Consider the following 143322-nt stretch of genomic DNA (forward strand, 5'->3'; position numbering starts at 1 on the left):
CTAGAAATGAAGGCAGTACAGTGAAGAAAGACGAGACTCCGGTAAAGGTATATAGTGTGTTCGACTCAAATGATTTGGACTTTGAAGAGAACATTAACTTGTCATTTCCTAACCCCTCCGAGTTTGAATACACATTGGACAGTACTGTTGCCGACAATGAAGGAGACGATGAAGATGTCAGTTTTTGGATCGATGAAGAACAGCGTCAGCATGAAAGACGCGCAGTCTTAAATGAAGCAGTAGGAAATATATCAGATGGAAGGGTTAGTCCGATAGCATCGACACTCAATTCGAATTGGGAAAGTATATCAAGTACACAAAAAGCCTACTATTTGCGGAAAGTCCGTCAAGTTCTCAGTGCTGTTTTGACAACCATTGCACCAGATCAAGAAGAGAAAGTATTTGATGCACTGAAGTATTCTTCATACCGGGACGAAAACGGCAAATATGACGACAGAAAAGAAGTAAGCAAAGTCGAACTGTCAATTTTGCTGGGGGTGTATAATGAAGCGGAAAGTCGTCAAACTCGATTGCAAATTCTGTCGATGTTTGCTAAGCATTTTTCAAAGAAGGAGCTCAGAGAGATGATTCCTGGTCTAAGTAATTGGCAAATAGATCAAGCCCGCAGCCATGCTACTGAAAAAGGACCAGGTCAACCAGTGGTACCAGTACCTATTAAAAGGACACGCCTTGATCCAGCCAAAACAAGCCACTTCGTCAACTTTATTGCAAGACCAAACTTTTTACAGGACGTAGCGTACGGAACTAAGGTGCTGAAGCTTGACTCTGGTGAGAAAATCACCATTCCAAATGTGATAAGAACAATGGTGCCCTCAAGAATAATCAAGCAATACATTGCTTATTGTCAAGAAACAGTGTTTGAGCCAGCCAGCGAAAGAACACTATATAGGATCATCGAAGTGTGTGCTGCGTCAACGCAGAAGTCGCTACAGGGATTAGATTATTTCTTAACGGAAGGGGCACAAGCATTCGAAATTCTCCATAGTGTAGTTACCACACTTGAAGAAGGTGGTGCCTCCCCGATATGGGGAAAAGAGGCGAAGGGTATCTTTAAAGAAGCCAAGCGCTACCTCAAAACGGACTTTAAGAGCCACGTCGGACCCGATGAAAGATGTGCAGACCACTGCACTAGGTACAGTCTTAGCGATCCTCAAAACGACGTCTTCGCCCATCAATGTGATCACACTCATGATACATCTTGTATCTCATGCTGTCAACTAGATGAAGTTTTATCTGACATCACAAACAAGATCAATTCTCCAAACCTGACTCTTTCCGACCTACAGCAAAGTCAAGTCAAGTTTGATATGGCTCATGCCGTGCATGCAATCGGTAGTTGGAAAGCCCATATGCTTCGCACTGTTAACCAAGAGCAAGCCAAGGAAGACGCTCTTGGTGCACTTAACGATAAAAGCGTTCTCGTAACGATGGACTGGGCAATGAAATATCTGCCCCAGCGATATAGAGAGCAAATGAGTGACTTTTACGGAAAACGAGGCAAGAGCTGGCATGTTGCTTGTGTTATACTCAAATCTGATGAGAACGAATACAACGTGGAAACAGTTGTGCACATATTTGACAGCTGCACACAGGATTGGTTTTCCGTGGCATCCATTCTAGAGCACCTTCTTGTTTCAGTCAAACAAGAGCACCCTGATGTAGAGACGGCTTATCTAAAATCTGACAATGCTGGATGTTACCATAACGCCTCGCTGCTTCTTTCGCTGAAGTCCATTGGAGAGAGGACAGGCATCAGCATTCGAAGGTATGACTTCTCAGATCCACAGTCAGGGAAGGACGTATGTGATAGAAAGATCGCGCCAATGAAAGGTCACATACAAAGATGGGTAAACGAAAAGCACGATGTTGTCACAGCAGCTGACATGAAAGAGGCTTTGGAATCGTACGGTGGTGTACGTGGGTGTAGGAACACAGTTGCTGAAGTGGATTTAGCAAAGGCGGCTAAAACGATGGAATGGAAAGGAATTAGCGCTCTGTTCAGTTTTGAGTTTCTTGTCTCCGGGATAAGGGCTTGGAAAGCTTATGCTGTGGGGGAAGGTCAGATGTTTCTATACGATGAATTGGGTCTATCCCTCCAAGGTCCGACAGATCTCTGTATTGTCATGCCACTTACGTCTCTAACGCCATTGTCAAAGCCAGGACTTATGGTAAAAAAGCAGCCTTCTAACAGTTTCCAAGACATTTTTGTGTGCGAAGAGGAAGGTTGCGTGGCCACATTTCAGACACAGGCGGATCTTTATGCACACATGGATACTGGGCGGCATATAAGGGTAACTGAGAGGGAGACTGTTTACGACTTGGCACGGAAAGAGTGGGCAGAAAAGGTCACAGGAATACAGTCGTCCCACGTCGCCAGAGAGGCAGTGCACCTACGAGCAAGTACCCACGTAACAACAAGAAAAGAACCACTCCAGGGTTGGGCTTTGAAAGCCCAACGAAAGGGTCAGAGAGCAACCGAAGGCGTTAAGACGTTTCTAGTGGAAAAGTTCAATAGAGGGGTCGAAACAGGTAATAAGTTCACACCTAGGTATGTCTAGTTAGCAATTAACAGTAATGAGTGATCTTTGCAGCGATCTTGAGTAGCTGAAGCGATTACTTCATTCCGGGCTTAAAAGGAAGAAAGTTCCATGACTTATAGAGTAGTTCAAATCGCCTCGCACATTTCTTGTCAAGGGGCAGTTTAATTTTTTATTAACCATGAAATAACCGAGGCTGTTATCCATATTATTTTGATTTTCATTACCCGCAAAATTATGTTGTAATACCTTATCTAATTATTAAATGCCTAAAATAATTTGGTGAATTATCCCTTATTCCTAAACCCCCTAATTATCCTGCTTTTCCTATCTTTTCAACACTATTTAAAAGTTTATTTTCAAGTGAAAGAAAGATCAATTGCTTTTTGACGTTTTGTCAGCTGCTCACGCTCACTGAAGGCCGACGACTTTACAATACTACCATGACCTTCTTTTTTATCACACTGTAAATGACTGTGTTTGTACTATGTCATGACGATATGTTTTATTTGATATAGGGAACAAAGAAGATCCAACAAAGGTGGCAAAAGAAATGAGAATCGCAAGGGACGGTGATGGCAAACTTCGCTTTGCTCCAGAAGAATGGCGAACTGCCAAACAAATAAGCAGTTATTTCTCAAGACTGGCAGCAGCGCAGCGTCAGAGTAAAGCACCCACCGCGCTAATTGAAGAAGCTGAAAATATCGATGAGAATGATCTTGAAGCCTGGGAGGCAGAGAAACAACTGCAAGAATTGCAGACAGCAGTGTACGAAGAGGTCGACCTGCGACATCCAATCGAATATAAAGGTCAGGATATCTGTGGTCTAGTTAAACGTGGCATGTTAAAGTCAAAGTTTAAGATTGCACAGTTAAAAGAACTTTGTGACCTCTATGGAATAGAGATTGATGGGTCCATTGCCCGAAAGGACTCCTATGTGAGACCAATCGAACATCTCGTAAAAACCTGCAGTTGTTCCAAGGAGTGACTTTCTCTAACGTTACAGATCAGTAAATAAAATGGACGGTCGAAGACCACCTTCTTCGAGCGCATGCGTTTAATATCAACAACATGAAAAATTGAAAATGGAGCAGAACGGAAGTGCTTTTTATCGTGTACATAAAATATCAAGCAGTCAAAGCAAATTAAAGTGATGATTTTTTTTTTTTTTTTTTTTGGGGGGGGGGGGTACTTTTCTTGCAATACTTTACTCATAAACAGATGAGCTGAGGTGGAAAACCAATTTAAACAAACTAAACTAATTTTAATTAATACTGAACGGACTGTCCCAACCTTTTGGGATATATATACGATATAAATTGCTTGATTAGGTCTGATAAAGAGCACGTTTTGACTGTAGAATTATTTAAGCTTCAGTCAGTCAAAGTTAAATTCTAATTATTAAATTTGCGCCGGTAAAAACGTAGCATAATTGTCGATTGTCCTTACTTCATGCATGGTCATTTACTCAGACTGCAGTCTACGAAACGATCGCTCAAAGTTGGCGTTTATTTATGTAGGAGCAGTTAACTACATGAAAGCAATCTTAAAGGGCGGAATTACGGTAATAAGCTTTGTTTGTTCTTCAGTTTTGTATGGCGGGGTTATTGGGTATGCAACTGTTGTTATTACAAGCATTATCGTAAGGAAGTTAACGTAAAATAATAATAAAAAATACATTTTTGTATTGTATTGCATTGTGAAACGCTTGTTGAAGGTATTTACAATAAAAATGTCACCCACCCTACCCTCCTGGAGAAAAGCTGGATTCCAGGCCCCTGGGAGTTGTCAAATTCAAAATGGCGTCGCTCTGTTATTTTCGTGTTTTTCACGTTTTCTTCACTGTTTAACGAATAATCGACGGGTTGAGATATATTTCGGAAGGAATTCAGTCAATTGCATTTATTTAACCTCGGAAAAACTCAAAGTGGACTCGAGGAGTGGTTTAAAAACACATTGGTTGCTTCGTGTGTTGTTGAAGACGATATCGCCTACATGAACTACATTGAGGTGCTCTAAAATCTTGCTGTTTCAATGGCCCAAAAAGATTATTGCTGTTTATGATAGAGGAAAGGTAAGAGCACTTATCTGTGGTATCCAATGATTTCTGCAGTTATAGTTGTGTGTTCTACGGGAACTCGAAAATGGGCAAAATCTTGCTCATTCGAAAATGTAAAAAGTAGGTGTTCAAAACGTGAACGGTGTAGACTTACCTGTGCTTATTTCGTACATTTCTGGATTTTTACAAGTAGTTCTATGTCTGTTTATGCCACACAGAGAATAAAAATTCCGTTCATTTAATTTTGTAGTTTATAGTGGTTTTCAAATTTGGGTCAAATTTACTGGTAAATCTAGGCCCTGATGGGGGTGATAAATAGTGGACCTCATATCTCCTATACAAAAACGATTGAGGAGCCAAGTTCAGTATATTTATTCATAAGACCACCTAACCTATTTATGGTGTTAGTATGAAGCAAATTGGCCGACCCCCATCTTTCGGTTTTTTGTAAAATTGCCTGGTTTTCTCAGTCAATGACTGTTAAGTCTCTTGACCCTCACTTGACCGCGCCACCGTAGTCACATTTACACTCCATGCACCTATTTTTTCAAAATGGCGACCAATTTTATTTCAGACTGAGTGAGCTCGAGGCTAGCAAAGTTTCGGAGAATAAAAAAAAGCCACTGTAGAGGGGTGGGGACCCAAGGCGCGTGGCCAGAAGAGAAAAAATAAAGTTTCGACAAAAGCGGCTCCTGGCCATGGGAACCATAGCTAAAAATAGCTCAACATGGCCATACGTTGGATCGTATACACATATACTTTCCTGGTCATGGGCTCGTTTTACAATTGCGATACGGTATGCCACTAGTTTTTACCTGTTAACAGCCTACGAAGATTATTAGGAAACAAATCGATCTACAATTGTTACAGGCTTGGAACAGGTTTGTTAGGCCTACTGATATAGTAATGTTTCTTTTTGTATACAGTCAACTCCCTCTAAAACGGACATCGTCGGGACCGTCTTAGAGAGGTGTCCGTCCTATAGGGAGTTTAGGTACAGTAAAATGACTGAAAAATAGCAGAGACGGGACGTATCGACGCCAGGTGTCCGTCTTATAGAGGGGTTCGTTAAGAGGGAGTTGACTCTAGTGGTGTTTATTTTGTTTTGCGTTGGCTGACCATTAGGATGGCTCCAAACTTAATCAAAGTCTCTTCGAGATATCGACGTTTTTGCATGAAGTATGAGTCGAAGGTTTATCCTGTGCATTGTTCTTCGAACTTATCATTACAGTTTCTTTGTAGTTTAGTTTAACAATTTCCTATCTTCGCGGAAATGCAGCCATATAATTTTGTCAAAAATGGCTCGTCCGCGCCGGGTATTTATACACATATTCCTTAACATTACACAAATAAACAGTGCAAATTTCACCGAGATCTGACAATTCTATACTTTAAAATTGCAAGGACCATTCGAGGCAGTCGATTACGGCAGCGACATTAGCAAATGAAACAGCAAAATATGCGTTCGACGCTTTGTTTTTGCGACGCCATATTTAAATTGTTATAGGTAGACCGCTGTTCAATGTGTTCAAGGCCGTATCGTTACGATTGCGTTACGTACGTTACGATTGCTCCACGAAAAAGCACGAAAAAAAATACGGATATTTCCGACTACTGTCGGAGAAAACATTGCGCATATAATTGCGGCGTAAACAAATCGTTACACTCAAGCTGCGTTTTGTCTAGGCTCTGCGAGGGTCGGATATCAAGACCCAGGATTAACCAAAAGCCATATATACAGTGAATGCTTTCGAATTATATTTGAAGATGAAATACGAAAGAATTTTGCTGTCTTTGACTGAAATTCCACTCGAACTGCGTAGATACGATCGCATGTTGTAAAGCCGATTCATGCAACATTGCTGTCAAGGGCTCAACGCGAGGTCTCGTCCCTAACGACCTAGGCGATGCATGAAGCGACCAAATTTGGCCTAATTTTTAACCGCTCCTAAGCTAAAAGAAGCCCCCATCTCTTGCATTTGTTTTAACTTCAATAATATCTTTGAAAAGAGCGAGTTTTTTGGTATGGTTTATTTTTGACGTTTGTAATTTTTAAACGATGTAAGTGCTAGTAGTTAGTTACGCAATCCATTGTTTGTGCGACGCTTTTTATAGATCGCCTTTCAGAAACACGTGCGTTGAGATAAGAAAGCTGACATGTCACTTTTAAAATTGTCATATAACGTTTGTAAATGTGACAAGTCACGTTTTTTTCCACGAGATCGCAAGTGATCACCCACAGCGGAAAGTAATCCCTTGAGAAATTAAAACAGTCCCTTGAGAAATTAAAAAAGTCCCTTGAGAGTTTACAAATATGTGGTTCCAAATCTTGTCCACATAACCCCTATTCTACCATTTTAGCTTGTAAACAAGCAAAGACGTCGAAAAAAGGAAGCATAACGCGGAACCAAGAGAAATGCAAGTACTTCCCATTTTTAAGTGTGCTTGAACAAATGTTTCAAAGCAAAAACTAATGATATTGAAATGCTTAAGAATACAGTGGAACCCCGCTTTACGGACACCCGCTTAATACGGACACCCCGCTATTACGGACAGTTTCGTTGGTCCCGACGAAAACTTCCTACATTTTCTCTTTAATTAACCCGCTTAATACGGACACCCGTTAATACGGACAACGGACACTTTTCCGTGTCCCGAGTGACAAACTGTCATACCTTGTCAACCCCGCTTTACGCACATTGTTTAACTGTGCACTGACAATTTTTATTGTCGTGATTATTTGCTAACTTCACCCTCGTCAAATAATGACAGAATTCGACGAACTGAAACGATTTTATTACAAAGAGTAGCGTGGCTTGCAAAGGTTTTGTCGAATCTTCAGTCCGTATGGTTGTGTCGCAAGCTAAACGCTTCCGTGCAAAGTGAAGTTACCGACTTTTACAAATGAGTTTGCAGAGTTTAACGGTCACGGTCAGAGGTTCAGTTACAAAGTAAATTTTATAGAAAACGTTATGTTGCCGTTGAGATGCGTTTTATTTCTGGTATATAGTAAATTTGCGACATTTTCAAATAATTCCACTGTTGAGTTTATTAATGTTTAGTTCGAGTGTCTAACTAGTTCGTAAGGTTTTCGTAAAAACTATTAATTTTAGTCAGAGAGTTCACAGTTTGTATTTCTTACAGTTACAGTAAAGACGTTTGCCTTTGTCTTTGTGTCGATAAAACATGTGTTCGTAACTTTTTCTGAGACCTCGCTTAATACGGACACCCCGTTAATACGGACAATTTGGCCTGTCCCCTTGGTGTCCGTATTAACGGGGTTCCACTGTAATAACTTTTCCTTGTCACTGAGAAGCAACTGATTTACTTATACAAAACACGTGTTTCCCTAGTGGTGAAACCGCTACACATTTCCTCGTTTAGCTAAACCATAATGGTGTAACCGTATCTTGTTACAGTTTCCTAAATATTTTATCATTACCAACTTGTGGAAAACCATCTTCCAGATCGACAATAGAGAATAAATGAGATTTGCTTGTAGAGATAAAAACATTTCGTGGTAAAATAACTTCTCTGCGTTACGTATCTGTTTGCAAGTCTGTCCACTTTCAGTAGATCTAATTGTGAACTTTGTTAAACAATAGCTGAAACGCGTTGTTTTCACGGAGCACTGTTTAAATTCAAGGTGTTAATCGCACACAATTTAATTCAATTTTGTCGTTGACCTCTTGAATAAAAATTAACTCTGGTTTATCATAAGTTGCTACAGATACCAATATCTATAAAAGGAACTCTTAATAGGTGGTGGATTTTTTCCCTTCTCGTAACACTTGCGTAAGAAAGCATCGACTGCGTAAATATTAAGCTCCAGAGATCGGTGATCGATCGTAGGACATTTTTTACCTTTGACTAACCGCAGCTAACCGCTGCCTGACTTTCAAAAGTCATTTACTTATAAACGCTATGTTTAAATGACCCTTTAGTTCCCTTCAGTGTTTTTTGCTGTGAAAATGAATTAATACTGTGTGATTGATTTTAGCCGTCTTTTATGAAACGCTAAAAAATAGAGCCCCCTAACTGGCGACGCGACTCAAGCCATGAAATAACTCTAATATTTGACGGGTGATAAGTGACTTATTACACGCACCTGATTCACGATTGTTTAGCTTTTCAGACTTCAGGACCGTGACCGCAACGCAGAGCAGAATCGCTGAAGCAAGCCACAACTTGGCCATCTTGATAGGTCTAGATCATCTGGAGCGAAGAGAAAATTTAGACCTTACAAGTGATAAATCAACAGGTACCAAATATAACCCTATACTTCATTGTGAGGTCAAGCATAGACAAGACAAACATGTCAAAAGCGCGCCAATTTTCACCTGAAGAAAAGAGAATAATATAAAAGAAGCTTACCAGTTGTATGTTATTTTCTTTTCCTGACGGAACTTGAAAGGTTAAAAAAAATTGTCACGGCTCAGTGAATGCGGCCCGTGTGCATTACGTCATCAACACAATGGTTGCTGTAGTTTCGATGGCATTTGCACACCGGGTAAATAATCTCAGGCGAAACGCTTTTAAACAGGAAATAACGGGTTGTTTGTTGTTTGACATGAATGTTTTATGCGTTAAGACGCGAAATTGCGGGTAGTTTTTGGTGCAATGTCGGAGAAAAGAATAAAGCATTTTACTGAGTAATTTAACAAAGGAAAGGGTCCTTAACAAAGTAGCAAAATTGCTTCTGTTTCGATTGTGAAAGTGGTTGAAAGAATAAAAAAATCAAATAATCTGAGTGTGTAAACTGAAAATTATTTAATTTTCTTGTTTCCAAAATCTTTCAATTAAAATCGTCAACAGTTTTTACAAATAAACCAACCGTAAAGTTAAAGATACTTTTATCGAAATCCAGCTATTGTTGAAAACCTTTGAAGCTCAGTGTGCACATGAACAATCCGAAAAGATTTTCAGCCATGCTTTTTTCGCGCCCCAATTAAGTCACGCCGCCATCTTGAATTTGAAGACCGTGATTTCCTGGTGACCAGGTTGCGTCTCGGGTCTTAACAGCGGTCGATTTGCTCTAGTCCCCAGCTAAGCTCGGCTTTCTTTGCAAAAGGAACCGCATAAAGACTGTTTTTGAAAATATACCACGAGTGATATTTGAAAGTCTCGTTAAAATTAAGAGTGTTTGAGCTAATAATGTAATCTTATGCCTACAGTCGAAGCTCTCGTAAGCGGACACCCTCGGGACGCGAAAAAAGTGTCCGTAACTGGAGCTGGCCGCTTACGAGAATGGTTCTCATAAGCGGCCACTAGAGGAGTAGGGGAAAGATGGCCGCTTACGGGAGCTTGCCCAGCTAACAATAATCGGACGGACGTAGATGACGACAAAACAAGCACTGGAATGAGGTCCTGTAATTACTGTAAAATCATTGTCACAAACGGCGATGTGAATTTGATTGATAATAACAAGATACAGAGGTTGTTAGAAGGATTTTCTTTGGGGTGTCCGCTTACGGGAGCTTAAAAACAAAGAAAAAGTCTAAGTCGTAATCTCTGAAAGTGTCCGCGGCCGGTTACGGGAATGTCCGCTTACGAGAATGTAAAAATACAGAGTTTGTATGGGAGTTAAAACGGGGTTTCAAACAAGGTGGCCGTAAGTAGAGCTGTCCGCTTACGAGAGTGTCCGTTAAGAGAGCTTCGACTGTAGTTCTTTTCCACTGCGGTTAAAAACACGTAGTAAAATCTGTTTTGATCGCAAATTTCATTGGTTAATGAAAATGGCTCGATCCCAGTTTTGCTAATTCATCCCTTCCAATTTCAGCATTAGGGCTTCCAAAATTGGTGGCGTTTATTGTTCGAGCAGAAGCTTGGCTACTCCACAAATACCCCGGGGAGGGAGACTCGCATATGAAAGTGACGGGGATGCTCGTCGTCTCGCTTAGGGGTGTAAATTTTGGATTTTTGGTCTCGCTTAGGGTTTTCTGGGCAAAACGCCAATATTTTTAGCCATAAAGGTCTCGTTTAGGGTTACACACGAAGAAATATACAAATATAAATTCTATTCTTAGTTTTTTGGTATCTTTTAGGGGTCAAGAAAAGCTTGTGCCACACCCAGATTGGTCTCGTTTACGTTTAGGGGTTCTTTTCAAAATTTCCGACGAGCATCCCTGTCCGTTTCATATAAGAGTCCCCCCCCCCCCGGGACAAATACCTTTTATTACATAAATTGAGGAGTCGGGTAGCAGCTCTCGCAAGGTCCTAAGGTGATTCCACAGAATTGCATTGCGCACCCTTGCTGCGCATAAGCTTTCGCGTCATTTAGCGCGCGCACGAGCGCGCGCACACACAGAACACTACGAGATTCCCTTCAGGCTAAGCTCGGTAGGGAAATAAATGGTCATTTTCTCTTAAACGAGCACGGTGACCCCCATTTTTTAATGTATTAATTTTAATGTTATACGGTTGTCTACAATATATCGCGATTTAAAGAAAAGTTTAAAATTCTACATTAAGATATTTTAATTTTAATGCCGTAAAAAAACACGCTTTTAGGTAGTGCCATTAACGTGCGCACAAAGCAAAATCTTTAATTTCTTTCATTATCTTAATTCCTGTACAATAAGAATAGTTTTTAATATAAGATCAAAGTCTATTTTGTTGAACTAGACTAATACTTTAATGCAAGGGCAAGCTACTCTTCGAGAGAACTGTGAAACAAACAACAGAGACAATGCCCCCACCGCGGTCAAACGACAGAAATATGCAAAAAATAAGAAAAGTACTGCAAAGATAAGGTTTTAATTTCCACAGTTCAAAGTTCGATACATAACCGGTATCCTAAGGGTTTACTAAGTTTTTTGGAGCTTTACTAAAAAAGTTCTACGTGTTTAAAAATAGCGATATGCGGACTTGTCGGCGCCATTTGTCAAAGCACCTTTGGTTCGGATGCGAAACATTTAAAAAGTAAAAACACTGGTTTACCTGAGGGAATGGGATTATGCTTTCACTCGGCAACTATTTTTATCTATCCTTGCTCTTAATAGGGACAACGGGACATCGCCATGGTAATAAAGCAAAGAAGATGGAGGTGGCTAGGCGTACGGAAGGCGAGAAGCATAACACGAACTGCATAAGATGGACACCGGATAGTGGAAGAAGGAAGAAAGGACGTCCACGGGAGACTGGAGGAGGACGATCGAGGAGAAATGAAAACAGAGGGAAGACGTGGAAAGAACGAGAAGGTAGCAGGAAAGGGAGCAATGGAAATCTCTGGTCTCAGCCTATGTGCCTCCTAGGCGCGAAGAGGATTATGTATGTATGCTCTTAATAACACTTCAATTTGAACAAAAAACGGCGAAATGGAAAGAAAACCTGCCTGAGACGTTTGACCGCGGTGAAGACAATGCCCCTAGCCCCCAAAACAATAGCAACTGCTACACTAGAGGACCATGCAGTAGAATTACAAACTTACGACAGCCGTTACTTTAATGAAATGCAGAATGTCCCAATATTTTAGTTGTCAGCAAATGCAATAGCAGTCACACAGCTAGTTAAAATCGCAATAGACAAAACATGAATTACATTTCATCACGTTTGTTTAAGCCAAGTTTAGCTCAGTTCATTAATTGTGCTTCTCAGGCTTTAGGTATTCAATCACGTGAAAAGTCGATTCAAGTGAAATTCGACATGAACGGCACGACAGTGTCAGTTCCCGCTAACTTTTGTCAATTCTAAAGTGGCTAATAAATGATGATGATGATGATGACGAACCTGTATAATGCGACATTTCCATGTAATTCGAAAATTCTACCGTAACTAAAAGTATAACATCCTACGCTAGAAGAAGGCTGGTTTCCCAGGGGGGGTGCTCCGGCTTTTAAATGACGGGGATGATCGAAGGATTTTTTGGGGGTTTGAAATTTTCATTTCCGGGATTTTTTTGGGTTGGAAGATTTGGCAAGTATTTTTTTGGGTGACTTGATTCAAATAGGGGATTTCTTGGGGTATTAAAAACGAACTAAAGTGCCTTGGCGTATTTATGGTATGATGAAAAATCAAACTCGAGCGTTATTGCCCCTCCTGGCAATTTAGGGGTAATTTGACAAGGGATTTTTTGGGGGGTTAGTTTTTTAGTCCAGGGATTTTTTTGGGTAATGTCGGAAGCTTAGGGATTTTTTTGGGTCCTGAGTTTTGCCCTCATTCGATCATCCCCGTCATTTACAAGTCGGAGTACCCCCCTGGGGCTGATTTGGCCAGCCGTAATTTCATAATAAAAACAATATGCGTGGTTTGAGCATCGTTGGAGTAGAAATTGGACTTCTTTGTCAGTTATGTTAGTATCATTTTACAGGTTTCCAACTAATAATTCTGAAGGAACATCGTCTGCAGTTTAAGCTTTTTTAAAGTTTGTACTTGGTAAGCAACACTGATTTGCTTACAATACCAGAAAAAATGGGGATCTTTTACAATTTTGGCTTTCTGCAAATTTCATAATCCACTCTTTTCAGCAGCATAATAGTTTTTATTGCTGAAAAATCAATATTATGAAAATCTTCGTTGATGAGTGTTTTATTAAATTATATATTTTCATAATTCAAATGATAAGTTATGAAGATAAGACAAACTGCCACACCATCCAATAAACTATAATACTTTATTGATTCGCTAACAATACTTTATTGACAATCGTCAAAATATGCTCTCAGATACAAAGCAAAAGACCTTAATACGGTACGGTATGTACAGAATTGTCATCTTGTAGACCATAAAACGAGATATAGCAATAATCGAGCTGTGTTCCTCGATTGCTTATACCAGCACGTCCGTAAAGTTCTAGTTTTGTCGACGAAATCCTAACAAGCCTAGTCACCACGCTTGCAGCAGATCGGAGGACATTGCGGCGTACAGGCGCTTGGCTGGCATGTTGGAGGGCAGATCATTGGTGGTGGGGGTGGGGTGGGGGTGGAGGAGGGGGTGGGGGAGGGGGTGGTGGACAACAGGTAGGGGCACACGATGGCTGACATGCTGGCATTGGCATTGGGGGAGGTGGCATGACTACTGGTGCTTGGCAACAGCTTGGTTCACAGGTTGGAGCGCACACTTGCATGCATGTTGGAGGGCAGGGTGGTGGGGGTGGGGGTGGCTCAAGTGGTGGAGGAGGTATGGCGGGGCCGGGTTCGTAGCGGGGACGTGGTACCCAGTGTTCTGGGCCTGGAGGACGAACGCAAGGTGGAGGACACATTGGTTGAGCTGTACATGAAAGAAGAAACAAAATGTATCATTAGTTTAAAATGATAAAACAGTGGAGCTACCAATGTTAAATAAGGCGTAGCAACTAAGAAGCAAATGGAAAAACATGCAGATAAAGAACGAACAAGCAAACTGACCTAACTAAACGCTTAACGATAATTAAGTATAATAACAAATAGTCACAGAGTGACAACCAAACAAACAGAAAGCGACCCAAACTGACTGACCGATTGACAGACTGACTATCAACACTGGTAAATAAATAAATAAATTAATAAATAAATAAATCGATAAATAACCAATAAAAAGCAACGGAAATAAACAAGAAATGCTTCAACCACAAGCGAAATTAAACGAAGAAGCATGTCTTACTCTCTGGTGCTGGTTCTTCACTGCCACTTCCGCTTTCCTCTGCACTTCCGGATTCACCAGCTTCATCTGTCAATCAAATAATTCCGTCTGAGATTACATTGGCTTTCTAATCCAGCACCTTAATTATCTCCATAAGTGTAGAGTTAATTTCCACACCCGTAAATTTAAATTTTGTCTGAACCACGAAACCTTTTTTAAGACTCCCCGTGCCCCCCACCCTCCCATCCCTTGCAGTCCTGGAAACGCGCAAAATACACCTATTTGTCAGCGCAATTTTAATCCAAACTTCTAGGCACTACACTGCGCCTGCGTATGTCACCTTGTGCTTATGCATTCACGTTCCCAGAGCCCACTATCTTTCTGGTCCAGTCCCGATTGGTGAGCCTGTGCAGAGTACTCTTTCAAGATTTTCAGCCAATCAGATTTGTCAGATTTGGCAATCAGTCCGTGAATTCGCGGACTTCCGATTTTGGAGGCGGCCAGAGGTCTCGATCCCTGGCGCAGACCAGAAGGATCGTGGAATCTGGGACGAGAATGGTGCTTATGCTTATCGAAATTGTGGACACTTTTATGTTTATGCTGATGGCTGAAACTGATACTAGCGTCGTTCGTGTTAGCCAGGGGTGCTTATCATTTTCAGAAGAGACCGGTTGGAATAACTGTTGAATAATAACGTTTGTCCAAAAACAGCAAAACGACCGAAAGAGATGGCGCTTGCCATTTATAATTCTGTTTGTAATTGTTTTCCCTTGATGGGGGACTGGAAACGGGAGAAATGAACAAATGGTTCAGAACTTTCCAACGGATCGTACCAATTAAAATAAAAGGACATACTTCAAAACGCAGTCCACAATTTTCGAACGGTATTTTCGGAAATCTCTGTTTCATTTGCTTTCCAACCGAAATTTCTGGGATTTTTGGTTAAATGGTAAGCACCTCCAGGCTTACGTTATCGGTGTCCCCCTCCCGTATAAATAAAGGCAATAATTTTTCATGCCAATGAGAAATTGTGGTTTTGGAAAAATGCTAAGCGTAACTACAGCTGAGGCTAGCGCCATGGCAAATGAATGCATGTGTCTTGTTGTTGTGTACCTGTTGGTGAAATTGTCGGACGTGTTGGAGGCTTTTTGGTGGGTTTAACTCTTCTTGGTTTTATGGCAAAACACACTACATATGGCTTCGGAGAAAAGGTTTGAAAACCTGGAATAAGAAAGGTTAGACAGGAATGGAGAGACCAAGGTGGTCAGAGTTAAAACGTTCATTTGAAAATCTTGACTGAAAAAACGAGTAACTTCTCTGAAATGTGCAGTTTCAAAATATCTTCAGAAGGTAATGATAAATTCGAGAAATTTCATTACTTTAGGTAACAGATTTACTTGGCTAGATTCGTACAAAGTTGTTAGTCTTTATTTGCTTATTGTTAATCGGTTAGGCTGGTTAGCAAGCGCTATGATTGTTAACAGGTTAATAGCTGGTTAACAGAAGCGTTTTAAGCATTGTGCATCTTTTAAAGTGGCTTATTTAAACGTTTAGAAGATGTGAAGGTTGAGTACTTAAGATTGGCAAATCCTTGCTAGTAAAGTTAACATTTACTCATTAGCCTTTTTCTCATCTATAAAAAATAAGACACCAGTACTGTGGGAATGTTGCATCATATATGTTTCTACGAGTTTTGCCATATTTTGGAAATACAGGAATGTTTCTGTTTGGCTACTTCCCAGCACCTTCCTCTGAATATAACAAAAATAATTAACAAGCAATTTACAAAGCTCTTCATTAATTCTGAAAAATAGCCAAGCTCACAGAAAAAAAACAAACACTTATTTGATTTTGTCACACCCTGAAGTTCATAATTTTGAACTCCTGGTCACTCCGTAATAATGTTCTTTTTAATCAAGACACAGGCTCATGTTAAAGCAAAGATGACTAAACCCCCAAAAATTCCGCATTCTCCGAGGAATAATTCGAATGAAGAAAAATTTGCTTCGTTCTATTTGTGTTCGAACTAGAAGAGGATATAAGATATTAGTGAAGAAGAGAAAGAATGAAGATGATACAAACTCACGAAGCCATATGTTAGTGTGTGCCCAGCCCTTGATCACGTGACGTAAGATGAAAAGTCGTGTGATAATGTGTAGTGACCGCAACTGTATGCTTCGTGCTTTTTTTTTTAAAGGCCCAACCATGGAACTATTGTTAATTTAATGTGTTACAAATGTCATAAAGTTGAAATTCCGTGTATGTTCAGTAAGCAGACAATGAACAGAGGTTCTTATTAATACTCCCTTCTCCACTTAAAAGCTACCCGCATAAAGGCAAGCATACCAAACGAGCAGCCCCACAGATTTCCCCAGTATAATGTCATTTAAGAGTTGGTCGACCCAGTTAAGATGTTTAAAAAAAAATTTTTGACATCTCGTTGGAGCTTATTTTTCCAGGTGGCAGCTGTTAGTATCCTCAGTCGCACCTCAATCCCTTCACCTTTAAATATATTAACTAATCCGTTTAAACATAGTTAATGTATCCAAAAATAGTTAGACGAGACGGATGTTGCTGCACCCAAGAACAGCGATCATTTTGGAAATTGCATATGACAGACTAGGACAAACAAACACACACACACACACACACACACACAAACAAATAGTTGTTTTTAACCAGTAACAGAACTTTGGCAAACGAAAAAAACAAAGCAAAATGTGTCGAACTTGAAGTCATTAAAAGTCCGCCCTTTTACCACTTGCCACAATCACGTGTCTGTTATTGACCGATCGGCGATTCACTTGACTGTCGAAACTGTTTGCTTTGCTTTTCCGTTTAAAAGAGCTCGGCTAATGGTTTCGCCCGATTCCATTGTGCTAACTGCATTTGATGTGATTCACAAGATATCATTACTCCGGTTTTGCTTTTACTATTCCAATGTGTATAGGAAGGAGCTATTATATTGTGCTTGACTTACTCTCCTTGGCAAATCAACCCTTGGAGCTCGAGAGTACTTACACTATCATCCAAATGCTCTATCCTGTCTTCATATATTCGTTTCATAATTGGTATGATTGAACACATACCAAGACCTCCATTACCTTTTCTTTGTATTCTGACTGAGGATGTTTTTTGTATTCTGAGTTAAGGATATTCATACCTGCGAAATCGTATTCGTCAGCTAGGTAACCTCTCTTTGTAGCCTTTTCATCATTATCTGAAGGTAAAAACAAGGATACGAATTTTAAATTTTAAGTAGTGGATGTGTTTCTTTGTGACCTATGCCAAATGTGTAATATTCTATAACATCTCAGTTGTTCCTATCCTTTTGTATACTCCAACTCGAAAAATCCCAACCCTTTTATATACCAACAGCCTGAAAAAGGTACCCTTTCGGGTGGAGCCTCTTCGTATAGTCCACTGTGGGGAGTCCCCGTGGGATGTTATGTGGTGTTTACCTGTATCATCACTATCTGCATTTTCTTCATCTACAGCTGTGTCTGTCGCCTCATCACCGTCATCTTGTGCCTCGGTATCGATCTCATCACTGTTATCGTAATCTAAGGGCAAGAAAACGTAGTGGACTTTAAGTTCGTGTCAAAATCGAAACCTTTTTTCGATTTTTTCAAAACTATAATAGTGTTGGTGTTGTCTGTAGTTCCATTGCGCACGTTGTGCGGACTTGTGTGTGATGATCGTGTTTGTACACGAAGCATGTGTGTTGTCTTTGATTTCTCGGCGACATGTTGTTTTCTTGGAAGAACTTTGGACACCTAACGAAACGGTCGGTAAGGGTCATGTTGTACGATTTCGCTTCTTCTATTCCCTTATTGACTTGTTTCATTTTAATTATTGTAGAAATGCCGTATTAAAGTAAAAGTTCTGAGTATTCGACGTTCACATGTATTTGATTCAATGCGTAGCACCTGAGCTTCGTAACATTGTCATATTTTGGGGCTTTTTGACACTGACAAAATCTCAGAACGCATATGGAACCGCAAATGCTCAGAGCTTGGTGTCCCAGGCCTTTGTACGATTTTTAGTTCATAACGGGTTAGCCTTGATAATCAATACCCAGATGTCCGTTTTGGCGAGGAAGAATTACTCTATTCCAATCAAGTTTGCGATCACGTGGTTTTGTTTAAGAGACACGCAAACCAGGCATTCTGATATAGAATTGTTAAAATCGCTCAATATGTCTTGTTAAGGGCATCTTCTGACACTTGAACACATAGCTGACTTAAGAAACCCTACTTAAAGAACTCCTTACCTTTAGTAATACTTGCTAAATCTATGAGGAACAAAAACATAGTCATTTTGTAAGTTATTTGCTGGTGTTGTTATTAAGCAAATGTTAGCAGAGCGGAATTTTTGCCTTTTTACTTAAAATGTATTTACTTCGTGGGGCAGAATAATTTTCAAAACTTCTGAACTTAGTTATTTAACTAAGGCAAATAAAACGGAGACCCTAATAAGTCTTGTTATGGACTTTATTTGCGGGTGGTAAAATTTAATTGTAAGTTTAAATGGATGCCTATTAATTTCCTTCCCTATTTCTCTGGTTTGACGCAGATTTCATTACGGGTGAGTCATTCTTCCAGTCTTTACATCGGATTTATTGCACTACTGCCCGGTCAATATCACTAATAAACTTACCTTTTAAACTTCTCGCCCGCACAAGGTGGCTCGTGAATGAAAGGCAAAGTAGCACGGCTAAGAGCACGCCGCTCGTAAATTTAAAGTGCATATTCGTGACCCTGTTTGATACGAGAAATAAAAGACTAATTCAAAACCAATCACACGGTTCAATCAGAGAACTGCTAAAGTTTAACCATTATATACCCAAGAGTGATCAAGAAATATTTTCTCCCAACGACGCCAATACATTATCAACCAGACTGGTGACGGGAATAACAAAAATCATCAACTCTAGGAATATTATAAATGATATTTCGATAGATCACTATAGTTTCAAAACGAAAGAGAAAAAGAACTCGTATATTTGGTCAGGAGAATAAATTTTGGACTTGAAAGGGGAAGGTTTAAGGAATTATAAGGACTAGAGCGCATAACATTAAGTCAGACTTCACAACAGGTTATTTCTTCTTTAAAATGTCGACACATGGCTAAAGTTAACAGCACATATCCCTTAAACGCATTGACGGTATCTTCCGTTTTACGAATCATTTCCTTGACAATAATATTATAGGACTTCTGTACAAACGTTCAACTACAAAGCTTTAGGTAAAAGGCCGTGTGTTGAAATTTGTTATTTGTGTCAAGAGTAGTATTTATATGACGGATCATTAAACCGTGTGGCTTTTTGTCTAAATGGCTCTGTTACTTTTCCACAAGAAGTCTTACCTAAAGAAAATCAATTTAACATGTAAAGAGCGATAAAAGAAACATAAAAATACGATACCTTCCCCTTTTTGGTCCAGCAGTAAAGAGGAGAGGGCTGATAGAAAAATCACGTTTCGGAAAAATCCTCTATTCGCTGAATTATTTATCCCACCCAGCCGGTACTTGCCCTGGTCTCCGTAAACAACGCATGCGCATTGACCTTGTGAGTCATTTGATGATAAGATCATTTAGCGAATGAAGATGTGATCTTGTATCTGACCCGTTCCAAGATTTGTTTCCGGACGAAAAAATATAAAACAAACACAAAACAGTTAGCAATAAGCGTTTCAACTTTTCGAGTGTTTTGTTTGTAAACTAAGTCGACTTCGTGTAATTTTGACATAAAGGGAGACATTTATAAGCTTAAGCAGTTTACTTTTATTTTTTTTCCGTTTGAAGGTTTTATTTACTTCTTGTCTGGTTCGCGGCAGAAAAATAAGAAATAGTTGCCTGTGCAAATTCAACAAAATAAGTTACACTCAGATATTACGCGTGTTGTGATTGGCCCAAGAAATTCGAGAGTACTCCGCGTGCTCGGTTTGAAATGGTTTCTTTTTCCAGAGCGAAGTATATGACTGCTAAACATCCAATTAACCTCGTTTTCGTAGTTTGCACTGTAAGATGTGCATCCTCGTTTCTTTCTAGTTCATTTTGTAGCTTGCGGGCTTCGCTTGGGCCATAAATCGACAGGAGAGTTCAGTCCGTACTGTACGGATCGACAGCGCGAGCGCTTACAATACGCACAGTTGGAATAGCTTCAAGTTGATCCTTGCGGGCACCGTCTATAGTTTAAATAAAACTCTGTAGTTTTCGCGCGAAATTTTTTATAGTTCTCTATGCATGATCTACGTCATCACCGAGCGCAATTAAAAAGGGCCGGCAATTTTGTGCGGGGATTTGTGAAACTGCCATTGCTTGTTAGTACGAAAATTACGGAAAATCATCTTCGTCTCGCCTGGAACATAAGATCCCACTTCCTCGTGTGCCCGTGCCTTAGAGATGATGGTCGAGGTTAGCGTGCCTCACTGACCCAGAATGCTATATCGATGAATATTTTGACTCCTGGCAGGTCAAATCATGCATGTCGGAATATTTCATATGAGGGGCCTAACGAAATTCAGCACTTGGTCCCAATCCAGGTTCGGGGTTACCCCCTCCCTCCCGTCCCCCCTCCATAAAAAAAAGAAAGACACGAAGAACTGGAAAAACGTTACTTGCATACGCTTATCCTTGTTTACCCTCTGCAGAACAAAAAAATGGTGATTTTTCTTAACACCAGACTCGCGGAATTTGATGTTGCCCCTTGAAAACATCTCAAGCGACACAAAAAGGCGCCACTCTTTTAATATTTCAAAAGATAAGAAAGGAAACTACTTCCACAGAGTTTATATGGATAAAATACTCTTTATTGAAACATCAACTAAGTGACAAGTCTTGTATTTTCACCAAAGAAGAAACTGTTTATTGATGAGTTATTTATACGTTAAGGGTTTTCTTTAGCACATCACAAAGCCTTTTCTTTTGTTTATTAATAAACAAATAAATAAATAAGTAAATAAATAAATAAATAAATAAATAAATAAAGTACAGAGGACAAACAAAACATTTACATAAAACGAGTCTCGTTAATTTATATTAATTATTGCTACGATCGCGATGGCCATAACCTACGTTTTCGTATTACATATTTTGGTGTAGACTTCGCGACAGATAGCAGTCTCCGACAGAAACAGCACTTACCAGTTGTTAACAAATAAAAGTAAGTGAAAACGAGGCATCTGGTCTAAAGCTTGCAAAGCCTTAGTCAAAAAATGGCCAGAACCAGTTTAGAAATTTGTTTTTAACATGAAATAAAGAGATTTTTCTTTTTCTTCTTGGGCCCAAACCACCAACATCTGTATGACAGAGTTCCTAACCGAATTAGTTTTAGTAGATTCTGGTTTTGATTCTTTGCCCAAACGAAGCGCTCTTTTCTGCTTAGCCCTTCCCTTTTCATGCCACTGTTCCCTGAATATTAAACATCACATTAAGTATCCAAATTTGATACGGTGTTTGACGGCCTAAGGTCGTTAACGGCCATTAAGAATGTCTTGACGCCCCATTTGCATGCTTAACTGTTATAAGGCTGAAAACAAAATGAATAAACGTTTATACAGCGGGCTTGACAGGGCGTCATAATTCAACATATAAGCAAACATAAAACTCAAAGAAAGAACATATACAAAATTCATTTTTGGTCCCAAATTTAAAAAGAAAAGGAAGGAACCTTGAACACTCATTAAACATTGCATTAAAAAATTACAACATTTGAAGACAATGACTGGGCGGGAACTCATGTTAGCCAGAAGAAAATAAAAGACGTATCTCACTCAATATTTTACTTATTTTATGCCACTAGGGAATCATGTCAAGAAAGATCGCCCCATAGTGTGCTACAATGTAGAAGAGTTTATAAATAAAATAGTTTCGATTAGTTCATCAACCTTACAGCAACCTTAACTAAATTCATTTTGTTAAAGCAATGAGAACACACGCTTTCGTTTCTTTATAAATACTGCCCTAAAAACCGTAGTTTTGTTCCTTCAGAAAATAAGTTTAGTTCTTGTTACGTTGTTTGAATTTGTACTCCTATGTGCGATTGTTAACTCCTAAATGACGTTTATCTTCGTCCGTTTGGACAGCAGCGCTGTGGGCATTGAGCCTGCGGTGCACATCCGCCAGGAACAGCGGGCTGGCAGGCTTGTGGGCATGCTTGCTGTTGCGGCATTTGCGGCATCTGAGGCATCATTGGCTGCTGCTGGGGATATGGCATTCCCATGGGCATACCCATTGGGGCAGAACAACAGCTTGGTAGGCAGGAAGGTGCACACGCTTGAGAGCATGGCGAAGCACAGCTGGAGGATTGGGTGTTGTTTGGTTTCGGAGAGGGCTTGGGTGCCGGAGGAAGCACCAGATAGTTTGGTGCAGACTGAATAGGCTGGGGGTACTGTGGCTGTTGTGCACTGCAGCAGGTAGACGGGCAAGAGCTGGGACAAGGGACTACTGAACACTGCTGAGGACATTGCTGAGCTGCAGGCTGCGGAGGGTATTGGGGTGCCTGTGGAGCTGGGACTGCCTGGGCGACCTGTGGTGCCTGAGCATACTGGCTGTACTGTTGTTGTTGTTGTTGTTGTTGTGCCGCATATTGATAAGGATCTGGCTGGTATGGGGCCTGGTACGGGACTTGACCCGCAGCTTGAGCCATGGGGTTCACTGGAGGATTGCAACATGTTGAGACACATCCGGGTGCACAGACATCCGGGCATGCCCCAGGACAGGTCTGGGCCACTAAAATAGTACACATAAGAAATATAGTCTTAAAATTGGCTCCTGATGCTCATGCTTTATCTTTTACGTTGGTTTCATATCAATAAGTGATACAATACAAATTTGTATACCTTTTACCAGAAATTAAATATTTACTGGCGATACTCAAATAAGTCGCTGTAGCAACGTGTTCAGCAATAAAACCTTTTAAAGCTAATAATATCTAATCATAATCCTAGTAATTTTTCTTGGACATTTCTGTCCAGGGGGAAAGGGGATTTGTGTTTTCCCTTTTTTGCACCACCCCACAAAAAAAAACACCCCACCCCCCCGCCGGCTCATCTCTTCTTTTTTTTTTTTTTTTTTTTTTTTCCTCCCTCCATAAAAAATAAAAAAAAAAAGGAGGGGGGGCGCTTTTTTTTTTTTTTTTTTATTATAAAATATATCTTTTTTTTTTTTTTTTTTTCTTTCTCTTTTTTTTTTATAACCCCCCCCCCCCCCCCCCCCCCAACTACACGTTATATGCTTTTGCTTATATTTTCTAAACTTGCCAACATGTCTTAATGTACATGTGGTCTGTTACTGACATTGTGAAATTTTTTCTTGCCTCCTCTGTTGACCCATTCTTATGTTGATTGTTGATTGTCGATGCTGAGGAACAACAACAATAACAATAACAAAAACTGTGCCCTCACCTTTATTTTTACCAGTGGCGTCCAAAATGGCTTGAATTGCTTTTCCAGCCTTAGCGAGATTTTCTGAAAAAGAAACGAAAAGGGCATTTAGTGAAGCGGGTTATTAGCAACAAAATCAATAGCACTTGTAAGAGATCGGTAGAAATTGCTTACCTATGCTTGAGTCCAAAAGTTCTCTGAGAGATCCTTTATCAGCTTCCACTGCAAATTAAAGATGTGATAATGATATGTTACTAAACATTACTATCAAATCGCCATCTGATAAGGGATGTGCTTTCAAGTAAACTATCAAATCTATTTTTGATACAGTAAAGCGGTTTGGAGTAATGCTGCTTCCCCAACATTCTGAAGAGCGCACCAACAATTCGCCAGTACCCAGTAACATGCCTGGGTAAATGAAGGGTACTGTGAGAGAAAAGTGCCTTTCCCATAAACTCAGTAACTTTTTAAACCAGCATTTTTAATATCAAAAAAATAATTGTTCTCATTGCATCACTATGACTATATCAGATTTTTCGTTCTCACAACCTACCTATGAAAGCATGTTGCGGAAATGTCAAGATAAAATTTAAATCATTCGGTCATGGATAAAGAAACATGTAAGACTCCGTATAGTGGACTACTGGACTACTGGGTATACAAAATGGTAGGGGAAACTGTCATTTTGGTTTTTTTGGACCCTTCAAAACTCCTTGAAGAGACCCACCGAAGGGTCGATTTATTGAAGAATTTTAGGGATTGTCCAAATGAAAAATTAAGAAATTAAGAAAAGAGATGGAGTATCTTTTCTGTAGGTACGTGAAAGAGATACTTTTTATGGAAGGTATACGAAAGGGTAACCTTTTCTGTCAAAAACCATATATGAAAGAGTAATGGTTTAAACGTCGGGGTGGAGGCTCCCGTATAAACTTTTTTCGAGTACCTTCCCCCCGGGCCTTTCCTATAGCCTTACTTTCTGCTTCATTAGTTGTTAAAGAAGGAACATTTGAAGTGTTACCGTCATCGTGAAATTTCTTCTTCTTGGAACGTTTTTCTGATTCCCTTTCCTTGTCTTTGTGTTCTTCTTCATCTTTTAAGTTCTCCTCTCTGGTTTCTTCATCTTCTTCTTAAAAGGAAAATTCCAAAATGGTTAAAATGATTTGTTTCATTCAATTTGAATGAAGGCAGATGTTTTATGGAATAATTAATTTTATTCGTATATTCTTTACTCCGTTACAATGTAATGCAAGCTTACAAATGAAAATACGTTAACTGTTACTCATTCAATCCAAAATTTAGATTTTACCTTCTTAAATTTATAATTCTATTGATAATGTTTACTTTTCGGTGAATGGCCAGCTATCTGTCACCCACCCTTTAGTAGAAGAGCAGTATAAAATGCTAAGACAGTGTTGTAACAGAACTGCAAATGAATCCAAGGAAAAAAGAAAAATACGCAGCTGATATGAAGCAAGAAATTAATCACACCCCACAATACAGAGCTTAAAGAAAACACGTAAACAAAAAACGATAAAGGAGTTGAGTTGAAGGAGTTTAGTCATCTGATAATATTCGCTGTAAATGTTCAAAAAATGCTAACAATTTTTCCAAAACATAGTGTTACTTTTGTTCACTTCCTGTCAATTGTCTTGAAATTCAAACTAATAATAAGCGATAATAATTGTTGCGTTTTTTGCCTACGATCAGTGTATAATTGCTGATCGTAATAAAATCATGCTTAACATTGACAATGCTCCTCAAATTTGCTCGAGCTTGAGTTAAGTCATTATCTCTTGTATTTCACACTGACCTTCGGCGTCCAAATCACTCTCTTTATCGGCTCCACTTCCGCTGCCATCGTCTTCTGTGTGCGTACATTAAAAACACAGCAGTCAGTTACAAATTATTTAAATTGCTTTTACGTTTAGAGCAGAATTCATCCTGTGATTAGCATCTAATTTCACCCAAAAATATCAATACAAAGTCAATAAGAAGATCATGAGAACTGAGCAATTGATGACTGGTCGTTTGAATGTTTACGACGTTTATTAAGATCTACTAACGACTGTAGGTCAACAGGAACAAAGGCACAGGTTACAACATTGGACCAACATTGTTACAACATTGACTGATAAAGAGGTGTATGAGCAGTGCCAATATTGGTGGCAAATCCACCCTTGTCTCAAGGCGCTCTCTTTTAAGAAGCGTAAAACGCAAGAAAGGTCTTAGAAACGAGTTGAGATGTCACAAAATCGTGACGTCATGAGTTGGATGGTAGAGAAAGCCGGGTCACTTGGTTGTGACAATCTGCTTGTATGTTTAAGCTGTCAAGAATAAAAAATAAATATTTCTTTATTTAATATTTTAGCTCTGTCGAACAAACCTGGTTTCTCTTCTGGTTTATCTTCTTTGTCTTTCACTTTCTTCTCAGTTTCGTGTTTTGCTATTTTGTGTCGAAGATAGGTTTTCAAGTGGCGATGGTCTGTTATAAAACACAAAACGAAAAGCGTAAGCTACATGAAGCAAAACAGAATACCGTAGAATTCCGGTTATAAGCCCTGGGCTTATACAACTTCGTCAGGGTTTTTGGGTGGGCTTATAAGCGGAGGGGCTTATATCCGGGAGGGCTTATAAGCGGAATGAAAAAAACGTTTCGAAACGAGCCTGCCATCCGGAAGAGGGGGCATATATCCGGGGGGGCTTATAATCGGATGTATTTTTTTGTTTCGAGGTAGATGGGCCTATAACCGGGGGGGGGCTTATAAGCGGGGGGGGGGGGGCTTATAACCGGAATTTTACCGTATAATATAAAAAGAAAATACTCATAAAAAGACAGTCTTCCTTGCCAACTAACTTAATATATGGAAGTTACATTGGAAATATTTCAAGAAGCTGAACTAGATGAATCGATTTCAGTCCAGTCTTTGAACTCTCTTTACCTCACGGCACATAGGGCCTGGATTCCAATGTAGGGCGGGATACGGGTAGTTCAGGGACGGGACTAGAAACAGCAGCAACTGCTGTAGACAGTATAAGGACTGCTTATGGGGTGAAAGACGAAATGTAAATTGTGTATTGTAATCAGTACGGAGAAATATCATGTTGGGCCTTGTACCGAAAAAAAAAACGATTTATATCAACCACTGGCTACTGTCATCTAACTTCTGTGTAAAGACAGGGTTTTCATTAAGAATTGTAATAGCAGGAGAATAGTGTAAAGCAACCGGAGAATGATTTTTAAAGGTATCGCATCTTAATAAGAAAATAGGTAGAGGCTTTTGAAATTAAGCCGGAGAATTCTATGTAGTAGAAGGAGAATTCTCCGATCTCCGATGCCTAATGAACACCCTGAAAGAACGCTTGGTTTTTGCACTAGGGTGATTGCACTGACGCCGATGAGTATCTTTATTTCTCTGGATTAGCTAAATAACTTAATTCTAAATTTAAAAAGGCGTTAAGCCGTTGGAAGTCTTATGTGCTTGTGACATTTCTTTGCTATTTGATTTATTCTCGCATAAAAAAAGTTTTTTTTTTTAATGTATATTCTCGATTAGCTTTGAATTAGAATGATCGACCGGTTTGCATTCTACCAGAAAAGTTTATTTTTAAACCGAAAACCTGTAAAATAAATTGACACTGATTCTTTGCTTTCACTTATAGAAATATTGGAGCTTTTTAGAAATCCATTACAGGACCTCGAAACAATGCTTGTTCTAACACTTCAAACGGCGCCCCAAGGGTTGAAAACACCTTCAATAAAGCACCTTTTATGAACAATGGAACCCGGAAAAATAATAAATCATTTAGTCCCGGAGGCTTGCCGAGAGGAAAATTACTTGATTTAAGATACCACTAAGTTGATTAACATTGAGATTCTGCTTATCTGACATAAAATTCTTAAAGACCTGAGGAATATTCCTATACTTTTACTCGGACGGATTTTGTTTGGCGATGGTCAGAACGCTTGAATAGGTCCGAGCAGATTCTAAAACGACGTTTGATTGGCCACTTGATAGAGTCGACGCAGCCAGCGAGAATGGTTTTCTATTATTAGGAACTAACTATTAAGATATACGTTTCCCTGGTTCAATGGTGAGCTCAAAGACAAACAATTATATATTTAATCAAGGAAAGCTCAAAATCTTTCTTGCTTAAACGGTTCGATTGCTTGGTTACCAGGTGTACAGGCACTCAATTGAGTTCTGCTCTTAATTGGTTGAGAAAGCAAGCCATTTGAAATCAAATTAAGCATCAAGAAAAAATCCAAAAGAGTTAGGTTGAAATAAAGTAGGAAAAGCGTTTATTCGTTTTGAGCCGTGTGGAGCTTTAGTGTCCTACTTGTACCAGTTCTTATGCAAATAAAGTTAAACTTACGGTGGTGTTTGCTTTTAGCTTCGCACGTCCAAGTGGAGAGAATTAAGACTACTGCAACGAGCAGCCAAATACTTAATATTTTCTTGTTCATCTGTAAAAGAAAAAGCAATTAAAAGAAATACAGCAATCGTTCATTTTACTGGCACATTTTTCGCAAAAAATGTTCATCGGACTAATTGTTATTGTTCCATATATTTCAATTAATTGAAAACTAAAGGTCCAGTGAATTGAGAATTGCCCATGAAAAGTGGTTAAATGGAAATTGATTGAAAATCAAATCGCGCATAGAACGAAAATATAGAAGATAAAATGTCCGAACCAAAACCAACATTAGTTACATTGAATAAACCATAGTTTACGTTTAGTTCAATACGCGAGATAGATTGTTGAGGAACGCTTTAAAAGGAGATCACAACCCAGTAGAATAGCCTACAAAATGCTCCATATCTGGGACGGAAAATTTCAGCAACAATTCATTGAACAATAAATACGAAGAGTTTTCCAAACTTACCGCGTCGTTTTTTATCTTTAATTCCCGTCCTGAAACGTCGCTAAAACGCCAGCGCCAAAGTTATGGTATTCCTTTGTGATCCTTTGTTCGAGATAGCTCATAACTTATTCACGAGGCTTTGTTCTTGGTGATAAAGAAATGCTTTTTGTTCCAACTGGTGTTTAAGTGATAAGCTAGCTGGAGGAACATGGATTTTTGAAACAAGTGTAAACAAAAACGATGGAGATACCTTAGGTGGCGTTTCGCTACAAGACATCCCACAGTGCTGTACAACTCTATTAACGTAACGAACATGGTCGGTGCGAAAAAATTGTTGGTGAAATTAGCAGATTAGTACGAATGGTTTATAATATCATAATTGCCGTTTAATTTTCCTTGAAAAACATTTCCCTTTCATGTCATGTTTTTCCCTTGTTTTCGTGACCGACTAGAAAGAAGAAACCACGAAAATGTCAAGACGGTATGGTTCAAACAGAAAACAATATCAATCTGTGTATAAACGCTTGGCTGATCTTTAATATTACAGTTGGTAGCGTTAAACTGTTGTGTGGTGCGCTCTTACTACTTGTGGTGAGTGGGAATTATATTTCAATATTTTTCCCCGAAATAGTGTACTAAAGGAATGGGTAGCTCTTTCTAAGTTTCGGATCAAGAGGGATTTGGAGCATTCATGAGCATTGGAAATCCTTGAAGTTACAATCTCATTCTCAGTGAAGCCTTCATAGGGGGAATTCCACTAAGGGAATATACACGATGCACAAATAGACATAGTCATACTTAAAAAAGACAGTTGAAGAGGCGTTGCCATGACTGTGGGTTGACTCCAGTTTAAAAACCGTGAAACGACTTGGAGTGTTATCTTCTTGGATGGGGCACTCAGTTCTTTGCAGGGTTTCACTGCCCCAACGGTATGCAGGTGTCCAACTCTTTACCTGAGTGTGAGAGTAAGGTGTGCTAACTGAGAGCACTACACAAGGGCAGTAGCTGAGCGCGAACTCGTGACACTCAAGAACTTAAAGTTAAAAGCACTAACAATATGAAATAGAGGACCGGGTTATTGTTTGTCCGTTCAACATTTTAAAAGTCCTCTGGAAGTATTTGGATTCAGACGATTCTCGGAAGGTCTTTGGACGATTCTTTTTTTTTTGGCCAGTGAAAATTATTTTTATATCAAAAAACAATCGGAGTTCCTTCATCACATATCATTCAAGCAATACTTTGCTTTTCTCTCCGAGCATCGCAGCATAGTTGGCGAAAAAGTGGTGTTTTTGCAACTCCTCATTGAAGTGCCCGAGGCTTTATCGATTTATTGCCCATTTGCAAAACTGCAGCAATAATTCATCATGTAAGATTCTTAAGGATATGCAGGAGAAATCACACATCTTTGATTTTTCATTTATTTAAATGCATATGTATATGTTAGGGTTCATTTAGTGTGGGTGTGAAAATAAAAAAGTAGACCAATAAGTCATAATCTTTTACAACCAAAGCCAAAAAGAAACGGCACCGGCCATGAAATTAACTCGCCTTGTTTTACTTTTGAGGCTATTTTGACCAGTCCGCGAACAGTGCCCACCCCATTTGAAATGGTAACGTTTCTGCAAGACTCGAGAACACGTTCAAGTTCTTCTTCATGTGCCAAACTACAACATGTAGCAATTAAGGTTTTCTATTCTTCCACCCTCAGTATGCCTTTCCCGACCTTCTGTTACGTATTCTTTAATTACCCTCACACCCAACGACCACCCACCCAAACGAGGAGCTCCCCACACCTTCTTCTTCTTCCTCATCACACCCATCTCCGCCTTTACATCCTCACACATATACCCATCCCAACAATAATGCCGGAGACTGTTATCGTAGTATAAAGAGTTTATTGTTAAAGAAATATGGTACTGATGGCTGCCATCATTCATAATAATGTACAAGAAACGAATAAACAGATAACGTTAAATGCATTTACGTTTAACTACAAATGAAACCTTCTTGTTTCGACCGTCTTTAGCTTCAAGTCTGTAGAAAGACTTATAAAAGCTTGTCTAAACTTAACTATGAACTGTTTTTGCATTTGACTCTGCACAAGGGCTTAAGCATACTCTTCAAAAGAAAGCAAAAATGGGGTAGACTGAAAGTTAGTTTGAACGCAATGTATGTGCAGTGCGTGTCCAATCGGCGCCTTCAGCGCACACCGAAAATGTATTACTGTGTGGTACATTTTTCTTCTTCGTATCAGTAATATAATTTTTGTGGCCAAAATTTACAATTCCGAACATTTCCAGTGGAAAAATTTACACTCTGGGTATTTTTTAGCAGGAATTGAGCTTTACAATGTTTTGCATCACATTCGCATTCGATATAAAGTCCGTTGTTGTCAGTCAAAGATATTAAATCCGGGAACTGAATCTCTTTCTTCTCTTCGACGAATCACAGCAACCAGAGCGTGCGCATGCGGGCGTGCAGTGTGAAGCGCATGACAGCGCACATCCATTGAAACCCGTGATTGGTCGAACCAAGTGAGTGACGTGCAGCACTCTTTTAGTCGAAGAACGGGCTTCCGGGTTCATCGCAGCCTCATTTCCTTGTTGGAGGCCCAGGGCTGAGGTACAGCAAGCTACAGTGCATGAAGGGTAACAACCACCGGGACAGGGACTCGGGCAGGTAGGGAAAGCTGGATTGAGGTCTTGGTAAGCCATAGCTTGTGGCGCTCCTACCGTCGTCGGAGATGCTAGCGCGGCGGCTTCGTCAGCTTGTTCCTGGGCTAGCTCTTCTGGCTGACAACAGTCGCGGGGACAGTCGTAAGTGCACGAGAACTTGCACGATTCTTTGCAAGCGAAAGCCTCGATGGGTATGACTTTGGAGTGAGGGTATGGTACGTTAGGGACGAAGCCAGGATGGGGTTGTTCAACAGCAGGCATTCCTGGTGCTGGCGGCGCTGCGTATTTACCAAAAGCACAACAATCGTCCGCACAAGATGGTGCGCAAACCTAGAAGGAAAATAAAAAAAGAAGGAAAATAAAAGAGAGAATTTTTAAAAGCGGTACATAAACAGGCAAGAAACAAAAGTTGGATCAGTTTCTTTTACCGAGCTGTGACATAAACACCTCAACTTCACTTGTGGATGCTATTATTCTCAGACTCGGCCTTAAACACACTGGCAAGTTTGGCTTGATAAAGAGTTCTTTGTTTCACGACACATGACACAGTCCTGTTTTTTCGCTAAAAAGACTCTTTATTAAAAAGGTAACAGTCACTTTTTCTAAAAGACATCGATTTTGACATGAAATACCTTGTTAACAAAAAAGCTTGTCAAGGTGAAACTTTTCACATTATTTTGTCAAATGAAATAGCGGATTTTGCATGCCTAAGCGTATCACGCAGTATAGCATAGCTCTTTATTGCAAAGTTATTTGTCATCGGCCTCGTTAGCTCAGTGGTTAGAGCACTGGTCTCGTAAACCAGGGGTCGAGAGTTCAAATCTCTCACGGGGCTTGTGATTTTCTTTTGAAAATTTCAAACGTATTTTGCCTGTTTTAAATCATGCACCATTGGAATTCGAAGATACTTCTGAAAAGAAATATTTTTAACATTCAGTTTTACTCACTTTACTGAAGTATATCTTCCCTTTCAAATAATGCCTGATTAGGAAAAAGGCTCATTGCAGTATTAATATAGACAATCATTACCTGGGGACATGGAGCCGGGCAGAGCCTGGGCTGAGGTTTGTACATTTCCTTAAGCGCTTTTTCCTTTTCCAGTCTTTGTTTTTCTCTTTCATCCTTTTCCTTCTTCTCTTGCTCATCTCTCAGCTTCTCTCCCTCGTCCGTGCAGCACCCTTTGCCACAAGATGAAATACACGTCTGTTTACACTGAGGATGGCATTTGGGATTCAACTTATCTTGTTGTTTCTTGTTGGTCTTTTTGGGCTTGTCGTGCTGTTTAGCCATTGCCATCATGTTTTTGTTTTCTGCCTCGTCCTTGGCCTTGTGGTAGTCTTTAATCCTCTGGTAATGTAAGAAGTGGTGTCCTCTCTTATGTTCGTCTTCAGCCGAGCAACAGCCGCTGCCGCAAGCTGGCACACAGTCCGTGAGACAGGATGGGTGACAGTGCTTGGCGAGTTTTGTCACAACTGACACCTTGTCGTGTTCATGGCAACATCCAGGCATGCAGGAGGAAACACAGCTCGTGAGGCACTGGGGATGACAATGAGTCTTGAAATATTCCTCTGCAAAGGTAAAACGAGTTGTTAGGCCTAAAATCATTTCAGCGGACCAGATTGCCGATTGTCTGCACTTCGCTTTTACAAATTATTCCCCCACGGGGGGGTACTCACTATTATGGCCTATACGGGGAGGCTCCGCCCGAAAGGGGTAGCTTTTTCAGGCTTCAGGTATATAAAAGGGTAGGGATTTCACAAGTTTAGGTGTACAAAAGGGTATGGAAATCTGTCATAAAAGTTTTTGAAAGGGCCTTTAATTAAAACATTTCGAACAGATGCAATTAAATTTTATGGCTGTATTATTTCAATTTATTAAGCGCTACTTGAAAATGATAAGAAAAGGGCATGTTTTAAGTCTATACCACGACTTTCAGGTATATAAAAGGGGTACCTTTTTTCATTAAAAGGTATACGAAAGGGAGACAATTTCTGGCAAAATGGCATATAAAAGGGTAAGGGGTAAGAGCTCGGGGCGGAGCCTCCCCGTACAAAACTTTTTTGGGTACCCCCCCCCCCCCGGGATTATTCCGTTGAACAAACAAAAATAAAAAGCTTAAGCAAACTGCGACGGCAACGGCAACAAGAACCTCACCAAAAAAAAGGTTTAATGAGCAGAATAATAACTATGCACGTGCGTTTTGAATCTTGGTACATTTCGTAGCCGTTCTCTGCAAAACAACAACGTAAAATGACCAAATTCTGCGCATTTTGGACAACTTCAGCCACGACGGCTAATTTTTGTTTTTCTATTTGGTGTTAAAACGCTCTCTTTTAATATTCAGCGGGAGCTAGTTCTTAAAGCGATAAATAAGCAGAATAAGTCCGGAAACTTACGAGATTTCAAGTAAATATAAATTCATTTTTCACAATACGTTGTCGTCGACGTTGCCTTCGTCGTTTCTTAAGCAGTCTATAAATAGATGTAACCCCCCTACTTCTTGTCATAATAAATTCCAGTAACAGGGAGATCGAATGCGTCCTCAGAAAGCAACAGACCGAAAATCCTCCGAGCTAAAGGTGGGAACGTTTAATCTGATATGACCGATTTTTCAGGCCTTTTATTCTTAAAATTAAAATATGCCCGAATTCCGTCCTCAGACTAACACTGATAGGTGCATAAAAATAAGGGACTTCTCAAGTGTTCTAATGAAGATTTTGCGAAAATGGCGGTTGCTTCCCCGAGTAATACCAGGATGACAAGAGGACAGTTAATATTCCACGTTTTCGCACAGTACATTATGGAAAACATTTTTGATATTTCGGGCCTTATCTTGGAACAAATAGCCCATTTAAAAAAAAATTTTTTTAAAAAATTTTGGAGAAAAAATCTTTTAATTTATTTTTTTTTTTTTTTTTTTTTTTTTTTTTTTTTTTTTTTTTTTTTTTTTTTTTTTTTTTTTTTTTTTTTTTTTTTTTTTTTTTTTTTTTTTTTTTTTTTTTTTTTTTTTTTTATATATTTTTATATTTATATTAAATTTTTTTTAAAACAGTTATTTGTAGGACTTACCGTTACGCCAAGACTTTTCTCGGTGGACCGCTGACACAAACGTTTCTGCAGCGGCTTTCTCTTTTCCCTTATGAGTTAGAATTTTATCCACCCCGTGTTTTTTCAGATGCTCTGTGAGATCTTTGTGGATGCTCTTGTCTTTTACACCAACAATATGAACTGCCTTGTACCCAAGACTTTCCAGCATTTTCGAAATTCTCTCCCAGTCCACGACTGGCGTAATCTTGTATTTGTGATTCTTGAAAGTGACTGTTTTCGTTAAACTGGTCAGCGGTGTTCCCTTGACTTTGAGCTTTTTCTTTTTAGCAACACTTGACTTTGCTGCTTTATTACTGGGTTTAGGCTTGGGTTTAACCTTGTCTTTGTGTTTATTGATTTCTTTTTCTTTTTCGTCTTCTTTGACCTCGTGTTTGTCCGCCTTTTTAGGTTTTGTAGAAGTTGTGGACTTTTTCTTGTCTTTTCCGAAGGAAATCTTCCCTAGGATCTTCTTGGGCGGGTTAAGAACCTTCACATATTCCAACAGCTTTTGAGCGTCGCGAATTTTTTCGTTTTCTGGACTCAAGTCATTCTCGTGGAATTTCATCACTCCTTTCGTCTGCTGCGAAAGAAGCGGCTCGATCGAGTGAAGGATTTTAATCGTGTCTGCTGGGATGAACGCTTCCCCTAAACTTGCTAAGTCATTCTTTCGAGTAGAGTGTTCATCTTTAGGTTTCTGCGGTACCACCTTGACCGTTACTGCTTGGTGAAAATTTGGTAACTTGACTGGCGGGACTGGTCGTTTCTTTACAAATTTCTTTGTTGCTTGTTTGAGAGCGAGAGTATGTGGAGTGACATCAATGAAATTGTCTTCTGCAAACAGACACAAATTTATCCTTGAATTTCGAACAGAGATTAATATAAATAATAATGACGATGATAATGCATTTATATAGCACATTTCCATATGTATCTGTTCAAATGCACTGTACACATACTGTAATTTACTTCACACAAAGGCCAGACCACAACACCGGGAGCTTCGTGCCCTCCTCTTCGCGAATAGTGTGTGGGTCCTTTAACGTCCCCTGCTATAAAACATACAGGAGACGGAAGCCACCGTTTATCGTCCTTTTCCAAAAAGACTAGAATGTCTTACTATTTGCAGACGTAATTGTAATCATGTCGATTAATCAGTTTGGTATAATGACGTAAACGCCCAAAATTAAATAAGGCCCTCGACATTCTAGTAGAAAAAAAACGATAAAATGTAATTCATATAGTGTATTATATTAAAATGAAAACAATATAAAACAAATAAGCACGTACACAACCAACCATGCAACCAACCAAGACAGCCAGCCAGCCAGGCAGCCAGCTAGCCAACCAACCAATCAAACAACCAACCAACCACCCTTTAAGCAAGCAAGCAAAAAAGCCAGCTAGCCAGCAAACAAATAAGTAAACAAATAACGATAAATGGATAGGTACGTTTAAGAACTCATGTCGATAGAAAAGGGCCCTTCGTCTTAGATATAAACACGTCTCCAATGATAAGCAATTCTAAACCATGGCTATCATTTTTTTTTATTTTTTTAGTTTTGTGTGAACGGGTTAATACTTAAAAGTTGTTCCCTTATCACTTGCCATAAAATGAAGGATATAAGTATGGCGAAGTTCGATGTAATGTAAAAGTGATGTTCTTGCACTTACCGCATAAGTTACAAGTTTTCGCGCAGTGTTGACGCATGGCTTTTGGGGACGTCTTGCACACTCCAGACTTGGCGAGCGCCATGCAGTGCTCAATCTTGTCTGAGCAGTCTTTATAGAGAATGCAATCGAAAACAATAACGTTAATAAGATTCAAATTTATTTTTACTTATAACCATTTATTGCGACTTTAGTTATGAGTATTTGTGCGAAAAATTTAGAATCTGTCAATTGAGGTCAAATTCGTTTTTTCTAATAACCATGTATGGCGACGTTAGTTATTAGTGAGTATTTGATGGTTCCCAAGGTACTGTTTCTTTTAAATTTTGCAAAATTCAATTTTTAAGCTGAGTTTTATTGAATTGTTGTTTAAGTTTTGGGATGTGCTCAGTATAGGGAAGGTTTAGGCTTATGAAAGTTAAAAATGAAGTTTTGTATGTATCTGCTTTTAGAGAGGCGTCCGTTGGCGACTGTATTTAGATTGTAGATTGTAAAAATTTTACAATTATAAATATCAAGAATTCTATCTGCGCCCCTTTTTCAAGCTTTTGGACGGAAATGTTGCATTCATATTCTACTGCAACTTTTTTTCTTGACAAGGACATTTTTTTAAAATTACCAGACCCTGTCAAATGGTGAACAAGGTTTATTACCTTTTGGTAACTTTCGGAGAATTGTTTTACTGGTCTTCTTGATGTGATCAGCTGAAATACAATCAATGAATTTCGATCAATACACTGGTTAATCAGTCACTCTATTATCATATTATTATATACTTGAAACAAAATCAGTTGCAATCATACACAAAATAGCTACATAATTTGTGCATCATAAGTTGAAAAAAATGATAAACGTTTTCGAGAAAGGAGTCGCTTACCAATATTTGTCTCTAACAAATGCTCAACATCGCGTTCAGCTTCCGAAACTCTGCTAGCTTTAAGAAAACAAACACATTATAAAACAGATTAACTAAAGCAGAAAAATAAAAGCCAAGAATTGAATCATGCAGCTACAAAAACGACTTTAATCGACTTTCAGTCTAGGGGCTAAGGGGAGGAAACTCCAGCAGGGGTGCTCGTCAACAAGGAACTCTAAAGGCCATCAGTTCTAGATTCTAGGTTACTAGATTACCAAGACCGTTGCATCAAACACTTACACAGATTTAATTTAGATACAATAATTAAAAAATAAAACTATAAAACGCAGCAACTTAATCGTGCTGAACGTCTTTTTTCCACCGTTTTTTGAATAATAAACGTAGGAATAAATCTACTCACCAATACTCTCGTCGACCAACTTGTTGATAATTTTTTGGGCTGCCACCCATTCCTTTCCTAAAAATATTCACAAAAAATCAACATAGTGCGATGTAAGAATGCGCCTGCCAACTTGGCCTTCCACTTAGGAAGAGAAGCCATCTTCTTGCAATAAGTGTTCGATCTTTGGTACACTAGCTTGTAAACAGTTAAGATTTCCGGATGGTTTACATAGACGTCGAATGTCAGTAGAGGTTTGCTGCACTTAAGAGGAAGCAGTGCCTCATACAAATCAAGTAAATACCTTGCAACGCCCCACTTCTGGTAACATGGACGTAGGGAAAACAAGTCGCAATTCAACTTTTCATGATTCCTTTAGCAGCTATTAACATCTGACGAGTGTTCCATAATCAAGTGACATAAATAGGCGCTTTCTTTATGTGAGGATTTTCCACTACGTTTTTAATACCAGCTTGTCGATTAAGCTACAGTCTGTTTAAAGTGATAATATTAATTGATAATGACAATAATATATAACTGAAATTTAGTGCACATAAATTGTTCAAATGGGATTGTGCCTTGATGAAATATCACTGAGAAGACGATATAATAAGTTGTTGTTTAAAGAATTCAAGTAATAACAAGAATTTAAAGTGCGTAGCAACCTACAGGCTTAATAATTCGCCAAGTTAGACCTGGTTTATGGCTCGATTAAGTTTTATACGGACTCTAAAGTCAAGAAATGAATTGAGAGCTAAACTTTATAATTACAATGTGAACGATCCACAGTTCGTGTAGACCGTGTAAACGTACATGGTTTTAAAAAAGATGTAACCATTGGTTAAAAGCCAGTTAAGACCACGGTTTTTTAAACGCCGACTAAACTTTGTTTCAATAATCGACCCAAAGTCTTAGTTTATTGTATGCAAAATTGAAGGGAGATGGCGGCAGACAGGTAAAACAAAGAGAAGTATAACTGATTATCTGTGCATGTGTATATATGGACAGTAAAAACTTCAAACATCTTTCATTCATAACTTTGAGTGCGATTCATAGCTTTACAGGTAAATCGTGTACAAGCTGTGTAAAGCGACAGTGCTTACAAACAAAAGAGCGATTTATTTGACTTATACACTATAAAGCCATAATTTCACAGAGAGCGTAAAATCACAAGATACAAAGCGGTACCAGCATCACCCAGCGGCTACGGGCCAAGAAAAACATGGCGGCGAAAATGGAGATTGTTATGCGCTAGTGTTGTTAAATATATCAAATAAGAATATTATTGTAAAAGTAAAAAATATACTAAGTCGATAAGTTGATAGCCAGCATATAGATATTGAAGTGCACGATTTTGAAAGTGAAGAGGGTAAAATATGGTAGTTATTGACGAGGTACCAGTATTTACCGGTTCTTTTAAAAAAATGTTTTGTCCCATAGCATAAACTCTGTCGTTGGTCTTTAAAGTAAACTATTAACATTGTAGGTTTTATAAGGCCAGTTGAAGTCTATAGTATGAAAATTAGTCACACTTGTATAGCAATTGCAGACTTCCGTGCAATAGTAAAATGGATTGTATTTTTACATCAATATTGATAACATATTTTCAACGATGACTTTAGTCGAAGAGCCGTTTGAGTTTCGCTACAGCGTTCTGTGATAATTTTTAAGGTAGTAGTTACTAGATAGCCGCTAACACTCACCTCTTATGTCAAATCGCTTCTCGGCCTTCTGCGCTGTTTCCTTGCTAACGCAAATCCATATGAAATGACAGAGAAACAGAGGAATAACAAAACAACTTCTTGATTTCATTATATCAAATTGGATAACCTCCCACAGAAAAAAACGAATTTCTTTTGATTATACAAAACTTTCGATCAAAATTATAGAATCATGACAAAATTTGGCCCCGTTTGATTTTGACGCGTTTTGAAAAAACCCCGATAGCTACTAGACTTTCGCGCGAACAGAAACTTGTGTTTTTTGAGTAGTATTAATTAATCAAAAGAAAACTTAACCAAGCGAAGTAAACAGAGTCAAAGTTGCACGGCTAACGGCTTTGCATCACAAGCGAAATGTTGCTTGTGGTGGGGACTAAGGTCAAAGCGTTTAACACAAGAACCAACTTAACAAACACAGCGAGTAGATTATCTATGGCCTTGTTTTATCAAGGGATTTCAGTATAAAAAGATAAACTCTTGAAATGGCCGAGATTTTGTTTTAAGTGCAAGAGAAAACAAACAAAAAATAGACCACCAGCCAAATGTCAACCGGACGTCTTTTAGCTTGCTAAAAGAGCTTAGAAATTATAAACCATATTGAAAGCAGTCATAAAGAGTATTCTTTATATATATAGTTGCGAAAACACGTGCTAGGCTGTTCTACCCGTTTCAAATAAAAGTGGTTCGAGAATAAAGCGTTTAAAGGGACTCTCTGAAGCGTGCAATTTACAGGTCAACAATTTCCATAACAAAACCTATGCAGCATCGCAATTTTCTGATGTCAGACTGCTAAATAACCGTCTAAATGGCTTGCCAGTACATAGTTCTTGTCTTGAAAACCCTGTTTTCTAATGATGCCTGTTTCTCTAGTTGCCATTGACAAACAAGTTATTGTGCTACGCTTTTTGATGAACTAGAATTTTTAAAAAAACCTTGACTGGTTAATGGTCAGGTGCACGGATTTTTATTTGAGAACGAAAGTTCGTTTTCTACGGTGTGGCCTTCTGCTACTCATAAACGATGTTATTTTCATCAAAACTTTAGTTTTTCAAAAATTCTTTCCAGAATATGGATTTTCGAAACGAAGATTTACTTTCATCATGTTGATGTTTTAATTGGAGTTTTCAAAACACCGACGTGTGGTCAATGAAACATTGGACCCAGTCCACCAAAGAAAATTTAGCCAACATGGCGGATTGAAATAAGCAAAGGCAATTTATCGTCGAATTTTATTATGTTACCTCACGTTCTCGGAGAACCAGAGATAGTGGGGGCGAATTAAGGAAAGTCGTAACGGCGAAGAAAAGTAGAGGACAAAGTGAATAGCTTTTCTAGATCTGCGACTTTTCCCAGGGGAGTCCGAGCACTGTTTCATTAGGAAAACTGCTCATTAAACAGTATTTACTAACTTCTTTAAAAGCCTCACGTAAACTATCAGTCTTAAGACGTCGACGAAATAGCTTAATTAAATGGGAAATCTTGGAAAAATCAGCTAAATTTATAACGGGAGCTGAATACGTTGACGAGCTTACGGATCGGTTTCATGGAACTCGCCGTTACTTTTTAGTACTGAAACTAGACCAGGCTTTATGGGTGCTCAGTTCTCGCCTGTTTAAGTACGATGGAACACATCATTTAAGTTTCGATAAGTTTTCTGCCATCCGTACAAAGAATCCATCTACTACAGTTTGCGATCAAGTTAAAAAAACTATGTCACCGGGGGTCCACGGGGATTATTGCAGATTTTTGGTCTAAACTGTTCTGAAATAAGTGGAAGGCAACTTTAACCATGTGGAACATTATCTTTGAGCATTTAACTGAAGAAAAAAACCTTTATTTGGAGATAGAAATCAAACTTTGGCTATAAATATCGATTTTTTTGAAGGTGCAGGGTAACAACTTGAAAGCGTCGGCTAACGTTTTCAAATTGCAATCCATTTCCATCGGAGCCATCCGCGAACAAACGCGCATTTCACAGTTTTAGTGCTCTAAAAAGGAAATTGTTAATAAAAATAGACCATTACTTTTAAGTTTTCGACGAATAATCTGGAAACTGGCCTAAAAGGCTTATAAATCAGTTCAGTTATATAAAAAACCCCAGATACTAAAGCTCACAACCACATGAGTAAGTGAAAAGAAAAATGAAGTAAATTTTGAAGTTTATTATAGTCAGAACAATATATATTTTACAAATTAGAGTTGTTATCTACGTTAGTTTTTTTCTCTTATCGTTCAATTTTACATTATACTATATTTTCATAGAATACCAAATTGTCATTCACACGTTCCTCTCTCTAATTATTTACTTTGTAGTAACATAGTTTTCAAAATGAAATCATTGATGGATTTACCTCAAGTTGTTAGGTGTTACAATAAAATAAAATAACTGCAGGAATTACACAGTTATAGGTTTTAAAATACCTTATAAGGACACTATTCCTGACTTTACAAATCCTTATCCAAGCGCTCGGTTTCTAAGCCACATCTTGGTAATCTGATCTTTTGGCATGCGATATTTCGTTTTGAAACAAACATTTTTCAGTTAAGTATGTTTAATGCTTTATAAAAGCTAGAACAATATAGAACAACATCTTTTCTTTTTTCTTAGATATGAAATAACAGTTAAGTCCGGAAAAAGCTAATATTTTCCCAGCTGCAGTGTACTAGGATAATATAATGAGATTCTTATTGTCCAAAAAATAAATTTGAATATCAAAGTTTGTGAACTTTATGCAACAAACTTTAAACACGATAGGAATATACCGAACTGTTGATGCCGACCTCTAACATTACTCATTCGCGTACATAGAGGAACTGTCCGTATCACGTGACGTTTCTTATGTAAATAAAGTATCTAAAAAATGTGCGACTTTAGTTGTTGGTCTTCGTTGCATGATAACACGTGTCCACGTCCCTTTAGTCGTCGTTTTCAACGTCATTGGTTTGACTCTCTGTGCTTCCTTCTTGGTTAGCATCAGTTTGTTCCTCGGTCTTTTGACTTTCCTCTGTCTTATCACTGCTCTTCTCAGATTCTTTGGAATCACCGTTTTCTACTTGACTTTGTTCTGTTTCTTCGTCAGTTGCATTCTCGTTACCACTCCCGTCGTCGTTTTGCTCACTCTCTACTTTGTCAGCGGTCTCTTCCTCGTTTCCAGATCCCACGTTCTTAGTAACCTTGTCCCGTTTTCCCGCCAGTCCGCAGCATTCCCGCGGGCAGTAAGTGAAGCACCTTTTGTCGCAGCCCATTGGACATTGTGACGGTTGAACAGCTGGCATAGGAGGGGGCTGGTAAGCAGGTTGAGGCATCGGTGCCATCTGAAAACAAAATGAGGTACACATTTTCAAAAAATGCCATCCGTCGTAGACAGCAGACTGGCTGCCGAAAGCTAATAATTTTGAAACAAAATTTTTACCAGTAAACGCCATTTTTCAATTTATCATGAACCCTGGTATCGGATCTTCGATATTTAAATATCGAAGATCCACACATTTTCCTTGTAAGAAATCATTTTAGCTCAGTTGTTTGGTTTGGATATTATAATACAAAATGGCGAACATTTTCATTTTTTAATAATATACAATTTCTGAGATAGAACAGTTTTCAACTGTCTGTCGTAAAGCGAATACCAAAGGAATCACTCTGGCTTATCAAAAAGGGAGAACTCAAACAATCCAGTGAGGAAAGCGAGCACAAGCGAGTCAGGATTGGTTTTAATTTACTTCTGATTGGATGAGAAAGTGGCGCGACGTTTTTGAACCAGTCACTAAGCATAGTAGCGAATTTTTTGTGACACTCAAGTGAAAATCGTTCTATCATCCAAATGTAAGCTAAGTTTAGGTCAGAGCGTTGTATATAATTTCATTAACTTTTTAAATTTTAAATTCATTACATATCTTTCAGCGAAAATTAAGATGAGGCAAAATTATTTCACTTACAGGCGGATACGCCGGAGCTGGAGCCATTTGGGTCTGGGCCATCATGTTAGGGTCACAACAACAGCAGTCCTGGCTCATGGAGCACTGCTGTGTACAAGGTTCCATGCAGTTACCCTGGCATGGTACCATATCTGAACTGGTGTCATTGCTGTAGTTATAGGTCCAGTTGTATCCATTGAAGGTCAAATCAATGGCGTTATAGTTTGGAGGTTGACCTTGGGCTTGTGGGGCTGCAAGTATACAAAAATAAGTGATTATTTTTGTGCAATCCTATTGTTTGAACTAAGTCACATATAACCTCCGTAACCGCCACGAAAGAGAAAAATGTTGAGAAATCTTTGGCAAGTGGTGATGATGGAGATGTCTATAATTATGATGATGGTGAAAAATGAAGACGGTTTCCGCTGAATACTCGAGCAATAAAGGCCAAAAAGTTACCAAAAAAAACACTTATAGCATGGACACAGTTTTAGTACAGTTAAGAAGAACCTATCGAAATTTGAGCTCTCAAGCTGACCCCGCGAGAGAAAAATGAATTTGAACGAGGTTAGACATTTAATTTCTCAAGAATTCTTTAGAATTTAATAGCGGGGTCAATAAGAGAAATGAATTACAGTGAGATGTTTCAAACAGTATACAGAATGTTTCTGTGCTGGAACTTTGAGCAGAATCTGTCTTGAACATTTCGGGACATTTTTTGAAAAAAGGTGATGACGACACGATGTCGATCATGGTGGTGGTGGTGGTGACGTTGGTGATGATTTACTTAATCTAGCCACGAGACATTCCTCTGGTAGCAACAAAACAGTTGCTGAGAACGATTTGCACTATTTTGACGTGAACTCACTCTATGACTCACCTTGTGCATGTGGATTGTATGGGGCTTGTGGTGAACCCACTGGATGCCTGCTAGCATCTAACACATGATGGTGCTGATGATGATGATGTCGGTGATGCAGAACACGATGGTGGTATTTCTTCAAGTGTGGCTTCTTGCCGTGTTTGTGATGGTATTTCTTAGCTTTTGGCTTCTTCTTCTCAACTGGTGTGACTATGTAAGGGATCTTAAAATTGACAAGGAAGGAACCATCTTTGTTCTTTTTGGGTTTGTTGTCTTCATCGTGGTTTGTAAGAACTTTCTTGGCACCAAGGTGAAGGAGTGACATTTCTGTGAAGCGAAAAAATAAGATAAGTAATATGGTTAGCCGTTGTTCTCTGAATCTAGAAATCTGGAGGATTAAAGGCGGGGCTATCATGTTCTATTGTTGGATAAGACACTTTACTTTGTCAGTGTTTCTCTCCAAGTGCTCCCAGCCTTATGAATGGGTACCGACAAACTGTCAATACAAGTTTACAAAATGTTGGGGGTTTTCTGCAATGGACTAGTAACATATTAAGGGGGTGTGGTGATACTCTTAGTCACTTCATATTACAGATACGATTTGAGCATTAAAATTCCCCACCTAGTTTCGTTTACATGCAATTATTTTACATTGTTTTTGTGTCGGGAATATTGTCTCTACTGCATGCGATATAAAATTCGTTCATGAGAAACCTGTCAGGTTTGTATCTCAAAAGTGTGACGTTAATACGAATAAGGCCAGGATATTTGGGCATTATTCAGTATTTCTATTCCAAACAAGACTTTTGCATAATGATAATACTAACGCTGTCAGTATTTTAAAATATTCCCTTTACCTTTTTGTTTGTCAGATTGGATATTTGCCGTTCTTTGGCTTGCATGATGACCTGTGAAAGTTAATGATTAGAAATATTAGTGGCTCTGACATCGCAAAACATGATTGGACCTAAAAATCATTCTATTGACTTGCTTCGTGGTTGACAAATGCTCCTATTGTGTCCGCTCGACCTTAGAATTATACCACACTTTATCTAATACACATGCTGAGAACAGTTCAAGGGCATCTATCTTATGAATATATTATTCTTTCCCCAAAAATCATTTCATACCAGTTGTTCTTTATATTTTTTATTGGTCTGACATTTAAAAGGGTGCAGTCCGGCATTAACCTGAAAGTGCGAAATTGGTATATAGCATAGAACGTTTAATAGTTCTAGTATTTCCATTTCTATTTCTATTTCTAATAGTTCTAGAATTGTAATTCGTGTAAGTTATTGTATTGCACGTTTTTGTACGTGCGCTGCAATAAAAAATAGAACGTTTAATCAAAATTTCAAAGAAGGAGAATATATTTAAACGGATAACTCATCATTTTCATGCATCCATCTTGTAAGATATGTACAGTGAAGACTCAATTCTTACCAACTGCGTCGTTGAGAAAATCTGTGACCTCCTTAGCAGCGTCATTAACCTTCTTGCCTACAAAAGGGACAAAAGATGGCGATATAAATAATTCGTCTTCATGTAATATAACTGATTTGGTTGGGTAAATGAACACACTTGGAAGTGGGAAGGGTTTTATTTTAAACATTTATTTCAAACACATAAAATACTTAAAAGCGAAAAACTTACAATACTTTACAATCTCATATTTTACTATAATCGTCCCTAATACATGTAATTATTACAATCTAAGCCCGAGATGAGGAGCTATCATTGTACATATTGGATAATCTTAATTTTCAATTTTATACTTGTTGATAAAGTCCGGAAAAAGAGGTGGTGAGTCATCCTGGAGCTTTCTTTTGTAAATATAATAACGGGAGAAAAGGAGGGTATAATTAAATTTCTTTGTTAGAACACTCAACACTGAAAAAAGTCCAAAAAGAAAATCTTCAGTGTTTGAATTAAAATTAGAGTTATTATCGCAATGACAGTTACAAAGATGACAGAATGATTCCTCTAATCCCGAAGTACCCTAAGCGGCCCTGCAACGCTTTCACTCACACTGTTTATTTTGACTTTGTCTGCGAAAAATGTAAAACAGGTACATGGGTAAACAGATGGTTGAGTCGTTGAACTACATACTTACCAATTTTGGCGTCTAATAACTTGAGGACAGCTCTTCCTGCTTCCTGTTCTACTGAGTGGAAATCTACTTTGTTTCGTTTAGTACCTGGCACCACTGGACGAAAAAAAATAATGATATGATGAACGTGTTAGTTATTCAGTGGGGTGGAATTAAGATTGCGACCTCAATAAAATGAAAAGTAAAATTATGAAATAAAGCTATTCAGGACATTTTCTAGGGACATTTGCTAAACCAAACTAATATCTGGCCAAGAACAACAAAATTTAATGAAGCAATGAAAAGTTAAGTGCGGAAAAGACACGCTTAAGCTAAGTCATTAGTAGTTAACGTTTCTATTTTCCTGCATAGTTAAATTAAAAAAAAACCCAGCTTATTTGCAGTTATTTGGTGATTTCTGCGTAAGTCCTTTTGAATCAATTTAAGAGCTTAGCAAAGGCAGAACCATTTACTGCCAAGGGTATCGAGAACCTTTTAATATGAAGATTTTAATCTAGAAAATTTAGAATAACATCTGGCTTTAAAATCGTAAGGGAAGTCTTCTCGGGTAACCGATCGTGTGGTCCAATAGTCCAGGCTGCTGACGACTTTAATGGCTTGCCTATTATCACAGGACAGCTTAATCTTTCTACGCTTTAGCAGCAAACATTTGAAGTAGTCCGGTCATTTATGGGTGCTTGACCTTAAAGCACAGTCAGCTGACAACTTAACTCACTGACCATGCTTTAGCTGGTTGACATTTATATCTTCCCGCCAAAATATGTTTGAATGTTCCCCTGTTATAAATTTTGAAATTTTCATAGATGACATAGTAAATAAAAATAGAGTGAGTCACAGACATTTAGCCTGCATCTAGAAGTTTTCCTTAAGTCATATTGAGTGAAGTTTCTGTCAAAAGCGCGATGGGATGATTTTGTTCACTTTAGGCTTACACTATAGATTACTTTATGACTTCTTGTTCAATCGTGTACACGCTTTTAACGCAAAACAGCGTGTAAACAAAAGAACAAGATATACGGCCAGGGTACAATGAGTAAAGACGTCTCAACTGCTCTTCGCGTCTAGAACAGTTGGATTAACTCATTGACCCACAGGTGCGCTGCGTCCGTGCAAGTTTGTATTCTCCGACGCTGACATAACTTATGTTTTCTTCTTTGAGTCAAGCGACAAGGCAGAAATGCCAAGAAAAGACATCAGAATTCCTCTTACCTTTTAAGTGTCTCAAAGCTTTTCCTTTTTCATCTATAAAATCAGAGTCATCTCCAAGAACATTCAATGCAAAACTTAAACAACAGAGCACAACCAGCAAGCAGTGAAGAGATCCTTTCATCCTCGCCTTTGTTGCTTTGTTAACGAAACTAGGAAGAGACAATATATCTTTTCACTGGCTAAATAAGACGATACATCTTTGTGTGGTTTAGAAAATCATGTCACAAATATGTTTTAGATTTTTTTACGCGATTAAACAAAGGCAGCTTAATGGCTCCGCCACAAAGGTCTTTTGCATGAATAATTAATTGCTAAATTTGCCCCGAGATACCCGCTATGTTGCTAGTCGGTGTTAACCAATCGGAACTCACTAATGACTCAAAAAGGCAAACTTGCTAGTCAATAAGTAAATTATTGACCGCTGTCAATTCTTGATCTCGTATTTCAACGCCAACGAATAACTCAAACTTACCCCTTTTGCTCCAAAAGGTTAGCTTAGCAAAAGACTGCAAGTTTCAATCGGCCGTTCTTTTTAAATCGTTCATGAGTCGGAGCGATCTTAAAACAAAGAAAAATGGATCTTTTAATTAAGCCCTTTCAATTTGTGATACACACTCGTTTAATTTAAATTTGAACTATTTGTTTTAAGGTACATATTAACGTGTTCATTTAAGAGACACTGGAATCATACTAGGCAAATATAAAGCTGCGAAGACAACGTTTTTTAGCGATTTCCTCAGTTGTATCGTAGATGTGAATTATACAGGTACCGGCCAGCTTAGATTTGCTTTTGAGATGTCTTCATTTCACCTGCGTGCAGGCCAAAAAATATTTTTACACCAGATAGCTGCAATTTCTCATGAACAAACTGAAGAGCCGTCCAATTCTAATCTGGACTTGTTGATCACAAAATTGAGGCTTAAATAAGGCTCCGTAAATAGCCACTTGGTGAAGGCTAGCTGAGTTGTTTATTTACAGCTTGTATCTGAACCACAGTTCACGTAGGCGGCTTAAGACGTTGTATAATGATGGCTTTTCGATGAAACTTAGCCAAGACCGCGAAGTTTTTTTAAAGTGTTCTCGATTAAATGATCAGCCTTAAGCGTCGTGCCACAGTCAACGAGTTAAAAGTGTGACTTTTGTTTCGCACGAGATGGTTAATCGTCCGCATGCGCCACCCGTTCTAGTTTGTTCTAGTCTACCTAGTTACCCCTAGTTATTAAGAAAAGACTCACAATCTAGTTCAATCCTAATTTGCCTGGTTTTAATTTGATTGCGATTTTTAAACGTCTCATGCTGTTATTTTGTAGTTCTATTAGAAAACACAATACAGAGCCATAAATTTGAAGGAATTCGTGCTAAAAAAAGCTAAGAAAGTTTCCAAATTATATGATGCTAGAGTGAGAATTACCTAAAACTAAACAAAAGAACAAAATAATAACTTTTGCCAGTTTCGCGCCGATAGTTGGCGACAGTAGGATCCTCATGATCAGCTTCCTTATGTTTAGTGCTTAAAGACCACATTTAAATACCAAACTATTTTATTTGTCGGAAAATATCATTTTCTCTATGAAACGCAAAGGGACCCAATGGTACTTGAAAGTTTATGATGATGACCACTTACTAAAAAAGAAATTTCAATATTTATTGAACTAAATATGGAGAAAACAATTGTAATAAGACGCTTCTTAAAGCCACTAAATGTTTGGAAAAACTTCACAAAAAGTGGCTTCATACAATGGTTACGTGAAAACTGAGACTGTTCACTAAAATGTATTTTCTCGGTAACTTAGCCACTACAATTGTCACGATGGAAACGAACGTATCAATCGCAATCGTTTCACGACTATAGGCACATCGTTTGCTTTTGCTCCTTTCTGTCTTGTCCTTGGTCCATCTTAGCTGCGACTTTAACTTCTGTGTTATTTATTTGGAAAATACTAGTGGCACATTGCAAATCCTGGTGTTAACGCTCTCGTCTTACGGCTGCGGTGGTGATGGATCACAGACTTCTTTCTGCGGCAACACTGTGCTGGGCAGGGTGGGGCACAGTTCGTTGCATAGCAACTCTGATCACATGATGCAGGTGGCGCCTGAGGGATGACTGCAGGTTGAGCGTACCCGGCTGGGGGTTGGTACCCTGGTTGGGGTCCCATGGGGGGATATAGCGGCTGGGGTCCCATTGGGGGAAATGGCTGGGGTGCCATAGGAGGCTGTGCACCCATGCAGCAACTAGGGAGATAGGATGGCGCACATGTGTCTGGGCACGGACCTGCCCCTGATCCTACTGGCGGGGTAGGGGGTGGAATGAGTACGTCCGCACAGCAGGTGTCACTGCAAGACGGGGCGCATCCAATTGGATCCTTGCATCTGACTGGATCACAGTATCGAGGCTGGGGGCAAGGGTTGTATGCAGCTGGTGGTCCCGGATGTGGGTGACCTCCCAGAGGACCTACAACCTTATATGGCATTTTGGGCGGCTCGTTTGGCACCTCTATAGAGAAAAGAAAAAGAGAAAAAGATTAGCTTGCAGTTTTGACAACAACGTGATTCTAGGTTATCTGTTTAGCTTTGATTATTTTTTTTAACATGCCAAATAATTCTCCTAAAAAGAAGTCTAAGTTTGTAATTTACGGAAGCTAAGAAACATCAAGGCTTCCGAGCTTTAACCCGGCGGCAAAACAAAAACTAGCGCTAAGACTGTTGTATTTCAATTCAAACTGTGCTTTCTCTTCCTTTGCCTATCAGTTGTTGTCAAATATGCAAGCTTAGAAAATTGAGCCAGAAGTTAAAGATAGGAAGCCTTTTGAGTAGCAAGGGACTCGTGGAGCAGTTGAGAATTTCCAAGAAACGTTTATCAATAGTAATAGTCACAGAAAATTTATTCCTTCAAATCACTTTATAAAATCAATCGGTTATGACCGCAAATCACGCTAAATTTGGTTTACAGTTTCGTTGAAAAATTATTCGTTATCAAAATTCAAATATCAATGTGATTTAATGAATGGTTTGTTTTGACTGTGGCATCCTTGGGACGAGGTAGATACATGTACGTTTCCTTGGTAACCCTTGTAATGCCACCCTAATTCTATTTACAGCTGAAGTCGAGATGGAGGAACATCAATGGTGGAAGTGTCGTTTGCTTGCAGCGTTCTTCAGGTTTCCTCTCTTATGGTGCTTGCAGCATTGTGGTGGGCAGGTCGGTCCGCAGCCATCGACACAGGTCTGTCCGCAGAGTACAACCGGTGGGCCTGCTGGTGGGGGAGGAGGTGGAGGGGGAGGGGGTGGTGGTGGAGCTTGACAACAAGAGGGAAGGTTCATAGGAGCACAAACTGAGGGACAGGGAGCAGGCATTGGCATTGGCATTGGAGCCGGGCAAGGGCTAGGGGGAGTACATGGTGGAGGTATGGGCGTCATACAGCAGTTCTCCATACAGGCGGGTGCGCACACTTGAGGGCAAGGTGCGGGGCAGATTCTGGGCTCAGGAGCGGGGGTTGGGACTACAAGAGGAGGAGGTGCTTCACCTGGCTCTGTTGGTGGAGCTGTAAATAAAAAAAGGACAAAAATTAATTTGTGCCATAGCCATTTTCTTGCCACAAAAGCTTAACTAAGCCCTCAGCTCTCTTTTCAAAATCCTCCAAGAGAAATCATCCCCTCTCTTTAATAAGGACTCCCCCCCCCCTCCAAAAAAATGAAATGCCGAGATGGTCACTAAAGGCAATTTTTTTTATCAAGACAACTAAGTTACTATTGGAAGGCTAGCAATGTAATTGGTTACACAGGCATCAGCTATCGATCAAAAAATACCGTGGAAGCGGACGCGGTTTTCAAATGCGCAAACTTATTAATTAGACGGCGAGTAGCGTTGTGTTCAGCATTCGTGATACACTAAACGTAGATTTCTTCTTAATTTCGAGAAGTTCGTGATACGTACTACCTTGTGGATTAAGCTTAAAGTACATGAATAACAAATTAGACTTACGTTCTTCACCGGAGCCAGATTCCTCTCCGCTTCCAGCTGCTGATCCACCTGAAAAAGGAGAGCATTTTAGCTGATCAAAATGATAATTATTATAAAAATCAATATTTTAGTGACGAATTATCCAAATCTTTATTTTATGAAGTCCTTTAAGGGTAATTTAAAAGCTTAATCTTTTGCCATGCCTTTTTTTAAACATATGTTTACTAATATTTCAAATACTTGAATGTGAATAATGTGTAGATTTTCTTGATATTTAATGTCTGTTTTTATCAAAGGGCTGATTGATTGTAACTTTTAATTCTTTTGTGTTAATCTTCTTTAAAGCTGATTTTCAATGTTGTTATTGATAAGATAAGTTATAAATTAACCACTGTGGGAAGCAGGCGAATAGAGCATAAGCCTTTCATCGGAACTAATGAAGTTAAAACAGATTATCCTTAAACAACTTTATCTAAATAAGAGAAATTAAAGAAGAGGTAAGGGGTATATTGATGTTTAAGGAGGCGCCGTGGCCTAGTGGGAGGGCGCTGGACTTGTAAACCGGAGGCCCCGGGTTCAAAACCACCTCCCTGCCACCAGATGGATTTGTGTTCGGTAGCCCCGAATTCAACTCCTCCACGCTTTGTAAATAGCCAACTGGTTAGCCTCCTGCCAGTTGAGGTTTTAAACAACTTTATGTTTGATTTGCAATATTTGTTTATTTGTTTACAACAGTGCTAAATACATTGACACTTAAATAAAGTGATTTATTTTTATTTTATTTATTTTATGATGAAATAACGGAGAAAACTGAAAAACAAGAAGTATAGTACATGATAGCCGGCTTCCTCACTCCTGCTCCGATCAAAAGTCCAAAGTACCTACCGCGTACAGTCTACAGTGTATTTAACTTTTGCCTTGTCTCCTCGAGAGGAACTTTTTAAGATTTGCGTGCAATAGCTGTTTAAGACGCAGTTCACTCTGAAAGGTTACATAGGGCACCAACATTTTCCTTATCTAGAGGATGGTTACTTCAGAAAGAGGCCTTATGTACAAGAACTGATGATGATAATGATGATGATGATAATGATGATGATGATGATGATGATGATGATGATAATGATGATGATGATGATGATGATGAGAGGAGTGGTTACTTACCAGCAGCACTGCCTGAGGCGGCTTCTTCGGCGGGTGCAGCGTCATCATCCTGTTTCTCGCTTTCGTCTGCGATAACAAAGAAAACATTGACGATTATGTTCTGACTGTCAGGGAAGATATATTTTTTGGCTGATGTTCACTAACGCGCTAAACTGAAACCAATCGTTTTTTGGGGTACGCAGTTACATAAGCTTGTCACCAGTTCTGGTACTATTGTAAAGTTATTATTTTTGTAAGTACTTGGCTTATCTTTTGTTCTAGTGTTAACCAAAAATTTACGTTGTAAGACGTAACATTTTTTATCAGAAGAGCGTATTAAAGTCAAGGCGAGTATAGCTATGTCAATTGAAGCCAAATCAAGGCAATGTAGGTCAAGTGAAGACAATAATAATAATGTCCTTTATTTACCCTCGGCAGTATTTATAGCACACAGGCTAGTGGGGCCGAGCAAATGAAAGAAACAAATAAATCAAATAAACATAACAATGTTAAGAATCCCAGATGGCCGGAGGCAAACCATCTGGCTATTTACAAGCGTGGTCGAGAATTTGAACTCGGGACTTCCGAGAACAAATCCAGCTAGCGGTTAGGGCGGGACTTGAACTCGGAGACTCCTGATTGCAAGTCCAGCGCTCTAACCGCTCGGCCACGCTGCCTCCTGACAAGAGAAATAAAGTGAAGTCAAGTGATGAGAAGGTAACGGAAGCCAAGTGAACTGAAGTAGGGTCAGGTCATTTTGTAAGTTAAGCACAAGTCAAGTCAAATCAGAGCGGATTTCATTTTATTTCATTTTAAAATGGTCTTAGGCGCGTCGGAAAACTAAATTTCAGATATGTACCCACACTCTTAAAGTTGGATAAAGCAATTTACTTTGGTTGAAAACGTAACTCCGTATATAACTTTTACAAACCCACTAGACGTTAAGGGTGCCCTATCCACATGCAGGGGTCAGTTGAAACGTGGACAAGAGAGCGAGATATTCATTACCTTTTACGAGCCCTGAAGAAATGAGAGCCTTTATAAGCTTACCGTGCTTGGATTTCTTGTGTCCTTTGGCAGCGGAGAAAGAGAAAAAGAAAAATTTACAAAATGAAACTGACAATGTTTAATTAGAATAAAGTACTACTTATGTTTCCTTAGTTATGTTTGCAGCGAAATCTACTTTTTTATACAGCGCTTAACTAAATTGACGGATTATATTAGTCTGGTGCTTTGTATTAAGGTGTTTTTACGAGGTGGAGATCTTGTTTGTTTGGGATCAAACAGTTTCTAAAACACCTTGGATGTACCGGTTTTTAGCATAAGGTGGCCCTAGCTTATGAAATTAATAAATGCTAAGCAAAGAAAAAAGTCCGTGGGAATTTTCTTACAAAAGTAATATTTTTTCAGTACGGTAGATTGGAAAATACAGTGTAGTGTTACCATCTGAATAAGGCTGCGATTTCATATCTGACTTTAAAGATTATGACAAGAGAAGTAAGCAATAACTTGATCACATTTTCAAGTCAATTCAACAAATGGTCAAAGATCACCTCAATTTAATAATTTTTATTTCTACTTGACAGTCAGATTATAGAAAGAAATGGTCAAATCTCTTGATCTTTCTGAAAAGCGGTGCATAAAAATTAGGTGTTTACTAGTTGAACTCTATATTTGGAATAAACGGCTCGTATTTTTTTTGAATTCCACTAACGTTTTACTGTGTAATTTTTCTATGTTAACTGCATAACCTTACTATTATAAAAAATACCCGAACAAGGAGCATGCAACTGTCTAAATAAGAGAGATTATCTAAGTTTCCGATCGATGGAAGAGAGCAAAATTGCACGCAATAAAATATTAACTTCTCCAGTTTATCGAACCGTAGAACAAAGAGATTTAGTTTAAGTTGAGTTTATACGCTTCGCAGACAGATGAATTTAAAAGAAACGTTTCTGCTTTCAAACACAGGCGAGAAAATTACTGGCATTTACCTCTACTGTAAAGAATTGTTTCTTTATGCGCGCAATGCCTGGCACCAAATTCTAATATATTCGAAAAAGATTCGCTTACCTTTCAATGACTTGGCATCGACGCTCAACGTGGAGAGCGTTAGTCCTAAAAGGACTAGAAATACGAAAAATCTAAGCCCCATTTTCCTGTGGAAAAGAAAACAGAATAACTCGTTATTCAATGAGGTAGAATTAATCTCAGACTTAGTTGTCTCTAAATTGTTTTGGCTCAGAACTGTTCTGGTTCACCAGCTTTAAGAGCCCGGTTTTATTTTAGAACCAGAAAATTTAAAGAGCGTTTCTTAGTCGACACAGTCTAATACACCTAACGTTAACTCCCATTTAGTCAATTAAGTCAACCAGAAAGCTTAAATGTCAAGTAATACCTTCTTCCTATAGCCTTTTTCCGCCTTCGAGAAACGCCGTTTGTTGTTATTTTACTGCAGGCCAAAAGACAAGAGAACAACCCTCGTTATCTACCCATGATGTAAGAATAGGCAAAAGGTTATTGACCGGTCGTTCATGGTACCGGTTTTGCTCATTGTTCCCTAGCTAGTCAAACGTTGAATTTTTCATAGAAGGCAGAAAAAGCCTGAAAGCGTAATGCAATTGTGACACCGGAAAATTAGCTTGTTAAGGCCAAAGGGCGTTTCGGGGCATGTAAAATCACCCTTGCATATTCTGGAAGGGATGAAACTAAAAGATGACAGACATAAGATGTTCATCTCCGAGGACAAGATAGGACAGGCAATAAACATCCGTCAAGTGTTGACAACATTTTATACCTACGCATGTGCACACAAAATTGTGAACGAAGGAGTTTCAAGTGAATGCTGGTGCCAAGATGCTAGAAAACGTGCCTGGTGGCTCGATTTTCAAACCAGCCTTTTTCCGATTTCTAAAGAGTAAAGAATTTTGACTGACTAACATTTGAGAAAAGCGTGTTTAAGCTTCTTCGGGCAAAAAGGACATATAAATTGGTTAAGCGTAAACTTAAGCGAGGAACTGAATGTAGCTTTTTCTAGTGACTGGCGATTTGCGTCTTTTAATATAAATAATTTATAATAATTGGATCTTTCAGTTTTACCCTTTAATCTGATCTAGAACACACTATTTCGTTCTTCTGAAGAACTTGTAAAAGTTCCTGATGCCAAATTGCTTAAAAAAAAATTCAGTCCTTCTAGCGCTGACTTCTTTTTTTAAATTCGCGACGAATTGTTTGACCATCCACTGAGTAACATCGTAAATATACCAGCACGTCGGATGTTTGGTATACAAGAGCTAGTCAAAAAAAACAATTCACTCACAAGCACTTGTGACTTGTGGCTTTACTGCCATGGCTCACCAGTAAAATAACTGTTAAATTGAAATTCGCGGTTCAAACGAGAACATGAATTATCGAGATCTAGAGTTGAAGAATGGGAGCTCGCACTGGCACATGGTCAGAAGATAAATTTCTAGAGGCTGAAAAATAATCCGACATTTGTTATCTGCATTAATCTTCCGGCTTATCTTATCTTATTCTTTTCCCTTTCCGGCTCACTGTCGTCTTATTTGTGTTTGGTTGTCTTGCATGCTTGGCAAACCATTATTTTTAGGCTTCCATGATTTGTGGAAATGTTAACATGACAAAAACTCTTGCCTACCAAGTAAAGGTTCTAAACATTACGCACGTCACTGAATATAAGGTTATCTTGTATGCAAATATTTGCTTAAATATTGTACAGTGCTCACTACGTACATTGATCCTATAATCTGCTACAAATAGAAATTAATTTCTATGTTCAAGTTTCTTTACAAAATTAGACTTTGAGCCCCTGGTTTCTATGAGCGATAGTCAACGAGGTGCAGTTTATTAGAAAACGAGGGCGAGTACTCCTATTTTCTTTGTAGACACTTTAAAGGATTGCAGTCTACAGCCATCAATTTTGTTGTATTCTAAGCCAAAAGTTAATAAGAATAATTTTTCCATTTGAGGTACCTTTCTGCAATCAGCGATTATAAAGATTATAAAGAGCGCCCTTCCCAAGGGTTTACGCATCGCTAGTTGCTCCCCAGGGGGGCAACGAACAATAACGTCAATGCAACTCTTAGAATTCTGCGAACCTTGCAAAATCCATCATTCTCTGAAGAAGACCGCAGAAGGCGACGAAAATTTAGAGTATCCTTTTATATTATTAGATCTGTTTAAACCATTTTTATATTTTAAGTTTTATTTACAGCGATTATAGTTCACCATTAATTTTTCCGTTCTCGTTATTGGTCAAAACTGATCACGTGGTGCAGTTTAACGCGGGAAACAATCTGGCGATATAATGTGCTAGGGTGTACTTTCAAACAGTAGTGTCCTTTGGGAATTTTATTTTCTTAAAGATTACCTATAATATTTCTTTGTTTGGCGGACAACTATTAAACCATTCGCCCTCGAAAGAAACAGTGTATTATTATAATAGACAACAATGGGATAACCAATCATATTCGCGCATTTCTAGTAGAACACGCTAAGTGTCCAATTACTTATTATAAAAGACATTAAACATAGGGTGAGCCGGTCATTCGCTTTAAAGGTAAGGTGACCGTGGTTGCCGCGCCATGTAAACACTTACTTATTTACTCGCCTATTTTTTACTATGTCCAATCTGGTCATACAGAGTGTGCGTGAAACTGCGGGGCAAATTTTTAATTTTTGCCCGGTTAGCAAAGACAAATTGGGTGAAAGATGGCCTGGGGAGAAGTAAACCCTTTATATAAACAAGCCCTAAGTCTTCCATAAGATCCACCAAGCTTCGGTTGATACTTAATCGAAAGTTGACGCATGTCGGGTAACAGTACATGCTGCAAAGGAACAGAAAGGTCAATACCTATTGACGCTATATGGACAATCGTCAGAGCGACAAAATCAGTGTTGTTCACCTCTTGTCCAACGGAAATTTTGTATGGGCATAAAACAGAAATCCACGGGTAATTCTGTAGCGTTTCAGTTGTACAGATGCTCCCCGTTCAGTCCTCACTCCTTCGTCTGGTCGACCGCGCATTTGTTGTCGACAGAGTACGTGGTTTGGGGCATGCCTTTTGGCTGATTTTGACTGGGAAATTTGGGAAATACTCATAACAGTTATTAAAAACAACTACAACCAGCGAGGTTTTGGTGAAAGGCATCTTAGAGTATGTCACAAGGAAGAAGCAAAATAGACATATTTATGGATTTGTTTTATTTTTATTTTCTTGTCTTCTTTATTTCTTCGTAACTTAAACTTCTCAGTCCATTGACAATACGTGCAATCTTATTACCAGACGTTTCCAGTATGAAATTATAAAAATAGGTACACAGCAATGGAAAATTATGTTTTATATTTCGTATTTTCCCTCAGTTTATTTCTTGCCGTAGACTGGGCAACATCCGTTTGGGGGACCAGGTGGGGCGGGCACACCAGGAGCTCCTTGTGGTCCGGGAGGTCCGGGTGCCCCGGCATCACCGGCGGGTCCCCGTGCTCCTATCTGTCCGGGTGGTCCTTGTGGTCCGGTGTTACCTTCAGGTCCGGCATATGCAGCATACTGCCGTTTGGCTGAAATGAAACAATGAATTTTAGCTTGTTTAGTGAAATTATTACTTCTTAATTAATTGGAACTGACAACCGATGCAGGTTTGAAAGCTACCTGTATAGCTGACCTCTTAACCGTGAATTCGAAATTCTGATAAGCCGAAGGGAAAGTCTCAAAAATTTTGAATCATTCCGTGGCGGTTTGGCGATCCTTTGCACAAAGTATTCTGAGTTCTCTATAGAAAGTATATTTCCTTTTATCTTAGCTATATAGGGTATATATAGGAGGAGGGGGGGGGGGGGGGGGGGGGTATATATCCCATTTCCCAGACCGAATTTCGTCCGAAATCCCTGTCCTAGGCTAAATCCCATTTTCCCACTGGATTTTGTTTGTGATTCCCAGTTCCCCTTGGCCTTCTGCTTTTTTTTTTTTTTTTTTTTTGTTGGGAGGCGGCGAAAAAGGCCCCCCCCCCCCATGAAGATTGTTGTCAGCATACGTAAATTCCGATTTGAAACTCCATGAAATGCATTTTTCTGACCCATTACCCTTAAACAAAGACGGGGAGCAACACGTGCTTTCTTTCCCTCTAGTGTCTTGTTGTTCCACCTGGTGGTCAGATTTACATGAGGTCACGATTGGTGTGTTTATAGACATGACCTGCCTTTCCGAATCCCTTTTAACTCTTTTCTCAACAAAAAGACCCACGCTATCAATTTGCAATCAAAACACTGCAATTAAGCAAAGAAGAAGAAAAAGGAATCATTAATCTTAATTCTGCTGTTATTTAAACACTGCCTTTGGTTTGCAAATCAGTATCATGTTCGATCCTCCGTTGTAATGCTTTACAGCAAACTGAAGGTAGTTCACAGCACGTCATAAACTATGTTCGTAAAACACTCTAAGCTGCGAGGAGGGAAGTCATAGACTAAGCAGCGAAAGTATGTAAACTGAATGAATTACTTACTGTTAAATGCACCGGCGGAGTAAAACAATCCAAGTGTAAACAAAAGTAGAAAGCGGAGATCCATGTTGTGTCTCAAATAAATAAAACAAAAGTAAAAACATTGATTAGAGGTTTCAGAAAACTTTCAATGAAGTACATGCGTATGTTCAATTTGCTGTACTGTCGTTATAATCTATCTAACTCTTGCTTCAGTTAAAATTGTAGAAAAACAAATCTCTTCGCTTTTGCAGGTTTGATGTGGTTGTACTTATTGGTATCTACACGGCAGGAAATATACATTGTTGTGATTTACAGATTGATTCTTAAATAACCAAAATTAAAAACAAAAACAAATGTTTACAGCTTTAAAACAATAAACAGCCCTACCTTTCAGTCGTTTTACCAAGAAAAACTGTTTTGCATTTAACAGTTCAGTGAGTTTATCTTGTGATCTCAAACTCTACAGAGCACGTAATACCAAACATATTTCACAGCTTACGTCCCCAGGCCAGACGACCCGACAGCACGCTCATGCGCAGTCGAGAGTCAACAAGTCACTTGTCATTGAGTTAATAATCGCTTTGTTTTCTTTATTATCATGTACATGCACTCAAAGACAAAGTATTAGACGTTGTAATGAATGGATGCATGATAATTTTACTGTGGTCGCCTTGTATTGTAAATAACAATAAATTTTTGTTCACGAGGTACGACATAAAGACAAAGTTGTTTGCCTGTTACAGGTACTGACCCGTCAAACTCCTCTCCCTTCGAGTCGTTCATTCGCTTGACTAGAGAGAACTTACGTTTGCGGGCTGTCATATTGCAGTGTTGTGCTCTGTAAGTCAGTGACACTGACAAGACCTGACAAGGGTAGTTTTACCTGAATGCACTTTTGGTAACCGTTTGATAACTAGTTAAATACAATTTTAAGTTTGGCGCGCAAATTCTGGGGATGGGATGAAATCACTCAACTTGGTCTTCTCCTGCGAAATTCAAAACACTGTCAAAATGGTCATGGGGATAGTTTGAAAGTGGTGGTCCAATTCAAAGAGACTGCCAGATTCAAAATCGTGGCAAGATTAAAAATGGCGGCCACATTAAAAAAGGCGGCCAGACTCATGATGGTATAGGGCAGTGAAAGTCAAAAAGCAGTCAGCTGTCAATAGATAGATGAGATGTGTCCTTCAGATAATACTGTCACGTGTCATCACTGCATTGTGTTTATGCTATCGTTGATTTCGAGTTGAAAAATCGCCTACGTTAAACAGTTGAATGAACCCCACTGTTTAATATATACTTATTGACATTGATTAGTAAAGCTGACAAAACATGCAAATTTCACCAGTCGGAATTTATGAAACATATCGCATAAAATTCCAGTCAATCTCATACGTATCTTTACACAAAGTAAGTGTAAGAGATGCGATGGTCTAATGGTAAGCGCGCTGGACTCCACGACGCTAGATTCCGGATCAAGCGGTCCAGTCTAGAGCCGGGGCAGAGTCATTCCTTTGAGTTCTTTGGCATGCCTATCTCTCCACTCATCAAGGTTATCAAGAAAGAAGTATTGTTAATACAAATGCTTTTATTGACTCTCTTTACATCAATTTGTGCAAGTCAATTCAGCTAAGCAATGCTACAAGTAAGGATTAGATATTCGTTTTAATTTTTGTTTCCTTTTTTCATTTCTGCAGCTGATCATCAGATCAAATTCCGCTTAAGCTATTAACACTTCTCTCTTAGAACGAAAGAACAAAATAATAAAAAAGAAAACTCCTATGCTAGAAGCACAATGAAATATAATGTCGAGAGCAAAGCAAAACGTCAACTCTCGAAAGTCGTGTTATTTTACTAACTTGCGAACTATCAAGTAGAAAATAATTTCCATGCGTAAATATATCACCGTAAAATCTTGTGTTGAATTTGTGAACGAGAACTTCACGGTAGGAATTGTCAGCCTCATTTACTTTCCGCCTGGAGGAGGGACAGCGCAGCATGGGCTTGGGGGACCAGGAGGTGCAGGAGGTCCGGGTGGTCCGGGGGGTCCTGGTGGTCCTGCCATTCCGGGGGATCCTGGGGGACCTTGGCCTCCCATCGCTCCCATCGGTCCTTGTGATCCCGGATGTCCTTGAATTCCGTAGACTGGAGGCGGCGACGGGTTTCATTTGGTCAGAGACTGCTGGGAATGGTGGATCGGGTGGGGCTGGGGGTGGACTACCACAACAGGTTGCTATACAGTTTGGGGCACAGGCTGGACTACAGCCGGCTCCACAGGGGAAGGCAGAGCGCTTTGCTGCGAAAGGAACGTAGAGTTTATTAGGATTTCATTTTAGTATAATGTTTGCTGATACCTGGCTTTTCTTCACCACTGCCATTTAGTAACTTTGAATAACTATGTTTTTTGATAAAAAACATAGGCAACCCACCAACGCCATATGTCGTATAGTGCACGAAGGGGCTACGTTTTATTCAAAAATGAAAGGACAACTTCAGAAAGGGTATAACCTTATTTATGCTTATAATGTAGGGTTTAAATCAGTCCGTCCGTCCGTCCGTCCGTCCGTCCGTCCGTCCGTCAGTCAGTCAGTCAGTCAGTCAGGCAGGCAGGCTCAGGCAGGCAGGCTCAGGCAGACAGGTGGTCGACAGTCGGTCGAGTCGAGTTATCAGTAAACAAAGTTAAATACAACGTTAAATAATGACGGTTTATTGCATACAGCAGGGTAAAAGGGAAGCCCATGTAATGTAGCTTTTTACAAGCATCAATATCGTATTCTAGATATCGATAAAAATGGCGTATAAATGGTGTATTGAATGTGCCATAAATATGACCATGTACGTATGTGATAGCTAGATTTCCGTTAAAAACAAAATTGAAGGCGTATATATTTGACACTTACTGTGCATAGCCGAGGCAGTGTAGGCCAGGCCTAACGTGAATAACACAGCCAATCTAAAATCCATGATGTTTTCTGTTGAAATAGAAGACAAAAAGGCTTTAGATACAACTATTCTTGAAATCGCACTACATAGCTTGATGTTCATGTCTAACGGTTAGGAATGACAATTTCACGTTCGTAAATCTTGAGTGCGATTTGGTTTGATAAAAGTCATCGAAAACTACAAGAACTGCTATTCGCGATATCAACAGAACCAGGATTTTGCGCTAACTTGCGTCTTTCCTTTTCTTTCTGTTAGCGTTTTACAAACGCTCAATTCTTTTGAAATCAGAACAATCGCGAAAGTTCTTTCCTTAATCAATACATAGTTTCTCTTCCTTCCCACAGAAGTTTTACAAAGTTTTAGAACTACAAGTTAATTCTTACCCGGTATGCTAATCCAAAGACGAAAAGCAACAAGTGACCCTCAAAGAAAAACCCTTAATTTTTATTTTATAAGTTTGATCGGCGGCAAGCTATTGAATTTTTTGATTGTTACGTGTTTTGCTTACGTTCTTGTGCAGCAGGTTTATAAAATTGAAGTGATAAACAAAATTTTGACAAAGGGCAGGTATTATTTTTGATAAAATATTCCGTTGAGCGGACAAAAGTAGATTCCGTTTCACTTCACTAGGAGATGGAAAAGAATAAGTCAACGAAATTTAAGGCAAACAGTGCTTTTGTTTGCCAAGTGAGCAGTATCTACATGAAAAAATCAACGTAAACATAGATGGAATAGACTTGTTGGAATTTCAAGCATGTGCGAAAGATTTACGAAAGTGGTAACATGGTGCTAGCAGCTACAAAACGCCTCTTTGTCTCTGTTTATGACACCTATGATGCATGTAGACATTTTCTGTGGCACATGCACAGTTCCCTAAGTTGATACAGAGAACTGAATACTTGTGGCCCTTTTGGGACTTAATCATGATAGTGGGGGTGACGGTGGCGAGTTTTGTTGGGGCTGGCAGTATTGATATAGTTAAGTATAATCATTTGCCATTTATAATCTTGAGTAATTTGCTTTTTGTAAGAGACGCTTTAAAGTTTGGAAAAGTTTGATTGGAAGCTTAATGGTTTACCACAATTTACCACTTAATCTTGTAGGTAAATATAAAAACGATATCCCCCTGTTCTTGTCGCTTGTCTTTGGCTAGTCTAGCTGCTTGGCAATGAAATGAAAATTATTGTACTTTTGATAAATCTGATGATGGTCGCTTTTGGGAATGTTAAGCCTGGTTTTAACTAGCGACGCAAGCACAAGCGCGATCACGCAAAAAGGACAAATTCTTGATCCTTGGCTTAAGCTTACAAGCACAAGGATCAAAATGCAATGCGCTTGTGCCTTTACTTGAGTCGAAGCCGTTTTCACGGAGAAATAAGAGCTGTTATCCTTGCGCTTGTGCTTGCGTCGTTAGTGAAAACCAGATATTAAGGTTACAATAAAAAGTAGAGGTTGTCACGATATTCTCTACGTAGTCTCGAGAACGGTTATGGTTACAAGTAGGGATACATATTCCTCGGTAAACACTATAATTTACTGACTCCCTCCTTCGAAATAAAGCTTTTGTTTAAAGCTTAGGCTATACCACATGCTCAAGGTAAACAAAATAATAGAGAAATCACATATCACCACTTTCTTATGGCTCCCATTTTATTTTGTTGTGCCCACTGGACTCGGAGACTTGTGACGAGGCAGGGGCTTGTTGGTGTGTTGGCTCCCATCACTTATTTGTGTTGTTTGCATAGACAAACAGGCTTCTGTGAACTGCTTCGAATCAACAGCAACAACGTCCGTCACACATGCGTGGCAACAACAAGAATTACATCATCTTCATCATCATAACATCATCATCATCATCATCATCACGACGACAAAAACAACAGCAGTAACAAAAACACGACAACAGCAAAAGCAAAAACAAAAACAACAACAACGGAACAACATAAACAGCGGCCTTGGAGCATCGTAACCACAACAGCAACACTACCAACAAAAATAACAATAACACAAATATAGATAAAACAAATAAATTTTATTTGCGTTTTTAAATCAGAGAAGTTTTATATTCCTTTTGAAATAAAATGTACATGTCAGTGATTAATTTGTGTTTACATTAAGGCCTTCTAACATAAATAAAGATCGAAAAAGAAACTTATGAGAAAAAAAATGGCGCTTGGTGGCCGGCGAGGCAAACCGTTGCGAGTTGAAAGCCAAAGACTATGCATTTTCAAACGCAGAACTATATTAACTATGTAATTGCCTGGAAACACTCAAATTATGTTGTTCGTAAACCATGGGAAAAGAGCAATTCACTTTGTTTGTAAATTATAACCCAGGAAAAAAGCTTAGAAAGAACGCGTAAATAAAAAGTACATCGATGTTCCTTCAGCACGAAATTGGCAATGTGCAATTTACCACTTTCTTTTTGCAAGTTCAATATCAAAAGAAAGATCAATTTATTTTCCTGGGAGTCCCGGCGGTCCGGGGGGTCCGGGTGGTCCTAGACATCCGGGACATCCTTTAGGTCCTTGGGGTCCTGGCAGTCCGCATATTCCTTCAAATCCCGGAGGTCCTGGGAGTGACTGTGGTGTGGGGGCTGGATATGGGGGTGGGGGAGGAGGTGGCTGAGGATATGGTCCAAGAGGACGGGCTGCACAACAGGAAAATATACAGCCCCTGTTGCAAACGTTGGAGCAGCATTTCTTACAGCAGGACCGAGAGCAGGGCAGAGGGTTACTTCTTAAGACTTTGTTGACTGAAAATGAAAGATTGGAAAGAAAATATTATTGTGCTAAAACGTCTAAGGCTGATTATTAAAACAAGCTTGGACAGTTTTTTTATCGGATTAAAACAACTAGTTGCACTTGTTACGCCAAGTGTAGCTAAAAAAATGCTAAACAAACTTAAACAACAAACTTTAATTGACTCTACTGAAACAAAAATAATAACGACAACGTTTTATTAGTTTCCGTGCTTGTGGGGCCAATCCCCTACAAGCTGGAATTATTTATAGCTGGTGCCTAACAATGGATAGAATCGTGGCCCTTAAAAAACTAAACCACGCTAATTTATTTAAATAGCACTTTCATTTACATCTTCCTTTTTAAGTCGAGGAGGTGGAGCCTTCATTCATTCAACAAAAAATATTAAACTTACGATTGTCTTTACCAAATTTCCAAAGGCTGGCAGAGTTAATTTTATCAGATATGACTGGTAATATCGAGTGAAATCTAATAACTGTTTTATAGTGAAGATAGTTAAAAATAGTTTAAAATAACATTAGACTACTACACAGTATTAAAAGTTACTTGTAATATCGTATTTATTTCATGTTAAAAAGGAGACTTACCGAATTCTTCCATGGGTTTTGCATTGGCCACACAGATTACTGATATAAACACCGCTAAGACTGCTATTTTAATATCCATTTTGATATATCTATAAAAAAAGCAATATAAAACAATTTTTAATATCATTTGCAAAAAATAACAATGGAATTATTTCGCTAAAAATGATAATGATACCTTTTTGGAAGTTCGTAAACTTCCACTGAATTCTCTGTTTCCCCAAAAGAAGTGAAATTACCGTCTTCAACTGCTTTGAATTGTTTTACCTGTCAGCGTAAATTGAAAAGTCTGACGCTATCTGTTGAACACCTCTGTGCATAAACATAACTGGTGCTGTATGGAATTCATAGCTTTATTTTATAAAACATCTCTCTCTTCTTCTTACAGCTATCATCGTTTTGCTGTATTTATATTCACACTTAAGACTTCAAAGACTTGCAGGAGTTTGTATTTGTGATCATATTTACATCAGAGGAGGAGGCAGCGTGGTCAAGTGGTTTAAGGCGTTGGTGCTGTAAGTTCAAGCCCTCCATCCTGCCTCTGATTGAACTTGTTCTCAGTGGTCTCGAGTTCAAATCCTCGGTCACGCTTTGTAAATAGTCAACCAGTCTGCCTCTTGCCTGTTGGTAATTTAGCCATGTTAGAGCGATTTTCACTTGAGTGTCGAAAGTAATTCGCAGTAATTGCTTTGGTTTTGCATTTCTACGCTCAGTGATTGGTTTAAAACTCTCGCGTCACTTTCAGTGAGCCAATCAGAAGTCAAAGCAAATACCAATCGTAGCTGGCTCGCGCACGTTTTACCGCGCTTCGTGCCGAGCTACATTGGTATTTGCTTCGAGTTTTGATTGGTTCACTGAATTGTCGTGTGTTCTTTAAGGATCACTAAGCTAGAGTTATTACATTGAAACGCATTTTGGTTTTACGATACTCAAGTGAAAACTGCTCTATGTTCGTTTGAAATATTTGTTTCCTCTCTTTCCGTGGTATGCCTGGAAACGTAACCATCTCGAAGCTTAGTGAATGGCCACTGTATTGCGTTTCTTTTTACTTAGATGAAATTAGCATTTCAGGCGTCAAAGTCATTTAGGGCGAAAAGGGCTACATGGGCTCAACAGCACAACAATTTTCCTAAACAAAGAGACTTTAAAGTAGTGTCTGAATAGACTAGATACAAACCAACCGCCACTTTTACTAAAGACGTTCAAAATACGTGTAGTCTGCACGGAGTTAAATAAACTCCATTTTTGCACTAGGCGTCTTTCGTGTAGAATAACCCACCACGATCTAGATCGTGGAATCGCCACCTTGAAAAATTTTGCGAGCGTAATCTGGGGAGAGAACAAATCTTCTCTGAGTACGGGGGCGAGGGAAATTAAAGAGAAAAAAAGAAGTTTGGCCTTCTCGCCAAGATGGTCGCCAAATAATTCAAGATTCGTCGCCTTGAATGATTTGGCGAGCGAAATCTGGGTGATAGGACAAATCTACTCTGGGTACGCGGGTGAGGGATGTGGAAGTGGTAGTTTTGCCCTCTTCTGAGAGTTCGCTCACCAACTTATTCAAAGGGAAGATAATAACGCGGCCATGCTTGATTGTTGAGTGACCATGTTGAATAATTGGCCAGCGAAATTTGGGAATTGGACAAATCTACTTTAGATACGGGAGTGAGGGAAGTGGAAGTGGTAGTTTTGCCCTCTTCTTAGAGTTCGCTCACCAACTTATTTAAGATAATAACCCGCCACGTTTGGTTGTAGAGTCGACATGTTGAGTAATTGTCGGGCGAAATCAGGGAAAAGGACAAACTTACTCTGGGTGCGCGGGTGAGGTTAGTGAAAGTGGTAGTTTTGTCCTCTCCCCAGATTTCGGTGCTCACTAAATTATTCAAGTTAGTTACTCCAGGATCGAAAGTCACGACAGTCTGACTTTGTTTTTGTCTGCTTTATGCTGGACGTTTTGAAAATTATGACATCTTATGCGTTTCTATAATAAACGCAAACATGTTCAATACAGCAGTATGGTATGGTAAAGTCTACGTCGAGCCAACAAGCCCCTACTACTGGAGATGATCCTGGTTTCGGTAGCATTAAGCGACTAGAAGTATTCCTACTCCCTCCTGGATGCAATGTTTGTCATTGCGGGGTAATCCCCAACATTAGTTTGATACACCTGGGTGAAGAGAAGCACTATGAGAGTACAGTGTCTTGCCTATTAAATAAATTTAGCAAAGCCTAAAAGCGGACTTCACTGACCACAGACAGGGAAAAAAATTAGCTTGCGATCCAATAGAAAAACCATTATCTGGTCAGCGATCAACTTTAAAAAACACGTGACGTCGATAATTTCTACACCTGAGCCCGCGTTATGCTCACATGATACTGATCAGCGGACACCTTGTATTGACAGCTGTCAATTGACCATAACGTAAATGCCCAGTAATAAAGAGGTTAGCTGATGTTAACCTTGACGTTCGCGACTCATGCCGCTAGCCTGGATGACCATCAAAACTCAAATGCATGGTTGTCCTATTTCTGTGCATTTTCTATGGTTATGGTGCTCCGCTCTACGGTACTTCGGGGCCACTGTGGGGCTCCGCTAAGAACACAACACAATGACCCCGGCCAGCGCTCGAACCCGGACCGCTCGATCTGGAGTCCAGCATACTAACCATTAGGCCACCTCGTCTTAAGCAATAGGAATCTATTTTTAAATTCGTGATCAAGTGGCTTATTCTCATCACGTTCATCGGATGACGCGGTAAACCAATCACAGTGGGTCCAACGGCTGAAAGAATTAAACGCAGGTTCAGCTCCACACACAATCTACGGATCGACGCGACGAAAACGGTTGAAAGTTCTGTTAAGCTATAAAAGTCATAAGAATGGAACACAGGGAGCAGAGGAGCCAAATTCGACCTTTGTAATCGATTGGCATTTCAGGGTGTTGTTAGGCCACAATAGACTTTCAGACACTAGTTATGGAAACATGCAGGATTTACTTACTACAAGTGTCAGTACAATATTCTAAATATCTGCGAACATAACGAGGGGGTGGGAGTATTGAGAACTCTTGAAAAGTCCAGTTTAAATATAAATTTAGTACGGCAGGTTAAAATCAACACTTCGATGATCTTCAGCAATCAAATGAAGACATTAAGCTGCCTTTTTGACATCACATACAGTTGAATCTCGATAACTCGAACCCTCAATAACTCGAACTCCCTTTTTTTTTTTTTTCTTTTTCCCCTTCTTTTTTTTTTTTTTTTTTTTTTTCTTTTTCTCCCTTTTTTTTTTTTTTTTTTCCTTTAGTGTTACTTCTGAAACACGGAAGAACACTGAAATTGCCAAAGTATTGTTACTTAATATTAAGAAAGGCGCGGAGTATTCACATATCTATCGCCGATCGAACCACAGAAAACTCTAGTTCTAGGCGTTCTTCAATTAACTGCGACAATTTAACATGTAGGAGCAGGTACTAGGCTGCAGGTAGGAGTTAATTTTCGCTAGTGCTTCATTATTGGAAACAACAGGTGTTTCTACTGAAAGAGGAAAGAACACTTCGCCTGGTTGTTATGATGATTTCCATGAAATCTAGTGCGTTACCGGACTTGGAGCTCACCGCCACAATGGCAGCGTTCGATGAAGGCCTGTATTAGCTCAAGCATGATTGCGACGTTTCATTTCAAAACGAAGCATGTGTGCAAACCGACATGAAGTCTGATCTTAAGGCGTGTTTACACCGGTAGCCTGCGAATGTAGTAGCGGGAGCGATTAGAGGCAGTTGTCTTCGCAGGCTATTACACCGGCAAGGCGATTTTTTTGGGCGATTTTAGCCAAGATTTGGGTAGCGACATTTTAGCACATTTTCCAAAATCGCCTTTTACAATACCCGCGATTTTGCGGCAATGTATACTTACCCCGGTATACTTCTATTTTTCTACAATCTGAAACCTGTATTTTGTAAATCACAGAAATAACCAAATTTTTTTTATTGACGCCATAGCTTGAGGCATCAAACCCCACACGGGACTTATAGAAAATTTTGTTTGGGGCAAACTCGAGTGATTATTTGGCCGTTGTTTTTTTTTTCATCATCTTATTTTAATTCATTTCACTGTTCAAATATCACGTTTTACATGTACGGTTTTATCTTTTTATATTTTTCAACGTTTTCCACATCTCTTGCTCTCGACCGTCTCAAAATTTGTTCAACTGGGTTTTCAGTAGAACACTGAAAAACAAAGAAATCAAAATCATTAGTGCAAGTGCAAAAGCTCTAAAAATGACGACGAGATCTTTGAAAGAAATAAAAATAAACTTCAGTTTTTGTTCAGCTAACAAAGGTTTCAGGAACATCTAACCTTTGCAACCATTTACGCTGTTTTAGTTATGGCTTTTCTTGGTTTTCTTGTTCGAATGATGGCTCTCGGCTTTCAATGGTAGTGGTGCCTTTCCATGCCTTCTAAAAAACAGAACTTACGTTACTTACATGTCATTTGAATGCAAAGAAGCCAGTTTTGCTATTAGGCTTTTGAAGTGTGTTTTAACCGGATCCATCGTAATCTGTAAGAACTCACGACAGGAACGTTTTTCACGATGATTGCTGCTACGCGCTCTTCAGGTTTAAAAACGGTGATAAGAAGCATCTACTGTTTTTTTAAGCCGGTAAGAACGCAAAACGCTAAAAGTGTATCAAATCAATTTTGCTCTATCGCATGTTTTCTTTCGGAGAGACCCCGGCTTCATGGCAAAGCTTGCCACGAAACTAAAATAACTACAGCCACTTTCGTTGTCTGATTTCAAAAGAAAAGTTTATTAAAAGCACATATTTGATATTTGATTATTCCTTTCATTTTATAAAGGCAGCCATTTACTTGCAGCATGCGGGAGCAGGACAGCATGGTGGAGGTGGTGGGGGAGGACACGGGGCAGGGGCAGGAGCTCCGGGAGCTCCCTGGGGTCCAGCTGGTCCGGGAGGTCCGGGTGGTCCAGAGCATCCGGGGCATCCTTTGAGTCCAGGGCATCCTGGCAAACCGGGGGCGCCGTCACATCCTTTAGGTCCCATTGGTCCGGGTGCACCGACGTGTCCGGGGGCGCCTGCTGGTCCTGGGAGACCGATGGGTCCGGGGCATCCCTTCCATCCGGGGCATCCAGGGGATCCTGGGGGACCGGAACATCCTGGTGGTCCCATTGGTCCCATTGGTCCGGCAACCTGTTGCGCTGGTGGTGGAGGTGGTGGGGGTGGTGGACAACATGGGCAACAACGCTTTGTGCCTGACAAAACGTAAACAGTAAAGAGTTATTCCGACAATTCGAACAAATATAGTCAGTGCTACATACCGTAGAACATGTTAAGACCTATATTTGATCTAAGATCTTGTCTTAAAAACAACTGTTTAACCGCTCAGTCACCCAAGGGAATTCCTTTACTATGACGTTGTGGAATGACGTCGGAATAAAGATATTTGATCGGTCAGTAAGTCGGAATGTAAAAGTTTGTGTCTGCCGACTATGTCGAAAAAAGTTTAGTTAGAAATTAGACATCTAAGAAAATAGATTGGTGATTTAAGGATTCTGGCAAGAACCAGTTGAAGAGGAACTTTTATCTTTAAAAGATATAAAACTATAGACTTTTCTAATCTGTAAAAGATAATGGCCACCTGTTAAGTTTCATTGTTCTTAGACAGACGTTTATGATTTTACTACCACGCTTTGAGTGATTTGGAAGAAAAATCATTAAAAACGGCTAAAATGTCTTATAGCTTTGCTGGCTTAATTCTAAAGAGCGTTTTTTTTAAAGAAATGCACTTTCTTTGAAAGTGAGGTAATGAAAAATGAAACAAAAATAATAAAATTGATCCTAATAATAAGACAAGTAAAAGGCGAAATAATTGCTTAACGTAACCTTTTTTTAGCAGTGGACAGTGGCGTTTGTTAAATGATCAACAGAGACTTAATAACGAACAGGAAATGCTATGTTTTGAAAACACAACTGACCATTTTATTTTCTTAAACAGGTTTGATAAATTGATATTTTGCCACCGGTTATTAGTTTATTGGATTTATTTTCTTAAGACAACACAGCATTGACAAAGACGCTTAGAAATGTTAATCATTTCGCTTAGAAATATAGGAAGTTTGTAGTGAAATATCTAATTTATCACATCTACAATTTTGATTTTTAAATACAGCGCATGGATGTCTTTTTCACCAAATATGACAAAATATGAAAATTGTTAATTGAAGCTAATCGATATATGTTTTTGATTATAAGATAAACATCTCAATTGAATTTATCCAAAACGGTTTAACATTCGACCTATTTTTTAAATAAACTACTCAACGAAATAAACGTCTTACCTTTTGTCGATCTTGCATGTGCATAGCACACAAATGCGAGGACTAGTACAAATATTAGTTTAGAATTCATCTTGCCTGCAAAAGGAAAAAATAATGAAATTAGCTACATGTAAAAAGCACATCTTTATATAATTCTTGGCGAAGTTGGAACAAATTAACTGCACAAAGATACGAAGAGACGATTATTCAACACCACGCAGTTTTGAAACTAGAGTAATCGCTCAATCAAAGCTTAAAGCCGGTTAAAGATCAGACATTGTTGAAAAACAAAATAATAATATTGTGATTACCAATTAAGCAATATTTTGTCTAAGTCAGAAGACAATATCTCATAACTTTCAAAGAAATCGATGGGAAATTACAGATCAGAAAAGGAAAATGAAAATTGTTCGCCTCACCTCTTTTCGCAGTCCTGGCAGAATACAGTAAGATGTGACCTATTTCTGCGAGATACTAGTATTTACCGAGATGAAAGTAATTAATTTTAAATAGCTTACTTTGAAGTGTTGGTCTGTGATTGGTCAAGACCTCTTCAAATTAGCAGGTGACGTCAGGTTGCGGAACGCCTCGTTCTGAGTCACTGAACTGAGAAATAGTTTAATGGCTCGTCCAAGACAAACCCACTTACACGCTTGACTGAAACCATTGTTCGCTGTTTTAAGCTTCTTTTATTTTTCATAAATCGCGATTTCATGTTTGGTTTGGAGAAATTTGAGAAAGCCAGGAAGTTATATGCTTAGAATGTCATTTGTAGTGTTCTATTTACGAAAATGTGAGCAGTCCGGATCAAAACCCGAAAGGTGAATAAAACCTTTACCCCTTAAGAACGCCAAAGCAGACTGGATTATCTCGTGGTTATACATGTATGTTTAATGTATTTGACCTCGTTAAACAGCAAGGAGTAGGAAATAACACTGAAACTTTGAAGGAGAGCAGACAATTTAAATTAACGAATTCATTAAGCTAAATGAGAAAACAGTCAGGGACAAAATATAAGAGCACACGACTTAAACTATCAATCAGTAAATTGCCAATAAAGACAATTGCAAGTTAGGCGACCCTGATGTAGAAGATAGGTAGAGCGTTAAGCGTAAAGCGCCGGTGATTAAGTATTCAAAAGCCTTGGTTCTTGTGAATCTGAATCTACTTATTAGTTTCTCATGCCGACACAAGTCGCTTCCGTTTTTCTTAAACCGCATTGAAATGGAATAATCTTGCAAGCTGTTAAAAAAGAGAAAATGGCTTGTTTTCGGTTTACGGTATAAACAAAATGCGTTACATAATAAAATAAGCGACAAATTTCTCCGGGAATGTCTACGCCTCAGGCAGATTTGCATGCCTCGTGTGATGGTTTAGCTTAATTTTACTATAGCTTTTTTATCATTGTATGTAATTTGATTTAGTGAAAAAAAAATTAAATATGACTTATGTTATTGTTTGAGTCTTTTTTAGTTTTCAGGTACCGATTTGACTTAAATTTGCTTGTTTGCGAAATACTTTTGTGGCTCATTGAACCACACGCATTATTTACTTTCGCTGGCATAATTACCCCCCCCCCCCCCAAAAAAAAAAAATAAGCTAAAATAAGTATCATTCGAAGAAGCTTTCCTTTTTTCGGTAATAAACTGTTTATTCTTAACCAAAATTTAAAAGATGTATGGTCCTAAAAGTTGTAATAGGTAAAGTATACGTATTGAATATATGTTCCGGTGTTTCTATCGGATATTCAACTGTCAAGTTGTGAGTTGTTTTAAAATATATTTTCTTATCATGAAGTTGTTTATTTTTTGTTGCAAAATTTCTATTGTAAATTGGACGTGAAATTTGTAGCGTTTAATTTTCTGTTTCTCTTAAATACATGCTAAATGCCAAAATAATTAAATTAAAAAATCCGACTGGATTTGTCCGTGGTCGTGGTGTGATTTTAAAAATTCATAACCATTATATATATTTTTGAAGTAAAATCACTTTTGAAATTAACTTACATTTGAATCCTGGAGGATGATAAACAAAAATCCCAATGAACATAGTTTTTAAGGCTTTTTAGCCAGAGGCTAAATAAAATAATCACTGCACTGCGTCGAATTCGCCTTTAATGATTTCATGTTCCATGCATAGGTTATTACGAGGCACGCTAGCTGTCTTTGCAATTGAGCGCAACTTTCCTTTCATATAGCGTATTTAGCCCTTCAGTAAAAGATGCGTTTTGAAAAATAGGACACGCTTTAATTACTATCAACAAGACGAAATTCTTTGCCATTTAAACAGAACTTTGGATCGAGGAATGGCAATTTCGAATAAGATTTCGAAGCTTTTTGTTGTTATGCAGGTATATATGCGAAATGGGGGCCTGGATAGGATCGGGGAGGGGACTGGGACGTTTGGTGGAGGGGCGGATATTGGATAACTTAAAGGCTGGTTCTCATATAATCGCTTCGATCGTTTTTATCGCCTCTATCACTTCAAAACTGTTTCTTGCGATCGAGGCAATTATATGAGAACTTTACACAGACGGTCACTAACGTCTGCGACGATTGGAGCTCACGATCGCTTGGATCGTCCGTGTTCTTTCCTTCAAGCTTCTCTTTACCTTCTTCGCAGTAAACTGTAATAACTGAGAAGTAAGGAGGCCACTAGTTTTGCTCTTTCATTGAAGGCTGTCAATGTGTTGGATCTAGGGCCAAAATATTTGTTTTTCGTAGGTCTTCGCTCATACCAGGCGATCGGAACGATCATTTAAGAACCACTCTGATCGCTTCCACTCTCTTCGATCGCCTACGGTTAAGACAGAGCAGCAGGATATCAATTCAAATTACAACAGAAGTAAAATATCTCGAGTGTAACCAGGACGACGAAATAGGACGACGTTAACTGTGATGGTGAATTTCTCAGTCTACTTTAGTTGCGTAACAAATTCCTAGTGTTGTCGATTAAGATTTTATTTAATTTTCACATATATATTCAAGCAATGACTTAAAACTGTTTAATGAGAAAAGTTTACATGTTAAAAATCTTTTAAAAAACAAACACAACTACTAACGTCTCGCTGCAGTTCCCTGGACATTAGTCTTAGGGACCCAAACTAAAACAATTTCGAATAAAAGATTTATTTTTGATTTGTTCGTCTTTTAGTTTACATTTAGTTGGTGTAAGTGAGGGAGGAAGGTTAAAGCTTGAGGTTACCCTGGACGTATCTTTTTTCCTGGTAACTGAAACGGAAGAAACTGTCTACTTCCTGTTACTAGGGTTACCTCGAGTAGCACACACGGAAAACCTTTCTGCGGCACAGCCCCACGTTTATATCAGGTAGTTAAAGAAACTACACCCACCATCTCGTGGGTTACGTATCACCACTGAAAAATAGACAGTGAAAACCGTACTTGAGATATATTTGTTTGATATATTTTTTGGACCGGCAGATAAATAAGACAAACGCACACTCGACGTACACTTAGCAGACACAATACAGACAGGTTTCAACAGGTAGTAATTTGTCTTTGACAGTTTGAGTGTCTTCCATTAACCTTAAAGGTAGTAATTTGTCTTTGACAGTTTGAGTGTCTTCCATTAACCTTAAAGGTGATGCTACACGAGGCGACTTTGGCGGCGATTGCCAATTCATTTTAAACGAGACAACTTTAAACGCAACATTGTTGCGACTTTGTTATTTCACACGAGTTGTAGGTTTATAAACTGCTTTAAAAAACTTGCAACTTGTTGCCGCCATGCAGTGTTGCATTAAAAACTGTCAAGCGCGCCATCCGAGTACACGACATTGATTTTTAAGCAACAATGTTGCGATCTATCGTCATTAAAAATCGCTTCGTGTAAGATCGCCTAAATAATGATGAAAGCTTCTCAGTTGCACTGAACAGCATATTATGAACTAAGCCGGAACAAAGCAAATTTAGAAACAGGTTTGACTGTGATTTAAATACATATCTAGCGCAAGTCGTTGACATCGCAGCGTGTTTTTAACGATAAAATATCAAAATATTGCCTCCGTTCTTTTAGTAATAACTGAAACACTCTTGAAAGTTTGAGTGAACTCTGCCTCCGGCTCGCGTTTTCAGAGCATGTCTCGCTCTCCCAAACTTCTACTCGTATAACTCGATAGAATGAAGGAAAATGTTTCTATTTCTTGAATAGAATGTGGGTGCCGCAGAAATGTGAAAAAAGAAAGTGTCTCCATTTTTTTTTTTAAATTGGTTACACTCTTTCATTTCGCACACATCGTGCACTCTTCCCTTGGATATTATTTTCTTTTGCGCTCCTAGATTAATCGCAGCTTGGTTTCAGTTGAATTTGAACTTAATGTATGAGGTACCGGTGATGATGGAACTAGAGGCCCCTGTGGTCCATTTTACTAAGAGACACAGACGCCCTGGGGCTCCAGGGGCACAGATTGGTCCTATACTTCCGGTTAAACCAGGTGGGCCAGGGAGAGCAGGTTTACCAGGTGGTTTCATTGGTCCAATTGTTCTATTGAATCCTCCAATACACCCGGATCGCTCAATTAGGATGGTTTAACTAGGGGCTGCAGAAGGTCATCGGGCTTTTCTTTTATCAGACTCAATTTTTGAGTCGCTGTTATTTTTAAGTTGCTACGAACTTCTTAAGTTACCTTAAGCCGGCGACACACTAGGCGATTTTATTCGCTGATCGCGGCGAAATTGATCGCCAGCGATCGGCGAATAAAATCGCCAATATCTGACATGCCCGATATCGGCGATTTCATAAGCCGGTTGCGGCGATCGCCAAATATCGCGATCGCTGCACCGGGCACACTTGGCGATTTTCGCCGATCGCCGCGATCGGCGAATAAAGTCGCCAGGTGTGTCGCCGGTATTATGACATACCCAGTAGAGCAGTGCAATCAAAATCCAAAGTTCACACTGATAGCGTGAGCAAATCGCTTCGCTAGGAATTTGTTTTTCCGCGTGAGTGGCCTGAGAAGGAGCGGGGTAAACTAATATATTTCGCCACCAGCAATATTATAAAACAGTTCGTTTATGCGTTTAGCTATGAACTATCAAGTTATGGTGCACTTGAAAAGTTTGAAGAGCAGTCAAGAAGCGTTGATCTTAACCTGTGAACAGGCTCTCCCTTAGCGCCTTCTCGGCTCGCTTCGCTCACAGATCAGATCGGGAGCCCGCCTGCTCGCAGGCTACGTTGATCTCAGCTTAAGAGTTGCGTAAGAGTTTCTCTCACGCTTCTTTTGTGCTCTCCAGTCTTCCAATCTTCGTTATGTGCACCATAACTCATACCGTGCAGGGTAAAGCATGAACCAATTGGTAATTAGAAATCGATTCTTTGAATAACACGGCAGCGTGTTCATCACGTTCAAGCGATACCGAGAATAAACGGAAGGTGAGCGGAGGAGAAGGATATTTGAAAAAGAGGAAATTTAGCAATGTATAGAGTAGAGAGGCACCAGGGGCCGCTAATTTAAGTGTGTTATTCAAGTCCAAATCATCCTCGGAGACCCAGGGGCAGTTAGTAGGGGTGAGGGAAACGCGATACTGCGGGAAAAAAATTCGGCATAGAAAAGTTGGGTCGATTGAAAAGTGTCACCTGGGGAAAGAGTCTTACCAGGCCAGTTCCAAACAGCTCTCTGAATACTGCCTTCTGGTTGGGCAGAAAAGTTCTTTGTATTCCCTTTGCCTTTGTATTTTTCTGCCTAATCGGCGGCCTGCAGGTCTGCAGTCCATTTCTTATGCTCTAATACGAATTATATATAAAAGATTTTAATCGGAAAGAAGAAATTTCAGCTAGTGTTTTCATAACACTTGCGTGCTGTTTGCGATGTTCAAGTCGAGGAAATTGATGATTACAGTTTTGTTTAGATATTTCATGGAAAAATCATTCGCTGCCTGAAGCGAAACTTCTATCAGTCTCGTTCCCAGAGTCTGCGTTCCCTTTGACCAGCGGTCGGGAAACTCAACGGCTCTGGACGAATCCAAAACCGGAACCAGGAAATCCTGGTTTCGGTTTGATTGTGCACGTGCGCCGGAGATTGTGGTGAAACGAACAGGTTTTCAACAGCCAATCAGATTTAGACGCCTTTGTTGCGGCTTTCAGAATAGCCCAGAGGTCCCCAGAGGTCCCCAGAGGTCCCGATCCCTGGCGCAGACCAGGAGCCGGATCGCGGCCTCTGGGGACAAGATTGAAATTCTGCAAACACGAGAAATTTTCCACGCACGATCAGGCAGATGCGTCGAGCGACCCACTAGCTACTCGTGCAGGGCGTGAAGCAGCGGTTCTTGCATTTGATTCTCCGTGTTTTGAAAGCGAAAACACAAAAGTGTATTTATTTTTCCTTAAGTCTTAAATTATTTTAGCTTTCTATGACGCACTTAATTAATCGCCAAAAAATCGTAAGCCTTTTTTTAAGTCTAAAACTCTTTTAGAAAGTAAGCAAAACAAAGAGATGATTTGAACAAAGCGTTGCAGTCCCAAAGGCCTTGAGCAAAGGACTGTTTACAGTATGCATAGTAAATGTATGTGGCTGTCATCCGACATTTCACCGGGGAAATGGCCGTCAACCTTCCTACTTTCTCGACCATGGTTGGCACAAACCTAAATTTTTTCTTCTCGAGCGATATCTTGGCGAACAGGCAAGATAGCGAGAGAACTGGCTTTGTGTATGAACTTTGTTTGTATTGGAGTACACATAAAGGATTATAGACCTGCAGGCCGCCGATTGGGCAGAATAATACAAAGGGAGGACAAAGATCGAAATTTTCTGCCCAATCAGGAGGCAGTATTCAGAGAGCTGTTTGGAACTGGCCTGGTAAGACTCTTTCCCAATGGGCACCTTTCATTCGCTCCAACTTTCCTTTGCCGAACTTTTCTTCTCAAAGTTTTGCGTTTCCCTCACCCCCACGAACTCCTCTGGGTCTCCGAGGATAAGTCCAATAAGACTGCAAGACAGTCGTAGCGGTCTAGAACGAAAGAGCTAGAAGGGGTGTCAAGACGAAGTTAAGAGTGAAACCGAAGAGAAACGGACTTGGTGTTCAGTTTATTTTCCAATCTTAACATACAAAATGCTTACGTCATCCTTCAGTTTTCTTGCTATTTTGCATTCACGATTTTTATTTTGAGGTGTTTAACGTACAGCATTGAAAAAGTAAAATTCTGCCAACTTCAAGCATTCAACCTGTATTAGAACGGAGATGAAGCAGGGAACGGTCTTCCGTTTATGAGTTCTTTCTCGTTATAGAAAATATTTCAACATAGGCTTAAATTAGTCATATTGTTCTTAATCAAGATATCTGTTCTAGCTGCAACAGCTTCATCCGCACATATTGCATGTTGCTGGTGATTCAGCTGGTGGTCCTGGTGGACCGGGTGGCCCGGGTGGTCCCGGGGGTCCAGCGGGCCCGACTAGCCCTGGGGTTCCGGCATTTCCTGGACACCCTTTGAGACCCATACATCCGGGTGGTCCGGGAGGTCCCATGCTTCCAGGTTGTCCAGGTGGGCCAGGGAGAGCGGGTTTTCCGGGGAGCCCAGGTGGTCCTGGCGGTCCCATTGCTCCAGATTCCCCCTTTAAACCGGGACATCCAGGAGTTCCAGGGCATCCCATTTTTCCTGGTAGTCCAGGCGCGCTGGGAGGAGCCGCTAATCCAGGGGAGCCGACCGGTCCGACTGGTCCAGCGGGTCCAGGTTGTCCCTTGAGTCCCATACATCCAGGGGAACCGGGTGGTCCCATACATCCGGCGGGTCCAGGTGGTCCAGGGAGAGCGGGTTTTCCGGGAGGTCCGGCAGGTCCGGCTGGTCCAAGTGGTCCTCCTAATCCAGGTGGTCCCTTAAGACCTGGACATCCAGCCATTCCAGCGGGACCTTGGCAACCATTCATTCCCGCGGGCCCCGGAGGTCCGGGAGGTCCAGCTACTGGGGGTGGGAGAGGTGCAGCAGGAGGTGGGCAGCGAGGGGAGGAGGGTGGACAAGGTGCAGATACAGATGTGCAACATCTTCTAGAGCCTGGAAATAATAATAATGATTATGATAATGATAAATGTTGTTAATGAAACGTATTTCTCGTAAAGAAAATAAATGTTACTTCGTTTTTTCTAAATTAATTGGCATTCTTTACGTGAGTTGGCCATCAAAAAACTAAACATCAAAACGTACTTTGTTTATTTTTTTTTAAAGATGTCCATTGAGATAGAAGTTCGACGTCAGTTTTAGCTCAAATGCAAAATGTGTGATCTTCTTCTGGTTCTGGTTCTGGTTTGCTTAGAAGCACTCTGCTTTGCTTATGGCTAGTTCTACTGTGGCTTGCTTGCGGCTAGTTGCACTCTGGTTTGCTTGCAGTTAGTTTATCTCGTGTTTGCTTTCAGTTAGTTCCAATCTGGTTTGCTTGCTGTTAGCTTTTATTTGTTAGTAAGGGCAGCACTATTTTCAAATTAATAACTCTATTTGACTTATTGAGTCATTTGACTCATAAAAACTTTTCTCTCTCCTTGGTGACATTTACTATCGAAACAGGTAGAGCGCAAATTCAAAAAAACATTCGTAACGGTTGTTTTTGGCGCCAAACGGCAACGATCTGCGTCACGTGGCTTTACTTTACAAATGGAAAAGGTAAACGCACGTTTACGCGCCAAAAACGACCGTTACGAATGTTTTTGAATTCGCTCTCTACCTGTTTCGGTAGTAGGGTAGTCTTTAAGAAGTATAGTATTTATGGCAAAAGCTGCACAAGCGAGTAGTAAAAATTGTTGAATCCCGATTGAGCCAAAGTTTGGTGATTAATACCTGTTGAAAATTTCCGAGATATTTTAAGAACTTGAGATCATAACTGATATCACCAATCATTTTTTCATTATTTTTCCCATTATTTTAAGATTCTGCTAAATGAAGCGAAATTGCCATTTATATCTTCGCCAATATTAACTTCAAATTTATAGTTTAATATCAATAGGTATCACTCAAGAGAGCCACAACGAATAACTACAGGATTATATTATTAATAGTGCTAACTTTTTACATAACAGTATGAAAGGAAATTACAAAAAAAAAACAAACAAAACCAAAAAAAAACACACAGATTTCCATCTCTATACTGGATTGCCATTTTGGAATCAATCAAACCTGGTTAAAATAAATTTTATATTTTTTATGATAACATGCACTTACCCGCAGACAGAGACCTGGCAGTCGCCGAAACAATAAAGACGGCTACGACGCACAGAATAAGTTGGAAATTCATTTTTTCGGCCTGTTGAGATACAAATGAAATCGTACGTAAGAGAGAAATGACATATTTACATCAAGCACTACTTAAAAGATCAGTTGGTCGATCGTTGGTTTGGAATAAGATAATTCATTTTCTTATGTAAGGTTGGTCGTTATGTTCTTAAGTTAAAGGGGAATGTTGACATTTTGAAATACTCTTGCTACTTAGGTAAAATGATGACTAAAATAAACAGAAATAAAATATAATGTGGATTCAATATCTGCTAATTGGTATGTCTGTGGGGATATAAGAACAAAATTTCTTACCAGGTAGCCAAGTTAAAGAGCAGACAAAAGTGTAGTGTGAAAGAAATTGTGTACCAGTTTTCAAGGATATAATTTATAATGAGTATTTCTTAAAAAAAGAGAAAATGGATTGAAAGGAACAATGTTTTGCGAACTTACCTTAACAGTCCGTGAAGACCTGTAAACTGTCTCGATTTTCTGGCGGCCGAAACTTTTTATGTGACTATACTTTCTTAATTATTAATAACTACCATAGTCATCTCATTTTAACTGTAGTTTTAGTTTTTGATTCCGTTATAAAAGTTTTCTTTAAGAGGCTTTATGTATGGAAAAGACGAAAACCGTTGTTTATATGTCAAAATTTGTTGATTACGTTGTGAAATATAGATGAAACAATCGGCAATATCGTTGTCGTTTCAGGTGTCAAAGAACACGCAACTCTAGGTGTAAATTTTATCGAATGCCAGTTGATCAGTGTTCTAATCCTGACATAGATTTGTTAAAAAGGATTTGCGGAGACAGTAAACAATATGTTATGTATTTTCAATTTTTCCTATTCAGTATTGAACGTAAAATTTTTGCCTAGCATTACGATTTTGGCGGAAGGTTGTTCCAACTTCTCACGTCAATGAAATTCATGACATCTTCATTTTTCAGTCTGACTCTCTAACGAGTCATCTGTTCTCTTGAATGATGTTATGAAAAGGGCTATCACTAAAATATTGAAATATAATAAAAACAATAAAAAAGATTGTTTTCTTACCAACATACATAGTGTTTAGATTCAATCTTTCTCGAAACTTTGAGTTTAGCCGAATAAAGTCATTTTTAAACTTTTCTACAAGTCAATAACACATACAGGTGTCAATTCTCCTTTTTTCTTGTAATGGTGCTAATACACAACAGTAAAATAGAACTTTCTCTAGGTTCGTAGTCAAGGTAAAAGTACTAACTTTGCATTAAAAACTAAAATTTTTAATGACATATCTCTAGCTTCCAATGCAACCCAAACACTAATTGTTTCCTTGGAGGGTTAAGAGACAGTAATTTAGTCCACAAGTGACGATGGAATCTTAGAATCACACTTTCTTGTATTGGCGTCTGAAAGACTGGTGGTCCACAAGGCGCCAAGAATTCTTAGATTCAAGAGAACTCGTGAAGAGAATGTTCATGTACGATTTCTTAGCTTTACTTTTCTGACGTTTGCCTTGAACAAAAGACGAAAGGATGGTATGTATGACTTTTCAACGTGTAGATGCTAGGATACAATCCAGGAAGGTCTGCGAGGCTTACAAGTCTTAATTAATGGTAATGTTCTTTCATCATTGTAAAGGATTCGTTGATTTCTTCCAAGGTGCTCGTTTTGTTTGAAGAATAACTATCTGTTCGATATAAATGGTATACTCATTCTTTTGATTTCAAGAGTTTCAAAGCCTCAATAAAACCTTTCACTCTCAAGAACGACAAAATTACAAATTGTAAAACGAAAAAAAAATTAAAAATTTATTTAAAAGGTAGAAGAAAGTTATTAATTAAGAGAAAGGGTCTATGGACCCTGCAATCAGCCGGAGCAAAAGCATTCTGGCATGATGTGTTTGGACCAGTCGTAAAATTTTGGCAAATTTAGACGTTATGTCAACTCAGTTCACAATATCAGCTGAACTCTTAGAACAGTCATAGTCGACGTGTGTATTTCTGCACGATTGTGTGCACTTGAATTTAACCAAGAGTTTTCTTAACCACGTTTTCAAAAAATCATGATCATGGGTAAAACAAAAACATTTAAAAAAAACTGAACTTTTGAAGTTAAGTCCATAATGGTGGCAGTGTAAAAAAAGGTTAATGGGATGAACTGTTGGAAAGTGATTGGAGAGAAGTTTGAATGAAGTCTGTGACTCACTTCCACCATTTTGGACTTAATTAACCTCATGTTATACCGTAAAATTCCGGTTATAAGCGCCTCCGCTCATAACCCCCCCCCCGGTTTTAGACCCATCTACATGGAAACAAAAAAAATATCCGGCTTTAAATCCCCCCGGTTATAAGCCCTCCTCTGCTGGATGACACTACTAAATAGGGCTAAATATTGCTATTTTATGGCTTTTCTAATATAAAAACGTATTTCGATCAACAGTGCCGTGGCTCGTTTCGAAACGTTTTTTATTCCGCTTATAAGCCCCCCCCCCCCCAGATATAAGCCCCTCCGTTTATAAGCCCACCCAAAACCCCTTACGACGTTGTAAGCTGAAGTCCAGGGCTTATAACCGGAATTTTACGGTATAACATGAAGTAACACGTATCTGTGGATTTCTTCCATAAATATGGCCACATCGAATACGTTTCGCCTTGTTATTTTGGATTGAGGTCGTTGAAGTGCATTGCGGTAGGAGAGTGGCTTGCATATGATCGCGACTATCGTATTATTTACTGAGATATAGAATGAAATTCTATCTTAGAAGTTTAATTATGATTGCTATAATCGCAGCTGAAAGGGTAGGTTAATTATCAACTGGAATTAAAAAAGGTAACTAAACCGCCGTAGCGAATTTTGAAAAGCTGTCGTGGGAACAAAGTGGAAGATTGATGGTTGAGTGTGTGTTCATTAACTAGATTATGGAGTAAGTATGGTAACGGATGATGCTAAGAATGAATGAATGAAGTGTTAGGTGATTCCATGGGGAGCCAAGTTGTCGATTTGAAAGATAAATGTTTGTTCTGACGTTTTTCGACTTTCATTGCTGCCTTCGTGAAGAGAAAGCCCACAAACAACATTTTAAAAAAATGACCATGGAGGTTATATGTTTAGACGCGAGTATCGAGGCACCTTTTTGTTTTTGTTTACGTCTCTAATTTAAGATACTCGCGAAAAGCAATCCCTTGGTTTCCTTCCTGTCCTTTTAATGCATAGCTGTATAGCAGTTGGGAGGGGTTTCCATATGATCGCTACGATCGCTAAGAACTTATTCAGTGATCCTTAGGTGAGCGATATTTAGATGAAAAAGAACAAGCTTTTTGTAATGTAAACATATTTTATTAGCGTTCTGCCTAAAAACAGTTTCCTCTAAAACAGAAAGAAACAGAAAAAAATAACGCGAAGAATGTTTTTCAGTTGTCCTAATCTTAAATCTGATCTACTGTTTCAGCAGGTTTTTATGGTCGCTCTGTTTCCAGATTTGTGTTTCTAACCGCAGCAAGGGGGAGCTGGAGGTCCTGGGGGTCCGGGAGGTCCAGGTGGTCCCATAAGCCCTGGGGCTCCGTTAAGTCCGGGGCATCCCTTAAGACCTTGACATCCAGTAGCACCGGCTGGTCCCATAGGTCCGGGTGGTCCGGGTGGTCCAGGCAGAGCGGGTTTACCAGGCATCCCTGCAGGTCCAGGTGCTCCAGCTACCCCTGGGGCTCCCTTCCATCCGGGGCATCCGGTAGCTCCTGGGGGACCAGCACAGCCAAGAGCTCCGGGAACACCAGCTGGTCCGGGAGGTCCTGGTACTGGTGGAGCTGGTGGAGGAGGTGGTGGTGGTGGTGGACAACACCGTTTTGAAGCTAAGAAAAAAATGCATTCTTTTTAATGACGCAAGATATCATTAAAAAACTAGTTTGGTTACCAATAGGTTACAGTGTTGTCGATAAACGATATTTTCAGAGCTTATACCCTTCCGTAAACAATATAAGTATTGCAATTTCTGATGCATACTTAGAGACATAAGGACATTAGCAAATGATCTTGGTCATTTTTATGCCATTATGTCCCTAGTGTGCACGTGGACTAAAACATAGTCCATATTAACGTTGATCAATCAAACAAAGTTTATTCACTGGGATAGAGTTCCTACGTAATCCGATCTCGGCGCGTGACTCTTATTGTGAAGAGCATTGAGCTTTGGGAAATGCGCTATAAAAGTACCGTTACTACTTCCATTACCATTACCATTTTCAATCAGATGTCGAGACTTGTTTTATCTTGCTCGTTTTTGATATACAGTTCTGCCAAGCAAAAATTGTACCCAAAAAGATATAATGTAATCCGGCGCTCGTAAACTTATGCAAAGGCTTTTGGGGCTTTGAGAAGGTTATGTAGACGAGAGTGTTTTTGTTTACAATTTGAAATTATCATCACGTAACCGGCAAGATTGGCCTACTAACACTAATAAGACCCAGTCGATACCGCAGTTTTTCCAGTGATTTAGCCTTTGACGGCAACTTATTGAATAAACATCTAAAAGTTCGTAGTTTTCAAAAGTTTTTCTCACTTAAGGTTTTACAGCAAGGAGCCCAAAAGGTCGACAACTTTTAATACATTCTTTCAGGCAGTCATTATCAGGCAGTCAGAGATTTGATTGGATTGCACAAGAGAAAGTAAATTAAATGTGGTTACACTTTTGTGCTCCTTGTGGTAAATATTATTAACTGATGGTGATTGCTTTTGGGATGTTAGAGTGTGTTTGTTGAAGGTAGCAGTGTAAAGTGAAAGGATGGCAGCTTTGTGGGGAGAATTCATACTGAAGCCGAACATCAAATCAACGTTAAGCGCAACATTATTAAAAATAGGTCACCAAGGGTGACATGAGTCTAATGCCGTATGGCATAGTGATACAGATTGCGCGGTTTTCGTAAGCCGGTTAAAATTGGTTAGAGGTTTGTGTTCGGGAGTTTAATTTAAAATGCTTATAGCAAGCTAGGGGCATCGTGGATGATTATGGATGAAAACGAAACAGTCATAAATGTTATATGCTTCACAAAATTTAAAGTATGAACAGGAGTTGATGTTACTTCTTCCGTATTGTCCGTAAAAGCAGAAACGATTAAACATTTGGACAAGATTGCGTGACGATTTACAAAAAGCATGTTCATTACAACAAGGGTTGAAGAACTTCACATCGTTTTCTTTCAGATTTTTCACCATTTTGATGATGACTCTTGAAACAGATTTTGCAATAAAAGCACTTGAAATAGTGACTGTTACTCCATTGTACTGTAAGCACTTAGTGACAGATTTTCCTAAAAACGGGTGTAAATGCTCACGTCAATATAATGATGACCTTTTGAACGCTGGAAACTAGGCAATTATTATCGAGCTACCATACACAGGAGCGAAGACTGTTTATCATGATGTACAAATTTCGCGAATCATCACTTCCATATCAATGTAACCATTTTATGATTTTTCTAGCTGTAAGAAGAGTCGTAAAAGCACTGCAAAGCGGCCAAACAAACGCATTTTGATTTAGTCGCGTAACTTGATTTACATTTATCCATGTACATCTTTTATTTTTGAAGGTTTTTGTTTGCACTGTAAAGAAAAAATTGGTCAAAATTCGAATGACTTAAATACAAAAACCGAGGTAAAGTTTTCTATTTTTTAAAACAAAATAAATATTTGGTCGCATTGTGTAAATAAACGCGAGTCGCCGTCGAAATATTTTTTCTCAAAGACGTCAAACACAAGTGCTTAACTGAACTGAAAACGAAGATTTATTTTCACAAAAAGCTTACAAATGTCTTAACTGGAAAATTATTTCGTCCTGTTCAAGTGTTGAATAATCGTGACTTGAGAAATAACTTTTAATTATGCGTGGGAACACGTGTCGCTGATTGGCTGTTTTTAATTGAAACTAATCGTGCGTGTCCGTACGGAGTCCGTTCTTGCAGCTGATCATTGTTTTCTACATTACAGCGAACGATTATCGATCCCGAACCATTCCCTTGGGATTGCTAACAGCTTTTTTCATATAACAAAGAGTCTAATGCGCATGCGCAAAGCGCACGCAAGCATTAGACTCAAAAACTACTCTCTGATGTCAACTTTTATTTATGTTTTAGCCCGCGAGCAAGCTCCCTTAGGGGTTACAGGTGGAGGTTGTCGTTTGCACGGTCGGGATTTCAAATAATAAACATGAAGTAATAAGACATCATAAGACAGTAATGTAACTTATGCTGTTCTTCGTGTGAGTTTTATTTTGTTTTGGTCAAAAACAGGAAAAAACAGCGAGACCACGAATTTACCTATCACTAAAAGTATCAGGTATTAAACACTGGTTCATTTCATCACGGGCGCTTTATTAACACACTTAAAATGTGAATTTTTTTATTGCTATTATTATTGTTTTTCATCTGAACGATTAACTTCCGGCAGTGAGACCCGTTGTACGACTAAGCGCAAACGCGAGCAATTAAACTTCGCCAAAAGTCAGATTGTCAAATGGTAATAAAGTCCCACAAGTTTTAAAGTCCTAAGTTCTGCCTTAAATAAAATGACAAAAAAAAAATAAGAAAAAAAGGGAGAAATAAAAGTATATAATAATATTCAATGCTATTGTATAGTTTTTACGATGTGTCAACGTACCTTCTAGGGACCTTGCGGCCGCAGAAGCGACTAAGAGAACGGCAACACACAGAATGAGCTGGAATTTCATGATCCTGTTGGGAGAAAGGACGATGTAATATTGTATTAGCATGCTTAGGGATGAAAATACAGTGGAATTCTCAAACCTCGAAGGAAAACGAAGATAGATTGGTTTGAGAAATTAGGAATTCGAAAAATCGGGGGTTAAATTACAGTGTCTGACTTGGTGAAGGAAATTCAACGGAAAAGACTTTTGGTTCGAGTTATTGGGAGGTTCAAAAAATTGATGGTTCGAGAAGTCAGGATTCTATTGTATCTCAAAAAAGCACATCATAAAACGTCAGGGACATGAGGAAGATTAATTATGCTAATCAATGTTTGAATAATATTACCACAAAAAGAAGAAATAAAAAAGATTGTTGGTAAAATTGGCCTACTTACTTCCAAGCTTTGCTATCACCGATATACAGCTGTAGTTTTATAAAAGAATGTAGATAAATACGAATACCTTACCTTAATGGCCCCTATAGAGCTGTTAACTGTTTTAATCTAACGACGTACGTCAGGTTTATCTGACCTTGCTTCTGAATTATTTAATGGTTCCCAGAGAAAATTGTTTTGGAATTACGTTTGGGCCACTTGCTAAATTCTGGTCTTTTACTGGCTTGTTGAGGTTGTTTTTAATTCCGCTAGTTTACCGCATTAGTTGTTTCTTATACAAAAAAAATAGCTCTTTTAAAGATAATTCAGATTTTTCAGAAATCCAGACATGCAAAAGGGAAAGCCTGGCTAAAGAAAAAGACATCTTAAAAGATCTAAAAAATTGGAATAATTGCCAAGAAAACGCCAAGGAATCGAGTGTTTTTATTTTTGCTTTTTACCTCGAGTGGTTGACTTAGTTGTTTTCATATTTTAAAAGTGTCTAAAAACAAACAAAAAAAGATTGGTTAATGGAAGAAAATTAATCTGACAGAAAGGTGAATGCGTTACGCGAAATAGTGTCCACGGAAAGGAGTCTCTTTTAACATCCCTTGGTGACGTCTGTGGTCGATGACCGAGTCTTTTGCTTACATCGTGAAATTAAAAGGATAACAACTGGACCTGGGACCTGTTTCCACATGTTGTCAATAGTAAACAATCTTGGCCTTATCGAACCTTGTTATCTAAAACGATGACTGCCTTGGGCGGAGAAGCTGCTTCGTCAGTGTAAAGAAGGGTACTGTAACAAAGGCACTTAACGGGCCAAACTGGTTTATGGGAAAGGGACAATGTGTCGATTTTAGGTCGCACTATTCGAGGCGTTCTGCGTTTGACTTACTTAAATTATAGCGCTCGGGCTGCTTCTCTTGTTCGTTATGGGGCGTAGGGTTAATTCGTAAATGAATATTTCATTGTCATCTCCGTCTTACGCAATGAGAGACAAGAGTCACCCAAATAGTGCGATCTCTGTGGCCTTTTAAAACTCTTGTTCGCTTCAAAGCATTTGGTAATCTATTACAGTCTCCTGTATGGGTGAGGCTGCGAATGAAACTGTGGTGCGATCGTATATTAAGTGCGACTTTCTAGAATTATCAACCAGACAGCGGAACAAATGGAATAAACGATTTCGCTCATATTTTTCCCATAGATAGGTCCTGGTGAGGAACCAAACGGACCGTAGTTAGTTTTTCCTAATACAGCTTTCTTTCGTAGAAATATGTCAAAAAAGATTTCGCCCCAATTGGGCTCAAAATCCACTTCCGGTTTGACTGATTTTATTGAAAGTTTGATCGCCTCGCGCGTTATACAGCAGCTGTTTATTGATCATTTAATAATATTTATTATGTAATTAGGTCTTTATTGTATGACTGAGCGAAAAATAAAACAAATCAAGATTAATTTTAGCCTGAAACGGGGATAAATCCAAAGGCAAAATTTGCAAATGAGTAGCGAGCGAAATTATGCAGTAAAACTGTGCCATATTTTTCTATGTGCGATAACTTAAAATATCGTAAAAACAATTTTTTTGGGTTAACTAGACACTTATCTAATAGGATATCCAAAAAAATCTCTGGGGAAAAGGATTTTAGTGGCCCGCTTTGGCCTGTATTTATCACTAATTTTGCCGATAATCTGCCGTTTTTGCGTGACAGCAATTGCGTGACACAGCTGGTAGTAAAGAGCGAATGAAATTATCGTTTTCAATGCATGTTTGACGCTCTTGTGAGAATTCCGTCAAACAACCTATGCAAAGAAACAAGTCATGTGGTGAACTATTTAAAAAGGTAAAGGCAATATTTGATTTTTTCCCTTCGCCATTTCTGGAACCTTTGCGTGATCTCTACACGCTCTTGATCACAACATGCTAGATGGTTTAGTTCTGTGTTAATAGTTGTTTTAAGCTGTTGATCATTCGATCATCCACAAAACCGGTCGTATAAAGGAAAGCATTCTCAGTTCAATTACTTTGCAGTAATAACGAGTCAATATTGTTTGGTTTACTTCTTTCCGTGATCTGAAGGAAACAGCGCAACAATGAAATTATAAGTATTTGTCGAGTGCGATGATGTTGTCGTTGTTGTTTGTTGATGTGTTGTTGTTTCCTTTTTGTCTCAAATTGCCGATATTTTTTCCAATTCATGTCCTTATAAGGAGAAAACTATAAAGCATAAAAAATGGGGAGAATTGTATACGGCCAATATATATATATAATAATAATAATAATAATAATAATAATATATCAACATTGAAGGTAATACTGAGAATTTTAAACAATTTTATGGCATAAGACAGATAAAACATAGCATTGCCTTTCTAAGTTATATGCAAAGTTCTATGTATTTTCTGCCCGAATAGTACGTTTCAAGGACCTGAAGCTTCGAATATGATTAGAGACGGACCATCATTTTCTTGGAGGGGGGGGGGGGGGGGATGAAAAATTTTCCTCTGCAAACTTTTTTTTAGTTTATGCACCTCTGCAAACATTTTTTTCGAAATTATTACTATTTTTTGTTATACATATCGTTTTTGCAAACAATTTATTTTGTCTTTTCAGGCCCTGCAAACAATTTTTTTCAATATTTTTCATCCCCCCCCCCCTCCAAAAAAAATAATGGTCCGTCCCTTAGCGCCAGGAGTTTAACGCAATATTTGCATCAGTCCTGAATCCAGTGTCTTTGCGACCTGCAAATTTTATAATTAAATTATTTTTATTTTGTTGACAAGTCCTTATCCAATTCCACACTTCGATCGGTAAACACGACTCTTCGCTTTTGCGGATAAAACAAGATAAATGCTTGTTGTTCTTTTAAAGTCAGTACTCTCCTTTGATCGCAGCGACAGAAATCAGCCTACGGAGAAAGTCTCGCTATTATCATGCACTGAAAATATAGCACAGCACAAGTCACTCTGGGAGTTTCATGATATGGAGAGTGAAGTAAAGTTGATTCTTGCTCGAGCTACGATTTTTTACACTTCTCAAAGTGTCGACGTAATGACTGCTAAACCCATGGTCTCGGCTGGACAAGAGGAACCTAAAGATGTAGGTTCCCTCAGGAGATACCAAAGCATTAAATCGTCAGAGGAAAATGTCCGAATGCCGAAGGAAGCTTAAGGGGTAAACAAAATCTTCTCCAAGTTAATCATGAAAAGAACGGGACATTTGATTCCCGTTGGATCAGGTAGATATCGACATCTCACTCGCTTCTTGTCTGAATGCAGGCATTTCGACATAAAAATACGTCTGGCAGTTTTCCTTCTGTTTCCATAAGGTATGTGCAGCCAGTGCAGATCACGCAGAGAAATTTTTGTGTTCAATTTCCGAAGAAGAGAAGCTGTCAAAATTAGCAGCAGAGAACCTGCCTCCACTTGTCGTCGTAAATAACGAGGAGGAAGTAGTTGTGAGTCAAATGAAAGAATTGAAATTCAGGATAAGAAAAAATGCAAAAAAAGGCCTTTTCTAAAAGTAATTCCATAATGGTCTTAGCAAGTGCAAAGCTGCTTTATTTTGGACAATGGAAACATAACAGACATGCACAGCACCTCGAGTGGGTGGGGAGAGGGTACTTGGCATTTCAAGTAACGTGGATAATGGAACCCCCAAAAAACCCCGAGGGCTTCCAAAAACACTCTAAAAAATACCTGGACAAAAAAATTTACCCTGAAAATATCCCATGCCGAATTTCTGTCCATTAGATTTCCAGAAAGGGACAATGATGGTAACACAAAGAAAAAAATGGAAACTCAGGAGGAACGCTCGAGTTTATATGCAAAGCAAAGGACTGGAACACCATCGTTCAAGATTAATAATCAGTAAAAAACATCCGTTTGTACTTTATTCGCGAAACTATACAACAAATGCACCACTACGAATGTTTAGATTGATTTTTATTCCCCCAAAATCCCTTCTTTATTCAGAACACCCATAATATACTTTTAAAAAATTTCCTAGACAAACAGTTCCCAGAATTAAAAATTTCAACCCCCAAAAAACCCTTCCATCATTTCTGTCACTTGAAATCCCGAGTATCTCCCTTGGGCACAGCACAGGGATCCTTTTACAAAATTCTGAGAAATGCTCCAGTGACACTTGATGTAAAATGTTATTGTCAGCCCTCGTTATGGGCTCAGCAATAAGCCCCCTCCTCTCCCTACTCCTTTCAGTTTTCTTATCTTCGACAGTTGTTACCTTAACCCCAGCCGGCTCCAGCTATTTTTAGTGCAAAATTTCAAGCTTAGCCCTTAAAAACAGACTTAGACCGCTTAGTGACGTTTCACATTGAAAAATCACCCTCATGTAACTGGAACCATTACCTAAAGGCAGCAAAAGGGGGAAAAAAAGGACAGGGCAAAGGAGCGGCGAAGAAGGCAGGCTTTTGAATTTCCTTTCCTATAAGAGGGGTGGGATACGATAACCCGAAAAAAGCCTTCAATGGATAATTATGAGTGAAAACTTGCAAATACGTCGTCTGCTCTCTATCCAATATTTGAGCATTGACAAATTCGTTATACCAGCATTTGGTGGAAACGATCATTGTTATTTAAGTAAGGGCAGTAATCGCATAATTTACATACATGTACGTTGTTGAAAAATTTTAAAATCCCACCCTGCAAGCTCCCCCCTCCCTCCCCCCCCCCCCAACCTTCTCAACCTCCCTTCCGGCCTTTGATTTGCCGCAGTCAGTTGTTGCAATAATTTCACCTCGTTTTGCCCATATTTAGTGGCACAAACAAAACTTTAGCTTTCCATAAAGAGGATAAGATTTTTTGGCAAGCTTTACATTGAAAACAATTGCCTTATCGGCTTATGCAACTGAAACCGCCATCAGTGGCCTGGCAGCAGGAGGGGAGGTGGGCATTCGCCTTTGGTTTCTTTAAATGGAGTGGGAGGTGGAGTCTAGTTGGAACTGATTTTAGAACAAAATGGTCAGTTTTGTAACAAAAGATGAAGAACTGGTCGTCTGCGCTGGATTCACCAGTAGACCGAATTACATGTCTACCGATTTAACGTAAATATATTTGAAAATACTAACTTTCAGCGAACTGTACTAGAACAAAAATAACACTAGATCTAAAAACTAATACCCTACAATGATCATGAATAAACGAACGTCGTGAAAGTAAGGGCATTTTTCAATGTGAACCTAGTATGCCTATTCGTTGTTTTGAGCATTATCTTATGAATTATAAAAGAAACGACAATTATTTCCCGTATAGCAGAGCGCCCAGTGACACTCTCCGTCATGATGGGTGCATGAAAAATAAAGATCTTATAACTGAGCCCGTTTGAATTCTTCTGAATTGTCTTGTTAAAGGTAGATACACTTTCAAGTGTTTAAAAGCAGACAAAACATAGTACATTCGCCTTGTTTTTAATTTTAGCTGAAGAGTAGTAAACAGCACAGCCAGCTCGCAGGAAAAGCAACACCTCAATGATAGGTTAAACATATATTCATTATAGGGTAATATAGCAAGTAAAGGTTTTACTTTAAGTACCCATTTACAATCGGCATGTGACGTCTACTCCTTTTCGTGTATTTTAAATGATTAGATTATTTAAAATACAGAAATTGTGAAACTGTTTACGGGTATTGTGACAAGCAGTGTCACGCAATTCTTTACATTTTAGCTGATTTACGGCAAAATTAGTGATAAATACAGGCCAAAGCGGGCCACTAAAAACATTTTCCCCAGAGATTTGTTTGGATATCCTATTAGATAAGTATCTAGTTAACCCATAAAAATCGTTTTTACGATATTTTAAGTTATCGCACATAGAAAAATATGGCAGAGTTTTACTGCATAATTTCGCTCGCTACTCATTTGCAAATTTTGCCTTTGAATTTATCCCCGTTTCAGGCTAAAAATTAATCTCGATTTGTTTTATTTTTCGCTCAGTCATACAATAAAGACCTAATTACATTATAAATATTATTGAAATATCAATAAACAGCTGCAGTATAACGCGCGAGGCGATCAAACTTTCAATTAAATCAGTCAAACCGGAAGTGGATTTTGAGCCCAATTGGGGCAAAATCTTTTTTGGCATATTTCTTCGAAAGGAAGCTGTATTAGGAAAAACTAACTGCAGTCCGTTTGGTTACTCACTAGGACCTATCTATGGGCAAAATATGAGCGAAATCGATTTTTCCAATTTGTGCCGGCGAAAGGCGATATTAGTTGATTTTTGGAGAAAGTCGCACTTAAAAAGTTTAAAATGTCTGACAGGTGTTTTATATAATTCGAAATATAGTCATAAAATGATTTCGTAAGAAACACCCTATCTAGATAATTAAGGTTGTAAATGTGTTAGTATCCTAAACCCGTTTTCCGAAATTTGGAATTATTTGACAGCTTTAGTTGATAACCATGTCATTAGCGGAAAATTAAGTCACTTGGTAAACATCAAAAGAGACCTGGATTTCATTATGAAGGTGACGGGGATGCTTTTCAGAAAATCTGAATGAGACCAATCTGGCCGCAGCTCATACTTTTCATGTGGATTGCCAATATAGCATGACCGCGTCTTTTAGTTCTTCACGTGCAGCACTAAACAAGGCCTTGACGGCTAAAATATCGGCGTTCTGTCCTGAACAACCTAAGCGAGACCAAAATCCGTAATTTATCCCCCTAAGCACAAGGATAAGCATTCCCGTGAATCCCGTCCCTTTAATGTGTCAGTCCTTCCCCCCCCCCCCCTTAGGGAAGGTTGGGGGTGACGCAGGTACGCTATATGCACTGTAGCTATAACAGTAGAGCATTGGAATTAAAGTAAATGATACACCTTAAGTTGTTTTTGATTTGAAGGGTTTTAAGAGTCGGATTGAGAGTGAGGTCAAGTTTTAATATTAAAGCACTTAGAGAAGTGGAAACCACAATAACGAGTGCTCAGTTTCATCAGTCAAACCAATATAAAAAAATATCCTGGCATAGCGGTATAAATATGGATAAACATTAAATTGCAGTACAACTTCATAGGTTCTATTAACGAATGTGTTTGCAATTCATTTGAAAAAACGGTCCCCACGATGCTGAAAAAGTCCTAAATTAAAGCATTATCGGGTATATTCATTCCAATTAATTAGCCTGCTTGTAAGGGGTGTGGATACTTCGCATGGTAAGAACTTGCGAACGAGACAGTGGAATCCTGATCTCTCGAGCCTCTAGAGAACTCTAAACAAAAGTTTTTTCTCTTGGATTTCCTTTACCATGTCATCCCAAGTCGAACACTTCAGTTTTATCCCGATTTTTCGAGTTCTAAATTTCTCAAATCAAATTTAGATTCTCTTAGAGGTTCGACAGATAGGGATTCCACAGTAAAGCTAGTGTGGCCCCGATATGGACTGGGAAAATGTGTTAGCTATACGGGATTTCTGTTCCATTCATTTGACTTTTAGTAACTTTGACCGGGCTGACGAACATCCTCTGTTTCGCCGGTAGATAAAGTCTGTGTCAAGCCAAGTGACCCTTACCGCCTGATCATGAGCTTACCCCGGTTTCTGTAGCATTATTAGCGACTAGGAGTATTTCTACTCCCCAATGGATGGGATGCTAGTCCATCGCAGGGTTACCCCCCTGAATTTATTTGCTTGTACTCATTTATACACTCTGGTGGAGAGAGGCACTATAAGAGTAAAGTCAGTGTCTTGCCCAAGAACACAACGCAACGACGCTGACCAGGTTACGAACTTGGAACGCTCGATCCAAAGTCCAGCGCGCAAACCGTTAGGCCACCCCGTCTCCCACTGTTACCGGGAACTCTTTTATAAAGAGGTTCGTTATACCGGAGTTCCATTGTATGCTTTTTCCGATCTGGCAAACGTTCAACTCAAAATACTTTTAGTCAACATTATTTAGAGACTCTGTTCTTTATTTTATTTTTGAAAATAAACAACGCCTATCGTTTAATGGTCTATTGTTAAATGAAGTCAGAGACAAGTTTTCATTACAGTCGGCACAAGTTAGGCACATTGTCTGATTATTAAAATCATGTTTATATACAAAAAATCGTCGTCCAATTTTAATTTCTGTAAACAGGGAAGTATCATCGAGTGTACTAGTACTTCGCTGTTCCTGTGAATGAAATTAAAAAGATGCCACAAAGTAAATAAACACTTCAAGGTAAACTTGTTTTTTTTGGGACATGTACTTGCTCCAGTGAAATCAACTGGTCTGCCTCCTGCCAGCTAGGATTTTAAACCGTGTTATGTTCATTAGAAACATTTGTTTTTAACGTTTAAGGGTATTTTTGTGGCATACCTGCAAACTACAGTCAAACCTCCCTTTACGGACACCTCTATACAGTGGAACCCCGATATAACGATCTTCGATATCACGATATTCCCGATATAACGATGAATATGTTATGTCCCGGCAATAGTAAAATGTATGGGACGGAACCCCGATATAACGATTCCTCGATATAACGATATAATTTTACTGCCCCCTTGGCATATCGTTATATCGGGGTTCCACTGTAATACGCGGCTACTTCTCTGTTACGGATAGTTCACTTGGTCCGAAAGAGACCAAAATTTCATAGAAACTCTACCTCTGTAATACGGACACCTCCATAATACGTACACTCTTTTTATGTCCTTTTGGTACCCGTGTTAAAAAGGTTCGACCGTAGCTCTTAAACCGAGTGCATAACTACTATAAACAACATTTACATTTCATCATTCAACAATTGTTTTTTTTACATAGCCAGTTTAGAATTCAGTTTTAAGTTAACGAAGGGATAACTGTGCATCCGTGGTCTAGCTGTTCAAAGCTCGATTAAGCTAATCCAGGATTAGCGTAAATTCTGTTTTTGTTTTTGTAATTCAGTATTTTCGAAACAAGAGATTGACGGCTGTTGTGAACAACTTGGCGTTACAGGGCTCAGTTGTTCGGATGGTTATTAACACTGATCCACAATTAACTCTGAGATATAAAAAAAAAATGTGAGCAAAAAACCTCACCGAAAGATACCAAAAAATAAACTGAAATGAAATTCGCGCTAATCCTGGATCAGCAACCGGACCCAGGAGTGTCAATACCAGTAGAAACACATTTATCATCGGGACTACGTACCACTGCTATTTCTGTTCTCACTTCCACTATCGTATCCCTGATTAAGTACAGGTAACAGCATTTTGCTAAGTAACTTTGGGATTATTGTGTTGGTGTCAAACGGCTCTTATCAATAAGACTCAAATTATATTAATCTTTATAATTAATTTTAATTTTAACCCTTAACATGCTAAGCCCGGATTATTCCGGGATTTGGAGGAATAGCCATTCTGCCACTTATGACGTCACCAATTTACACGTGATCACGTGATCAGTTTTTGGTGTAAAATTGGTGCTAAAACAGGCCAAAATACACGTACTTGATCGTGATCTCCTTTCCAGGGTTTTCCATTGATTCAGGTCAAAACTTCAGGCCAGTAGAAGGGGTGCACAGAGTAAAAGATAGAGAGAATAAGAAAGCAGAGAAAAACGAAAAGAAAAGGAGCAAGGAAAAAAATCGGAACGGTTCAGCCAAAAAAAAATTTTGGCTTATGCGCACGCGCCAAAGTAAAATATTGTACATTTTTACATGGAAATTACATCAAAATCTTCCTGTATTGTCAGAAAGTGCATTTTTAGCAAATTTAGAGAAAATTTGGACCGTAGAGCCAAGAAAATCGATTAACGGTTAAAAAAACCTCGCGTTTTTGGGAATAATTTCAGCATATTAAGGGTTAAAGTCTCGCCGTCATATCAAAACAAACTCCATCACACAGACCATGAGAATTTACCAAGTGATTGCCATTGGATAATTGACTTGATATTTGAAATTATTCTTGTATGGAGACCATTACGGAGAATTTTTATTTCGACCAATAGGGCTTAAAAGGTTTAGACTTGACTAATTTTGACCTCTAGACAAAGCACCCCAACAAGGTAAGCCTATTGCTACGTTTACTGTTTTCACTGAAAAAGCCCGCTAAGAACGGTTTCAGGACGGAACCACAAATGTTTTTTTTCGCGTTTGGTTTTTCTTTTGAATTTGACATACTTACCTCAAAAATAATGTAATTCGCGTTGATGACCTTTAGTGTATAATTTGTGTTTTGGTCGTCAGTGAATTGAATGTATTTTATTCCTGTGCTTCTCTCAATCATCGTAAATTCTAATAACAGTAAACAGAAAAATAAACAGATAAATAAAATGAGTAAATGTACAGTACAATTAAGGCACTTGCAAGCGCCGACCTGGAAATAATTAGCTTATTACACGACCGAGAGGACCAAACAACCAATTAGTGCTTTATCGGCAGCCCAATACTTTAGATTGGATCGGGTTAAATTTGTACAGTTCTTTTTTAGTCATAGTCGTGTAATAAATGTCTTATTAACTGAAAAAAAAAAATAAGAACCGCAAAACCGCACGGACATATGCACCCTCCACCCCCGCAAACCCCCCTCGTTTATCTAATGGAGATTTCGTGCCATTAATAGTTTTTAAGATGAAGTTTTACAAAAGAATTTCAGGAAGGCGAACAAAGATAGCAGCATTTAACAAGGAAACTGTTTTTCTTTGAAAAAACGCATTGTTAGAGCGTTTTCCAAAACGCATGGGGTCATATGTCTCGGCTTGCACTTTTTTTCGTACGAAATGGAATGGACTATTACGTGGAGCTGAATTTCATTCGCCCAGCGAATGACGAATTTACAATCATGTTATTCTTTTAAGCGGTCTTTTCTTTCAGAGAAAAGCACTGAGAACTTGAAAATTAACTCTTTATCAGTTAGAGCAGTTTTCAGTTGAGTGTCGAAAGTTAATTCGTTTCTTTGTTTTCATTCTCCTTGTATTGCTTAAAAATTTCGCGCCCTTTCCCCCAAAAAAAAACAAAAACCCCCCCCTTCCCCCTTTTTTTTGCGAATTTTAAAAATAAACATGTGGGACTCTTCAAATGTTTTACTTACTAGTTTTGAGGTCTTCGGTATTCTGACCGTTGCATTTTGCTTTACAATGCCACCTTCCTGTTGAGTTTGTACACTGATCGGTGTAAATCTTGATAAGATTGCCTCCACCGTTTCTATGATTTTGACAGTAAAGTGAGCTTAGGCTCCTGATTGCTGGAGTAGGGCTTGGTTTATGGGCTTCCACAAATGCCAGGAAGCATACCCCCACAGTCTGTGGACGAAAAGAAAATCAGAAATTAAATTGTATCACGACAAGCTCAGGAAAACATGTTTTTTTTTGCAAGGGAGTGTCGTCAGGAACAGCATTCTAATACCCAAAAGGCTTAATTGTATAATGTAAGGCTTTCTGACAAGTTATTTCCAAAAAGGTTTTTTCAAATGTTGTCCGCAATTTCTTCAATTACAATTCATGACTGAAAAGGCAAAATCTATGAAGACGGGAAAAACAAAAACGCATAAAAAACATCAGATGCTATGCAAAAGTTGCATATTGTCGGTCAGACTTTCATATGAAAGACTGCCGTATAGACTTTTGACAGCAATAACAACGACTAGTTACAAACGCAGCTACATATAAGCATTATTGTGGTGGCTACGTTCTGGATGATTTGTTCGCAGCACGCGGTAAAAAACGCAAATGCAAGGGCGAAGCGTTCGTAATTTTTCGCAGATCATCCGTCAAAACTAAATTGTTTTTTTGTGACTTTTCGAGCATGCATCGTGTTGAATATCATTATAATGCTTATGTTTAACAATGATTAACGTTCTTGTCTTCAAATCAAAGGAAGTCTTAAAATAAGATAAAAAAAAAAACACCAAAGTGACGTTAATAAGTCCGTGACAAGGGAAGCAGGATGTTCAAATTGAATGGCAAAGACTGTTTTTAGATTGCTGACAATTCTCTCGTTTTGAAAAAGAAAAACTCGGACTAAAGTTTTCAAGACGAACAACTTTATATATATAAATAAGTTGCTGAGCTGAACTTCACAACGACACCAGTGATTTTAACTTACCAGAAAGATACTTTTTAAATCCATGTCTGTGCTCACTCTCTTTTAACTTATTGCAGGCAAGGTCAAGCTTTTTGAACGCTTTGGGACTGGCTACAACCGTAGCATTTTTTCTCTACTTCTTATATAGCGTTGAACGGTCTTGACACTTCCTAGTCCGATGTTTAAAACAACAAAGCGGCACGTTTGCCGCAAATTGTACAAAGATGACTAGTTACAACTGTAGCATTTTTTCAATACTTCTTATATAACGTTAAGCAGTCTTGACATTTCCTAGTCGGTTTTTAAAAACAACAAAGCGGCAAATTTGTCGCGAACTGAACAAGGATGTCCCCAGATGATCTGTGTGTAGCTGAGTGATTTTTCCTCTTCTTATACCCTCAAATGTTATTCTTTAAAGTACCGCTAGCGTTCTTGCATATAATGTCACAATAGGGAATGTTATTTACAAATAATGATAACCAAAACGTTTTCACGCTCACGCCTTCAGATGATCCCTGTCTACACTGTGACGTCGGAAGGTGTTCAACGTTGCATATCATCATTGTATAATGTCTGTTAAGCTAAGATCGTGCACGCGGCGAAATAGCTGACAAAAGTTTAAACTGTTCAAAAACCAACCACATAGCTGGAAACAAAGGCTTGCATTTACTGGAGTACAAGAAGAATCAGAAATTAAGTCTAATGACGTTTAATTCAACGCTTCGTTCTCGGGTCACGTTTAAGTAAAAAATTGCGTTCACGTGTATGTGAAAAGATCTTAAAATTGGTAATCAGGAAATCACGAAATAGAAAATCCCTTAAGTCACGTTCACCCGCACGGGAAAATTAATAGTCATTATCACGCTCACGTATTAGGGAAATTTTGTACCGAATATGCACTAGCTCTTTTTCGCACGATCGGTTGTGACAAGAATATGTTACGAGACTTGTTCTGTTTATTCCATGGTACGTTATAATGGTACACTAGTCAACGTATCGTGTTGCGAAAAAGAAGGGAGACAAGTTGCACGAAAGAGAGCGGTTCTTGTGTAAACAGGACTTTCACTTAGTAACAAGTTCAGTTGTAAACGTATGAAGTAGCTTGCATGACTGGCGGGAGTATTCCTCTCTTGCTTATTAGAAACGCGGTCTGCCATACAAGAATTTTTGAAATAAAACGTAACGGACGTTTTTAAGTACAAAAATAAAGTAGCTCACTTTAATATCAAACAAACCATCCGAAACGACGTTTTTCAGCTCTGTTAACTGATTTATAAAGAAGGCCGAAAATTCAAAACATTTTCCGCGCGTTTATCAGTCAGCTCAGTGTTATTTGCTTAACTTGCCACCTACTCAGTTCAAGTGGCTCTTAAGAAATAAATATTCCGTTTACAGTATAGATGTTGTGGTTCAACTTTAATTCTTGGTATAATTTGGCATTTTTCTTTGTTTTACATTCATTATCATATATAACAGTTCACCAGAACAAAGGAAAGCACTAAATTGTACCAGTGAAGGGTAAATTTAACCATTACATAGACATTAAAGTAAACAAAACTAGTTCAAATGAAACTATTTTTAAAGAGCCTCGTAAAGCAACCGAACTTCCGCAGGAAACTTAAAGTGGCGGGAAAATTAACTTTAATGGGTACGGATTAAACACAATCATTATATAATGAAGATAAACTTTTCAAGGTTAAATTAAAAAAAAAAACAAGACAAAACCAAAAACAATTTAAGACGAGAAAACAAAAGTGGTTTACTTTAGAGGAAGGGGTATCAGATATCTTTCGTGTTACTAGTTAGCAAGACATGCAATAGGTAGGTCAGGGCCTAACGAGTTATATTATCCCCTTCCTATATCCACGCGAAGGGTAAAAAAGTAACCGTCCACCTTGCTTAATTCCTGCCATTCTAGAGTTACATGGACATTCGACATGTGTAACAAGCCTGGTGATAATTTATGAAAGTTGAGCTGTTTCCTTAAGAATTTTCGCTATTCTTTCTTGTACCGCCGTTTTAAGATTTCTCTCCACTCGAGCTTTGACACCACTCGAGATAAGTGAACGAACTATAAATGAGCCGATCCATGTCATTCAGAGATCGATATCTTTTTTAAAAACACCGACGTAAAAACGCCGCCTTTCTCCCGTGTCTTAGCTGTTGTCTATGTGGCCTTGAATAGCCATTTCCGAGTTACCCTTTGCCTCTGTTTCAACGAGTCACGTGCGAAACCATTCATACGAAAATGAGTTTCACCTACAAGTCCATTTTCATGCATCGAACTCTTTTCATTTGAATAGTTTCGCACGTAGACTCGTTTTAAAACAGAGGTCAAAGGGTAACTCGGAAATGGCCCATTGGGGTCTATCTTAAGAAACATATTTATAACATCCAATAAGATGACTAAGATGTTATTCACTTACTCGTAAGTGCCAATAGAGACCTCATGGCCGCAAATACTTTGAGAGTGACGTGGTGCTAAATGAAGAAACGCCGTTTCGAAACTGTGCTTCGAAACTTCCCAGAATGGAATTGGATTGTTTCTTTCTGGTTTTGAAAGCATTATTTTTATGCACGTGAAAAGGAAAGCAAGCTTTCCATGAACAGGTAAATATTACTTCGAAACTTATAGGTCATTTGACGGGAGAGGTAAACCTGAATTCAAGCAAGCTACGAAACGGCGGTAAGTTACTTTATAAAGTAAAATAAAACTCCAACGTGTAAAATGTGAACCACAAGTGGCTGTAAAGTTTCCACTTTCTATTTGGTCTTTAACATTCTTTTTCATATGTAGCTTATATTTACAGACATCAACTGAATGGATCTAGATTATCGTGAGATGCGTGCTTACGGACTGACTTAGATTCTATTTTTTCTCAAAGACGTCCTTCCGGATTTCGTCTTTAAACTCTGTAAGTTTATTTTTCACCTAGGCAGAATAAATCGGCCCGACAATTCCTGTGTACGGAAGTTGATAAACACCATATGATTATACGCAGGGAAAGGCTTCCTGGTACTTGTCGTTTACTTTTCTGCTCGCATAGTTAGAACCGGAAATTCTACGGCAAATGTGGTTAATCTGTAAAATTACACATTTTACACATCAGAAAATTACAAAGACTAGTGAACTAGCTCTAGCTCTGGCTATACAAAAGTTAAAGATGAAGAAGTGTTCCAACACGTTTCGCTTTAGCTTTTATTCGCTGTTTTCATTAACCGAGAAAGCCAAACAGCTTTAAGGTAACATCTGTGTTTTTTTTTCTTGGCCTTTCTATCGCTCTTTGTGGGCGTTGGAGGAGTTTTCCGTTTTTCACCAAAAATGTGGATAGCAGGGAAGGTCAAGATTTTTGATTTTTTGAGTACAAAGTTGTTGGTTAATGCATGTATCTCTGGTTCATTTTAACCCATCGTGCTCATCTAGGATACTTTGTGAGATTTATTCGATAATTTGTCAGCCGATCTACTGAAACAATACCTTTTGCTGTGAAAACTAATAACGTCTAAAGTGATACAAGGACAATGGTCCCTCAACAAGTCTTTTAAAGTTAAAGGGGCTATGTCATGGTATTCTAGGTAATTCTATTTATTTTGGTTAATTATTTATAAGAGCTATAAACTTTGAATTGGAAGGGCAAAAGTCTTTCATTAGCAAAATCACAGCCACAAAACAAACAAGGATGATTTTCGAGCATTGTAAATGACACTTTCATACAAATTGAGATAAACTTGAAAAAAGTCGGGCCGACGTTTTTCAAGTTTACCCGAACGCAATCTGTTTTAATCTTCTCAAATTTTGCCCATCCATGCCCCTTTTTGGCCTTTCTGTGTTTGTTTTGATTTCTTCTACAGTTTTATTGTGATATTTCAGTTAATGCTATGAACAGTTGGTCAGAGCCGAAATTGTCTAAAATCGTGTGACATAGCCCCTTTAAGTAGAACAGCAGACATCATCGATTTTCTTTCTTTTAAGGTAATTCCAGCCGAGACAGACTAACTCCCGAGTTAGGATTTCGAGTTGGATTTTCGAGTTGGATTTCGAGTTGGATTTTCGAGTTGGATTTTCGAGTTAGGATTTTCTAGTCAGGATTTTTTTGGACAAAGCAAAACCCATTACAATTATTGCTAACCGGGGTGTATAGTAGGCTAAACGGAATGTTTAGTACGGTAAGTGGCGGAAATCTTGAAGTTTTGCATTAAATCCAACTCGGATTCAAATCCCGCCGAATCTCCGGAAAACCCGTATTCCCTGGCCCACGAAAAACCCCCAGAGCTGTGGAACCCCTATCTGTGGTATGATGCAGGGACGCCCTGGAACCGCGGGTTTTGCTGAAGATAGTAATAGAGCTAAAGCTTTTAGTAGCACCGAGCTGAAGAAACTTTACCTTAATAAGCACTTTCATACAGCGGCTACGCCACGTGGAAGAACATCACTTATAACAATGTTATGCAGCCAAAACATTATAGCAGCTAAATTTAAAGTTCTTCATATCCACGTTATAAAAACAACATTCTGTACAACAGAATATAAACTGCGAGAGCTTCTGTTTTTTCCTGTTACAGGCTAAACAGAACATTCACATCAATTAAATTAAAATAAATGTTGACACAAATGAGCTCACTGACATGTTAAGACGTTGGTCGAGAGATATTTTAGTCTGCAACTAAGACATTATTTCCGTTCTGAAATCCGGACTGAAAGTTTTGTAGCGGACGTTTTAAATGTCAGTTATAGAACAGATTTTTCCAAATGCTGCACTGAATGTAAAGAAGTCACAGGTCTGTATGTGTTCAGTGGCACACAAGGAGTCAATTTTACTATAGGTGTTAGAACACCATTTTTACGTTAGAAATGCCCTTTTTGTGCGATTTAAAGCCTTATTTTTAAACGCTAAGAAAAGTGTATCTTTTCGGATACACAAGCTGGATATTCAAACTTAAGAAAACTTTAGGGAGCGAAATATAATTAACCCAATTTACAAACCGCTGTTGCCTTCTCGAAAAATCTTAGCTGGCCTTTTTTTTCGTACCCCAAACAGGCATTTAACTTTCCTCATGACACGAAAGTTTGAGCAAAAGAGTTTAATTACACTTTTATCAGAAAATCGTAGGCCATTATAAGTCTTCCGAACAGATATTTAACGAAACGGTCTGTTGGGTGCCCCTGTGTCTTTGTGTGTAGCCTTCGCGTTCTAACCTTAAAAGCTGTACCTTGGCTCATTTCGACTGCATGATCAACATGTCTTTCGGTCGACCAGGATTTGACATATTCCGTGTTGGATGTTGGCTTCTTGCATTTACTGTGAAGCCAGCCCCCCCCCCCCGTCTAATTGTACTCAAAACTGTCTCTTGTCTCGGATTTAATGAGAAAATTATGAAAACTTAGTCAAGACTCCTATTTTGAAACAAAAAAAAATATGCGAATTACAGACAGACTCTTGAAAAGGAAATCCAAAAGTTAACCATGTATTAAAGACTGCCAAACATAGAAAGGATAAAAGGATAAAAATGTACGATTGTTAAAACATGGATAGATAAGTGGTAATTAAACACAGCAAAGTAATCAATGTTTAAATTGTTCTGATTAAATTAAAGATGAACATGCGTAAAACTCATTTTCATATGAAGGAGTGGTAGCTTGGGACCGAGCGCCGTGATGGAGTCATGGAGGGAAAATTCAGTATGTCTAGGAAATTGGAAAATTGTCCTGCAAACCACGCGTTTTGAGCTACAGCACCGTAGCAGAACCTTGCAAATCAGCAAATTGTTCTTCTTCTACATAGTAAGTACCCTTTTATATATTGCTTTTTATACCATGCCAAGAAAAACAGCCAATCAGAAACAGGAAGCCGGAACGACGGACACCGAACCTCCCACGTGCGCTGCGAGATCCCACGAAAGTAAGCGACAGGAACGAGAAACAAGTGACCGTGGGAACAAGAACCACCGAAAGCGTTGCATAACTAGTATGTATCTTACAGCAATCGCCTTAGTCACGGTTGCCCTTTTGCCCCGAATATCGGGTTTGTATCGACTTAAGATCAAGGTTTACTGCTACAGTGGAGGTCGATGAGGAAGTATAATGGGGAACTTTACATAAATAATTAAGAATAAGGAAAGCCTTTATAATAAAGTTAAATTAGGCATTGAAAGCCGCAATGAGCTAGCTTATTTTGGCTTCAAGCTGCAGCGAAAACGTACGATGGGTTGTGTTGCCAAGGCGCAGTTTAAAGTTGAGCTTTACTTACACCATGCATATCCCAAAAAGGCCCAGTTCTTGCTCGTGAATACACGATTCGTGGTGCTACAAATATCCTTATAAAATTCGTTGATAAGAAATAAGTTAACATCAAGTTCTTTTAACTGTGGACACAATAATGTTTACATCGGGTTCCTGACATGTTTGATCAGTGGATGGATCTGTATCTGGGTGCGTTAGACAAGGCAAAATATTGCGTAAGAAACTCTATATGATCCCAGTCATTGATATAAGGATGTGGAGTTAAAAAGTGCTGTTCAGATTTGTAAAAAAAAAAAAAAAGGAAGCCTCGAACCAAGCGGCCCATACTGCCGGAGCTTAGTCCGGTTTCTGTAGCATTAAGCAGCTAGGAATATTTCTATTCCCCCCTGAATGGGATGCTAGTCCATCGCAGGTACCCTCTCCAGCATTATGTCGCCGGTACCCATTTATACACCTGGGCGAGGCACTATGAGAGTAAAGTGTATTGCCCAAGAACACAATACAATGGCCCCGGCTCCAACCCGGACCGCTCGATCCTGAGTCCGACGCACTTAACCATTAGGCCATCTAACTATAATACTAGCTCACCCAATGTAGATGTAGATCAAAGCTTAAATCGTACATGCAGGGGCCTACTTGTTCATGTTTCTTAGCACGTAGCTACTAGGAGTATTCAGTCCTTTTCCACTGAATGAGATGGTAGCCCATTCAACGTTAGCCCCACCATTTTGACAGGTTTTCCTAGCAGATCTAAAATAATATTGATGAGGAAATTACCAGGAAGGTTAAGAAGAACGAAATTTTCACTGCAACTAGTAGGATACTGATCAAAGAAAGGGAACAGCGTTTTATTGCTTCCAATAACACGAAAACCAAACGAAGGTTGAGGAGTTTAACCTAATGGATCGAATGAGCGAGTGAGCAAGATATTTAGCATCTATTAAATGGCTATGATAAAATTGTTGAAAGAAGAATTGAGATCTGAAATATCAGGATTTTTTTTTAACTTATCATGAATTGCAAACAGAAAATTCAGGAGAAGTGCTCAATCAAGGAAAGGGAAAAACTTCAACAAAATATTTTTAAGTTTACTTGAAACTACTAGATTCCCAGGGTTGTCGAGGGAATCTCTGTGAATACTGTGAGCAACTTATACTAAAAGAATAAAAGGTTTATCACCTTGATTTATTGCTCATAAAGCTAAGAGAGGGGGAGAAATAATAAAAATTAATCATTAAGTAATCTTCTGTGGAAGAAAGCATAGGTTCCTCACAGAGGGGCATAACAAAAAACAAACCAAAAGAAAAACAAAAACAACCGAGGGCAAAAATGATATGCAAGGCATTGGGTAAATTCTTATGGAACAGAAACAAAACCAGATCCTATGGTTTGGACTGAAGAAGTACTTATCTCTTTGTGTTCCAGACAGAAAAGAATAATTTAGAGGGTGTGATTTCCAATAAGGCATCTCACGGTTGGTTTTCAATAAATGTTTGACGAAAAAAACATGGGTAAGTCACTGAAAGGCATGGGAGTAAATCAAAATGAGAGGAAAATAATTGCAGGGCATCTGATAATTCTCCATATTAATATGACAATGGAATAGCCTGTTATCATTCTGTGCTGTTTTCAGTTACAATTGTGTCACAAAAAGTTACAATTGTGCCAGATAAGTGTGCTCATTAATCATGATTGTCTTACCTCTTAAAGCGAACAGAGATAATGTCTTATTTAAGACAAACATAGGCGAGGTACACATGTTTTCACCTCTGTGGCATTTTTTATTTTGTTTACTGGAAATATTAAAAGCACAAATAACTGCTATCATGTTTAAATACCATGCCGGCTGACGTCAATACAAATTTCAAAACTCTTTTTACGGCTCACAGCTCTAGACTAGCTAAAAATATGATGGGTCAAAAACCGTTACATAAATTATTGCTTAATTTTAGTCTCCTCAATCAAGAAAGCTATTCACGGGTTATTTATTGCTGCAGCTTTATACTAGCCAAAGTAAAAAATGTGGGCAAACAAATTGCCATAAATAATTATTTGCTGTTTTGTTTTCTAAAATTTGCCTTCTCAAATAGGAAACCTTTCTCATCGGTACTTTAATCGTTACAGCTCTAGTCAAGCTTGAGTTAAAGGGACTGTGTCACCGCTAAGTTAATGTTATTATATTAAATTTTGCCAAACATTCGCTACGAAACTAAATGTTTGCAAAGAAATCAATTCTATGATTCTAAAAATGACAAAACCATAGCTTCATTACAGCAAAATGTATCTCCCGGACGTTATAATTTAAAGTTACAAGCAGTCAAGATTAACTTTGAAAACTGTTCCGTCGGACCATTTTTCAAAAACCCATATCGCAATCCGTTTCAATCTTCGTCACTTGTGGCCATCCATACCTTCTTTTGCGTTTGGTGTGTTATTTAAAAAATTCCTTCACTGTTTTAAGAGGTTATTTTATATATTTAAACGAATTTTGATGGTCATTTCCTATGCCTAAGTTTGGCTTAAATCCGTGACACGGTCCCTTTAAAACGAAGCTGGCAAAACATGCCTCAAAAATAAAATATTCACTGTTTTCATAGCCTCCTGTAATGTAAAGGCTCTGTCAGTAGTAAAAAAGTAAAAAAACGCGAGAAAACTAAAACGAATTTAAAAGCCGGTTGTTCAAAAGCTGTTGCCTGTTGAGATTAGAAAAAGTAAAATAAAAATATTATTTGTAACTTCTTTAACTTTGTAATAAAATCTATTTGATTTCCTAGGAGCTAAACTTAGAATAGAAACATTTTATTTATTTCTCTCTCTGTGTTGTTACTATTACTTCTTGGCAATGGAAGACTTGTTGTTGTTACACGAAACCTTGCATTTAAGTGTTCAGTCTGGTAATAGAATCTCCTCAAATAAGAAATCATCGCAACTTTTATTATATAAATATAATATTTTATAAACTTGCTCTGCGGATCATTCAAAAGCTGATTAATGATAATCTTGTCATAAAACGTTAGCCAAGGTTTATCCCTCTTTTTTAAGGTGGCAGGTAATAGATTTCCAGTGATAGTGTTAAACGAATGGCCAATCGTTAGGATAATTTTGTTGACATACTCATTACATTACATTTTAAAACACCCTTTATTTTAGCTTTAAGTGCTTATGACTCAAAAATGAACTCGGTGATCTGTTGATTGGCATATCAAGGAACACGTTTTCAGAGCCACCTTAATTTTCGAAATTTGAAAGTAATAAATTCAATAAAGAGTGGTAGTATTGATCCATGTATTAAATGCTGGAAATTGCTGGAAACCATAACCACCCACCTTAAAAGTAGTTTTTACCAATTACTTAAAAATAAAGAGTATTTCTGACTTAAAAACTGACGTGCAGGATATTCCCGGATTAAAGGGACTGTGTCACCGCTAAGTTAATGTTATTTTATTAAATTTTGCCAAACATTCGCTACGAAACTTAATGTTTGCAAAGAAATCAATTCTATGATTCTAAATGACAAAACCATAGCTTCATTGCAGCCAAATGTATCTCCCGGACGTTATAATTTAAAGTTACAAGCAGTCAAGATTAACTTTGAAAACTGTTCCGTCGGACTATTTTTCAAAAACCCATTTCGCAATCCGTTTCAATCTTCGTCACCTTTGGCCATCCGTACCTTCTTTTGCATTTGGTTTGTTATTTAAATATTCCTTTACTGTTTTAAGAGGTTATTTCATATATTTAAACAAATTTTGATGGTCATTTCCTATGCCTGAGTTTGGCTTAAATCCGTGACACGGTCCCTTTAAGTTAAATCAGCTTCTGGGAATTAGCACCAGTTTAGACGACGAAAGAAACATTTCCTTTCTCGCCTAACATCTATACCACTTAACAGAGATAATCTTCCATTGCAGTCGCTAGTCAGACAACTTGTCGAATGTTGGTATACAAACTTTCTCTTTCCTCCTGTTATTGCCAAAGCCTCCTCAAACAGGATGCTTGTTTCATTGTGGCAGCCTAGTGGCTGTTCCTGTGAATGGAAATGGATAAACCGACAAGTCAATAAATTGGCTTAAAACAGTTGAGACTCATACAGTTGAGAGGGCCAATAATTAAAATCAACCAATCGGAATGCTCCATTGCTGGTCCAATATTTTCTTAGTATTGGACCGAGTAGGGTTTCTGTAGCTCAATCAAAGTCAATATAATGTCGCTCGATTTGTATTGTTATGACCTGTAGAGCTGAAATTCTCCTATAACAGCCCTCGCGTTTGGTTTCTAAAATATATATTTACTGTCCATGAAATTATCTGCAGACTACAGACAGCCCAGTAACATATATAGTTAAGCAATAGACCACACTTTCTAGGGCTTTACTGGCGTAATAAAGCCACGCGGGATGTTGGGAGAACACGAGAAAAGCTTGTAAATCGCGAGCCGGCAGGCGAGTGATTTACAAGCTTTTCGAGTGAATAATAACTATTGGAAACGTCCTTCATAGAAATAAGAATCTATTTTATTTTTCGTGATCAAATGTCTTATTCTCAACAAGTTCATCGAATGACGCGGTAAACCAATCACAGCGGCCGAAGAATAAATCACAGGTTCAGCTCCACACACAAAATCCACAAATCGACGCGACAAAAACGTTTAAAAGTTCTTTTAAACTGAGCTACGAAAGTCATAAGAAAGGAAAGGAAAAAGATAAACTGTCACGGTATAAAATGTATTCAACGTTTTTAAAGTTCTTTGACGTGGAAATCTAGCAAATTGTGGCCGCAGTCATTCACCGCGAAAGTACTGAAAAGCAGGTAATAAGACTGCACGAAAACTTTGCAAGTTTACAAACTTCACAGACTGACGAAGGTATTGAGAATAAAGGTTAGTTCCACAAACACTTCTTTAAAAAATTGGGTCTGAATTTATTTATTCCGTATTCTTTTGTTTTCGCCGAATAACGGACTTGAGATAAAGCACTGAAAGCGCGTAAAACTGAAAATATAATTTAAGCGCGTACAAGAACTCAGTGTGAGGTTCTGCCATCAAAATAATTCTAGTTCATCGCGACAAATTCGATCAGTTTTATTTCCTTTTAAATAACATTTCCGAGTTAATGTTGAATGTAACCATATCCATATTTTTCCAGTCCAGTGAAAGCGGACCTGTTTATTCTGTTACTTCTCACTCAGTCAGTGTTTGTCTCTGCGTTTTGTTTTTTTCTCTAGTGCCTTTGCTCAACTGTTGTGGGCGGGAAATTCAATTTTGTGATCCACCCTCAGTAAATTTTCATAATGATCATTTACGATTATCATATATCCTCCGTTTTAACCATAAAATAGACCAAAAGAATACATTAAACTAAAGTTAATTCTTCGTCCTTATGCGTAATCGAGCGTAGTACGTGCGGCCATGTCGGGACAGAAGCGGAACTTTACCGGTACAATAGTACAAAGGTTTTTGACCAATCAGAGCGCGCGTAGTATTTGAGTTATTTTATAATTTACAATAATGGTTGTGGGGTCCTGGTATTCGTTAGAACTTTTTGCTGTTTTTTTTTTTCGTATTCAAATTTTGTTGAAGTTACCTAGTTAAATGTTTGAATTGTCTATAATAGCTGTTTTGTTAAAAGGCTACTCCATGTCTTGGACTGATCAGTTAAACTCACCTCAAAAATAATTTTGCTGCTGCTGACGACTTTAAGTGCATATTTTTTACCGTCTTGAATGTTGGTGAACTGAATACATTTTCTTTGCCCCACTGGCAGAATTTCAAATCCTATGATAAACAAATACCCTATTAGCAAACACTGAATTAATTGCACCGATACATTGCACCAGGTTTCCTGGCTTTTACTGCATGTAAAAGAAACAAACAAAAAAACAAACACGTGCGTTTCTAGTGTTAGGATTAACTGATACTCACACACCACACTCGCACGAGGCTAAAAAAAATCAATACCTGAGTGGGCTTGGAACTCGCGACCTCCAGATTAAATCACTGTGAATCTACCGACTGTGGATCTAAGAAACCCGCGTGATTGTAGTGTCGCGTTTTTTGGTTAAAAATAGTTAATTTTTATTACTCACTTGTCTCGTGATTGGGACCTCTGCCGTTACAACTGCCATCAACTCTTGTTTGACATTGCTTGTTTTGGCATTCATTGGTGTGAATCTTAATAAGATTGCCTCCACTACATCCACTTTCCCCATGGTAAAACCAACTAAGGCTTTTATTATGACTTATCGGAAAACCTTCCAGGCAGCTAGGCAGCAAGCAAATGGCGACGATCTGTAGGCAAAAACAAGCAGACATACCAAAAATAAATTTTAAGGTCAAGTGAGCACTTATAAGTGAAGAAAATGGTTCTGTATAATAGTCTATAGTGAACATTGATATGTAACACGTGCATGACGCAAATCGGACGTATCGCCATTGTTTATGTGAAAATAAGCCGGCAAAGGTAAATTAAAAGAACTGTTTAACGAGGCTGGGTCGAATAAACAGATACATGGTTAAGACAAGCAGCGTGCACATTGAAGAAATAAAACTAAATTCTGTTAAACGGGAAAATACCTATGCATAACTAAACAACTAAAGATAGAGACTGTACGGACAGTTACTTCGAGTTTCACGCACGAAGCGTTCATCAGACTGTCTAAACAACTATAACTAAACAACATAACTAAACAACTACATTTTACACAATTAACCAAATAAAAAAAGTTATTCTGTTTTGAAACGAACTGAATTTAAAATCGTTTAGTCCAAGAAAATATCTTTATGACAACCGTGAAACTCATAAAACTAAAAATGAAACTCGTTAAGTAAACAATTCTCATAATGTTAATATTTCTTATTTTAACTTACTAGGAAAATTCCTCTGAACTCCATGTAGTCGACTGTCTTTTCACTAGCTCAATCAGTCGCTGTGAATGAGTTTTCTCCGGCCGAAGCATCTTATTTATACCATTCCTATGATATGGATATGGTTGTAATTTTCAAGTATGTAATAGGCTAAGAATTCAATATTTTTTCAACTTGACCACTTCCGAAACAATAAAGGAAAAAACAGTACGTGACCATCACAATTTGTAACTGTTTCTGCAGAGCAAATGATTTAATACAATAAACGGACGAAAATTGTATAACGATGAACGAATTCAAATCCAAAACTTGTATTTACCTTTTTTTCTTACCGTTCAAATAAAAAATAAAACTAATCTCAGGTCCAAAACTGAACTGATTGGGCTCGTTATATAACATATTGGTTATTGTTTGTGATAATTTAATTTCAGTAAATATTTTTGTTGCAGAAAAAGCCAGTTTCCTGACATGATTTTTTCCGTTACGCCAACGTTACGATAAAATATAATTTTTAAAACAAGCCTGATCTAAATAATAATAAAAATAATAAGTGAGTCTGTTAATAGCGAGTGATAGAATCAAGTGATAAACATAGAAAAGTAAATTAACTTTTTATGTTTTGACTTACTTTAATTTAATAAATATAACTTACAAACCCTAAATTTTGCACTACCTTAGTATGTTTTATTTAAGGCCACACCCAGACCATTTGCACGTGCACATTTGAAAGTTAATACTGCGTATTCATAAAGTGTAAGATATTTCTCTAATGGAACAATCAAAACAGTGTTTTTCCCAAGTCTCCTTTTTAGACACTAAACAACTTAGGACTGGTGTAATAATGATTTGCAGTAAAAGTGAGCACTGAACGCTAGTAGGAACTGAATTAGTTGAAGATACTGGCAGGGATCGCAATAGCAACACTTCCGATAAATGCTGTTTTTAGACCGAAATTTAATTAAAATCAGAATCTCATGATAAAAAAATAACATAAAAATAGAAGGATTTGAAGCGTGAGAAAAGGATAAGTTAGTTATTGCATGCGTTCGATTGCAACCGCAATATTTATCAGTAAACAAGGTAAACCTGAGAGCTTTAAACTTTCATTTACAAAGTCGGAAAAACAAAAACAGTGCACTTAACCAAGCACCTCAAACTTCTTTTTCACCGGCCGGGCGGAAGTAGAGAAAGAAAACTGTTGGTATTTTTAGTTGGTCAACATCCTGAATAAGTTAATCTTCTCTTTCGCTGCAAAACTTTTTATTCAAAAGCTTTTTCATCGTGTATTTCGATTTTATTTAAAGTTCAATTTGTAAGTTAAATCATAGTCTAAAAACAGCATTTATCGGAAGAGTTGCAAGTGCGATCCCTGCTAGTATCTTCAACTTAATTGAGTTCTACTTAGTTTACAGACCTCGCTTAGTTCCAGTGCTTACTGCGACTGCAAATTATAATTATGCCAGTCTTAACTTGTTTTAGTTAATATCTAAAGAGAAGACTCGGAAAAAGACTGATTTGATTGTTCCATTTGAAAAATATATCACAATTTATGAATACGCAAACATAACTTGTTAAAAGTCAAAAGCTAAAATGTGCACGTGCAAGTAATCTGGGTGTGGTTTCAAATAAAACATACTATGGCGGTGCAAAGTTACGTTAAAATTCGAGGGCTGCATTTACTAAATTAAGGCCTTGTTAGGCTTTGTTTTGCAAATTTCATTTTATCGTTACGTTGGCGTAACGGAAAACCATGCCTGGAAACTTGCTTTTTCTGCAATAAGAATATTGCCTGAACTTAACTATCACGTATAATAACCATTATGGTATATGACGAGCCCAATCAATTTAGTTATTGATCTGTGTTTTTATTTTTTCATCTCTAATCTAGCTCGTGGGCTGAGATTTTTATCATTTTGGGTAGCTCTTTAAAGCGGAACTGGAACTCGTAAGATATCACAACGAGAACTTTCGGTTTCTTTTAAAGGGCCACGGGGAACACGAAACATCATTAAACCATCGCTTGCGAAATCCACCAGCACAAGAGTATCAGAAATCACCATTTGGATCAAAATAAAGTTTTCCTAAAAGCTAAGTAAACAGTAAACGTTGTCTGAGATCACCATTTGCAACGTTAGGAAAATACCTTGTTTACGGAAGTTCAATCCATGCGAATGCCGGCCGGCTTTGAAAAAAAATACTTTGTATCTTTTACGTACATACACGGAACAAAGCTTCCGCTGGGCACATTTGCAGTTTAGTGACCTTTAAAAATTATATTTTATCATTTCTTTCGGCATTTCCGTGAGGTTACGTTTTTTAAAACTTTTTTTAGTTCTATTACCGGTAAAATGGCGGGAATTTTATGTCATTCTTCGTGACTGCTACTTGCTGTTTGCCAAATTTTATCGGGTATCGTCTGATAACTAAATTTGCAACATTTTTGCACGAGAAAAACGTTTTATGACGAAACTCTACATTATTATATTACCGGACTTAAAATTACATTGAGCGCGTGGCGTATGTTGTTAACCGCCGCGTAGCGCGTGGCGTATGTTGTTATAAACGGTGCAACAAAAAGTAGCTCCTTGTTAGGCTCCTTGTTAGTACTCCTTGTTAGGCTTTGTGGCCTGGAATTATTGTAAGTTCATTTTGAATGTTGTAAGCCCAAGAATAAGCTTGCGCGTTGTCACCACAAACAATGTGTTATATGTTATTTCCGCTAGATAATATATTCGACTTGAACTTGTGAATTTTTTTAGGACGCATCATACAACAAGAAATTCCGCAGCAAACAATGTCATGACATACATGGCACAGTAAAAAAGAAGACCAAATGTGTAGTCCATCGGCATCAATAATTAAAGGCGAACAAAAAGATTCCTCTTATTTTAGATTATTGCTGTAAAACAAATTATAAAAAGGCGGGGGCAGCTTTGTGTGAACAATTACTAGTTTTAATTTATTAAGTGCTGCATAAAAATGACAAGAAAACGTCCTGTTCTATGTCTATGCCATGTCTTTTAGGTATATGAAAGGGGTACCTTTTTTCATTAAAAGGTATACGAAAGGGGTACAATTTCTGACAAAATGGTATATAAAAAGGGTAAAGGGTAAAAGCTTGGGGCAGAGCCTCCCCGTATAAAACTTTTTTGAGTGCCCCGCCCCCGGACTTTATAATAATGTTTTCTAAGATTATTTTATTGTTTTCGAAGATTTGAGCCTAAAATGTTCTTAAAGTGTCCTTATTTATTTAATTTTAAAAACAAGGTGCACGTCATGTTGCAATAAACTCATTCCTAAACGATATGTAATTGGTTACAGGTTGGGTTTGAATGAAAATGGTACATATCTTTGTCACTCACAACACTAGGAAAGAATAAAACTCGTAATTAACCAAATTTCAGCCCCGGTTACGTTCTTATGATGTTCTTAAATTTCTGCCCTTTCTCAGCCTCCACGTTGTTATAAAAAAGTTATTATTTAAAAAAAAAGAGTGTATAACAAAATATGCTTACGGCACAACTCAAAAAAATAAATAATAATAAAAATAAAACAACTCAGCGCAAAAGAAACTCACGAAAAAAGAAATCAAATCATGGCAAGAGAAAATCAACTCATAAATTATTTAAAGAAAATTAACTCACGAGTTAGCCTGCATGCGTAGCAGGCGCCGTAGTTTCGGGCGCAGGCTACTCACGAGTTTACTGGAATTAAAAAAGGCGGCTATTAAATGTACATGTGACATACGTAGAACAAAAGCAGCTGAATTATGAATGCAGGAGAAAACTTAAAAACAACAAAATTAGGCTTAGCAATTCTTTAATGATTGCTTCCTTACAATTGGGTCTAAAAATTAAGGACATTTTAAAAATCCTTATTTAATTATTTTTGACATATAAAATACTACATATAGGTGTTCAGACTTGCAGTTTTCGACTCGAGATAGCGAGTTGAAATTACTTATCTCAAGCAACCAAGTATTTTGTTTTTTGTACTGACGAAGGCTCATACACATATTTTTGAACGTTTTCAGTAAATGTCCTAAGATTGTTTAAGATCAGTATTTAAGGACGTTCGCGCTAATTGTTTATGCGCATCCCTACTGCGCACGTAATTCATGTCGCAACGCAATGCCACGTCATACATTAGGCGCGCGCTGAGTAAAATTTCTGAGAACATTTAGGTTAGGTTGCCGTTCCGCTAGCTTCGCGAAGATAGCAAAACTAGGAATTATTTACGCAACAGACGCACTTCTTCAAAATGTGACTACGATCGTTAGCCTTCGTTTACTCATCTTTGATATTTTTAACTATAAACCCTGTAAACCATGCTGAATTACGTGCACCAATTTTTTTCAAAATCAGGGTACTTTTCCACACACTTTCTCTCTGTAACGAAGTCGGTGACCCTAAATTTTTTTACATTTCCGACACAAGTAACTCATTATCTGACTGCAGCAAAAAATTAAAGAAATCTATCGAGTAGAAAATTCTGGCTCGAACGTCCTTAAACAAAGCAGACTCGCTAGCAAACGTAATGTAATCGCGATCGATCTCTTTGACAGCGTACCAAACCCATGTAGTTCTCTGTACTTTATTAATACGATAATGAAAACATAATTTATTATCATTCTGTGCTGGTTTTGTTCTTGTGACCACATTAGTGAACTCACATAATTATCGGTTTTAAATAAATATAGCTATGCTTCTCTTGTGTTATAACTAACAAACAAAGGGGTCTACAGACGTAGGTTATTCGTCACTGTTGGACTTTCATTCATTCAAAAAGTGTAGCAGCTCTTTTAAACTTGTAATTCTACCTTCAGTCCTCTAGTGCAACAGCTACTATTGTTTGTTCTCTCGGAGGGGAAGCAAGCCATTCATGTGAGACGTCAGGAGAGATGCTATACCATCCTTTTTTAATTTGTTAAGTTTAGAGTGCACGTTAGGTGACTTAGTTTCTAGCTCTCCTCTGGGAGAATAGGGTCATAAAACACGTTAAATATATGAAAAAACGTTAAATATAATGATTTAAATACTGTGCCCGTTGAGTGATGTTCAATCAAATTAGTTCAAAGTTCGTGCTTATCCTAGATAAGATTAAACTTGATTTCAGGGACTAGTAGCGATAAAAGAAACACTTTCTTTCTTTCTTCACATCTTTACTGTTCATTAGAGAGAATCTTCCACTGCAGTCGCTAGTCAAGCACTTTGTCGTGTGTTCAGCTCGGTATACAAACTTCCTTCCAACTGATGTGGCCAAAGCTTCCTCGAACAGAAACTGACTGCTTATTTTACTATGACAACCAAGTGCTTGTTCCTGTTAATTAAATTTAAAAAAAAAAAACGAGTCAAAAACATGATCCAATAGTAGAGACCAGTAGAGGATCATAGAGTGTAAAAACTGTGAAGGGTACAATTGAAATTACTGATACTAGAAGCTAGAAAGTAGAGAATTAATTCTAATAATCCAAGAATTTCTTCTGAGCGTTGGTCCTAGCAAGGGAATCGGGGACCACATGAGTGAAAGAACCCACGAGTTGTTCTACCGACTGAGCTACGAGGCCAGACGAGAGCACTTCGGGTAATTAGTCAGCCCTAAATTAGTCAGTAATTAATCAGTCCTAAGTACAATCAATATAAAGAAATTGAGCATAACTTAGGCAAATTAAGCTTTCTTCAGTTTTCTTTTTATATGTTTACTGCCAATAGCAGTGCCTGGTCAGTGAAAATATTTCAAGTTGACACTGATTTTCTTGTCTTTTTTTAAATCTATTGAAGTCTCCACCTTTGCATCCGAAAGCTCAAAGCTATTTACCCGACATTAATTGTGTTTATGTTTTATAATTATACTCACCTCAAAAACAACGTCTATCTTGTTGACAACCTTTAGTGCATATTTGGTACCGTCTTGTTTGTCAGTGAATTGAATGCATTTTCTTTTTCCGCCTGGTGTCTTCATTGGCACTATCTTAAATTCTTTGACAAACAAAGCACAATTGTTAGCAAAACTCTGGAAACAATTAGCTGATCCCACTATCGTAAGCACAAGCTTTCCTGGCTTCTAATCCATACAATTCACCCGGGCGGGGGGCACCCGGTATATTTTTGGGTGGGGGTGTTCCGCTGGGAATTTGAAGCCCTTACCCTATACCAGACCATGTTCAGCTGATTTTTGCAACCCTATACTAGACTAGACACTGAAAATCCCTACTCTATCCCAGACTTGCATTTCGTTAGAACTGTATCATTATCAGTGTTTTAATGGAAAACCATCTGTGAACAACGATGCCGCGATGATTTTATTTACGTTTAGGAAAGCCTCTTTCTCTTCCGAGTTTCTGGACTATATTCGTCATACCGTCGATCGGTTTCCCGGCAAATGCTACCCTTTTCTAGACCAAAACCCTCTGATTTCTATACCCTATCCCAGACTAAACTGCTTGAAAACCATACCTTTCACAGCGGCACATACCTATATAGCTCATGTATGGGAGTGCCCCCCCCCCCCCCCCGGGACAATTCATCACTGTACTGCAAGTGTAAGCCATAGGACGATTTAAAGGACGCTGTCACGGGGATTTTTCTGCTTTTCATTAAAAAGTGCTGAAATTAGCAAAAGTCTCTTGCTCGTACACGAAATGCATCAAGAACATCAGGTGAAGATAAAAAGCAAACTGTGTTCAAGGAAGATGGGAGCCGTTGTTAGTTTTAAGCTGTTTTTTAGGCCACATAGGCAGAACTTGCAAAAAACAGCCTGACTTTTTCAAGTTGAGATCAAAAGTTCCTGATGGCATCACATAAATATCACTAGTTTATAGCTTTAGTACACTTGCATAGTGACTTTGAATAAAACTGGACCACTGTTAGTTCATTTATAAACGTCTTTAGGCTCTTAGTTCTCGACCTTGGTTATTACATTAGCTTTTTAATTGGCTCACACACTTCATAACAGCGAAGAACCGGTACTTTGGCTTTTTTGGAAAATAAACGTGCAACATGTTCACTATTTTCGTCGCGACAAGAATTCCTAAAAATGGTGACCAAGTCAAATTAAACTTGCACAATTAATTCGGCTAGGTAACACACAGAGTTTGAAACAAACAACAACATGTACAACAAATTCGAACGAATGAGCACAAAACCCAGCAAGCAACTGAGTTACAGGAAGACGTGAGACTTTTAATAACACTGTAGAAGCTACTATCCGCCATTTCAATCATGCCCACGAATCTCGGCACAACGTTAAAACAAACAAAATGAATCTTAATTAAGATGCAACACACTCTCCCAAAAGGCTTAATTAATGACCAAAATACAAGAAAAACACTTAGTGGAGCAGAAGAGTCCAATGAAAAACGGGCGATGTAGGAATATCATGAAAATTCTTTTGCCAGAAGTCACCTGGTTTAAAAGCTAAGGAGCTCTTTCTTTTTTCTTTACTTACTCGTGTCGGGGTCTGTTGTTTTAGTGCCAGTACTCTTTACTTCACATTGCTTCTTGGCAACTTTAGAGCATTGATTGGTGTAAATCTTCATAAGATTGCCTCCACCGCAGTTGCTGTATTGTTGGTAATACGAGCTCAGGCATTTTAGTCTTGACGACACTACTTCTACATGAAGCAACAAACACACGGCAACAGTCTAAAAGCAAAAACAAAAAGCATCTCAGTAAACAAACAGGTATCGCGGCTAAGTGAGTTAATTTTTTTATGTTTTGCGAAATACTCACTATGAAACTTAAATGTCTGCAATGCTCCAAATGTCTACTCCAATGCTCCAAATGACAAAACTATAGCTTCATTGCAAACAAATGTGTCTCCCAGTCGTTATAATTTAAGGTTACAAACAAACTAGGCTAACTTTGAAAACTGTCCAGCCCAACAACATTTCAAAAACCAATCTTCAATCTTCGTCACTTTTGGCCATCCGTACCTTCTTTTGTATTATTTTATTATTACTGTGTTATTGAAATATTCCTTCACTGTTTTAAGAGGTTATTTTTATATTTCACCGAATTTGTTGCTCCGATGCCTAAATTTGGCTAAAATCCGTGACACAGTCCCTTTAACGTAAACATTTGCGTAAGTGTTGCTTTTAACAGAAACATATCAGTGATCTGATCAGTTATAATAATGAAGACACAAAGGTTAAGTTAAACTGTTTTGAGAACCGCAACGTTTTTCGGCGTGCTGCGATAAACTGTTAAGATTATGAGAAAGGGGCAGTATCAAAAGGTTTTGAAAAAATATAACTTAAAGAAATATCTTTACAGCAACATGAAAGAGTTAACGTTTCCATTTTGTTACTTACTAGGAAAATCCCTTTGAACTCCATTTGGTTAACTTTCTTTTCACTCTGATTTCAATGTAAAATTTGTTATTGCTAACCCCTTTTTATACCATTTTTTATAAATGCGGGGATGTTTGTACGCCTGCTGAGTGTAATTTCCTTAGAATTCGTTCTGGTGTATTTTTCAAGCCGACTCCTTCCGAAACTCCTCGACGATTTTTTGGAGATAAGTAAAGGTAATACACGTGTTAATTTAGAATCTGTTTTGCCACTGATTTATATCCATACAAACGGAAATTTAATGGCGACCAATGACATAACAATACAAACCTCATATTTTTCTGATTAAAAATGCTTGGTAGCCGTATGTATAAATTGACTGTACATGTGCAAACCCTAATATATATGTAAAAAAAAAATATGTTCGATCCAATGCTGAAAAGATTTGGTTCATTAGATAAAGGTTTTGTTGTGATACACTGTTGCGTTGCGTTGCTGTTGCTGTTGTTGATATAAACAAGTTCCCGACAAAGTGTTTATCAACTAAATCAACCTCCAAGGTTTACTTTATTTTCGACTGTCACCCTATGTTGTTTTTACACCACACCTTAACTAAACTTAGCATTGTCATGTCCCTGAGCCAAACAATGTCTCAATGGGTTGGATGGTTAAATAAAGTGCTCATTGTAATATGTTGTTATTAATGTCCAGTCAAAAGTTTTATCAACTCAATCAACCTGTTAAAGTTAACCTAATTTCCCAGTGCCATAACATGTTATTTAACACAACGCCCTAGTGTATAGCCTGATTTTAGATGGTAGGACTTTGTTCCCTCCTTTGTCTCTTTCTCTCTTTAGCTCAGTTGATAGAGCGCCGGACTGCCGTGCGAGAGGTCTCGGGTTCGAGTCCCAGACCGGACCAACACTCAGGGTCTTAAAATAACTGAGGAGAATATGCTGCCTTTGCAATGACATCTGCAAATGGTTAGATATTCTAGTCTTCTCGGATAAGGACGATAAACTGTAGGCCCCGTCTCCTGCATCTTCAGTGTTATAATCAACAGGGGACGTTAAACGGAACCCGCACACTTATCGAAAAGAGTAGGGCACGGAGTTCCCGGTGCTGTGGTCTATCTTTGCGCATTGTGTTGTATACTGTGAAATGCTCGGTTTCATAAGCATATACTTGCAAAGCCCTAACACGGCTCATAATACCGAGGGTAAATAAAGTTTCAGTTTCAGTTTCAGAGCAAGCAACCCCAAAACGTCAAGTAATCAGGCTACACATTGCGGCTGTTAATGTTGCTAAAATTAATAAAAACTGCGTACGTCTTGAACCAGGTGACACGAAGTTAATATTGTTTTATAGACGTTTTTAAGGTATAGTTTTACCAACGTTTTGGCATGAGCTAAGTGATATGTTTGAAAGCACAGTTCATTATTTTCCTTCGTATGCAAATATAAAACAATGATAATGTTGCCAACCCAACTTGTGTTTCATTGAATTGCGCAGAAATACAGTAGATCCCAATCAATAGCATATTCTTAATTTAGATTTCTAAAATGGAGCACCCAAAGTCAGTGTTTTATTTCTCCTGACACCAATCTTTAAGCAAATGGCTTTTTTAGATGGCTAGAATCCTTCTAGTAATTCGATAAACATTGTTTCTGCAGGTGAATAAAATGTACATTTTGTTGACCAATGTAATCGTCAGTTGTAATATTTTTAAATACAATTTTACCTTGTCTTTACTTTTTACTACAGACCAGTTTAGCTTTTTTTTACAATCTGGACGTTTCATTTTAGTTTTGGAATAAGGGAACTAAATAAATATCACTTGTTAATGCGATCAAGTAGGCACATTATTTTTTATACCAATGACTTTAGCAAGGAAGTTCGAAAACTTACGAGAATGCTCTGTAAAAGCATGCGTGTAAAAAGGCGTAAGAATGCTTTGAAAAAAATGGCTTATCGCCATTCTTTCCTGCAAGATTTCCTTTACAATAAAATTTGTTTTGCTTTAGTCTCGTCATATTTACCGCGTTCCATGTTTATATTTCGCGCGAGACACCCACGCTTTCCTACAACTACCAGAAGTCTCTGCGCGCGTGAAGACATAATGTAAACGATCTGTTAAGAAGTCAAGTAGAATGAAGATTATTCCCACCATTACACAACCTTACTGTTGAAATACTAATAAAAAAGAAAGGAAAAGAAAAGAAAAATGCGTACGTCTTGAACCAGGTGACACGAAGTTAATATTGTTTTGTAGACGTTTTTAATGTATAGTTTTACCAACGTTTCGGCATGAGCCAAGTGATATGTTTGAAAGCACAGTTCATTATTTTCCTTCGTAAAATATAAAACAATGATAATGTTGCCAACCCAACTTATGTTTCATTGAATTGCGCAGAAATACAGTAGATCCCAATCAATAGCATATTCTTAATTTAGATTTCTAAAATGGAGCACCCAAAGTCAGTGTTTTATTTCTCCTGACACCAATCTTTAAGCAAATGGCTTTTTTAGATGGCTAGGATCCTTCTAGTAATTCGATAAACATTGTTTCTGCAGGTGAATAAAATGTACATTTTGTTGACCAATGTAATCGTCAGTTGTAATATTTTTAAAGACAATTTTACCTTGTCTTTACTTTTCACTACAGACCAGTTTAGCTTTTTTTCACAATCTGAACGTTCATTTTAGTTTTGGAATAAGGGAATTAAGACGGATTCCGCTGAAAGTTCGAGCAATGAGTGCGAACATTAAGTACCAAAAATCTACTCATTGCACGGCAACATTTAGTATACTATTTACAAGATCTCATCGAAATTCATTTGTCTTAGTGACCCCGCAATTAAATTCTAAAGCATTCTCGAGAAAATTAAAGTCAAACCTCGAAAAAATGTATAAAACACACGCCATTCTGTTTTGAACTGGCGCGAAACGTCCGTTTTAACTGAACTAAAGACAACTTCAAATCCATGTTTCTCTCGCGGGGTCAGCTTGAGTGCTAAATTTTTGGCAGGTTTTTGTTAGCTGTACTAAAACTGTTGCCATGATAAGAGGTCTTTTTGGTAACTTTATTTTTGCCTGTATTGCTCGAAAATTGTGCGGAAACCATCTTAAATAGATATCACTTGCTAATGCGATCAACTAGGCACATTTTTTTTTTATACCACTGACTTTAGCAAGGAAGTTCGAAAACTTACGAGAATGCTCTGTAAAAGCATGCGTGTAAAAAGGCGTAAGAATGCTTTGAAAAAAAATGGCTTATCACCATTCTTTCCTGCAAGATTTCCTTTACAATAAAATTTGTTTTGCTTTCGTCTCGTCATATTTACCGCGTTCCTTGTTTATATTTCGCGCGAGACACCCACGCTTTCCTACAATTGCAACTACCAGAAGTCTCTGCGCGCGTGAAGACATTATGTAAACGATCTGTTAAGAAGTCAAGTAGAATGAAGATTACTTCCCACCATTTTGCAACCTTACTGTTGAAATGCTAATAAAAAAGAAAGGAAAAGAAACAGAAACAACGTTGTTAAAGCTGAAAATACTGAAAATATGCACAGTTGAGGTATTGGTCGTGGTTCAAGATCACTAATCCCTTCGTCCACTTTAATTAATTTTGTAATCTAATCTACGTGAAGCGGACTTCTGAGCATTCTATATCAAGTTTTGACGCCCTTTAATCGCCTTACACCGCAGTTCAATTTCGTTTTGTTTTCATTCGATTTCATAGCGGATTTTGAGTGTTCTTTGTCGCCGAGTTTTGACGCCCTTTCAAATTGCCTTACTCCGTAGTTTTATTTACATTTGATTCTTTATCGAGTTTTGACGCCGGTTAAAATCGACTTATTCCGTAGTTTTGTTTACATTCGATTCAGTTTTGAGTTTAGTTTGCACATGTCAGATTCGCCTAATTTAATATGCTTGACCTTTTACTCTTTATGCCCGGTTTAACGTGTAAAGTAAACTTCACTTAATGACAAATCCCTTACTTTACATTTCCGACATTCTTTAATGTACTAATAGTAATGTCGAGCGCGTGGCGTTTTGCAACAACCGCAGTATTATGCCCAACTTTAAGTGACTGCGTACTGTTTCCTTGTGTTCACCCCCGCAAGGAACACTCTCTTCGCTCCACTTCTAGCCTGTTCCAGGCGTTCGGTTAGTTGGAACAGGCTACTCCACTTCGCTTAGTCGAACCGTTTATCAACATGTCACGTGTTTGTCCTCTGGTTGAAATAATATGGCTCTAGTCACAAACTACAGAAACTACGTGACTTTGAAGAATTATTTCTTACCCAGAGACATGAGAATATGAAACTGAAAATTTAGTGAAAAAAAGGGCTCATAAAAGTAGCGGAAACTAAGTAAAATTCACAACTGCACAAAGGAAGTTCCGCTTAAAACATAGATCAACTACTGTCGGGACATTTATCAGATGTTAAACAATGCTCAGATCAACATGTCACTACACAAAAATGCTGCAATCCATTTTACAACGGATTCAGGTCAATGGCACTGTTTATCCAAAAGTACACAAAAGCGATTTTGCGTGGGTAATGATTTTTTTCCTTTTCTTCATGTGTCGTGTTCACAAAAAAATCGTTAAGACGGATGACACAGTTGTGCTTCGAAGAGCACAACCTACTTCGGCTGCTTCGGCTCTTTTTTTTGGAGCTGAGCTGGCCGCCAGGCTGAAGATCTCGCCTCTTTTAAGAAATTACTGTCCGAATCCAAATTACCTAGAGAAGAAAGCTGCAATTGCTCTTTCTGTTGACTGTAATTTTTAAAGACCTTTTTAATCGTAATTTTAGCTTCATTTTTAATTAAAATTGTATTTTTTTAATGAACTTTTTATTGTTATTTTAGATACCTTTTTAATTGAAATTGTAATTACCTTTTAACTAGAATTAACACTTTCTTTTAAGTCGAAGCTGTATTAAATTGTTATCAATCTTAAAGAAATGACGGATTAGTTTCCTTTTTCACGCAATCTTAGGCAATTCCGGCCCTGACCAACTGTTCATAGAATTAACTGAAATATCACAATGACGGCTTAAGACTGTAGAAGAACTCAAAAGAAACACAGAAAGGCCAAAAAGGGCCACGGATGGGCAAAATTCATGAAGATTAAAACGGATTGCGTTCGGGTAAACTTGAAAAACATCGGCCAGACTTTTTTCAAGTTTAATATCTCAATTTGTATGAAAGTGTCATTTACAATGCTTGAAAATTATCCTTGTTTGTTATGTAGCCGTGATTTTGCCAATGAAACGTTCTAAATGTTAGTCAGGTCAAGTAGTTTAGACTGTTCCGGTCACGAACCCAGTTTACATCAATTATCCCTACGACGCCGGGCAATGAGGATCATTAATGTTGAATCTTCCTGTGTCTTCTTAACCACTGAAGTTTCTAAAAAGTTATTTCCCAGATAAACAGTAAGACCAGACATAGACATAATTAGACATAGACATAGACATAATTTATGACACGAAGAGCTTAGGAGCCGTAGCTCGTTAAAACGCTCTCGTGAAATGAAAAAGGTTTAAAAATTACAAAAAAAAAGACGGTTAAAAAGGTAAAAAGAGCGTATATGTACAAAATAGTGATTATGACATGAATAAATAGAGATCTATATAAATATAAACTAATTAATAATCTTTCATCGCACATAACCTAAATATACAAAGAGTATTTAAGCGCCTTCTTGTCAAATTCACGAATACGCTTCGTTTATAGAGACACTCGTAAGATGAGAAAAATGAGTGTTCGCATTTCATCTAATTTGTGAAAAAAGGAGGAGACGGCGTAGGCGAAATATTTACTTGACGCAAAATGTAAGTTTTTTATTTTGTCCAAAACTGAACACCTCCGCAGACGAACACCTCCGGCTAAAAGGTCACTGTTTTTTCCCCTTATCGTAAAAAAACAACTATTTTCTATTCACAAATTACACGCGACGCTGGCAAATGATCTGCTACGGTTAATATACGCTGTTCTAACTGAAAATTTAGAAATTTATATAACTCTCACTGTCAACTCTATCTTAAGGGATACATTTGATAGTCTCATCCCTGGAACATAGAACTGAACAGTTGAGACGGCCAGTTTCCTTAAGTACGTGAATTTCCGGTTTTCTTAAGAGCTATTGTATTAACGGAAGATATTTGTGTTCCTTTAGCAAACAATGCTACCCTACTTAACCGTTCTTCACTAAGTGGATGTTTTTGTTTACTTTAAACTAAAGCGGCTTTAAACACAAAACAAATCGGTTGTGTTGATTTATCGTGTGTGTTTCCTTGCAGGCGATGTATTTATCAGTAAACACGGTAAATCTGAAACCTTGAAATTTTCATTTACAGGGTCACGGGGAAATTAGAACAGTGTTCTTGAAAACAATCATTTTCAACGTTTGAAAAAATAAGGTTTTCTTACGTACGGGAACTCAGATTTCTTTTCCACCCTGACGGAAGCAGATTTGGTAGAGCAAGGAAAACTCTTGGTATTATTGGTAGCTCAACTCCCTGAATATGTTAACCTTCTCTCCCGGCCTGTCCAATCGATGAAAATCGATCATCGGAAACCAATCGATATAATCAATATAATCGATAAAAATCAATCGATTAATATCGATTGGTTCCATTAATCGATGAAAGTCCATACTCACAATTCACGTCCTCTTAATTGTATCGATTTTTTATCGATTCTATCGATTATTATCGGTTATAATTAATCAATGAACCATTTATCAATTCTTGCAACATTTGTAAGGCGATACGTTACGCATCCTTTCACTAAGTTAGTCAAATCGAAGTTCTGCGAGTCAAACAAAGCACGAAATGTACAGTACTAATAATAGAGGCTATTGTGAAGGGCCACCACGAGTGCCCATTCTGATGGAATTCAAATCGTTTTTTCATGATTAAACAAAATAAAAAGAGCTAGCAACGTCCAAGAGTGTTGTTATTTTGATAGAGTTCCCGGTAGAGTTGGATACCAGTGAAAGCTCCTGCGAACCTTTGATAGTTTTAAAGCCCGGAGTGAAGTCAGTCTATACGTGAAAAAGGGGGAAATGGCCGGGTCTCTTCTTAATTGAAGAAGTCGGTAATTTCAGAAAACGTTGTTTAACGAATCCGTGCCTGTTCACATCAGAGATTATGGAGGGCTATTTAGAGGGTATTGTCCACAAATCACGGGTTTCAACTGATTAAACATTTCGAAGAGAGTTTTGAACTCACTTTCAATCAAGTGTTTCGTAATTTTTACCCATTAAGAGGAAAAGCAGCAATTGCACTTTTTGTGCAGAGGAAAAAATACAATTGCCAATGCCTAGGGCAAACGTATCTGAAATCATTTTAAACGATTGCAATTGATAATCGATATAATCGATAAAAATCGATGACAATTGATAAAAATCGATGAAAATCGATACTCAAAACTCTTTGGGTCATCGATTTTCATCCATTTCCGATATCAATCGATTAATTGCTATCGATTATTATCGATTACAATCGATTTTATCGATTATCGAATTTCATCGATTGGGCACGCCGGGCCTTCTCTAGATCTGTTCCCCTTTCTCTCACAATCCTGTTATTTAAAGTGTGTTTTTTTTTTACTTTTTATTAGGAGATCCGACTATATTTTAGGGGATCAATTTAAAAGTTAATCGCGGTCTAAAAACAGCATTTATTGGAAGTATTCCCAGTGCGATCCCTGTCAGTATCTTTACCTTAATTGAATTCCTACTAGTTTCCAGTACTCACTGCCACTGCAAATCATTATTACGCCAGTCTTAACTTGTTTAATGTCTTAAAAGGAGACTCGAAAAAACACTGATTTGATTGTTCCATTAGAGAAATATCTAACGATTTATGAATACGCAATGGTAACTTGTTGTGTCAGAAACACTCAAATGTACACGTGCAAGAAGTCTGGGTGTGACTTCAAATAAAACATACTAGGGGAGAGCAAAATTTAGGGTTTGTAAGTTATAAGATTGCATTTGGAGATACAATTATATTTATTAAATTAAAGTAAGTCAAAACATCAATAGTTAATTTGGTTTTCTTTATTTATCACTTGATTCTAACACTTGCTTCTAACCGACTCATTTATTAGTTTGATTATTTTTTAGATCAGGCTTGTTTTGCAAAATATATTTTAACAGAAAAATCAAGTCAGGAAACTGGCTTTTTCTGCAACAAAAATATTTTACTGAAATTAAATTATCACGAACAATAACCAATATGGTATATAACGAGCCCAATCAGTTTAGTTTTGGATCTGAGATTATTTTTTTATTATTATTTGAACGGTAAGAAAAAAAGTTCAATGCAAGTTTTGGATGTGAATTTGTTCATCGTTATACAATTTCCTTGTGTATGGTGTATAAAATCATTTGCTCTACTAAAACAGTTACAAATTATAATGGTCACGTACTGTTTTTTTCCTTTATTATCTTGGGAGTTTCGGAAGTGGTCAAGTTTGAAAAAAGATTGAATTCTTAGGCTATTACATACTTGAAAATTACAACCATATCCATATCATAGGAATGGTATAAGTAAGATGCTTCGGCCGGAGAAAACTCATTCACAGCAATTAATCTAGCTAACATAGTGAGAAGACAGTCGACTTCATGGAGTTCAAAGGAATTTTTCTAGTAAGTAAAAATAAGAAATATTAGCAAAATGAGAATTATCTACTTAACGACGGTTTTAGTTTTAGTTTTATGAGTTTCACGGTTGTCATAAAGATATTTTATTGGACTAAACGATTTTAAATTCAGTTCGTTTCACAACAGAATAACTTTTTTATTTGGTTAATTGTGTAAAATGTAATTGTTTAGTTATGTTATGTTGTTTAGTTATAGTTGTTTAGACAGTCTGATGATCGCTTCGTGCGTGAAACTCGAAGTAACTGCCGTACAGTCTCTATCTTTAGTTATAGTTGTTTAGTTATGCATGGGTATTTTTCCGTTTATCAAAATTCAGTTTTATTTCTTCAATGTGCACCCGCTTGTTTGTAGTTAGCGTTATGACTGGGTTCAATATTCATTAATGAATAAACTGTAAAATACCAAGTTTAGAGATGCTCAATGAATTTGAGGGTTCTTGACAGTTTTCAACGGTGTAGTTACAAATTATTAATATCGACTTTTGATTTTCCCTTAATATAATTTTACTGTCCTTACATTTTCTTTTGCCTTTTGCTTTTCATTTGCACAGTCCTTATGGTTTGCATCTTCCGACGGGAACGTCTAAAGATTCAAATATATTAAGGATTTTATAATTATTGGCAGTCTTGTTTTAATTTATCCGTCGCACGTGCATCTGTTTACCTGTAGATTGTAGTTGCGTGCTTGGTGGGTCGAATGGAAGCCGGAAGTATCAGCAATAGGAGCCTCAGCTCATATTTCAGACAACAACGGTGTGGTGGAGGCAATCTTATCAAAATTCACACCGATCAGTGTAAAGTTTCTTCAGCTGGGAAGCAGCAATGCAATGTAACAGTCACTGGCATAGATACCTTCGATACTAACACAAGTAAGTAAACAGTGGTAAAGTATAGGTGTAGAATTCATATTGGTGGTGTAGATTGAGGATGATACTCGAAAGTCGTCGGGACATCTTCGGCAAACTTTGGAAAACATCGGGTCTAGATCCTTTTCGAGTCATTTTCAGAATGCCACGGAAGTCGTCAAGGTAGCTTTGGAATCACCGAATGATCTAGGGCGATCTCTACAAATTTCAGAGTAAATTTGTACTCAGCGAACAAAAACTATTTAAGGGTATAGACTCTGTCGTTTCGAGCCAGTACTACTCTTTTCGCTTCATTTGTACTTCTACGGCTGATAGAAAACGGGTAAATTAGCCAAAAAACTATACATTTACATTAGAACACTAAATGAGAAGAAAATTTTTACCAGGTGCTACAGCGATAAAGGGAATACATAATTTCTGTCAGCAAGACTGAGATTGGTGTCAGACAGTCAATTGAAAAAAAGACTGGGCCTGACAGTAGTCAGCTTATAAAAATTTTATTGTACGACCAAATGTTCAGAATTAACGTGAAAATTTTTTTATGATTATAAGCAAGAGGTTGTATGGTTTCAGCTTGGGACTGGTATAGGTGAGATTTTAATCCTTATAAACACATTTTCATTTAATAAAGGATTTGCGATTGCGAAAATCAGAGGAAAGAAGTGCATTCAATTTACCAAACGAGACGGTACGATATATGCGCTGAAGGTCATCAATGGAACTAATCTTACATTCCAACTTATATTTGAGGTGAGCTTAGGCAAATGCCAAGTCGCTAAAAGTTTTTTTTATTTTTTACTTGTTATTAGCGAATGGCTAAGACACTAAACGGTAGGGTAGCTATAGGGTGAGACGACAAGAAACTTTCAAGCTAGTTCTGAGCTAAGCGGGAACGTGTCGTTCTAACAATTCTGTAATATTCGAATTTCTGCGGAGATGAGAGTACGCTGCGAGTGCGCAGACCGATTTTTGCTTGTTGTGCCTCGATGTGGATGAAAATTAATATTCCATATAGGCTCTGTGAAGAACTGCATTTGTAGGCGGTTTGTGATATGTTAATTTCTGACCTTGCAATTATGGATCAGAGTCCTGTTATGTAAGCTTTTACCTTAGAATAACACTCGTGCACGGTCCACTGAAATAGAACTGCAAATAGATTCTCGTTAATCTTTGCCTATTGATTTTTTCATTGAAAAAAACCTAATTGCTTAAAATAAAACAGAAGGGAGGGGGGGGGGGGTCCCATATTCGTTTAGGAGCAAGAGGCCCTTGTATCTACCCCGTAATCCCTTAAATTATCGGCCTTCAGAAACGATATTATTTGAATCGTCCACTTCACGTTTCGTGGGAGGAGAAATTAAATAGGAAGAAAGCAAAACGTAACATATAACAACTGATGTACTGCAGCGACTTCATGGAATAATTCAACATGTTTCACGAAAAAGGCATGCACTTTCATCAACAACGGATTCAATTTGTACCTTAATTGCACGCAGTGAACTCGAGACCACAACTGTATTGCCACAAGTACTAGCTAATTTTACGTTTCCAGTGATTACTTTTTTTCCTAAAATAGATTTTGGTTTTATATTCATTTTATAGAAAGAAGGTGATTGCTTGACTCAGTAAAAGGGAAAAATAGATCACCATGCTCGTTTGCGAAAAAAGCCGTCGACGATTATATTTCTCATGAGCCAAGCCGTAAAGAGAAAAGCCGCCATTTTTAAAAATTATTCACAGTAATGGTTGATCTCCACTGACGCATACTTTTTTACGTGCGTTTACGTGCGCGAAAAAATTTAGAGACAATGTATGAACGACTTGCGTAAACGTGTACGCAAGTCGTTCATACATCGTCCCTAAATTTTCTCACGCACGTAAACGCACGTAAAAAATTACGCGTCAGAGGAAATCCAGCATAAGGATGAGCAATAAAGTAAGTAAGTAAGAAACTTTATTTAAGTGTCAAAACCTTATAGCCTGGAAAATACTTATAGCCTTATAGCCTGCAATGCAATACTGGTATAAGTATTAAGTCTTTCAGTTGAACTGTGGAATCTGTATAAAGTATATTCGGTTTTTCCACGATAAAGACGTCTTTTGCTTAGAAATTTTATTGACTTGTACTTTATTGAAATTGCGTTTAACAGGAACATGATGGATGTAGTAACACAACTGACGATGAATTCCTGTTTGTAGAGAGAAAAGACGGAAAGATATTCAAATATGAACACACTGTTGCTAGTAGGACGATGTGCCTTGGTGTAACTAGCGACTGTACTGGAAAATTATATCTGTTAAGTCCAGATAATACTAGTGATAGGCGTTGTTCATTTAAGAGATTAATTTAAGATTTTAAGTTGATGTCTAGATATCGACATAGATTAGTGTTTTAAATTAAATGGAAAAACGAATTCAGCATTGGTGGTTATTTTAGATTATGAATACGTAGAGGATACTGCTACTTTGGCCCTGCGACATATCTTTTCGAGCATCATGCATGAACATAGTGAAAAGAAAAACTTTACGGCAATCCAACCTGAAACGAACATAGTCATCACCTACAAGTTATAGGATCCTAGTCAGCCTCCGCCATTTTCGATACCATTGAAATCATGAAAATTAAAATGTATGGCGAGGCGAAATCTTATTGCATTGCTGTAAGTTGTGTATTATAAACTGGAAGTCAGTTAATTACACTAAGAATCTCATGGTGATCTTTTTCGTTTAGACACACTTCGTGTAAAATATAATCCCAAACTCTCGTATGTAAACAGGAACAAAGGCGTGGCTGACTAGGGTCCATTAATGCCTTTCGAAGTGATGTATTAATGAAAACTAAAAACATTTTAATAACATTTTCAGGTAATTCATCTCCAAATTAGACGTTCCGGTAACTCAAAAGCTGCCGACCAACGCATTTGTTTAGATCGATGTATATTGAATTGTATTCTTTTAGTAAGTGTTGCAAAAGCTTCCGCTCTTATAAATTTCAAACCGACTATGCACTCAAATCAGAATAGAATAATAAACCAAATTAATATCAACCTACATTGGTTCTTCAGTAGAATTACATTTTAACAAGTAAAGGGACAAAAAGATAAACACGCGGCCTGACCGACCAAGGGAGTGTTTGCCGAGCTTGTGGGGGATGTTGTCACACCCACGCTACCGCCTACTCTTTTGGCAACAGTGTAGAGAACTAGGCTGCCACCCTTCTTAAATTTCAAGCAGTACGGCTATGCTGGGGGTTGACAAGCGACCAAACTTTTAGTGACAGTTGACATAACATTTCTTCATTCCCAAACATAGTTCGGTGGTTTACTCACATTATCCGATGGTACAAAGTTAGACACCGGTATGTCGATCAAATACATAAGGAGCCCAAGACGGATTTTATTTTTTGCGCAGATCTTTCTTGACGTCAGGTTACATTTTATTGTTAACGTTTCCTTCCTTAAAAGATCATTAAATTTAACTGAATTCATCCAAACACTGAACCAACCTGTGTTTGGAGTATTTACCTAAATCAATTCAGTTACAGTTTTACGCTGCCCGGCGGAAGTTTGGTCATTTAACACAAAACAGGACGACTGCAAACATGCAGTTGTGATTAATTTATATCATAAAAAAAGTAATTGTCATTTACGATTACAAAAGTAACCGGAAGTACAATGTGTCACAAACTACGTTCGTCCAAACTTTTTTGTTTAATTAAGATCTCGAGTATTCGAGGGCTTACCCTAACGAAAGAAAATTAAATGTCTAAAAGACGGATTTCAAACACCAGCGTGGGTTGTTCTGTCTACATGGGAACCTCAAAAGACATTAATAACCGCCAAATTATGCTGTGGAAATGGCAATCGAAGAGATGATTTTTTTGTCGTCAGTTACCTCCCATCAAATCGACACGCAAATATCTAATAGCGCGAATACATAAGTCCTAATATGCAAGTCAACATCGATATCACTGGTGTACAAACTACTTGTTAACTTGAGCCCGTCTGGGGTTTGTATACAGTTATTTTGTTGAAATTGCGATCATAGTTATACTAGCGATAAAGCAACACCACTAGCGATGAATTTGTGCTTGATAAGAAAAAAAATAATATATCTAGATCTAGACTGCAAGGCAGGTGTTTTTGACGGGTTACCGTTTTTGTTCTTGGAGTCACAAACGGTGAGGGTATAGAAGAGAGAACGACGCCATTCCTACTGCATAGGATGCTTTTTAAATATCTCCCCAAGGCTCTCTCGAGTTTGAATGCCCGATAAAAAAGCGCTCCCTCGCTAAAATAGGTCTGCTTTGCAGGCATCCGGCAGGACGCTGTGTCTCAGTACAACTATAGCGACTATGAACTTTATGGGTTAAGTGCAAATGATGATTGGTGTTGTTCATATAACTGAAAAGAGATAAAACTTGACCTATAGAACTAATTAATGATACGTGTTAGTGTTGTCAGTAAAATGAAGAAAATAAAATTTAGAATGAAGCCAATTCATCAGCATGCATTAAACAAAATCCTCATTGATTAGATTAAATTGCTTAGAATGCTTTGTGCTTGGCTTCTCTTGAAATTACTGCACTGCAAAACGTATTTCGAGTAAAATCTCAGTGTCTATCTGCAGGCGAGTCTTTTCAAAATAAAAAAAAAAACGTTTTTATAACAATGTTCATGAAGGCCAAAAATGGCCTGAATTTTAAACCAAAACCATTATACCCAAGGCTAGGGCTAAAATTCTGATAACAAAAGCTTATCAATTTTCCCATTTGTTGTGAAAGTGAAAATAGCGTGCATGTACAAACTTTATTCAAATCTAGCTTGTACTACAATACCACTTTGCTTTTATATTGAAAACATAAGATCTCCAATTTCAGTCCCAAATTTAAATCCTTGTATATGAAAAGTGCTACTCTCTTTTGGTTTTGTCTCCTCCTTGCATCCCTTATTCTTTTTTTTTTATCTACCCTTATTCGCTCACCTAGTTTAGACTCCTTGGAAACGTTTTTTATTGTACTTTATTTTGAATTGTAGTTATAGCAATGTTTTATTGTAGCTTTTTATTTTAATTTTTGCCATGTAAATTATTAACATTTTTCTATTTTAAAAATCTTGTAAATTGAGTATGAAGATCCCTTTGGGGAACTCAAAAAACTTTATTCTATTCTACTCTACCTCAGAGGAAAACATCAGGGCAAATAGGTCTGAAGCCTACATTGGCTTCTAAGTAGAATAGTTTCATGTAGCACAAATGCAACAGATAAGCACGCGGCTTTGCTCGCTAAGGGAGTGTTTGCCAAAGTTGTGGCGGATGTTGTCACACTCACGCTACCGCGTATAAGTTTAAAAACAGTGCCAGGGAACAACATAGAACTTTTTGTGTCTTTGCTGTCTGTGCTGTCTTTGCTCTGTTTGTCGCTTCGAACAACGGTAAATCTATCGCCTGTTTTTTCAGATATACCAGTCAGTTATATGCAATCAGAACGATTAGTAACCCCACCCTCCCACTTATCTTCTTTTCATTCATTGACTGAAAAGAGGTGAATTGTATTTATTTAGACATGCATCGCAAACGCCTATGTTGGGGATTGTGTGGGGCAGTTACGTTTCTAGATACTGATAGACATGTGCTTTCCTAAATGGTTTGAGCACCTTTTGTTCGAAATAGCGATATAGATGTCACTCTGTTGGTCTCATGTATCTGCTAATCCGTCCTGATATACCAAAATGGTGCAACTGTTTTGGGAATTTGGCTGTCAACACTCCCAAATTTAATGGAGTATAGCCATGATGGGGATGGGGAAGGGAGTAGGGGCAACAGTTCACTATGGGCCACAGTTTTATCTGGCTATTGGGTTTAATCCGGCATCCAATCGACCCAGTAAGCACGCGACTACAATCGACAGACTGATAAACAGATGGACGTGTTTTAGTTAACACGTGTGCTCGAATTCGTTTTAAACTTTGTCGTTCAAGCACAGATATAACAGTAATGATGCATCAAAAATATTAAGCAGATGATAATTTTAAAGGTGCGCGATCCGATTGCTCGCAGATTACACTGAAATACAGTCCCGTAGAGATGAATTGCACAGTGAACTCCACCCCACAGATTTTACAGCTATTTTTCACAGTGGCTTCCTTTAGATCAGACTAAAGCGTGGATAACTCCCAATCGATCAGTTTGTTTTAGCACTGAGAAATCAATGAAGTGCTACTGAAGTTTGCCAATTTTGTGAATACGTGTTCTGGGGGTGCGGTGGCCTAATGGTTAGTGTGCTAGACTCCGAATTGAGCGGTCCGGTTTCGAGCTCTGGCCGGGGTCACTGCGTTGTGTTCTTGGGCTAACACGAGACATTCGTCTTGCCACTCTTACACAGGTGTTTAAATGGGTACTGGCAAATTTAATGCCGGGGGTAACCCTGCGATGAACTAGGATCCGATCCAAGGCGGAGTAGAAATACCCCAGTCGCTTACTACTACGAAACATGGATAAAATCCGGCCTGACGGGCACCAGGCCCGTATGCAGAGTTTACCTATCTGGGCTTAAGAAAATAATCGCAGTTGCCAAAACCTCTAAGGCACAAGTCTGTTCTAAAATTAGTGCTTAGCAGCAAAACCCATAAAAATCATTATCTTTGAACATATAAAGGAAGATATAACCTTAATTTGCAGATATAGATCAACCTTCGGCTATAAATATCGATTTTTTTATGACGCGCGGAAACAACTTGAAAACGTTAGCCTCAACTTTTAGAAGTTGCAATCCGTTTCCATCCAAACCATCCGCAGCCAAAGATGCTCATTAACAGTTTCAGTGCTCTAATATAGCAATTTTTAATAAAAATGGACTATTATTTTAAGGTTCCCTGCGACACAATTAATAATTTTGGCTGTTCAAAAATCTGGTAAAATCCGTAACATAGTCCCTTTAAGAATTCATATAACGAGTACATAATTATAAATTTACTTACCAGAAAGATACTTGTTACATCCATAACATTCACTTCTTTTTTTCACTTTTGTAGCCAGATTGATAATTATGAAAATTCAAGGCAGGGCACCCAAATTTATACCTATCTGGGTTTCATTTATTTGCTTTTTATAATTATTTGAAAATGAAAAAAAGAATTCTGTTATACTAACATAAATGCTTTGACACCACTCTCTTACTGCAGAAATTTCCGACAGCTGAATCAATCATTCTTTTTTATCCTTAACGATTTACTATGTTTGACTGTTTCCGCGGTAAATTGTTCAGCGATTACACAATAGAGCTATAACTATTAGTACCCTTTGATTAAATTAATCGAATTTAATTTAATTAACTGAAATGCGGTAAACCCTTAGTTTGTCACTTACTGACTGTTCAACTGACTGACACAGTGTAATGACTGACTGTCCGACTTGCTTAGGTGCTTGTTTGCTAGCTAGCTATCTAGCTTGCTTGCTTACTTACTTACTTAACTTAGGGTGGATATTTATTTGCCACATACGCGTATAGCCGTCGCATTTGCCCGTTGGATTTTTTGTTTGTTTTCGAGCTAAAAGACAATAAAAAATTCCAACCGGCTATAACCGTAGGTCCCCGGCGTATCCAATCGAACAAAATCGAACCAAAAATCAATCGAACCCAATCGAACAATAGTCGTTCGATTGGGTACGGTAATCGAACAGAATCGAACATCTACTTTGCTGTGAGTTCGATTTTCGAACCAATCGAACCAATCCCTGAATCAAACACAATCGAGCACAATCGAGCTCAATCCGATTCGATTTTGTTCGAAATCCGTCTCTTGATAAGTAAATCACGCAGGACTGTTCAGAGGGAGGGTGCACCGTTCAAAATGTCCGCAATATAAACAAACCGGAGTTTGGTAATCGAGCGTTTGATTGAGTACGACTGTCGGCTGTTCGGTAATCGAACATTCGAGTTTGTTCGATTGACCAAATTTTATTGTGAGTTCGATTATGTTCGATTACCGAACGTTCGATTGGATACGCCGGGTAGGTTGCAAGTAAATACGCCCTAAACAAATCATCGAGCAAGTGGTTTCCTCTACACATGCTTCACATATATTACCTGGTGAAATATTTGCTAATAATATCCGCAGTGTTTATAAACTTCCGCCTAACTTATGCTTCTGTTTGAATTGCAGTATAGTAACATCACTGAAGCCTTTTTTATAATATCTTTTTAAGCAAACACTGTATTTTATCGCCGTTCCGCGTGGGGTGGGTGATAATTGTGCCGATAATTTGCTGAAAGACTTCCGACAACAAATAAACTGCGTGTAAAGTTACTTTCGTGGGAGGGACTGTGGCCTAATTATGGTTAGTGTGTTGGACTTCGGATCGAGCGGTCTGGGTTCGAGTCATGGCCTGGGTTATTGTGTTGTCTTTGGGTTTCTATAATTTAGACGGGATGCTATGACTGAAATGTTTTGATGATTAAAAGAGAGACAGGATAATACTTGGTTGACGATTTTCCAAAGATTTCCGAAGATTTTCAAAATGTTGTCCGAAGGTCGTACGGATGTTTTCGAACATTTTTCGAACTTTTCCGAAAATTTCCGAAGATTAGCGAAAATTGCCGAGGAAGATCCGAAGATGGTTTGACTTAATTTCGATAAAATTTGGCTCATTGAGCATTGAAACATGGCAAACTGCGAGATAATTGGTCAAAAAAGATATCAAACAGGGGCATTTTTATCATAGTTAATACCATTTTTATCGATTTGCTACCACTCGCTATACCACTGCAGTTTATATAATGTCACATAGTAAAACTCTCTGGACATAACGATGTGAAACCCAAAATAAGTCCCACAGTGGCTTTGAGTACTCTCTAACAAAGTTAAAAATAAAACAAGCCCTAAAATAGGGCCTTATAATCGGAAAAGTATGTCTTCCTTAAAACTGTAACTAGGAGATAATATAAACGCGTGGGTTAATAGGTTGATTCCGGCAGAATTTTTGTGTCTGAGATTTGAAGGGTGGGGGCTTTTCTGGGCGTGGGGAGGGATCCTTTTACCGGTGTTTTGCGGTATGGGCTTCCGATTATTTTTCTAGTTGTAAATGACAATCACCTCTTCAATTAGAAACGGCACTGTGTGCAGTTGGTAATAATTTATTTATTCCTGCTTTATGTTGAATGGGCTTTAACTTTAAGGTCGCGCAGGACCCTGGCAGTCATTATGTATGTATTTATTTAAAGAGTATGCACGAACTGCGACGACTGAAGCCGAAAACAAATGAAATATTCATGACATTATATTCTTACAGTTCTTTGTACAAGTAATTACGCGCTATTGTTCTTAGCTTTGTGTCTCGTGCGCTGGGACAAAGCGAATTATCATAATTATACTCACAGCTTTTAATATAGCACACGTTGTTGTAAACATTGACTCGGAAAGTCTTCGGAAGCCTAAAAACCTGCAATTTTGTGTCCAAGTTTTTTCTACCGATATAGACTTTCAGGAGTTGATTTTCGAGGAACACAAACTTGGTGTATTCTTTTGTGTTCTGACAAGAGCGAATTTTGAAATTTCCTTCTCAAAATGAAGGTAGCACGTTTCAAAGTTTAGATTTCACATTTTTTACTCTCTTTAAAGCCATAAACTCCAAGCAGTTTTTGAAATCGAAAATTTTGTTCTTGTCAGAACACAAAAGAGGTTATGATTTATCACTACGTTATATAATCATTTAATCCGGTGTGCTGTTCTAGCTGGAAACTTGGACACAAAATCGCATTATCTGCAGTTAAACTTTTAAGAGCTTGTAACATCACAGTCAACGGTCATCTCTCAGTAAAAAGACAATCATGATGTAATTCCATCATCCCCTAATACCCTTGATAAATTTTAGAGGAATCGATGTTCAAAATTTAGCGAATTAAAGCTTTTCAAGATAGCATCCCGTCAGGAAATTTGGCTAATGAATTTATTAATGAGCAAGGGTCCTGCGCGACCTTAACACAATCAAACATCCGCCGAGCAGAAGAGTAAATAGGGTAGACAAAATGTTAATGTTAGTATTGTATACAAAAGGTTAATATTCGGATTAATTTATTTGTCTTGGATACAGTAAAAATACTTGTCGCCTGACATTAAGATTTTCGATTCAGAAACATCTGAGCGAAGAATAAATCCATCCTGTACTCTTTACTGTGTTCAGCTTATATAAATCGCTTCCTTAATGTGGAACTTTTAAAATTATCTGAGTGGAAATATGTTACTGAGCCACCCACACAAGAGCTACATATACAGTCTTTGATTGTTGGTGGAGGTAAAAATGTTGTGATCTGAAACTAGAACTTTTGTTCAGTTCGAAGCATCAGCGTGCATAAGAGCTTCAGCTTATATTTCCAACAAAACGTTGGACAGTACAATACAATACAATACAATACAACAACTTTATTTAAACACGGTAAAAAAGTTTAAAGCTAAAAGCTTGTGGGGCCGTGTACAAATTAAAAATTTAAAAAGACATATAAAAAGACATCCTAATATTGAGAAGATAAAAAATATTCACTATTATAATAACAATATAACAGTGTGGTTGATATTCACACAGTCAACGAAAAGCTTCTTCAGCTGGAAAGAGGCAATCAGTAATCTTACAGTCACTGGCACAGATACCTTAGACCCTAAGACGAGTAAGTGAACAGTGGTAAAATACAGATGTGGAACTGTACTCGTATTCCGAACGGCTGATAGAATAAGAAGAGTATACGTAGTAGGAGTAACTTTTTGCCAATCAGACTGCAGTCATTTCATTAAAGCTCCAGCATAAATCTACTAATACTGGCACGAATTTGAGGTGAAAAAGAAACTTTGTATGTGTGTATAAATCTATGAATTAATAATAATGGGAGCAGGAATGTTGAGAGCGCTCGCCTCCCACCAATGTGGCCCAGGTTTTATTTCCGGACCCGGCGTCATATGTGAGTTAAGTTCGTTGGTCTTCGTCTTTGCTCCGAGGGGTTTTTGTCTGGGTTCTCCTGTTTTCTTCCCTTCTGAAAAAAAAAAAAACATTTACATTTCCAAACTCCAAATCAACCTGGATAGAGGACCCGCATGAAAACCAGCAAGAGCAGATAAGGCTTCCTCTATAAATATAGTAATTTATTTAGAGAAAACAAGCTAGCATGAGTTTGAAAACAAATTTTTCTATATTGATATCGTGACAAAGAAGACGATTATTCACCATGAAGCGGATTTTATTATCCTAAAGATCGGACAACTTCTGGTGTAGAAACTGAAACAGGCAACACCGAGAGTCAGAAGGCCGCTCCACTAACCAAACCAAGATTTCTTGGCCCATGATCATTCTGCTGTTGAACGCCTCCCCAGCGTAACTTATAAGCTTAATTTCGGCCGTCTTTCGTATCTGGTTCAGCCGAAGTGTAGGAATGAAAACCACCAGACAGTTCTTTGAAGTACAACTGGATTGGAGTCGCCGAATTCTCCGATCCTGCTTCAGAAAGAGCATCCTCGTCGTCTTCATCAATCGCTTGAGAAGCTTGCAACTTGTTTCCAGGGCATTAGGAGGGAGGGCGTCGAAACGAGCGGGTTCGAGCGGAAAAGCCTTGATGCAGAAGCCTGGGTACCAGTTATAGATTTTTGAGGGTATTCCCTTTCCCTGACCAATATGGCGGACGCCGATCTCAAGGAAAATGAGGGTGAAGATGTGAGGTTTGAACATGTGGAGGAGGGGGAACTTGTCTTCTTTAATAAAACGAACGAGTTGTCGCGGATAGCGGGACAGCGACTGTTACATTGAGAGTGCAATCATTGCGGGAAACATTTTATCCTCTTTGAATGGTCAGCAAGCAAAGTAATGCTGTTTCCAACTACCTATGAAAAACATGCTTTTCACAGGTTTACACAGGTTGCAAATTTTGCAAACCTGTGAAAAGGGTGCTTTTTACAAGTTCATGTGGAAATTTGTAACCTATTTAGTCAATCATGCTAAAGTTCTGGCATTACAACTTGGAACTTTGATTATGATTGATCACTTCAGGAATTCTTTTGCGCAATATTGACACATTCTCCTAATTTAAAATCGTTAAATCCAGTAACCGAAATCCCTCGATGTTGTTGACAAGCTTTATGTTTCGATCGCCGTTATGAAGCTGTCACTTCAGAGAACTAAAAAACGTTTAAGATCACAAAAGATCATTCAACAAATTTGCATACACAATTAAAACGAATAAAGGTATCTTTCAATAAGTATTTCAGGCGTTTATTATCATTTTCGTTTGACTGGTATGCTAAGATACGACATTCGCACCGGATTGCTCGACGGCCTGTTTTCGACACTACATTTACTTTACTTGAGAAAAAACACAGACACGAAGAAGATCTAGTATAAACTATGGGCTAGATATTGTCTGTGTATCCCTTAGAACAGTACCAGATATTGAATTTGTTTATGCATGACATCGATTTCATGATATAAAGCAATAAATATGAACTTGCCTTCAGCTGTCCGCCGCCGTTTTCCTTAGCCAAACAGCGAGTCAAGAGCGGAAAAGCGAACTAGAACCAGTCCTTCTCCGCATCAAAGATGATGAGCTTGTATTCCCGTTTCACCGCCCTCCGTTTCCCTGCTTGTTTCCTTCGCCGTACTTGTGAAACTGACTGGCACTTCGCAGCTTGTACTCTTCTCGATTTTTCAAACTCATTGTCGTTAAGTATGTTGAATGGATAATTCTTCTCAGGTATCGCTGTATGCTGTGCTGACTGAACTGCATGGAAATTGCTGCTGGCTCGTACTCTTCTTCAGTTTTTGCTGCGTGTGTTTATAAAAAAATCGCTGCGTGAAAAATTTGGACGGAAAGTTGGTCAAGCTCGGAAGCAGGTAGGCTTTGTTTCAATTCTTTCACATGTCATACATTACCTTCCATGAAGCGGAGAAGAGCGTTCATATCAGCAGCCGTCTTCTTCTGA

At 38.3% G+C, this 143322-nt stretch overlaps 8 protein-coding genes, 2 long non-coding RNA genes, 1 other non-coding gene and 1 pseudogene across 16 annotated transcripts in view; 3 read left to right on the forward strand and 9 right to left on the reverse strand.

Annotated features, from left to right (window-relative positions):
• The window catches only part of LOC144660983 (uncharacterized), a 6058-nt gene extending 2512 nt beyond the window's left edge, over nucleotides 1-3546 (forward strand). The window contains exons 4-5 of the mRNA XM_078521704.1: nucleotides 1-2550; nucleotides 3077-3546. The exon at nucleotides 1-2550 is cut by the window's left edge and continues 16 nt beyond it. Coding sequence (XP_078377830.1) covers nucleotides 1-2550; nucleotides 3077-3546 — 3020 coding nt within the window. The remainder of the gene's footprint in view (nucleotides 2551-3076) is intronic.
• The window catches only part of LOC144659804 (uncharacterized), a 17216-nt gene extending 8097 nt beyond the window's left edge, over nucleotides 1-9119 (reverse strand). For all 3 annotated transcript variants that reach the window (XM_078520326.1, XM_078520325.1, XM_078520324.1), the window contains exons 1-2: nucleotides 8992-9119; nucleotides 8726-8832 (exon numbers count right to left, since the gene is read on the reverse strand). In XM_078520326.1, coding sequence (XP_078376452.1) covers nucleotides 8726-8813 — 88 coding nt within the window. In that variant the 5' untranslated portion in view covers nucleotides 8814-8832; nucleotides 8992-9119. The remainder of the gene's footprint in view (nucleotides 1-8725; nucleotides 8833-8991) is intronic.
• A 4090-nt stretch (nucleotides 9120-13209) lies between these two features.
• Nucleotides 13210-19715, reverse strand: LOC144659969 (uncharacterized; annotated as a pseudogene). The gene is made up of 7 exons (XR_013571999.1): nucleotides 19601-19715; nucleotides 18835-18935; nucleotides 18449-18469; nucleotides 17637-17738; nucleotides 17339-17395; nucleotides 14197-14262; nucleotides 13210-13824 (listed from the first exon to the last, which is right to left on the reverse strand). The product of XR_013571999.1 is annotated as an uncharacterized LOC144659969 (transcript).
• A 1405-nt stretch (nucleotides 19716-21120) lies between these two features.
• LOC144660033 (uncharacterized) lies at nucleotides 21121-28562 on the reverse strand. Of its 2 annotated transcripts, none has more exons than XM_078520580.1 (8): nucleotides 28447-28562; nucleotides 27936-28026; nucleotides 25945-26043; nucleotides 25372-25425; nucleotides 24580-24684; nucleotides 23736-23783; nucleotides 23583-23645; nucleotides 21121-22908 (listed from the first exon to the last, which is right to left on the reverse strand). In XM_078520580.1, the coding sequence occupies exons 2-8, from the start codon at nucleotides 28024-28026 to the stop codon at nucleotides 22241-22243; spliced, it is 1128 nt and encodes a 375-aa protein (XP_078376706.1). In that variant the 5' UTR covers nucleotides 28447-28562; the 3' UTR covers nucleotides 21121-22240. The 2 variants fall into 2 exon arrangements, with proteins under 2 accessions (XP_078376706.1, XP_078376705.1); XM_078520579.1 differs by having other exon boundaries at nucleotides 24580-24687.
• A 1738-nt stretch (nucleotides 28563-30300) lies between these two features.
• On the reverse strand, nucleotides 30301-39141 carry LOC144659904 (uncharacterized). The gene is made up of 8 exons (XM_078520426.1): nucleotides 38815-39141; nucleotides 37133-37189; nucleotides 36733-36789; nucleotides 36509-36559; nucleotides 35859-35966; nucleotides 34170-35018; nucleotides 32130-32668; nucleotides 30301-31430 (listed from the first exon to the last, which is right to left on the reverse strand). Exons 1-8 carry the CDS (start codon nucleotides 38921-38923, stop codon nucleotides 30831-30833), a joined length of 2370 nt encoding a protein of 789 aa, XP_078376552.1. The 5' UTR covers nucleotides 38924-39141; the 3' UTR covers nucleotides 30301-30830.
• On the forward strand, nucleotides 31863-31935 carry Trnat-cgu (transfer RNA threonine (anticodon CGU)). The gene has a single exon. It is a non-coding gene; the product is annotated as a tRNA-Thr (tRNA).
• Nucleotides 39142-40974: 1833 nt separating the features above from the next.
• LOC144660132 (uncharacterized) lies at nucleotides 40975-47216 on the reverse strand. The gene is made up of 7 exons (XM_078520691.1): nucleotides 46929-47216; nucleotides 45723-45815; nucleotides 45053-45109; nucleotides 44467-44517; nucleotides 43628-43936; nucleotides 42769-42998; nucleotides 40975-42147 (listed from the first exon to the last, which is right to left on the reverse strand). Exons 1-7 carry the CDS (start codon nucleotides 47047-47049, stop codon nucleotides 41749-41751), a joined length of 1260 nt encoding a protein of 419 aa, XP_078376817.1. The 5' UTR covers nucleotides 47050-47216; the 3' UTR covers nucleotides 40975-41748.
• A 1336-nt stretch (nucleotides 47217-48552) lies between these two features.
• LOC144659472 (uncharacterized) lies at nucleotides 48553-54575 on the reverse strand. 2 transcript variants are annotated; one of them, XM_078519915.1, is made up of 7 exons: nucleotides 54428-54575; nucleotides 54103-54188; nucleotides 53038-53100; nucleotides 52051-52116; nucleotides 50911-50958; nucleotides 50453-50470; nucleotides 48553-49422 (listed from the first exon to the last, which is right to left on the reverse strand). In XM_078519915.1, the coding sequence occupies exons 2-7, from the start codon at nucleotides 54182-54184 to the stop codon at nucleotides 48869-48871; spliced, it is 831 nt and encodes a 276-aa protein (XP_078376041.1). In that variant the 5' UTR covers nucleotides 54185-54188; nucleotides 54428-54575; the 3' UTR covers nucleotides 48553-48868. The 2 variants fall into 2 exon arrangements, with proteins under 2 accessions (XP_078376041.1, XP_078376042.1); XM_078519916.1 differs by having other exon boundaries at nucleotides 53080-53100; nucleotides 54428-54574.
• Nucleotides 54576-57234: 2659 nt separating this feature from the next.
• LOC144660540 (uncharacterized) lies at nucleotides 57235-59033 on the reverse strand. Its single transcript, XR_013572100.1, has 3 exons — nucleotides 58915-59033; nucleotides 58549-58619; nucleotides 57235-57607 (listed from the first exon to the last, which is right to left on the reverse strand). It is a non-coding gene; the product is annotated as an uncharacterized LOC144660540 (long non-coding RNA).
• Nucleotides 59034-60458: 1425 nt separating this feature from the next.
• Nucleotides 60459-61957, reverse strand: LOC144660548 (uncharacterized). The gene is made up of 3 exons (XR_013572103.1): nucleotides 61854-61957; nucleotides 61428-61499; nucleotides 60459-60823 (listed from the first exon to the last, which is right to left on the reverse strand). It is a non-coding gene; the product is annotated as an uncharacterized LOC144660548 (long non-coding RNA).
• Nucleotides 61958-63483: 1526 nt separating this feature from the next.
• Nucleotides 63484-87582, reverse strand: LOC144659295 (uncharacterized). The gene is made up of 12 exons (XM_078519714.1): nucleotides 87510-87582; nucleotides 86997-87070; nucleotides 83840-84196; nucleotides 78869-79153; nucleotides 78475-78589; nucleotides 78051-78114; nucleotides 71569-71623; nucleotides 71171-71245; nucleotides 69684-70084; nucleotides 64995-65083; nucleotides 64820-64908; nucleotides 63484-64225 (listed from the first exon to the last, which is right to left on the reverse strand). The coding sequence occupies exons 2-12, from the start codon at nucleotides 87064-87066 to the stop codon at nucleotides 63927-63929; spliced, it is 1899 nt and encodes a 632-aa protein (XP_078375840.1). The 5' UTR covers nucleotides 87067-87070; nucleotides 87510-87582; the 3' UTR covers nucleotides 63484-63926.
• Nucleotides 87583-129982: 42400 nt separating this feature from the next.
• On the forward strand, nucleotides 129983-132717 carry LOC144659296 (uncharacterized). The gene is made up of 3 exons (XM_078519715.1): nucleotides 129983-130369; nucleotides 130998-131116; nucleotides 132517-132717. Exons 1-3 carry the CDS (start codon nucleotides 130198-130200, stop codon nucleotides 132715-132717), a joined length of 492 nt encoding a protein of 163 aa, XP_078375841.1. The 5' UTR covers nucleotides 129983-130197.
• Nucleotides 132718-143322: the final 10605 nt, after the last annotated feature.

This window comes from Oculina patagonica, chromosome 7 (assembly GCF_052425735.1).
Source record: "Oculina patagonica isolate OP01 chromosome 7, crgOcupat, whole genome shotgun sequence".
NCBI classification, from domain to species: Eukaryota; Metazoa; Cnidaria; class Anthozoa; order Scleractinia; family Oculinidae; genus Oculina; species Oculina patagonica.

Coding starts and splice junctions, on each gene's coding strand:
- LOC144660033 (XM_078520579.1), bottom strand. CDS start 28,026: ATGAACAAGAAAATATTAAGTATTTGGCTGCTCGTTGCAGTAGTCTTA. Junction 25,426..25,944: donor TAAACCAGAAGAGAAACCAG/GTTTGTTCGACA, acceptor GTACGCACACAG/AAGACGATGGCAGCGGAAGT. Junction 24,688..25,371: donor GAGTGATTTGGACGCCGAAG/GTCAGTGTGAAA, acceptor TTTCCTTTTAAG/AAGAAGATGAAGAAACCAGA.
- LOC144659904 (XM_078520426.1), bottom strand. CDS start 38,923: ATGAAATCAAGAAGTTGTTTTGTTATTCCTCTGTTTCTCTGTCATTTC. Junction 37,190..38,814: donor GAAGCGATTTGACATAAGAG/GTGAGTGTTAGC, acceptor GAATATTTTTAG/GAAAGGAATGGGTGGCAGCC. Junction 35,967..36,508: donor TCTCCGAAAGTTACCAAAAG/GTAATAAACCTT, acceptor TTCTCTATAAAG/ACTGCTCAGACAAGATTGAG.
- LOC144660132 (XM_078520691.1), bottom strand. CDS start 47,049: ATGAAAGGATCTCTTCACTGCTTGCTGGTTGTGCTCTGTTGTTTAAGT. Junction 43,937..44,466: donor CCAATCTGACAAACAAAAAG/GTAAAGGGAATA, acceptor TTCGCTTCACAG/AAATGTCACTCCTTCACCTT. Junction 42,999..43,627: donor ATACAATCCACATGCACAAG/GTGAGTCATAGA, acceptor GTATACTTGCAG/CCCCACAAGCCCAAGGTCAA.
- LOC144659472 (XM_078519915.1), bottom strand. CDS start 54,184: ATGGGGCTTAGATTTTTCGTATTTCTAGTCCTTTTAGGACTAACGCTC. Junction 52,117..53,037: donor TTCTTCAGGGCTCGTAAAAG/GTAATGAATATC, acceptor TTGTTATCGCAG/ACGAAAGCGAGAAACAGGAT. Junction 50,959..52,050: donor CGCCTCAGGCAGTGCTGCTG/GTAAGTAACCAC, acceptor CTCCTTTTTCAG/GTGGATCAGCAGCTGGAAGC.
- LOC144659295 (XM_078519714.1), bottom strand. CDS start 87,066: ATGAAATTCCAGCTCATTCTGTGTGTTGCCGTTCTCTTAGTCGCTTCT. Junction 78,590..78,868: donor CGGATGTATGGGACCACCCG/GTTCCCCTGGAT, acceptor TGGGTCTCAAAG/GGTGTCCAGGAAATGCCGGA. Junction 64,226..64,819: donor AAAACCCATGGAAGAATTCG/GTAAGTCTCCTT, acceptor TTTCATTTTCAG/TCAACAAAGTCTTAAGAAGT.
- LOC144659296 (XM_078519715.1), top strand. CDS start 130,198: ATGGAAGCCGGAAGTATCAGCAATAGGAGCCTCAGCTCATATTTCAGA. Junction 130,370..130,997: donor TACCTTCGATACTAACACAA/GTAAGTAAACAG, acceptor CATTTAATAAAG/GATTTGCGATTGCGAAAATC. Junction 131,117..132,516: donor CATTCCAACTTATATTTGAG/GTGAGCTTAGGC, acceptor TGCGTTTAACAG/GAACATGATGGATGTAGTAA.